The following is a 144179-nucleotide window of genomic DNA, read 5'->3' as shown; positions in this document are numbered from 1 at the left end:
TAGTGTATTTTCTATCATATCATCTATAATTCGTTATTTGAGAGAGGAGAATATGAGCAGTAAGTTTATGTTGCAAACTTTCTTCACATGGTAATGATTAAAATACAGTGGATTGATAAACCTTCTGATTTCCAAGATGAAATTCTTTGCTTGTACAGCCTCAAGGTTTAACTAGTGGGAAATGGTAATTAAAATGGATTAATCGATCAATAGCTGGAAGAACAACACAATGCCAGAGTAATATAAATATGTAATTATAGTTTAATTTACCAACTGTTTCCTTAAAGCCACAGACTCAAGAGTGTGATGGACCCATGGGAGAGGACACAAAAAATTCTGACGCTGGAGGTTCTACCTTTCTAGCCAGAGCCTCTGGAAAGGGGGAGTAGAAATGTTAAGTGATTTCAGAAGTTGCTGATGATTGAAGGCCATTGCATGGAAACTAGGATCCAGATCACCCCAGAAATCAGAAGATGTGAACAATGGAGAAATATTAAGAGCCAGTGTTCTGTAGACAATGGGGGTAGATATTTCTCGTTGATGTTTTTAAGTGTTGGTGAATGAGTAGGTTCTCTGTATCCAGAGCATTCATACCCATTTTTCATTGACAAGCTCAAGGCTACCTGCTATGTGAAGCCATCTCAGATCTGCCTATTTCTGGGGACTTTGAACTTTTTAAACTTAAAACTTATGTTGTCTACATCATGTATATGGCTGCTATGTATGTATCTTATCTTCTTAAATGGAGACCTTCTATATCTTTGTATTTTCCATAATGCTAAAATGTGTTTTAATGATTATTTATTCAGGGTTCTGTGCAAGAATGAATGACAGATAGATAGACAGATGTAAAACCCCAGATCTTAGCAGCTTCATATGATAGAAATTCGGTTCTTACACAAGTGAAGTTTCAAACATGTATTCCCATCTGGTAGGTGGTCTTCCTTTAGTAACCCAAGGACTTGAGCTTCATGCATCTCATGGATCTGTTCTCTTCTGGGTCCTTGGAGTTCTCTATATTGAGCCAGCAAATAGGAAAAGGTTATGAAGGATCGTCAATAGAAAATCTGAAAAGACCAGGCCTGGAAGCGGCATATGTCAATTCCACTCAGTTTATTGGCTGGAACTCCGTCACGTGGTAACATCTAACTTCAACCGTCTGTGCATTGAGAGGGGGAAATGGGTTTTGGTGAATACATAGTTATCCAATATGTGTAGTTACTTTTGGGAAATTGTGTGTCTATCTGTCTGTTTATCTATCTATCATCTATCTATCTATCTATATATCTAAGAGTGGGTTTTATTATTCCCATTTTGCAGATAAGAAAATTGAAACTTGGAAGATGAAGTCACCTGCTGGGGTAAGTGCTGGTGCTTGAATTTGACTCATGGCTGTCAGTTCTAAAGCCACCCCACTCTACTTGCTTGCTAACTTGGATTCTTATGCCATCCCATTGTTTGCTCTTTCCCCTGTTGCCTGTGTTTTTCAGGCTTTCCAGAGGCCTAACTGGCCTTCTGTAATAATCCCAAGCTGCTCCCCTTGATGTCAGCTGACCAGGCAAATTATTGACAGATCAATCTTCTTAAGAGATATCTCTGACCTTATCAATTCGCAGCCTGAAAATCTTCAGTAAACACTCAGCAACTATTTGCTAACTGACTCCCTAATGAATAAAAAGTAAAGGCCTTGACCTGGGTTTAAGGCCCCCATAGAGAATTATCCAGAAGGAATCTGGACAATTCTGAGCATATTCACTGGGTCCCAGAATGTCCTAATGCTCTATGGTAAGCCCTGGAGAAGACTGGGCTCAGAAATAGCAACCAATTGATTCTGCGTTGTCAGAAGAATAACTTCTTTTCTGATCTTATTCCAGAAGTGATTAGGTATTTCACTCCCTGAAAACCTTTAGGTTTAATCACACAGGCCTCAGTCTTTGGCAGGAAGAGAACAAATAGCCTTTGGATGTGTCACCCAGCTCTTGAATTCACTAATCCACGCACACTGGCTGTGGGTGAGGAAAATGTCACAGAGGATTCCCAAGCTTGTGTAGGGGCTCTGTTTAATCCAGTGATTTAGCTGGAAAAATGGGTTTATGTATGATGGTGGCAGCAGATTTTCTTTAAGGAAAGGCTTTAAGGCAGCAATCTAGCTGGAAAGTAGGATATTTGAGTGATTAAGGGCACCTTATATAAGGTTGAAAATGATCTTAATTGTTTGAATCAAAGATTGAAATAGTCAATGTGAATTATGCAAAGCCAAATTTTATCCAACCCCCGCCTCCATCTTTTTTGCTTTACCGCCCAGGATGTACTTTTTGCAGTACTGAGGTTCTCCACCTTTTTTTCTTCTTCACCTAGTTCTTCCATCTCAGCTTCCTTTGGAAGCATTGCAAGGCTATGCCTGCCAATGCCAGATGCATTAGAAATATCTACTAGCAACTACCTCCTGGGCCCTGTCCCAGCAGAAGATCTACAGATGGTGTGGAGATTTCTTTGGTGGCAGCTGACTGTGTGGGGCCCATCCTCTCTTTCCTGTCCTCTAGTGATGATCTCTAAAGAGCAGACCCTGCAGAGATCATGGCAGCAGGGTTTAGTGTAAAGACTTTACATGTTGCAGTGTGGCTGGGTCTTCTGACCCAAGGCAGCCAAGCCTCAGGCTTGAGCATGCTGGGCTTCAGACTCGGGGCAAAGCCAGAGAAGAATTTGAGATTCTAGGCTGGATGTGTCAGTGGCTGTCAAAACCGATAGGGACTTTTGAGATTATCTATCCAGAAATTGTACATCTTGGCCCAAGGCTGTTGCATCTTCTCCTCCTGCCCTGGGAAGACATTTTTTCCCACTGTAATGCCTGGTGAAGCCTTCTGTATATTTCTAGTCTCAGGGAGGATCCAAGGCTAGTACTCTATTGGCAGAGTTCTTTTGCCAAGCCAGCTATCTCAATGGTTGTTGACCAGCCTATAGATGGATCGATCCCTGGTCCAATCAGCTGAGATCAGAGAGCCATGTTCAAATTGGGTATAAAGTATGCTGATCAGATATAAGAGAATTTTGTTTTTTCCTTCCTTCAGAGAGGCTCGTAAGTGTGTGAGGCCCTTAGAGTGTTATGTCCAGGACATTCAGACAGGCCCTTCTTCTTCTACAAAGTAAAAATGCCATTATACAATATTTTTCAAATTTGAATTGCAATGATAGCAAGCTATTTTATAATATCACATTTCCAGCTGATAGTTACGCAACCCTTTGTTATGTCGGTGCTATTATAAGCTTTTCATGCATTGACAGATTTATTCTATGCAACAGTTGTATGAGGTTGCATATGTATGGTTATCCTCAATGTGCAGCTGAGGAGAGGCTCAGGATCTTGCCCAAGATTGACTACGACCCTAGGCTGTATGGCTCCAGGTTTGCATTAATTCAAGTGTTTTTAATTCAATTCAATTTGTAAAGTGAAGAGCAAAGCAAAAAGTTTCACTAGTCTTATTAGCAGAAGCTAATAATTAAATTAACACAGCCTGGCAGCTAAGAAATATTTGTTAAATGAGTAAAATAAGAAAAATGAGCAAAACATATAGACGTCTTGGAATGACAATACCTAAGTATTGAGACAGTTATTCATCTTGTTAATAATCTTATTATTGACGATAGAGATCTAAGTTAGTAGCACTTCTGAAACTTTTTGGTCTCAGGATTCTTTTATGCTCTTAAAGATTGTTGAGGGCTTTGGTTTATGTGGGCTATGTCCACTGGTATTTAGCTGTATTAGAAACTAAAGCTGATAATTTTAAAAATATTTATTGACTTATTTGAACATAACAACACTTAACCCATAAATGCTAACACAAATAATGTATTTTTGATAAAAAATAACTATATAGTCCAAAACAAAAAAAATTCATGAATGCCACTTTTTTAGATTGTTATAAATATCTTTAAAATTTAGCTTAATAGTAATATTTATGTCATATACACATATTCTGATAGAGGTATACAATATATAATAATCACATTAGGTTAAATGAGGTATTTATCATCTGTAGAATTTATTTTTTGCATTACAATCAATTCAGTTCTACAGTTTTAGTTATTTTTAAATGTACAATTTATTGTTATTGACTACAGAATCATTTTTGTAATACTAAAAGTTATATACAACTATAAATAAAATTTACACATATCTGAGTCCTGAAAAAAAAATTTAGCTTAATAGGAGACAGATGGATTCTAATATCTGCTTTTGCATTCAATCTTTTGTGATATGTTGTTTTGATTGAAGTATACAAAGAACATCTGACTTCACACAGATTTATAGTTAGAAAAACTATAAATTTAGATGTTTTTTAGATGATTGTAGATATTCCTTTTTGATAACTACGCCAAACCCAGTGTATAGTAGTTTCTTACAGATCACTAGCAATGTGGACTCGGAAACCATACTGATAAACTTTTGTACTCTGTAATGCTAAAATCCACTGGGTCTTGCTGCACTCTAATGGATTTTTTGCTCATGCAGAATTTATAATACCATGCATTGATCTTTCAGAAAATATTGGTTCGCTAAGTTATTAGAGCTTCCAAAGGTTGACACATTTCATTACAGATATTTTTTAAAAATCACATTCCTTAAAACCAGAATTAGAAAATTCAATGAGTGTTGAGAAACCGTTAAGATCATGATGGTGAAAGCAGACTTTGGAAATTCCAGTTTTCTAGCGGAAGTTCAACTCTCATGTTGGCAACAGACATTGCCAGTTGTTTCTTGTAGTGAAAAGCTCACTTTGTTCGTGTTAGAGAAAATGTCTGCCAAGGATCCAAGTCTGAATAATGATAGCACGTCTGTAGATTGTTTATTCAAGATAAAGTGCTGTTTCATAAAAAAGGGGCTAGTTCACTCCTTACTTGACGTGACCTTAGTGCTCTTCTTCAAGATAATTACCATACTTTGGTATGTAGCAGAAATGCTTCATGCATGGTTTTCATTTTGTCACAGGCAATATTAATATCAAAAATGATATACTTGAGAGGATTTATTTTGATTAATATTTTTTGCTGCTTCATCAAGAAAATTCTTCTGTGAAAGCAGGTTGTTTGAAAACTACAAGTATTTTGCATTGACAATTATGATGACTATTTTGGTTTGGCGCCATTACCGTGATTCCTGCTGAGGCCCCAGCAGTTTACCCACCATGGCTTTTGTACAATTAGTGCAAATGTCAACCTAGTGAAAAAAGCAAATAATGTCTTAGTATTATAATGAAAACGGTTTTTACCTCACTGACTCTCTGAAACAATTTTAGACGCAAAGAGACTGGGAGACCACATTTTGAGAACTGCTGGTCCAAGTTAATTACAAAAAACCCCTAGCATCATCATTTCCTAAGCACCTCTGTGGCTATCAACTTTGTGTCAATGGTCATGTTATTATTTTTTGTTGAATTCTTGTCTTTCCCACTATATTGCAAGTGCTGTAGGCAGGGAACTGTCCCTGGCTTATCCACAGCCGAATTCTCATCACCCAGCCTTGTGCCTGGCATTTAACTAAATAATTGTTAAATGATGACATAAAGTGCAGTGATTGCTGTCTGAGTCTTTGTCACACCAGGAGAAAGTATCATTGCCTTAGCCCATGAAGATGATGCAATTGTTTCAGTAACGATGGGAAGGGCCACATGGATGGTTAGGAGCCAGGGCATGAATGTGAGACAGACCGCCTGTGTGTCCGTGGATAAGTTACTCAACCTTTTGACATTTACACCATTTAGATGACATCTTTCATCTGAGTCCTTGGGGCTTCTGCTGGTGAGGCTCTTAGGGACTCTCCATGTTTGGGGATCTGGCAGCTTACCTTTTAACGATGTGAGCACAGTTGCCTTCAAGATTTCGGGTGCTTCGAGTCTCAAAGTGCTTCACGCCCTGCAGTGAGTCTCTCTGATACTAACCTTGCTTTTAAATCACATCCTATAGAACTATCCATCCATCATTTCTGTCTTACTAGCCTGTGTCTTCTCATGTGTTGGGAAATCAGTTCAAAGCAGAAGAACATTCTAGATCTGAGCTTGTAGGAGAAATTCAGGCCAACTCCTTATCACCTTCCACCTGCAATATTGGGACTCGGGGCTGGAAGTGTCATTCTGGCTGCATTCCCATGTTAATTGGCTCTGTCTTTACATACCCAATTTATGTAGTGATTTCCTGGTTACTATTTCCCCATTTCATTAACGTTTTGCAACTGGAGGCCTTTATCTGTCAGTGAGCTAATGAGTCAATAGGTCGGTTCAAATAATGGTATTGATATTTTGGGGTCCCTCAGCATTGTGTTCAGCTTCAAGATTTTTTTTATGGGAGAATATAGTGCAATGAATTTTGTTCTTCTTTTGAAAGAAAAAACAAAACAGAGTAATCCAGTAAGCTGAATTTGAGTAACTTGGGAGCTGCATAGTCAGGCCTACGATTTGCTCCAAATATTGTAGATGGTGGATAGTTTCACGGTTTAATGCCCCAGCCTGTGTGCTCCATCACTTTACCTGTGACCTCAGACCATTCACATTACTTTAGCTTCTGGTTTGAAACCAACTCTCTGTTCTCTTATAGTTGGATTAAAAAGCTATGAAAATGGATCCTCCCCAGAGGATTTAAAAGTTGGTTAAAATGGACAGGAAATCCACGTATGGCTCTGTGCACAGCTCAAAGGTAACCACAGCAAAGTGTGGTTTACCCTTGGAGAGGCAGAAGGACGTGGACTTAAGAAGCACTTAGATTCTTCCCTGGTTTTGGTTCTTCCCTTAACTCTCTATCTGATCTTGGGCAATGGTTCCATTTCTTTGGTCATTCATTTCCACCTCACTTCTTATAAGATTGTGGTGAAGGTCAGAGGAGAGGCATTCAAAAGATGTTTTGAAAAATTACAAGTTGTATATCAAAGTACTAATAACTTATACGGAATTATCCCAAATCGCCCACTCTCTCTCTACCTATGAATTAATGACATCTCTTGCTACTAACACTAGGTAGAGAGACAGACTGATAGTTGGAAGTCGTGAAAGCATTTTCAAAACTACAAGGCCACATGTGAATGCAAGGCCCTATTAGGGATCAGGATTTCTAACAGTGAAGCTGTCCCTGGGGCTAGTGGTGCCTTTATTTTGAGAAAAGGCTGCTGGTTAGATTGTTATGCTGACGGCAATCTATTGGAGGAGTAAGTGGAGGGGGGCCTTGAACAGTGACTCTGAGCTGGTTCGCATGGCTGCAGCTCGGCTGAGACATCTTCTTAGCCTTTTCCCTTCTTCAGTTTCCTCCCTTTGTGTTTCGTGCCCTCTTCCTCTTTCCCCTTTGTGTTTTTATTTATTCATACCACAGAAGTAATACTTGATCATTGCTGAAGTATTTAGAAAGTGTATAAAATATTAAAGAAGCAGAGAAAAATACAGGATTCCATTGTCTTGAGTCAAATTCTGTTAAGACTTTGACCTATTTCCTTTCTTGTGCAGTTGTTATTATTTTTTAACTCTGCATTTTAACTATGCATTTTGCTACTAACACTAGATAGAGAGACAGACTGGTAGATGGATCTCAACTATTCATTGAGAGCCCATTGCTTACGAAGTTTTGATATCCTGCTAAACCTTCATTTTTGATTACAGCATAGTAGAACCTTGACGATTACTGGGGATGGATTTCAAGACCTTCTTGAATTTCTGTATTTGCTAACACTTGCATAGAAAATAATTTTCCCAATTCAACTTCCCTTCTTTGAAACGTCTTCCTTTCCTTCCCTCAGCAGTTGACTCTGTTCAGGATCTTTTCCCATTACTTTCCACAAATTAGGACAGTGATAACATTTGCATTGCATCATGGCTCCGTGACTGGGGTCCATCAAGAACTATGGAATTGGATCTCATCACCCTGTTTACCACTGCTTGAAACTCAAATTCACATGACCTGAAATAACGCATGAATCATGTGTTGGACTTTCAGGATTACATCTGAATATAGAATAAACCTCAAATATTCAACTTGACAGCCAAGGGTGTCCTGAGCATCACACCAGTGAGTAAGAGGGGAAGTTCAAGATTCTGCCTCGTCTGTACTCTATCCTTTCCCAGGTGGAGTTTGGAGAATTGGAACCTCAGAGCATCACCTCACTTAGCCTCATTGCCATTGAGGGAGGGGTGACTCACATCAAAAGTCTTTATTTTCTAGCTGGTAAAAGGGAGTCAGGTGGGGTTAACTGCAATGTAAACCATAAGCTGCCCACCAGAATCGCAGTAGAGGACCCTATCAAATGGCTGCTGGAAAATGCAAATGTTGACCTCTCTCTCCCCTCTGCACTTGAGCTTATCTTGAGTGGAATCAGAATTCTCTCCTCCATATCACACAAGCCCATGACTTGACACCAGGGCCTCCTTTTTTGTACACTGAAACCATTATCCTACCGGGCAATCCCATTTCTCTACATTTGTGATTTCAAGGGAGTCCTCCATGGAGTAGGACTCATTGTCCCAGGACTTTTGGAACTCATATTAAATAACTTCAAGGTGGCTCTTTAGAGGCAGCTTACACATTGCAAGTGAGAGAATGACAAGACAGTGGTTTTGGGAAAAAAGAATAAAGTCAAATCAGTGAATCAGTGGAGTTGATTTGGGCTCGAGTTTCAGCTGACCCAGTGACGCAAACAGCACTGCAGCCCTCCAGAGCTCTTCCTTTGAGTGCATGTGTATTAGTTTCATTAAAGAGAGAGAGGTTTTCACACTTTGGTAAAAGAGGCCTGATTTCATGTAACCCTTCTGCAGCCAAGTGTCATCACTCCTTTGCTCAAACATCTTCAGTGGCTCCCTATTATTACCAGAATAAAATAAAATCTCCAGATACCAATATTTGGATCTCCCAATGGTCTCCCTCAACTTATACTTCCAGTTTCATTTCCTTTGTCCCCATCCCTTTTACTGGATTAATCAGTCTCTTTGTTGTATTTTATTATAAACACCTCTGGACTTCTGCTTAAATGTTTCCACTCTGCTAATAATGACCCCTTCCTCTTTCCCTCCTTCTTTTCAGGGTCATTTCCCACTCCATTCCTGATTTGTGAGTGTTTTGGGGAGAGCATTCCTTAAATCAGAGGTTAGGGACTGGTGGCAGGCCATGGGCTGACTCAATCCATTTTAAGGTTTTATGAGTTTGAACCAACATTTAAAAATTGGCAGATTTTGGCCAGATGCAGTGGCTCACTCCTGTAATCCCAGCACTTTGGGAGGACAAGGCGGGTGGATCATGAAGTCAAGAGATTGAGACTATCCTGGCCAAATTGGTGAAACCCTGTCTCTACTAAAAATACAAAAAATTATCTGGGTGTGGTGTCACGCACCTGTAGTCCCAGCTACTTGGGAGGCTGAGACAGGAGAATTACTTGAACCCAGGGGGCGAACTTGCAGTGAGCTGAAATCGTGTCACTGCACTCCAGCCTGGCGACAAAGAGAGATTCCATCTCAAAAAAAAATTTGGCAGATTTCATATAACCACTTAACTTTTAAGTTGACCTGAAAAGTGGCAAAGTCTGGCAATGATGTGTCCACATTTCTGCTCAGCTGTTGTAGCAGTGGTTGCAGATCCGCTCCTGCCCTTGTAGGTAGATGATGCAGTCTCTACTTGTCACAGCTCCATCCCGCCCTGAGAGTTTGCATGTGTACTGCCACCTGCTTCTGCTTTTTCACATCTGTATTTCCTGTCTGGACTCTGTAAATACTTGTGTTTGCAACGCCTGCTTTAAATAAAGTAGTAATACTTTACAAATAATAAATTGATAATGAAAATACACATGCACACGAAGTCTTCTAAAGTACCACTAAAACAAAGCAAAACGCTGCCTATGATAAACACTGGGGAGGGATCTTAATGAATGCTTCCACGTACAACTTGTAAACCTCTTTTGGAAACCTCTCCTCTAACCTTCACCACAATCTTACAAGTGAGGTGGAAATGAATGACCAAAGAAGTAGAACCACTGCCCAAAATCAGACAGAGCATTAAGAACAGATCTATCCTCAGGGATTGTTAAACATGACCTTGCAGAGTGGATGGGGGCGACTGGGTTGTGATCTTTGAGTAAATAATCCCACCTGCTTGGGTCCCATCAGCGCATACTACGGGCAGACAGAGAGGGATGAAATGTGGGATTTGAGAGACAGGAGTCAAGAGTGATGCCCAGGTTTTCATTCTGAAATTAGGAAAGTGAAGCTGTCATTTACAGATGGAGGGAAAACCATGAGGAACATTGGCTGGGAGGAAATTCTTAGCTTGGTTGTGAACCTGGTGGATGGTATTCCTGTTAGACAGCTTTTAGGAATTGAATTTTGTTGTCCCAAGAGATATGTCAAAGTGCTGACCCCCAGTCCCTCAGACTGTGATCTTATTTGGAGATAGAGTCTCTGAAGATGTAATTAGTTTAAAAGAAGCCATACTAGAGCACGGAGGACCCTTAATCCAAAATGACGAGGATCCTTATAGGAAGAGGAGACACAGACACACAGGGAGAAGCTGGCCGTGTGATGGCAGAGGCAGAGGTTGGAGTGACACATCTGCAGGCTAAGGATCTCCAAGGACTTTAGGCCACTACCAGATGCTTGAAGAGGCAAAGAAGGATCCTCCCCTGCATGCTTCAGAGGAAGGGTGGCATTGCTGATACTGCAATTTTGCACTTCTAGCCTTTAGGATTGTGAGAAAATAAATTTCTGTTGTTTTGAGCAACTCAGTTTGTGGTACTTTGTTATAGCAGCCCTAGGAAGTGAACACAACCCCCAAGCATAGATGTAGAGCGTGTGGCAGGATGTGTGCATCTGAATGCAGTTGCATTATTTTATTCTTCCTGATAGGCCTGTCTTTTACACATGATTGTGCCAGGCAGGAGCCCTGAAGGAATACGATGACTCACTCAAAATAGCTTGAAGAGGGTTTAATAAAGGGACTGTTCGCCCAGGTGGGGGCAAGATGCAGGAAGGGCAGGACCCTGGGGCCAGCAACTGTGGGGATGGAAGAGATGAGGGACGAGGACCTGTGAAGGAACCTGGGGAGAAAGAGGGCTGTGAGGATAGTTTCACCTAATAGGAGTGGCACACGCCCAGCTAACAGCGCCACCTAGGTGGCGTGGAGGGGTCAGGTGGCAGGCAAGATTAAGCACCCTGGCCTATTTCTTCCCTGCAATCTCATGGTGATCTCTCCATTGAGTAACCAATGGGAAGCCGGAGGATAAGGGAGCTCTTTGAAGTGGTTCACAGAGGTCATATACAGGTCACACTTCTGGGGCAGAGAACAGGATATAAATGAGATCTGAGAGGATAAACAGCAGACTTCCAGCTCACCCATTTTATGCATGTCACCTTTAACACATGTTAAGCCCATTGAACACACTGACTCCAAGGAAGGTGAAGAAATATGCCCATAATCATGAGGCTGAAGAGTCAGCCTCGGTGACTCCCATGCTGGACTCTTAACCGTGACATAATGTGGCTTCCCCTAATGGCTCACACGTTTCTGGAACATTCTGGAACATGAAGCATGCTTTTCTGACTAAGGAATTCAGACACTGAGCTGTAAGGGCAAGTGAAAGAGATTTGTGTGAGTCCATCAAAAACCTGCCTACCAATAAATATGTCAAAGGTGCTAGCCTGGGTGTGGATGGGTTCCGTCAGTGGGACCATCATCACAGTTAAGTCACTCAGAGAGGACAAGATTTATCCAGGCTGGAAAGAGATAGAACCTAGAGGATCCTAGGTGCCTCACAACATGGAATGAGGCTGCAAGTCAATGAGGGAGGCATTGAGAATTAGAAGAATGTGACTTATACCATGTCTTGGGAAACAAGACGATTGCAGTCCTGTTGGCCAAACACCAAATGTGATTAGATAGGAAGAAACTGGGAAAGGTGACTTTTGTTCTTCCAGCCCTCTTAGCAAGAGTAGAGACGGCATCTAGGCTTTCTCTCTGACTAACCCTGACTGACTAACCACCTAGTGGCTGTCTAGGAAGTTGTGTTGAGAAGAATTTCAGATCAGTGGAGTTAGTATTTGGATAAAATGCTGTGATTGATTAGTGATGTCTGCGATGAGCATTGAATTGGGAGCAGCATGACTCACATTTGTATCCTTGGGCGGGTGTATTCTTTGGTCCACAAACCATCTCACAACCTCTACGGAGATCATAACATGTTACTATAGAAATGTGATGACAGCTAGTGTGCATTTTTCTATAATTCTTTCTTTTTTGCTTCCCCTTAATACTTTATAGGTTTTTGTTCATTTGTTTGTTTGCTTTAAGTGAAAATGCTACTTGGTTTAGGTGTGCCGAAAGGAATAAGGAGAAGTTTATTTTGACCACTCTGAGCCTGGGTGTAGAAAGGGGAAGCTGACCCTGGGGCTGGGGGGCAGGGCTGACACAGCTTTGGGAACCCAAGGCTGTGTTCAAGGTTGCCTGCATGGCTGAGGCCTTCCTTCCTCACTCTCTCCCTCCAGCCAGCAGGCTTCTGGTTGTCATTTAAGGAGATCATTGCTGTTTTATGTCTTTTACCCCATCAGTGTCGGCCAATTAGCTGGTCCTCACATTGAGGCTCCCATTTCTTCACCTCCCTCTGCTTTTCCCATCCCCATATTCATGAGAGTTTGAACCCAAAGCCTCCAGTTTTTGACGTCTGGAAGGCAGAGCTGGCTGAGAGGATGAACGATGGGTCTACTCTCAGGCTGGAGGTTCATGAGGTTGTGACTTGGCTGCATGTAACCAGCAAAAGGGGTGACACTCTTCAAGAGACCTCAGGACACATCTTTTTGGTCATTCTCCTGGGTGGCCTTTATGGTAGTTTTGTTTACAAGAAGCCTTCCCAGGAGATGTAGAGGGGGAAGAGAAAGGGCTGGGGCTTGCTGTTGGTTCCCACCACTGTAGGGGTGAAGGGGAGAATTCCCCTTGGCTCTCTGAAGTTTCCCTGAAAAATCAGCTCATGAAAAGTGGATTAATTGGAAGGCATACAAATTTATTATATATATATATAATATATTATACATATATTTTTTATATATAATATATTATATAATATACATTATATAATATATAATAACAGCTATACATATATATATATATATATTCAGAATGAAGACCCAACGATACAGGGTAAATTGTCTATTTTTATGCTTAGGTTCAACAAAGTTCGGACAGATGTGTATAAATATGATTGGATAGAAAGGGTATGATCTAATGATAATCAGCTGGGTAGGGATCCCCAGCAAGACCTGTCTGTCTAGATTCTTCTCAGTCTCTCATTCCTTCTGGGTACGGGGCAGGATTTTCTCTGGAATAAAGGGAGTCTTATGACCTGCAGTCAAACAAGGTAGGTCAGATCATTTTTTTTGTGTGTTTTTTTTTTAAGACAGAGTCTCGCTGTATCACCAGTCTGGAGGGCAGTGACCGCGATCCTGGCTCACTGTGACTTCCATTTTCTGGTTTCAAGCAATTCTCCCGCCTCAGCCTCCCAAGTAGCTGGGACTACAGGCGGAGTCTCGCTGTATCACCAGTCTGGAGGGCAGTGACCGCGATCCTGGCTCACTGCCATTATATATATAATGTATATTATATAATATATTATATATAAAATCCTGACTTCCATTTTCTGGTTTCAAGCAATTCTCCTGCCTCAGCCTCCCAAGTAGCTGGGACTACAGGCATGCACCACCATGCCTGGCTAATTTTTTTTACTTTTAGTAGAGACGGATTTTCACCATGTTGGCCAGGATGGTCTCGATCTCTTGACCATGTGATCCGCCCGCATTGGCCTCCCAAAGTGCTGGGATTACAGGTGTGAGCCACTGCGCCCAACCGGTCAGATCATTTCTGATGATGAGTTTTTACACAGAAAAGCAGAGGGAAATTTAGAATAACATATTTAGGTTTTATGGTTGGGGAAAGGGGGTTCCAGTTTCTATGATCCACCTTGGGGAAGAGGGATTCTTCTAGCTGCTATGACTAGCCACGAGAGAGAACAGGATGGAGAGACAGGAGGCAGAGAAGGTTAAAGGAAAGTTTTTGCTTTGAGGCTGCTTCTAAGGCTTTCATGTTTGCTTCAACAGTGTTGTCATGGGAGAAGGGAAAAATGGTTTCTCCCAGAATCACGTGGGAGAGCTTTCCCTCCCCACCTAGGGAGGTTCAGATGAAAAGGGTGGGAAAAGAGACCCTGGATGATTCTGGTGGACACCCTCTGGCTCCTACCCAACATACCGAATGGTGTGATTGGAGGGGCTCCTCCAGCCACCTGGCCTCTTTATTTCTCCCTCTCTGTGTTGGAGTCTAAAATGTCTACCACAGACCCATTGTAATAACCACAATCCTTACCCTTTAAAAAGGTATCAGGCTCCATAGGGCAGATATTTTATTTAAACGCCCAGGATTTGAGGTGGACGTGATGCTGATCTGGACCTGGAGAGTCTGAGGTTTGACCCTGGCACTGCCTTCAAGTAATTTGAGTCTTTCCTTGGGTTTCAGTTCCCTCATCTGTGCAATGCTAGGTAGCTACTTGGTGATCTTGACTTCACCTTCCTTTTCTCTGTGTATATTTAATTCTTCCCACCAGGGGAAATACCCATGTGCCTTCCTCTTCTCTCGCTATCCTCCAGCTTCCAGTACTTTCCAAAGCTAAATGTCAACAGGAGTGTCATAGACAGCTTCTTGAAAAGAGAAAATGTTACGGAAAGTCCACATGCCACTCAAGTGGGCTGTGCATGTGAGAGTTTGAAGGCAGAGGGCAGGAGTTTGATATAGAAATTGGGGGCCCGGTGGGGAGCAAGGCTGCAAAGGCCTTGAGCCTGAAAAAGCTTATATTACCCCATCTTCTATTTAGAATACAAAACAAACACTAAACGGTAAAATAGATATCAGGAAACCCAACATAGCACTGAATTTTCAATGCCCTTTTGGAAATACCAAATAACACTTAAAAAAGGAAAACTCTTTCTCTCTCTTGGGGATTGGGATGGTGGTGAGGGAGGACTGTGCTTTGCTGGGCCCATTGTCACAGGTCTGGCCACCTCAACAATTGGCAAGGGAGTTTGTTTCTTGAGTGTAGGAGCCTCCTTCCTTTCCTGGTCACCACATCTGTGTCTCCTCTCCTCTCCTCCCCTCCCGTCCCCTCCCCTCCTCTCTCTCCCATTTTTAAGAAGAGAAACTAAAGTTTAAGAGTTAAGGCTGGTAAGTAGTATAACTAGGATTGTAAGCTCAGACTAGTCTGGCTATAAAGCCTCCACTTTTACTACTGTTGTATCACTCTTAGTGATGAAATGGATAAAATGGAACATGTAGCTGGAAGGGAACTTTTTGATTTGTCTGCTAACAGTTTTTGTTGTGGTTGTTGTTGCTGTTGTATTTTTAACTAAGGAAGAAACCGAAATTCAGATTTCATGTGATGAAAAGAATGCCTGGGTTCGTGTCCTGGCTATATCCCCCACTAGCTCTATGAGTGGGCAAATTTCCTCATTTCTCCCTGTCTCTATTTCTTCATCTGTAAAATGGAGGTAATAACAGTACCCACTTTGTGGTATCCTTGTGAAACAATGAAATAAAATAATCCTGATAAAGTGCTTAACACAATAAGTATTAGCTATTGTTACTGTCATTGTTTATACTGGTGAAAAATTAGATATAAATTTCCAAAAGTTCTGGTTAAATAAATTAGGTATACATACACATGCATGAATATTGAAATGTGCAAATAACTGCATAATTGAAATATCTCTGTATAATTTACTTTATATGTCTTATATATCATAATAATATATAAAATGCATTGTAATGAATACAATAAACTATTCGAAACCATAATTTTGGGTCAGTCCTGGTGACTCATGTTTGTAATCCAAGCACTTTGGGAGGCCAAGGCAGGTGGATCACCTGGGGTCGGGAGTTCAAGACCAGCCTGACCAAAGTGGTGATACCCAGTTTCTACTAAAAATACAAATATTAGTCAGGTGTGGAGGCGGGTGCCTGTAATCCCTGCTACTTGCTTGAACCCTGGAGGCAGAGGTTGCAGTGACTCAAGGTCGCACCACTACACTGCAGCCTGGGCGACAGAGTGAGACTCCTGACAAAAAAAGAAAACCAACAAACTATAATTTTACAGAATGGGTACATGGAAAACTGCTCATAATTGAATGTCTAGTGAAAAAAATAGGTAACAAAACATTGTGTATGGTATAATCCCAACTTTAAATTACACACACACACACACACACACACACACACCCCTATCTGTCTATCTAAGCTACAAAGCTACAACAAAATGTTAACACTTATTTGGTTATTTTCTCTGGGCAAAGAGATTGTGGGTGATTTCTACTGTTAGTTTATGCTTTTCTGCACGTCTCCAATTTTATCTAATAAAATGAATTGCTTTGAACATGCAGGCAGTATCCAGAAATGATTAGAATTTCATCATTCTTGGTGTTTAGTTGATCTGTGACCTTTCTATCCACTGGAGTGCTTATAGCTTTTGCTTTTCTTTTACACACCATAAGAACAATTGGCCTATTCCCTATTTGCCTGTAACATCACAAGGGTGCCTGCCTCAGTCCATGTGATGTCCACGAAGGCCTTTTGTCCCGGGCGCACAGTGAAATGCTCCCCCAGGACCATGCAACCCCGCAGCCTGTGCCAGGGAGCATTTAGTTTTCAGCTGTCCCTGGCTTGCTTGCTTTTGAGCTAATTCTTTTCAAGGTGAACTTCAATTTTCTGCCCCAGTTTTATATTTTAATTTAGTTATTTGTTTTTGATAAGCTCTGATAGTTTTGTTTGGAGAGGCAGGCCTGGAGCTGGCACAGATGTACAACCACATGTGATATTAGGGACCATCTTGGCCTGTGTTTCCTAAAATTTTCTACCTCATAAGAGTATATGAATGGGTTATTCCTCCTTCCCACCCTGGTCTTAAAAATCCATAAAAGCAGTTTTATCATTTTATATATGTGTGTTTAAAAATAAAAGCAAAATATAAAGTTTTATATTGCCATTAAAAAAAACAGCATAAAAATAAAAAAATCGCGATACAACCAGGGGCTCTCTCAGTAAGATAACCTGGCTTTCTCCTGCCTTGGGCCTCCCTAGCTCCTGCTGCATTCCTGCAAGGATACCTATTCTTTAGTTTGAGAAGCACAGATTTGTAACTGCTGAATTCTATCTGTGGGGCCTGGAAGGCCAGGCCAGGCTGCTTCCTTCAGTTTTTCCTTGTGATTGCTACAGGGGTAAAGGATGACCTTTCCTGTGCTTCAGAGAGAAGCATCTGCAAAGAAGTTTCCCTTGATAATATTGGTGAACTCAGTAGCGAATCTTTGATGTATTGTTTTGCTAACAGGGTTTCAGTCTTTTTTCTTTTCCTCTTCTTCTTTTTTTTTTTTGAGACAGAGTCTTGCTCTGTTGCTCAGGCTAGAGTGCAATGGCATGATCTCAACTTATGGCAAACTCCACCTCCTGGGTTCAAGCGATTCTCCTGCCTCAGCCTCCTGAGTAGCTGGGACTATAGGTGCACACTACCAAGCCTGGCTAATTTTCTTTGTATATTCAGTAGAGACAGGGTTTCACCATGTTGGTCAGGCTGGTCTCAAACTCCTGACTTTAGTGATCTGTCCTCCTTGGCCTCTCAAAATGCTGGGATTACAGGTGTGAGCCACTGTGTCCAGCCTCTGTCTCTTTGCTTTCTATCTTACTAAAGCCTCACCACCAAGGTAGCTAGGAACCGTGCTGGAGTCAGGAGGTGAGGGAAACCTATATAGGTCCTGTCAGCAAAGATCCACTTTGATCTTTTCATCTTGAAGACCAGAAATGTGAGGTCCAGAGAGAGTAATTAGGAGAAGAACACTGAAATCCATTATATGGGCAAGGCGCGGTGCACACTGGCCCTTTCCACCCTATGTCACGTTTAACCTCTACAACAACCCTGTGAGATAACGGGTGTCATGTCCATTTTTCAGATGATGAAACAGAGGCTCAGAGAAGTCATCTAACTTCCCAAAGTCACACAGCCAATGAGCAGAGCTGAGATTTGCTATGTAATTGCCCTGACTAAAGCCAGGGATCTCTCCACCCATGTTGACATTCTTGAGCTCTAAGTGCTCATGATGCGCTGGGAGGAATGTCCCGGGAGTCAGTAACACACAACCATCAAAGTGTTCATGTCTGCAGACAACTCACTTTTAAATTAAATTAGGAGGAACCACTATTTCTCACTTGTTCACATGCTTTCTTGGGTGGAAATAAAAGGGGAGGCGTGGGTGAGTGAGGAATATAGGGGAACAGAGGGTTGGAGGGTGTGGTATTAGAAAGAATCTTTCAGGACATGTTGTCAATATGGCATTTATGAATTATGGTTATATTTTACTTTTCCATACATTAAAAAAAATAATAAATCTGTTCTATGAGAAAGTCATCTGTCACTGGGTTGTGGTGGAGTATACATTGAGAAGGGTCACAGACCACCCGCCTTCAGGGACCTGCCTGAGGCCGCTCTGACTAATCAGTAGTAACTCTGGAATCAGAGTCCAGGTGTCCTAGCTTCTGGCCTGAGACTTGTGTAATGTCGCTGCTTTACAAATTTGGCCTTTAAGTGTTGACTTAAGGGGGACTCTAATTGGGAAGAAGGACTTGACCCTCTAGCAGTACCTCAAAAGCTTTAACTAAAACCAGTGAAATCAGTGGATTCAACTTTAAAAGTCTGCGCCTTGCACACTTCTTTTCCTTCCTTCATCAATCCATAGAGCAAATGGTTCTGAGGAAATGCTCTTTTGGCATTTGTTGAATGTACAAGTGCGTGTCTACTATGTCCTTAGAGAGTGAGTCTTAATATGCTTTGAGAATCACATGCAAGCTGTGGAATTTTGTGGCAGACAAGTGTACAAATGAAATTCCTCAAAAACATTTACGTGTATATTGAAGGGGTTATTGGACTGGCTGAAGTCTGTTTGTTTATTGAGGTCACAAGCGCTAGAGGAAGGGCTTTTGGCCTAAGCGTTAGACCTTGAATCAGATATTGTTTCTGTTCTCAAGTTGCTCACAACCTAGTTTCTTGCTGCTCACCCCTTAAATTTCATAGCCTATTCCACGCAAGGTTGGAGAAACATGATAAAGAAGCACAGTGTGCTGTGTTACAATTCCCAAGGCATTGAGCATAAATCCATCTATTCTCAGGCTTTTATGAGAAAGGCTTTATACCAGGTGCCATGAGCACACAAAAACATACCCCACAGAAGCTCTGCCCTCAAGGTATCCCTTGTCCATTAGGAAGTGTGAAGAGTGATGCAAAATACCGCTATTTCAAGGCCTAGTGAGCAAGGCAGCCCATAAGGATCTTAGGCGTTTGAAGCAGGGAGGGCACCTGGTGGGCTCAGGCGGTGCTCAGGTGACAGGAGGTGGAGGCCAACTTTGTGCTGTTGGTTCCTGTGTCAGAGACTCAGATGGGGTAAGCAGGATCCTGTGCAGGGTAAGTACTCAGATAATATGGTGGTAAAATCTCACCCCTAGGACTCAACAATCGACATTACTAGAGAGAACTGCAGAGTGGTGGGGGAAACCATGGAGCGGGAGGAACCTGGGTAGGACCCCCAGCTCTACTAGCCACCGCCTGGGTATCCTCAGGCTGGTTCTTTAATCTCTTTGAGCTCAGTTTCCTTTCAGAGCTGTTGGAAAAATTAGACATCAGATGTAATACACTGTGCATGTGGATGCTTAACAGGTTAAGGTTTGCTCGTTATTACCCCTTAAGGGAAAAATAAGGTGAGACCAGGCTAATGTTAGCTCCTCCTACTTGGCACACATCAACCCAGCATTTTTGGAGAGTACTCATTCCTTCAAACTCATTTCACTCTACAGCTTTGGGAAGGAGGAAGGAGCTGCGCATTGGAAAACCTGATTTCAAGTGCCCAACTTGTCACCTACCAGCTTGTGATAACCCTCAGTGACACGTGTTCCTCAACTTCCTCATCTGCAGAATGGCATATGATAGCTATTTCATAGGACTGTCGTGAAGATTAAATGAGAGAATATATGTTGCAACAAAATAAAGCCACTGTGAATGATCCACAAAGTGCCTGTTGACGCCATGATGATGTGACCCATCTCTGGTAGAATTGTATGGACCCAGGCAGGGCAGCCTGCTCTGTCATTTCTGAAGATGGAGATGGCAAATGCGATCAGACAGAGGCTGGGGCTAATGGTTCTTGCATTCTCTTTTTTCCTAGGCTCATCAGAATAGAACCCTGAAAAGGACATGAAAGGAAGAGAATGACTGTTTACCGAGAGCCTGCTATATGCCAGCACTGAGACAGCTGCTTTGTATCCATTAGCTCACTTCATACTCAGGGAGCCCCAACAGGTCTGTATGCCTATTCTAGTTTAGGTATGGAATAAGCTCAGGAGATCCTCTCATGAACCTCATCATAAGAATTGCCCAGGGATGTGACAGAAGATAGTTTTATACAGAGGAAAGAAATGAAGAGGAAAGATAGGGCTCACATGGAGGAATTGAGGAAATGCAACCCTGGATGTTTCTAGCATCTCTTTGCAGAGAGTTAGCATTTCATGGAACACTAACATTTCAGAGAAAGAAAAGGAGGTATATGGAGATATATATGGAGAAAAAAGGAGGTATATCTAGATTGAATTCCCTTTTTTTTTTAAATAAGGAAATTGAGGCTCAGATAGAAAGAGACTCACCTATACTCACAGATATGAAGCGAAGAAGGCTAGATTAGAAGTTAGCTCCCTGAGTTCTTAGTCCAGCCTTGTTCTATTGAACCATTATTTCATGCTTCTGCGTGTGCCTGTTGGCCTGACTAGGGAAAGAACATTTGAAGAGGGAAATCGCTTTTGGGTTTATTGCTCAAATGAGAGGCCAGGGGTCATTGAAAACATTAGACTTTCAGCATCACGGGAATGATTGTCGGTAACACGTGATGAGTTCTTTTGATGTCCAGGGCTTCCCTTTCTGGGTCTAAGGGAAGCAAGGTCACAAGGCTCAAAAAGCTTATGTTCACGTGAGCAAAGAATGCTTTGCTGCAACTGAACTTTGCCACTTGAACGTTATAAGTTTTGAAAGAAGCTGCCTGGCCTCAGAATTCAAGTTCAACTGGGAACTGGAGCTATGTCCTCAGAATCAAACAAGAGGAGTAGAGTGCCATGGCTCTGGCATGGGACATGAATGATTCAGTACATGTTTATCAAGTGCCCGCCCTTCCTCTGTGCAGGGCTCTGTTGAAGACCTTCCTAACCAAGGGAGGTGGACCACAACAAATAAGTGGAATATACAGTGGTGGGAAGGATTGTGGGGAAATGCAAAGCAAGGGAGGGAGACAGGAAGTTCTAGGGTGGAGAGTGGGGTTCAGGGTAGGCCTTGCCGAGAAGGGGAGACATATATATGTATACAAATAAAATTCTGGTAAGAACAGCTAACATGCGATCTATCCAATCAACAAAAATGTAACTGTAGGCACAATGTTGTGCAGCAGACCTCCTGAGCTTCCTCATTTTGTATAACTGAAACGTTCTGCCTGTTGAATAGTAACTCCCCATTGCCCCCTCCCCCAGCCCCTGGCTTCTACCATTCTACTCTCTGTTTCTATGAGTTTGACATGTTCAGATACATTATATAAGTGAAACCAGGTAGTGTTTGTCCTGTGTCTGGTTTATTTCACGTAGCATAATGTCCTCCAGTTCATTCATGTTGTGGCGATATGGCAGGATTTCCTCCTTTTTTATGGCTCAGTAATATTCCATTATGTGTGTATACCACACTTGCTTTATTCATTCATCCATTGTTAGACATTTAGGTTGTTTCCTCATTTTGGCTGTGGTGAATCATGCTACAATAAACATAGGAGTGGAGATTTATTTTTGACATACTGATTTAATCTTCTTTGATATATACCCAGTAGTAGGATTGCTAGATCATATACTAGTTCTATTTTTAATTTTTTGAGGAACCTCCATACTGTTTTCCATAGCAGCTACCCCGTTTTACATTCCCACCAACAGTGTGCAAAGGTCCCAACTTCTCCATATCCTCACCTCAGCTTATCTTTCTTTTTTAAATAAAAGCCAGATAGGTGTGAGGGGATGTCTCGTTGTCATTTTACCTTACATTTCCCTGATGCTTAGCAACGTTGAACATCTTTTTGTATACCTGTTGGCCATTTGTGTGTTGTCTTTGGAGAAATGTCTATTCAAGCTCTTGGGCCATCTTTAAGTTGAGTTATTGGATGTTTTGCCACTGTGTTTTAGGAGGTAAAGGAGACATTTGAGCAAAGATTTGAAGGAGGATTAGAGAGTAAGTCGCACCAATGACTGGGGAGGAGTTCTTTCTGGCGGCAAGAACAAGAAGCACAAAGTATGGAGCCTGAAAGGGGAAATGGGAGAGTAGCAGGGAGGCCAGAATGGCTGGACTGTGACTGGGGGAAAAGTCATAAGACACGAAGTCAGCATGGCACCAGAGACCAGAGCTGAGGCGGAGATGTAGTCTGATAATGGAGTATATTTTAAATGTGATATCACAACGAATCAACCAATACAGCTTTAGTTAACAAATACGCAATGTGTGCTTTCTACATTCAAGGCAAATACAGCACAACCCTGATGCATTCACTGTGAAGGTGGTCTGTTAAGAAAAGTAAAAAAAGTGACTGCCATGCACGGCATGCCATAAGCACCACAGAGAGGAGCAAATCACGAGGGATGTTCCCCTTGTTCCCAGTCAGGGGTAATTAAAGGCTTTGCTGATTTGGCCTTTGACGTGGTTTTCAACAATGAATAGAATTTCTAAAGTCTCTTTATTGTTCTGGTAATAAATATTAATACGATGTATGTTCATCATAAAGATATTGTAAAATGTAAAAACATATAAATATAAAATAACCAATAATAATCTCATGCCCAGAAATAATCACCATTAATATTTTGATGTATTTTCTTTTTCTTTCCCCTATGCAATTTCCCCTATACAAAGTTATATAATCAATCAGTTTATACAATCACACACAGTATAAAACTTAGAATAAATTGTTCACAGATTTATAGTATCATTTTTCATTGAACACATTATGAGCATTTTCTAAGACTACATAATCTTTGAAATGTAAATTTTATTTATTGCTTGATATTCAATTATGTTGCACCAGGAGTGATTCAATAAATTTCCATTGTTGGAAATTTATTGTTTTCTTAGCTATTATATAGATAGTTCCACCTTACCATTCAAAATGCTCTCCTCACTAAACATTTTTATACATAAATCTTAGTGCATATTTCTAATTATTTTCTTACAATACATGATTGAACTGGAATTACTGGATTAAAGGAGATGTAGATGAAGTTCTCAAACATATTATACCTATTAATCAACTTCCCTTCAAAAGGTCGTAACAATTTATAGAGAAATCTAAGAGAAGACCTGTTTTACTGTGCCCAAATAAAAAATGGTCATTGTTACCAAAAAAGAAATTTCCAATTTGAAATGTTTAAAAAAAATCTCATTTTTATTTCTGATTCAGTTAGTTTTGTTATAGAACAGATCATTCCCAAAATAGTGGCTTATGAAGAAAACCATCCATTTAGCTAATGATCTATGAGTCTGAAGTTTGGGTTGGATTCAGTTGGGGTCACTCATGCAGCTACTATCAGGTAAGGACTCGACTTTTGCAGGATTTATTGCTTATTGGTAACAAAGGCAGGAAAGTTTGTGACTGGATAACGTACCTCTCATCATCCATCAAGGGCTTCCTTATGTGGCTGGCAAGGATTTCTGAGATACAAATTCTTTTCAAGTCTCTGCTTGCATAGGACCTGCCAACATGCCATTGGCTAAGCCATGTCACATGGTATCAGCATGGGAGCAGGCTCCTTGCTGTTCCCATGTCAAGGAGGTTGGAACAGAACAAGGGAGAGAACTTGTGGCAGTCTACCAAGGTTATTAAAAACAAAATAGACCAAGACCAAATATTTGTTTAGCAATTAATTGTGTGCCAAACACTTTCCATGCATTGTCTCATTGAATTCTTACAACTGTCCTGTGAGTAAAGCTTAAGGATTTTATCACGTGAAAGCAGAACAACTATGAGATATATGTTAAGAGATTTATTGCAAGGAATTGGCTGTATGCAATTGTGGGTGCTGGTGGGGCAAATCTGAAATCTGTAGGGCAGGCTGGAAATTTTAGGCACAGGCTGCAGATGTAGTTCAGAGATGGAATTTCTTCCTTACCAGGGAAGCCTCAGTTCTGCTTGTAAGGCCTTTTGACTGATTAAATTATGGCTAGGCAGATTATCTGGGATAATTTATTTTACTTAAAGTCAACTGATTATGAGCTATAGTCACATCTTTAAAATACCTTATAGCAACATCTGGATTAGGATGTGATACAACTGGAGACTGTAGTCTAGACAAGTTCACACGTCAGAAGGCATCACAAGGACCCAAGAGAGGTTCAATAATTTACCCCAAATCACTTGGCTGTGAAAGTGGCAGAGCTGGAACTGACATGCAACTCTGATTATGAAGACCTCAGTATTATTAACCACTACACACCTTTTGATATTGTAATATTTTTATACATATATTGGGTGTTTCAGTATTTTTTCCTTTGTAAGTTTTTCTTCTCCACTATAGAGTGGGGTAAAATTTTAACAAGTGGGGATGTATGGGGCCCCTGGGAAGAGGCAGAACTCATTTGTAAATGTAGAGGTAGAAACTGAGGGGTGTATGCAAGGGTGTTTTAGTTTCCTGTTGTGCTGTAACAAGTTACCACAAACTCAGTGGTCTAAAATAACATGAGTTTATCATTTTATAATTCTGAAGGTCAGAAGTCCAAAATCAGTCTCAGTGGGGTAAAATCAAGGTGCCAACAGGACTGTGTTCTTTCCGGAGGCTCTTGATTTGTCTATTCCTTGTCTTTTTCAGATTCTCGAGGCCACCTGACTTCCTTGGCTCATAGCCCTGCTTCATTCTGACCTCTGTTTCCATTGACATATGTCCTTCCTGAACTCTCCTATTTCCTTCTTAAAAGGACCCCTTTGATTACCTTTAGCCATTGTAGAAAATTCATGGTAATCTCCCTATCTCAAGATGCAAAACTTGATCATACTTGCAAAGTTTCGTTTGCCATATAAAGTAACATTTTTACATGTTCTGGGGATTAGGACATGGACATCTTTGGGGACTATCATTCTTGCTACCACAAGAAGTTATGGTGTGAGGGATTCAAACTATCTCTATAAACTTTATAAAATCACGGACAAAGGGTGGGGGAGAAATGTAAATAAACCAAGCTTGCAACAAACTCAGCATTAATCATTAGGTCAACTTGCTTTCTGACCTGCTTTCTCATAGCTGTTTGGAGTCTATTGCTGCCTCTGGAGCATGTACAGCCTTGTTACAAGATTATAGTTCCCCTCAACTGTTCTATAGACAACAACTTTAACATTATGAGATGTTAAGTGTTCCCTTTGAGATCTACCTTTCAAGGGCTGCATACCAGTGAAACTACTGACATCATGTGGTCTGAAGGACCCTACAGGAGCTGACTCACCAAAGAATAGTTTCCTGATGATTTCATTCCTCTTACCCCAATCAATCAATGACCCCAACTCTCCAGCCCCTTCCACTCCACAATCTCCTTAAAAACACAAGTCGAGAACTATTTGGGGAGACGAATTTGAGGATTGCTTTCCATCTTCTCGCTTGGTGCTCTGTAATCAGTAAACTCTTTCTCTGTTGCAAACCCTGCTGTCTCTGCGTCATTGGTATTTTACTACACAGTGGGCACATAAACATATTGGTTCTATAACAGTATCTGTTTTATTAGGCCTATTGGTACTTGTTGGGAGATGGTGCCACATAAATCAAAAGAGATGGTGTATTAGTTTGTTCTCATGCTGCTAATAAAGACATACCCAAGACTAGGTAATTTATAAAAGGAAGAGGCTTAATTGGCTCACAGTTCAGCATGGCTGAGTAGGCCTCAGGAAACTTACAGTCATGGTGAAGCGGAAGCAAACATGTCCTTCTTCACATGGTGGCAGCAAGGAGAAGTGCTGAGTAAAAGGGAGGAAAGCCCCTTATTAAACCATCAGAGCTTGTGAGAACTCAGTATCATGAGAACAGCATGAGGTTAACCACCCCCATGATTAAATTACCTCACAGCAGGTCCCTCCCATGACAAGTGGGGATTATGGAAACTACATTCAAGATGAGATTTGGGTGGGGCACAGTCAAACCATACCAGGTGTGTTGGGACAGATATAGAAAGTCTTGAGTATCTTCTGCAGTAAAAAGAGGACTGAACTTGGTTTCAGAAGACTAGGGCTCAACTCCCTGCTCCACCTCTGGTTGGAGCTACTTGGGAGGCTGAGGCAGGAGAGTCACTTGAACCTGGGAGGTGGAGGTTGCAGTGAGCCGAAATCTCACCACTACACTCCAGCTGGGGTGATAGAGCTAGATTCTGCCTCAAAAAACAAAACAAAACAAAAGAGAGAGAGAGAGAAAATGATTGCATTTGGGAACTGAAGATGTCAAAGTTAACCTGAGGTTTCAATAGTCATGTTAATAATAATTGCAATAATAATATAGAAAGAGAAGACAAACCTTGAAAAATGCATATATGTGCCCTGTGATGTGTTAGCACTTCTACCCGTCAAGTCCATTTCTCCTCACAGCAATGCTATGTGGAGCTCTTTTTTTCACTTTTTATAGATGAGGACACGTAATGCAGCTGGTAAGTGGCTGAGCCGGGAGCCACTTCCATTCTGTCTGAGTCACACTCTGGATTCTCTCCATCACCAGTCCACATTGCCACATTGTCAGACTGGGGGATCCTGGGCAATATCATGGAAGAAGGGGCCCAAGCTAGTAATCAGTCAGGTCAACCCTGTGGGTCCTACTTCTAAGAAGACTTCTCACCCCTTCTGGGTAAGATCTCACTGCAGGCAAAACACACACCCAAATGGGGTCAACTCTAGACCCTAAAGGGTGTTATTGTTACTGTCTGGGAAATCTAAGATCTGATGATAAGGGGCAATACTTCCTTAACTTCAGTCACTTGCATGCCACCTTCAGGTTTTGCTAAATCCTCTCACAACCGTTCTTTAGGGCCTGCTTCAACCTGGTCAAGAGATTTTTAATGTCACGGGTGATAAGTTTAAGGAGGACAGTTTAGTAGGCCTGATGATTGGAAGAGATCATTTAAAATATGTGTTGGTAAGAATAGAACATTTACATGTCATTAACATGTCCTTAAATTGGGACGCTGCAATAATCACCAGCCACTGGATTTCCTACCAGAGGGAAGGGTTTAAATGATTAAAATTTTGAATTGTTTTATTGTTAAGAGTGTGAATCTGAAATATACACAAGGTGTAGCCCAGAAACCAGCCTCAAGCCCTAAAGGATGAATGCCAATTAATTCACTTGGGTTTGAAAGATGCTACTTTGCCCTCATCTGTAGAATGATGATAATAATGACTAATCGTCATCGAGGTTATTATTTTTGGCAAGAAAATGTATCATCTCATAGTTCTGGAAGCGAGAAGTCTGAGATCTAAGTGTCAGCCGAGCCGTGCCCCCTCTGAAACCTACAGGAGAATCTGACAGTGCCTCTTCTTAGTTTCTGGTGGTTTGCCTGGAGTCCTTGGCATTTCTTGGCTTATGGGTGCATCACTACCCTCTTGTCTTTGTCATCACATGGTGTTCTCACTGTTTCTCTGCCTTCACATGGCCACCTTCCTACAAGGACACCAGTCATATTAGGTTAATGGCCCACTCTATTCTGGTATGACTTCACCTTAATTATTTCTGCAGTGTCCCAGTTTCCTAATAAGCTCACATGTTGATATCCTGAAGGTTAGGGCTTCAATACATCTTTTTTTCTCTCTCTCTTTTTTTTTTTTTTGGCAAGAAAGATACAATTCAATTCACAACATCTGCCTCACTTGACTATATTTTATTTCAGGGCTTTTTACAGTAAACTTTATTCCCACCCCTACTTTATTTTTGTTCAATGAGATCTTCTCAATCACTTCTCACAATAATTCCATAATGTAAGACATTATTATTTTTTTGCATGTGAAAGAGAAACTTGTTTAAGGTCATGCAGCTTATAGGATTCGGAGGCAGGATTTGAAGTCAAGCAATTGACCACCTCTCAATCCCCCATGTCCACTCATGGAGTTGTGAAGAAGAAAGGAGATAAGAATACATTTGAGGGTAGGCCGGGTGTGGTGGCTCATTCCTGTAACCCTGGCATTTTGGGTGGCCGAGGTGGGTGGATCACAGGTCAGGAGTTTGAGACCAGCCTGGCCAACATAGTGAAACTCCGTCTCTACTAAAAATAGAAGAAGAGAAATATTAGCCAGGCATGATGGCAGGCACCTGTAATCCCAGCTACTTGGGAGGCTGAGGCAAGGAGAGTCACTTGAACCTGGGAGGCAGAGTTTGCAGTGAGCCAAGATGGTTCCACTGTATTCCAGCCTGGGTGACAGTTCAAGACTCATCTCATAAAAAAAGAATACATCTGAGGGTAGTGACCTCAGACTAATCACTTTTATTAAAGTGAATTCATTATACCAACGCTGAGCACCTGCTGTATACTATGCATGCTGCTGGTGCTAGAGAGACAGGTGAGTAAAGGCATGAGGAGAACTTACAGTTTGTGGAAGACAGGCAGATATCAATAGCCACACAAATGGGATATGTAAGTACAATTTAATATTAGCTCTCTAAAGACAACTGACCCAATTTTAAGAGCATTTAATTGGGAACTGGCCAAGACCGAAGGAGAGAGCTAAGTAAAAATAATGGGGGAATGGCTTTGAGGGGCACTATTTGTGTCTCACAAGCAATTGAATAAATAAGTAATTGAGTATGCTTTCAATATCATGGGATGTGTCCCATTAGTGAGTTGTGAAATAAAATTAATGGTTGCAAGTGGCATTTAAAAACAGAATAGAGCTAAACCTCAGAGCGTATTGCCCATGAGAAGGGAGGTTTTGTGAAACTTTTAGTTGTATGCTTGCCTGTGTGTGATCTGAGCCGGGACATAAAATGTATTTTATAATGTGTCATCAAAATAGAGAAAGATGAGCTTTGTGATTAGGTGGGTCTCCAAGTTTCAATCCCTACCTTGCCATATTCTTCCAGAGCAACTTCGGGCAGCTTGTATAATTTCTCCAAGCTTTCTCCTCTGTTAAAACAGAAGAGTATCTGTCTTATGTTTTTAGGACTGATTGCAAGCAGAGAAGGAGGCCATGCACAGGCAATTTCTGAAACATGCTGTCTTCCTTCCCCAGTGGTTTGGTCATGTTCATGGGATACTTCTCTGGTTAGGTCAGCCTTACTCCCACCCACCTTCCTGACATGTGTCTCTTTTCTAGGCAGCAAGCACCCAGGATCCCACACCCCATGAAGCAGACTTTTTTTTGCCCCACATCACAATCTCTTGGCCCCCGCCTACCTGCAGGTCAGCAGTGGTGGACACGTCTTTGCCCACTGCCAGTATCCCATCTCAAGTGCCAGATTCGACCTCAGAGCTTTCTCTGAAATCGAGGGAACCCACTCAACCCACCTGTAGGTGTTGCCCAGAGCTGGGGGGAAGTTAATGCCCTTGCAGAGGGATAAATGCCTGTCCAGATCCTTCAGAAGGACACTTCCAGTGAGGTGCAGTGGCTCACACCTGTAATGCCAGCATTTGGGAGGCCAAGGCAGGAGGATTGCTTGAGCCCGGGAGTTTGAGATCAGACTGGGCAACATGGTGAGACCTCGTCTCTACAGAAAATGTCAAAATTAGATAGATATAGTGGTGAGTGTCTGTGGTCCCAGCTACTTGGGAGACTGAGGTAGGAGGATCAATTGAGCCTGGGAGGTCAAGGCTGTAGGGAGCCCTATTCACATCACTACCCTCCAACCTGGATAATGGTATGGGACACTGTCTCAAATAAAATAGAATAAAAAAAGAAAGAAAGGCCACTTTGAGTTACATTCTACATGGTGCCTCAGATAGTCCCCAGAAGGTTTGGGCTCCATTCTCCAAGGTGGAAATCAACTTGATAATGTCCTTTTAACTGTTGCTCCCCACCATGGTCTCGTTCTCTGGGGTCTCTCACTCCTGCTTCCTGCATCTTTCCCCAATACATTACCTGCTTCCAAGGGCCTGATTTAGGCTCTGTCTCTGGAGAACCAATAGAAACCATGCCAGCCAGCACTCGAGGAGACTTAGGAAGACTTTTCTCAACAGCTCCAGGTTCAGGAACTTTCATCCAATCTGCTGATTCTCACTTCTCTAGACTAATGGAAACTGAAAGAAGTGGGGACAATAAAAGCCCCAGAAAATCCACACTTTTTTTTTCTTGGCAGTCTTCTCGATTTGAGCTTGAGCTTCTGAGCTCAGCCTGGGTCAGTTAATGCCTCATTTACTTATGCATTCTGGATGATTCCTGGCAGCAGTATTAATTATGTTTTTAAAAATATACTGATTGGGCATGGTGGCTCATGCTTGTAATCCCAGCACTTTGGGAGGCGAAGGCAGGAGGACTGCTTGAGGCCAGGAGTTTGAGACCAGCCTGGACAAGATAGTGAGGTGCCATCTCTACACAAAAAAAAGTAAAAAAAAAAAAAAAAAAATCTAAATATATGAAAATAATCCTGGTGGTCACATAATGAGTTACTATTGTAGCTACTAATTTTTAAATGTCTATGTCTATTAATTTAGTTAATTAAAAAAATTTTTAATGTAATGGTCTTTTTTAACAGCTCTTTTGAGATACAATTCATATATCATAAAATTCACCACTTAAAGTATATAAGTGGTTTTTAGTAAATTTACAGAGTTGTGCAACCATCAGCCTAACTAATTTTAGAGCATTTCATCATCCTCAAAATAAACCCTGAACCCATTAGAAGTCACTCTTCATTTGACCACAACTTACGCCATCCTCTGGCAACTACCAATCCATTTTCTGTCTTCATCAATTTGCCTATTCACGGAAATGGAATCATACAATATGCAGTCTTTCATTTCTTGCTTCTTTCACTTAGCATAATGTTTTCAAGGTTCAGTCATGGTGCAGCAAGTATCAGTACTTCATGTGTTTTTATTGCTAAATATTTCATTGCATGAATGTACCATGTATCCATTACTTCTAGATTGTTTTTCTGGTTCACTGTAGTGTCCCTAACTCCTACAACAGCATCTGAGAAAAATGCTGTTGAATAAATGCATATGTGAGTGAATGAGTGATCAGTGCTAACTATCATAACAGGAATGAATCTTTGTCCACAAACTAGGCTGTAGAACAGGTGCAGGAAGGAGACGGAGAAAGATGGCCAAATAGAAGTTTAGAAGCAATTGTCCACCCCCACGGGAACACCAAATTGAATAACTATCCACAAAAAAAAAAAAAAGAAAAATGCAAAAAACCTTCATAAGAACCAAAAATCAGGTGTCTTTTCACAGTACCTCGTTTTAATATCATATTAAGGAAAGAGGCACTATAGAGGGTAGGAAAGACAGCTTTGAAATGCCTACACCACCTCTCCCCAGTCTTCCAGCAGCCGCCATGTGATGCAGAGAGAGAATCTGTGTGCTTGGAGGGAGAATGCAGTGATTGTGAAACTCTGCATTTAAACTCAGTGCTGCCTTGCCATAGCAGAAAAAAACAGACAGAACCCAATCAACACCTATGGAGAGAGCATCTGGACTAGTCGTAGCCACAAGCACATCATCCATTACAGTGGTCAGAGGCTGAGTTTAGGCAAGCCCTGTCATCATAGGCTAAAGTGCTTTAGGGTTCTAAATACACTTGAAAGGCAGTCTAGGCCACACAGACCATAATTCTTGGGCAAGCCCTAGTGCTGTGCTTGGCTTGGAGCCAGTGGATTTGGGACACATGGGACCTAGTGAAACATAAACCAGGGAGGCCAAGGGAGTGCTTGGGTCACCCCTCTCCCAACCCCAGGCAGCACAGCTTGCAGCTCTGGGAGGCACTTATTCCTTCTGTTTGAGAAGAGAGGGGAGAATAAAGAGGACTGTGTCTTGCAACTTGGACACCAGCTTAGCCACAGTAGAATAGGCATCAGGCAGAGTCCAAGCCCCAGCTCCTGGACAATATTTCTAAATGTACCTGGGCCAAAATGGAGCCCACTGCCTTGAAGGGAAAGGCCCAGTCCTGACAGAATTCATCACTTGCTGACTAAAGAGCTCCTGGGCCCTTGAATAATTAGCAGTAGCAGCCAGGGAGCATTTGCCATGGTCCTTGAGTGAGACTCGGAGTTGTGCTGGCTTCTGGTGTGACTCAGCACATCCCTAGCTGTGGTGGCTGCAGGGAAAGACCCCTTCTGCTTGAGGAAAGGAGAGGGAAGGTTAAAGGGGACTTTGTCTTGCAACTTGGTTACCAGTGTGGCTGTAGAGAAGTAGAGCACCAAGTGGGATCCTGGGATCCCCGATTCCCGGCTTTGGCTCTTAGATGGAATTTCTTGACCTTCCTTGGGGCAGAGAGGAGCCCACTGCCCTGAAGGGAGAGGCTCGGGCCTGGCAGCCTTCACTACAAGCTGATAGAGGGCCCTTAAGCCTTGAGTGAACCACAGTAGTAGCCAGGAAGTCCTCACCGTGGGCCTGGGGTGGTGCAGGCCATGGTGGAGTGACGCTTCTGCTGTGGAAGTGGAAGGGAAGAGTGGGAAACACTGTCACGTGGCTTGGTTGTCAGCTCAGCTGTAGTAGAATAGACAGCCAGGTAGATTCCTAAGATTCTTGACTCTATACCCTAGCTCCCAGATGGCAACCCTGGACCCATCCAGGGCCAGGGAGATCCCATTACTGTGAAGGGAAGGACATAGGTTTGGCTGGATTTGCTACCTGAGCTCTAGGGCCTTGAGTGATCATAGGCAGTTGTCAGGCAATGGTGACTGCGGGTCTTGGGTGAAACTCAGTCCTTGGCTTGGCTTGGCTTCGGGTCTGGCACAGCAGAGTCCCAGTGGTGGTGGCCAGAGGTTCTTCTGTCACTCCTCCTCCAGCTCCAGGCAACTCACAGAGAGAGAGAGAGACAGAGAGAGAGAGAGAGAAAGAGAGAAAGAGAGAGACTCTGTTTGTTGGGGGAAAGTAGGGAAGGAAATAAGAGTCTCTCCTGTTAATCTAGGAAATTCTTCCAGATCTTACCCAAGACCACCAAATTGGTATCTCTATGATTCTGCAAGAGTCACAGCACTACTGCGCTTGGAGTACCCCCTAATGCAGATATGGCTGCAGTGACCAAAGACTTAAATCACAACACCCAAATTCCTTTGAATACCTGGAAAGCCTTCCCAAGAAGGACGGGTACAAACAATCCCAGACTGTGAAGACCATAATAAATACTTCCATATTCAACACCCACACACCAATGAACATCAACAAGCATCAAGACCATCCAGGAAAATGTGACCTTATCACACGAACTATTAATAAATAAGGTACCAGTGACCAATTCTGGAGGGGCAGAAATATGTGGCCTTTTAGGCAGAGTTCAAAATGGTTGTTTTGAGGAAACTCAATAAAATCCAATATAATGCAGAGAAGGAGTTTAGAATCCCATCAGATAAATGTAACAAGTAAGTTGAAATAGTTAAAGAATAAAGCAGAAATGTGGAGTCGAAAATGCAATTTACATACTGAAGAATGCATCAGTCTCTTAACAGAAGAATTGGTTAGGCAGAAGAAAGAATGAGTGAGCTTGAAGATAGGCTATTTGAAAATACACAGTCAGAAGAGACCCCCCCAAAAAAAGAGAAAAAAGGAAGCATGCCAATGAGATCTAGAAAATAGCCTCAAAAGGGCAAATCTAAGAGTTACTGATCTTAAGGAGAAGGCAGGGAGACAGAGGGGATAGGAAGTTTATTCAAAGGAATAATAATGATGGCAGCAGTGGCCAGTCTGGAGAAGCTGTTATTAAGACACCACCTGCAGCGGAGCAGGTGCAGCGAGGTTGTAAGTTCTGTGGTGCTGGTGGGAGCTGGGAACAGGTGAGAGCCCTGCCTCCTGGTGAAAAGCAGGAGCCTGTGCTCCTGAGCAGAGCTGCTGCTGCACAGCCAGGGCTCCATACCTGAGCATCCCTACACTCTTGGGTGTCCAGGAAGCCCTTGCCTCCCAGGCTTGGAAGTGTCTGCTCCTACTCCCTGGCCTCTCCCCACTCCTGGTTCCCACTCTAGTGCACAGCAAAGTTATGGCTGATCCCGGGCACTTTCGTGACTCAGCCGGGCTCCTGGGCAGAAAGGGGCAGGTCCCTGATGAAACCTCACCTTCAAGCCAGGGACCACCTGAAGCCTGGGGTCTGGGCTGCCAGCTCCAGGCGGAGTCCCTGGCCCAGAGTGAGAACTCTCCTACTCTTAGCACCATTGCTTACGTATGCTAAGGAGGGCAGTGGCATAGCTTAAGGTACTTGATTTATTCAGAACCTGAGCGGCAAGTAGTCTAACAAATGGGGAATGTTTGGTTCTCACTCTCTACTCGCCTTCAACTTGCTATGTGACCTTGAATAACACCCTCGGCCACTCTGAACCTTTGGATTATCCTCTGCCAAGGTGAGGTACCAGCAAATTAAAATGTCAAGTGGCTTTCAAAGGTTGAGTCACTGCTCTTTGCCGTGAAAAATGAGATGCCCCGGACTTAAAGGGCTTTGCATAGTTTGCCTGAGACCTAAAGGAGAAATAAGAAATGGTTGCATGCCTGGCATGTCAAGCTCCCAGCAGAGTGCAAACATCATCTCATGAAGCTTCAGGCACTGCTGGCTTCCTGAAGGTGTTAGATCTGAAAGCAGCAACCAGTCAGGCTTATCAGTTCTCATTTTTCCCTTGTCAGTGAGGGGAATCTGTGGACTCACTTGAGGGGCTGGACTTCATTCTTGACTCTCTTCTCTACCCTGGGAGTTAATCACTAATTTTGAGTCATTTCATCTCCTAAATAGCTTCAGGCCACCTACTTATCTCCATTCACCCTGACGTCCTCAAGTCTGGGCTCTGGGTTCCAACACCAGCCTCCTAATTCATGTGCTCCCTGGTTGGCAAGGAAGCTAGAGTGATGTTGGGAATTAAACCAGGATCACTTCTCTCTCCTGCTGAAGCCCTTCAAAGCTTCTCTGCCACCGTAACATAAAGTTCAAACTCTTTGAATTGCTTCTACTGCCCTCCATCTATTTCTCCAGCCCCTTCTGCCCCTGCCCTTGTAAACCCAGCCACATTGAACTACTTGCTCCAGACTTTCCTACCTCCAGCCCTTCCACAAGCTATTATGTGAGGAACCACTGTCTTTGCCATTTCAGTTCAATAACTTTCACTTGATCTTTAAGCCTCTCAATTTGGGAGGCACTTTCTCCCCCCAGTTCCCTTGACTCACTGTGTCTGGCTTAGGCTGCAATTCTTTCTCCTTCGATAACTCTGATTAACTGGGGGCAGGGAGCATCTGCCTGGAATGCTAGTTTGAGAAGGTTTTCAGGGCCAAGGTTAGTGGGAAAGACAGCTGTGAATGGTTAAATGTATTTGCAATGGAAGGAAGAGTGGGTGTGGGCAGCCTCACCTTCACCATCCTTGATGCAATACTGCCTATCTTCTAGGTCAAGCCCACTCTTTTTCCCATGCAACCCTCTGACTGCTTCTGCTGTCACTGATTTCACTTTCTCCAAATGTGTTTGTGTAAATTAGAGTCACATGACTTGGCCCTGAATCGTTCCATAACTGCATTAGGCAGTATTTTTGTCTCCTGGTCTAGACTAGAAGCTCTGAGAAAGCAGAAACCTTTTACTATAATCCTTAATGTTCTTCTCTGGCACAACTGGAGAACAGGTGCTGGTGCGTGAATCTATAGCTGTTTGCAAACTTTGGCTTTTGATCCCCACTACCCCGCAGATGGCCACTTGTTCTTGAATCAACACTCCTCCCTGCAGCCTCAAAGCCCTTGTGCTTCTGTGCTGCCTCTCTGGACACACCTCTTGTCACTTGCCCCATCTGGAACTCTGCTATTGCCTGCCTGTGCTCTCCCTGAACGTCTCATGGCTCCCTCCTTCACATCATTCAGGTCTCAATTCCAATGTCACCTTTTCAGAGACTTTTTCCTGACCATCTGGCTACTCCTTTGTGACTCTCTAGACCCTTACCCTGCTTTATATGCTTTAAATCAGTCTCACTTTCTGAAATTATTTATTGATGTGCTTCCTCTTTTCTAATTCTTTGTCTTTCCCTGCCACCCAGCCTCCCCAAATAAGCTTTCGGAAGGCCATGTTTACTCTGCCTTGCTCTCATTGTATTCTCAGGCCAGGTGCTATTGCTGAGTGGTTGGATGGATGGATGAATGAATGAATAAATGAGTGAATGCTTAATGAATGGTCTGTCTGCTTTTGATATTGATCCAGTAGGAGAACTCTACCCAGACGTTCATTTTCCAGAGCTTTGAGAATGATGGCCTCTGGCTCTGCAAATTCAGGAGAATTGTGGATGGCCTCTTGCTTTTTGAGAGAAAGCTGTATTTACTGGAAAGAAAAAAACATAAGAGAAAGGAAATGATTGCTGAATTTCTGTGTGAAATGGCCTGTCTGAAAGGCAACGGAGGCATCTTTTTGCTCCCCAGCTTCTCAGCCTCCGGGAAGAGACAAGACCATGAAAGGGCCCCTTCTGGTGGCCATATTTGTTGAAACAATGGGCCATGTATCACAGCTGACTCACCAGAAAGGAACAAACACCCTCTTTCTATCCGGCTCTGAGCCTTGGACTTGAGAATCCCCTGAAGAATGTTAAGGGGGTTTAATGTTTCTCAGCAGAAACTGCTTTTAGAGAAAGGAAACCAGGAGGAGGGAAGCATTTTACTGTTTTCCTTTTGGTCTTAACAAACAAGTCCTGTTCAATAGAACTTTCTTTTCTTCCTTTCTTTCTTTCTTTCTTTCTTTCTTTCTTTCTTTCTTTCTTTCTTTCTTTCTTTCTTCTTTCTCTTTGTTTCTTTCTTCGTTCCTTTTTCTTTTCTTTCTTTTTCTTTTTCTCTTTTTCTTTCTTTCTCCTTTCTCTTTCTTTCTCCTTCCCTCCCTTCCTCCTTCCATCCCTCCCTCCTTTCCTTCCCCTTCTTTCCTTCCCCTCCCTCCCTCTCTTTCTTCATTTTCTCTTTTTCTTTATTCTCTTTTTTTTTGGTGTGATTTTTATTCCCCAAATTCTGTTTTGCAGTTTATGCTCAGAAGACTTCCATTTCCTCCAGGTCCAAGTGGAAAGCTGCATAGGCCACAATTGTTATTTGTTTTTAATATTTTTTACTGAGATCAATTTGGAAAATACCAAAAAGCAGAGAATGAAAATGAAAGCAATCTATTAATATATTCCCAACATTCAGAGCCAACTCTTTAGGCTTTTGTTTCTCTTTGAAAATTGGGAACACATCATATACAGGGCTTTTCCATTTGACAATATACCATAATGAGTCGTGAACATGCAGGTGAAATTTTTTTTTGCTTTGCTTTTATAAAACAATGCACTTTTGTTATGGCAAATTTAAAAACAAAGAAAACAGAACAACAAAACTAGATAGCACAGAGAAATAAATTTTAAAACCTACACTTCTACCACTGAGAGATAATCACTGCAAAGTTTGTACTCAACTATTCCTTAAAAATATATTCTTAAAAACATAATTATATCTAAAAACCTAATTTAAAAAAAGACAGAGCCAAACTGTACATTCAGAGGGGCAAAAAAATAGCTTTCTATAATGTAAAATCAAGTAAATTTCATATACTACATGATTATTATGTGATAAATATATGACAAATTCTACTGGTCCAGCGAAACCTATTTAAATCACCTTTTCCCTTGCCTTCCTTTACTATGGAGCATGCAAAGTAAAAAATATCCCGTTCCTTTGCTGTTGTGGGTGGCTGTGTGAGATGCTCTGGCCAATGACATGAAAGTAGATTTCTGAGAAAGGCTTCTCTTTGAAAATAAAAAGGAAGTCACTTACAAAAGAGAAGATTTTGTCCTTTGTATTTCCTTCCTTTTTCCTCATTGCAATGTGGACATGATGCCTGGAATGCTGCAGCCATTTTGAAAACATGAGGACAAAATCTACAAGTGGAGGACAATATAGAAAGAAAACAGTGAAAATTATTGATGATTTTTATGGCGATTTCCCCAGGTATGAACAGTCTTTCTCTGGAATTCTTGAAGTGAGAAAAATGTCTCATACTTGGTTGAGCCATTATTTGTGTGTTTTCTGTTACTTGCAGCTGAATACTCTCCAAACTGTGTTGTGATGCATGACATTTAACCAAATCTAGCGTTATTCATGTCTGTCCTGTACCTCTCCATGCTCCGTGCCAAATTGTCAACTCTCAGATTAGAACTTGGGAGAGTCCGGTTCACAATAATATGCCTAATCCAGCAAGTTGCATATTTCAGATACTTATTTCAGTGGGAGTTCACAACATCTGGCTGAGTTTCCACCTCCTTATTTTTTATTTTATTTTATTTATTTTTGAGACAGAGTCTCACTCTGTTGCCCAGGCTGGAGTACAGTGGCACAATCTTGGCTCACTACAACCTCTGCCTCCTGGGTTCAAGCAATTCTCGTGCTTCAGTCTTCTAAGTAGCTGGGATCACAAATGCTCACTACCACAATCAGCTAATTTTTTGTATTTGTTGGTAGAGATGGGGTTTCAACAAGTTGGCCAGGCTGGTCTCGAACTCCTGGCATCAACTGATTTGTCTGCCTTGGCCTCCCAAAATGCTGAGATTATAGGCGTGAACCAGGGCACCCGGCCTTATTTTATTTTTCTTTTGAGACAGGATGTTACTGTTTCACAGAGGCTGGAGTGCAGTTGTGCCATCATGTGTCACTGCAACCCCAAATGCCTGGGCTTAAGTGGTCTTTCTACTTTAACCTTCTGAATAACTGGGACTACAAGTGCATTCCACCATGCCTAGCTATTTTTTTTTTTCTTTAGGAATGAGGTCTTGCTATGTCGCCCAGGCTGGTTTCAAACTCCTGGCCTCAAGCAATCCTCCTGCCTTGGCCTCCCAAAGTGCTAGGGTTATAGATATGAGCCACTGTGCTCAGCTCACTCCTTTATTTTTACGTAGGTTGCAAAATTTTTCTGTCCTCAAACCGCTATGAGTGACCAACTCACCATCTCCAAGTGAAGGATTGAGCTTTATACATCTGTAATCAACCTTTGGAATCACAGCCCATTCCTTGTGAATGGTGGATGCTCAATAAATATTAGTAATTGAATTGTTTAATTTTAACTCTCTGATGTCTTGGTTACAGAATATGTCAGGCTTTTTGAGATTATTGATTTAGCCATCTTTATAGAATCCACAAACACAAAATGTTTGTTTATCAAAATGCTAAGCAGAGCTATTAAAATGTTAACATATTCTTTTGTTTAAAGAATATTTTTAGCTTCCTGTCATCCAATAGCAATCAGTTAATTATTGTCACTAGCAACATATCTTAGTCTGGTGGTGAGATAACACATTTGAAAGAAAGGTTGTGTTTAGAAAGACCTTGAAATGATTAGTGAGGAAACTATGATTCTGTTAATGTTGTCTTGTTGTGATTGCAAGTGGGATGTGGTCAATTAGCTGAGCTATGCTTTGTGCAGCCCAGACCCTTATAATTGAGGAGCTGGCATTCTTGCCTGTCTGGGTAGGCAATGGCTCAGCAGGGAGCCTCACGGCCAGACAGACAAGAGGGAAGAGGGCAATGTGGTTGCCCAGTGAGCCTTCAGAACAAATTGATCCAGACTGTTTGTGATTCCAAAAGCCACCCAGTACTTGCAGTGTGGTTCTCCTTGTGGACAATTGGGCAATGGGAGGGGGTGGGGACAGGGAACCTTAACCTCTGCCTAGCCACTCACAGCAAGATAAAAGGCAACTGCTCAATGTGTGTCTTTAGCTTATGCCCTCTTTTGCCTGGCTCAGTCTGTCTTCTACAGGGATGGGAACCAGCATGATAAGGGAGAAGTTACTCAAGAGACCAGTCTTTTTGGCTTTGGCCCTGGGGGAGGCCTCTTGGGTCCTAGTGGGCTTTGGACTTCACAACCAAACAGGCGAGTCACTTGAGCAACTGGAGAACCAAGACAGCTTATGGCTGGGCTCCAGATGGGGAGGTCCCAGGAGAGGGTGGAGCAAAAGAGAAGGCTCTAAGGTTAGTTGGAAAGAATAGAACAGTGAAAACCACTGACCTCTTTCATGCTCCTTTATCCTCCAAACTATTAGTCTAAATCAAAGGTCAGGTGTAATGGACCCTCTTTTGTGGAAAGATCACATTAACTGCCATAAGTCATTTTCTAAACGGAGGTATCAGGACAGGGTCCACAGGAAGTAAAGGAGGAAGATGCTGTGTTAGAAAGAATCATAGATGTCTGTGTGTAATGAGCCTTAGAGGTTACTTATGCCAACAATTGCCATTTACTGATATGGAAATGGCTAAGAGAGGGAGAGTGGCATGCCTAAGGGGTCAGGGCACAACTGGGCTTCTTTACACCAGGCCTGGTGATCCTTCCCCATATCTCTTCTGAGCCTCCTTTTGTATTTCTAGTGGAAAATGGCTCCCACTCCTCTGCAGCCTCTGTGTTCTGATTGCTGTGCTCTGCAAGTCCTCCTTCTCCCCCTTCCACCCTCTCTCCACTGATGGCCTTCCTTTCGGAGGCAAAACCCACCTGGCTTCAGAAAAGCACATATCACATGCTGAGAACATAGTAGATGCTCAGGCAATGTCAGCCTTCTCCCTCCTTTAGCATCTCTTTGATCCCTGGAGGATCAGGAAGCAATTGGAAACCCTAACTAGATGCTTTTTATGTGCTAAACTACATTGCAAGCTATTTCAGAAAGGGCTTTGCTTTGTCTCTCCTGTAAACTCAGGGCCTACCTTGGGATCCGGCACATAGTGGGTGCTCAATACAAGCTTGTTGACAAAATAAATGAGCACCATGGGAAAAATGGTGAGATCCTCAGAACAGTCAGGGGAAGCTCCCAGGAAAGGTGGGACTGAGCCCGGCTCTAGAAATAAGGCTACCTGTGATTCCTTTGTTTATTCATTACATCGATTTAATAAATACTTACTGTGCCAGGCATGCTTCTGGAATGATGGGAACACTGCAGCGAGCAAAACAAAACATCCTTGCTATTAAGAAGCTGACACCCTAGTGGAGGGGGATAGTTGATAGACAATGAGATCTCTACTGTTTTATGATGATTCATGTAATGGAGGAAAACGGAGGAAGGCAGCAGGGACAGAGATGCTGGGTGTTGGTGGGAAGCTGAGGGAAAGCTGACATTTTATACGAAGAGGTCAGAAAGAGCTTTACTTACAGAAAGGGGACTGTGAACTACTCTGAAACAGATCACTGTGCCAGGGGATCCCACTCAGGCTCCGACAAACCCATTACTCCCCAGAACATTCTTTTCCTTTTGCTTTCCCACGTAAACCTCCTGGTAGTGGAATCAGGCTGGCTGGCTGGCATAGGCAGGAGGGTGGCATTGTGGGATGGAAAGGTGGTGGTGATCACAGGCAGACTGGCTGCTCAGTACCTGGAAGCTGTGAGCCTCAGTCCCTGGCTTTCCAGGACTTGATTCAGTGGTCCCCACCCTCAGGACTCTTCCCTCCAGGAACCAGTAGCTCCCAGGCAAGACCATTAGAAGGGCTTATCCAGTGCTGGGCTCTCCTTTGGGATTTTGGAGTTGTGGGCAAATTTGTGCTTGTGGACAAATTTATAGTGGGGGAATCTAGATAGTGTCACATTGTGAAAAGGCAGCACATCCTGCCTGCATTCCAGATCGGAAAGTGAAATCCAGGCTGGGGTGGCATCCACCCCATTCTGGCAGAGATCCCTGGACCACTTTCTTGCTGGGGAGTGAGGCTGGCATGTGGGATCATCAGGCTGGCCCTGACCAGGCAACGTCATCCTAAGGCTTGTGCTTCCAACTAGAATGTAAAATGCTCTGCTTAAGGAGAAGATTGTATGAACTCTGTGGAAATGACCATGCTGTTAGCTGGTCTGGGGTGATTGTTGTTTGGATATAAACAAAGAGGTGATCCTGGAGGCTGGAGAACTTTCGGTGACTATGGCCCGTGTGCCTTTCCTGCCGAGAGCTGCATGGCTATCATCTGATTCCAAAAGGGGTGGTTGACTCCAAAATGGCAAAGATTCACCTATTTAATATTCATAAGAGTCCTCGGATACTTAGGGGCAGAAAAGGATGTTTTTAGTCCTTACTACTTGCGTATTTTACAGAAGGCTTTGATCTTTCTGATCAACAAGTTTGAATAGAGAGAGGAAATGTCAAGGTTGGTTGCCTTCCCGAAATACAAAGACGAATAGCTTCAAGGAGAAGAGAGGCCTGGGGAGCACTGTGTGCTCCATTTATGATGGGCTTTGCTTTCAATACAGACACTTGCTTGGAGGGAGTCTAAGACAGCTTACAACCCTCTCCCAGTACCCGTGTCTCGCAGAGGAGGAAATGTAAACCTTGCCTCCTGGACTGTAACCTAAGGCCAGATGGCTCAGCTCATTTTCTGCCAGTGGCGAAACCAGGCAGACATTTATCTGTGCATACTAAAAGAATGAATCCCTACTTTCCAGGACATGAGAAAATGGCACTTTGGGCCTGGTTGTTCTTGCTGCAAAAATAATCATGGTCATTGCATATTAAATAATTTAACTTATTATTATTTAAATTTTATTTTAAATGGCTGGGGTTTTTTCCCCCCTTTGGTTCCAGATTAGAATGTCTTACACTGAAGGAAAACTTTATACTTTTAAAACTACTTTTATGTTTGTTATTACTGAATCATTGGTCTCAGTTTTCTCAGTTGGGGGGTGTGGGATGTGAACAAGATCAAGGGGAAGTGACAGACATCACTACACATGCCAGCTTAGCTTGATCGGTCACCCTGTGTTAAGAAGGATTCTGAGGCCACTTCTGAGCTCTGCAGGAAGGTGTTTCCTGATGGATTGGTCAGGTCTATGATGAATGCCAGAGGAAGGAACTAGTTACCCAAAATTCTGTGAGGCCTGTTATCTTTTCCAACAATAACAGTCCATGACTCTAGGACAAGGGTCAGTAGATTACAGCCCTGGGACCAAATCCATTCCACCACAAGTTTTTATTTGAATAGAATTTTGCTGTAGTCTTTGTTTACATGCTATTCTTGGCAGCTTTTGTGCACAATGGTGGAGTTGATTAATTGTAATAGAGAGTGTATGACCCACAAAGCCTAAAATATTTGCTATTTGTTTTTTTTCAGAAAAGTTTGCCAACCCTGTCTTAGGGCAGTTTAGAGTACTTCTAAAAAACATGAAAAACATATATATATATCTCCAACATCTCCATGAAGGAGGAAGGAAGATCCTAGTAGACTTACTTTAAGAATAAAGAAAGTAAGGCACCATAAGAAGTGATTGCTTAAGGTCACAAGGCCAGGTATCACTGTACAGGTCCCCCAAGGCCCACAGTTCATTCCACTGCAACATGTGACTTCAAATTAGAATGTCCTAGTTTGGTGTAGAAGAGTTGATTTAATTCATTTTAGGATAAGAGTTATACTTCACATATTTAGCCGTAAACTAGGAGATTAATAGAACGTTTTTCATGTGCAAGACAGGAAGCTTGGAAATCCCTGCTTGTTATTGGACCTTGGGCATTTCATGTATTCAAGTGTGAGTTCTCCTAGTGGAAGATGATGAAACAGGAGTAGATATGTCAAAGATTTATTGGGGGAGGTGCTTGTGAAGGATGAAAGGAAACACAGCAGAATTAGGCAGACCTTGGACAAGGGTGCAGGTCTGAACCCTGTGAACGGAGAGAGTGAAGGAAGGATTGGGTCAGAGGAGTTTCAGACCACAGGGCAGCTCTGAGAAAGGCTGTCAGACTGATGGGAAAAGGCTACATAGGGAGAAGAGGAGAGGACTGATTCCTATGTCCCCGTTGTGTTCAGCTGCTGACCAGGAGTGGCCTGGGTTATGTGTGGCCCTGGCAGGAATGGCATGGTGGAGTCAACAGGTCAGCACTGAGAGGCTGCCAGTCAACCAGGAACCTGCCGCAGGTTCTCCTGAAGGGGAATCTAAACAGTGCTCCTCTGTGGCTAGCATGGTATGCATTATTGACCCCAGCCATGGGTGAATGCTGTGGCTGGGCCTGGCTCTGTGCTAGGACTGGAGGCTACAGAGAGCTCAGAGAACACTGTTCCCATCCACAAGGAGCTCATGATCTGGCTGGGAAGCCCAAACAAGCGCACCTGAACAAGCAAATATGCATAAGGCAACAATAAAAGGGGGTGTGTAGTGGAGGAGCCTGAAATTGTCAGGAACAATGTGTGCTGTGGTTCAAAGGGGGACCCTGAGAGGAAAGCCTGGGACGTTCCCATTTGGCATGATGACAGGCATGTGGGAAGGGTGCTCTGAGTCATTTCAGCCTTCCCCACACCCACAGGTCACCTTCATCCCTTTGGCATTCACCGAGTACCTGCCAAGTACAAGGCTCTATGTTAGGTACACCAAGTAGGTGGGTCCTTGGCCATAAACAAATTTATGATGTTGAGGGGTGTTATAGGCACTTAGGATGTTGAGGGATGTTATAGGGGTGTTGAGTCATTTAAAAAAACAAATCTATAGAAATACGTTTGGGTTTGTGTGAGTCTCTTAATGACTAGGATCCACTTCCAGCCCACCACTGCTGGTTTTGTTCTAGTTCCTTTGGACAGGCTCATACCCTTCACGACAAGCTCTCTTCACCGGTCCCTGCCACTGGTTCCTCTACACTCAAGACTTCTTTCACAAAGTGCTACCTCCTGTGCTGACATTGTTTCAGGAAGGCAGAAAACTGCCAGGTTTGGCTCACTTCAGTGCCCCCAGTCATTGGCACCAAAGTAGATGCAAAATAAGTAACTGTTGAATGGGTGCTTATTTACATCACAAGAGGGTTTCCTTCAAGTTCCTTTAAATATTTAGCTTTAATATATCAAGACCCTTTGAGGATTTGTCTTCTGCTCCTCAGGGCCTGTAAGAGCCTCAGAAGAAGGAGAGGGAGTTCTTATATGTTTAGTCTTTGCAGCAACTCAGCTGGTAAGTGACTGACAGTTCAAAGTCACAGGGACAGGGCTAGCAAGGGCCCTTATTGACCCCCAGCACCCCCCTTGCCGGCCTTCTTAGTCCCCAGAACCTACACTCTTTTCAAGACCTCTTCATAAGCCGAACAGAGCAATAATATCTTTGGAAGGGGCGGGTGGCAGCAGCTGGAAACAGGATGAAGAAATAGAAAAGACCAAAGTCATGACTGATTAGAGACAGGTAGGAGATGCACATAAAGCATCTTCAACACCTGAGAGCAAGTTGCTAGGGTTTCCACGACACTTTCAGGGGCACAGTCAGTGAGTTGCACATCTGGTGTCAAATAGGCTCACCCCGTGGGGATCCCAGCCCTGCTCAGCCCCACTCAAGCCTCCCTTCCCCTCAGCAGTGAGAATGCTCCTGTAAGTTGGAACCAGGCAGGACAGGAACCTGGGGCTCCATGTGAACAGTCCAGCTGCAGACACATCTGCTAGGAATGAGGCTACTGAGCTCGGAGTTTCACTCCCAGTTAGAAAATCCCCACCAGGCAATGCGAAGAAGACACCATTCATTGCATCATTAAATTATAACAAGCCCTGAAATGCACTCCAGAAGCCTGGGTCTCTTTGTCCTTGCAGTCGGAAGGAAGCCTGTGATTGGCTGGCCAAGCTCAGCCTAGCAGACCTTATCTCTGACTGGTTATTATTTGATTAAAGAGCCTTCCTCCTCCTGTGGTGTTTCAAAACTGCACTGGGAGAATTCGCTGCTGCTGGGGGCCTCTTTCTGAGGTAACTGTGGAGCACCCAAAGTCCGTCAGCCTTTGGCCATACAAACAGGCACCCAGAGGAACCGGACTTTGCTTTTTATTCACCCACAGCCTGGGACCATCTTCTCCAGAGTCTCCATCAGCTTTGCTAATCAACTGATTGGAAACAATTCCTCAAACACCACTAAGTCAAGGATACAGGTATTTAAAAACCTGGGGGACAGGGTGTAATTCCTTAGGATGTCATGACAAGAGACACAGGGTTAGGACGAGGAAGCAGGGAAAGCAAAGTGGAATGCAGGAGAGACAGACACAGTAGGAAGAAGAAAGACAAAGAAATAACTCAGAATCATGGAATTCTATGCAAAGGCAAAACTGAGGCTGTTGAGCATAATTGTTTGCAGCTGCAAAGAGGGTTGTGCCGTAGCATTCACATCTGGGTGCATTTGCTCCTCGTGAAATCCTTCCCAAGTTTTTGCTACTCTTTTGGCCTCCGTGTAATTCTCCACCCTGACTCAGAACCCCCAAAGTCCTGAGAAGATTTTGGACACTTTATGAAAAATCTAATTGCTTTAGCTTGAGACGTCATCAAATCTGATTTGCAAATGGCACATGGCCTTCAAAGGGTCTGCTTAGAAGCCCAATCATGGTACCAATCCTCGTGATGTTGGCTACAGAGAAAGAGGGGAGGCTGAACCCCTCTTTTATGAAAGTTTCTTTCCCACTGTAAGGTCTGTGTTTAATGGGTGATATTCATTCTTATCCTCACCGTATTCCCTACTCAGGGGTGCTTTCTGAGCTTTGGTCAGGCAGATAGCTTTATGTCAAAGGACTTTCTTACTGTAGGGGAAAACTGGGCTCCATGTGGGGCCAGCAGGATTTAACCATCTGGAATGAAGATGAAAGACAGCAGAAAAGATAGACTTCATTTGCTCTGTTAGATTTGGCTGGAGGTGGCAGCAGAGGGGAAGATATGATGCAAAACCAAGGGAAACAATACTTTTATTTTAGTACTGTGTGGAAAAGAATGCTTTTATAGTACGTCGGTATTCTTAACACTGATTTTTCCCTATATGCATTGCAGGTTAAGAAATAACCACGCCTACAGCATTTTCTCTCTCCACTCTTTGTGGCTGACTTTATTCCCAAGTACTTTTGTCCGTGTTGTCTTAATTCTCAGTGTTGGTATCCGATCGTCCCTGCTTTGTTAGCTGCAGTGGAATGAGTCCGTGGATCCCCCTCAGGACGGTGAAGATGCTTCCTGTGCTGACTGACGACTGTGGTCCTTAGGGAGCCTTCTCTGCAGGGGCCCCATGGGATTTCCTGAGATTATTCAGAGCATGAGGGCAGGGAAGTTTGTCATAATAACTCGTGCTCCTCTTCATAAATTTGTGGAAACTGCCAAGAGGTGGAGGGCCAGCCCGGTGCAGGGGTTACACTTCTCGCATGTGATTCTTCTCTGCTCTGTTGAAACGTTTTCTCCCTTTGCCATTACCTGCATGGTCTGGATCCTCTGTGCCTCTTGGGGCTCTTTTCTCCTCCTTCTCTACCACTGTCTCACCACAGGAACACTCTTCCAGTTTTCTGGACCCACCTCGGTCAAACCTCATCATATGTTATTCTGTCTGCTTAAAGCGTTCTTCACCTTACCCTGTCCCCTGGTCTGACCAAGTCAGATCAGTCACATCCATTTCTGAGTAAGTGCACTTCCTGTGCTATGAGGTTAGGGTCCCCTGAACTTCCCCTTATTGGACTACTCACCATATTGTCATATGATTGCTTGTTTCCTGATCCATTGTCCCCGCCAGACTGACAGCTATGAAGGGAGGGTTCATGCCTTTATTGCTCTCGGCCAGGACCCCAGCACCTAGGAATCCATGACACCCAGTAGACTCTTTCTTGTGATAATGGCTAACATTGATGGAGTGTATTCTACGTACCCAGCACTCTTCTAAGGACTTTGTACTTATTAACTCAGTCCCCACAATGAGCCACTGAGGTCACTGAGGTGAGTATCAATCCCATTTAACGGATGAGCAAACTATAAGTTAAGGAAACTGCCCAAGTTAGCGTAGTAAATGGCAGACTTCAGAGCCCATGCTTTTTTTTTGTTTGTTTGTTTTTTACATCTTTGTTATGATGGCCACTCTAGGACTGAATGAGCCAGTAAGAAATTGACGAATGATAGCAGGCTGATGGTAAACACATAGCAACTGCTTTCCCTGCTTGGTCGGACCCCATTCATTCAGCTGGGCCTACTGAGCACCGACCATGTGCTAAGCTGTGAGCCAGGCTTTGAGAATTCGGTGATTAGCAAGCACAGACCCTGAGCTGAGATGCTTTCAGTTCTGGGATCAGCTTTCCTCATCTCCCTCTCACCTGCCATGGTAGCCAGGGTTAAGCGCTCACAGTCACTCACCTAAACACGAAGAGAAGCCCCAAATCTGGAGTTTGTTCTAGCCTTGAAGGACATGCTTAACGAAGCTAGCATTGTCCGGAAGCTGAGTGTATCTCAGGCACCATGCTGAGTGCTTTGCCCTGGCTGTCTCATATTTCCTCCTTATGAGGTAGGGGGGTTAGCACCACCCTGTGTTTCAGATGAAACAAACCAAGGCTAAGAAAGCATAAGGAACATGCCCACGCTGGTGAGTACTAGAGCTGAGACTCAATGGCAGGCTGGTCTCGCCTCCAAGCCTTTGCCCTTTCCTTTTACAGGGGGCTTTCTCTAGACCCTCAGCTTTGGGCTTACTGCATTCTGGTGCCTGGTTTCTGTTAATGAAAGTAACAGCAGAAAACACAATTACTTTTGCACCAACCTAATAATATTCCTATCAGACAGATATTCTGTCTGTATGCCTCCCCAGTTACTCAGTCGGGGTTTGCTCCCTGCTTAGTGGTCCTCGGCCCCCTCTTCCTTGCCTGCAACCCTGACTTAGCATCTTTTCGGACAACCAATGCTTGTGGGCTGCACATTTGTGCCTGACTTGGCAAAATGGGGCACCCGCCTGGGGACACCTGCTTTGAGCCGACCTCAGTCTCCAAGTGACCCCTCTTCTTCTCTTTTCTCAGGGAATGGCCTTGGGGCATCTGGTTCTAGAACATCACATTTGAAAAAGTCTAAACCTAGGTCCACAGCTTAAGAAACCCTCATAAATCTGTTAACCTTTTGTTAGAAAAGCAGACAGCCTAAGGAAAAAGGTCATTAGAATCCACAACTGGATCTTGCTTTTTTCACTTGTTATTTAAATTGTCCAAGGTCTAGTTTCCCCCTTTGTAAAATGAGTGTCATACTTTCTCATGAGGTTACTTTGAGAGTACAGATTCTGTGTTCAGTATCAGTCGTGTGCTTACTGTGTATGAGGTATGGTGGGTAGACTGGCGGATGAGGCCGAGAAATCTGCCCGTTCTTGTGGAACTTAGAGTTGACCGACATTAAAAGAAATCACACAGACAAATGGGTCAGTCCCATATATGATGAGAAAAAGAACAAAGAACCTAGTTTAAATAGGGCAGAAGCTAGCCAAGAAAAGATTCTTTGATGAACCAACAGGATTCGAACCCTTCCTGCACTCGACCGGAATGCAGGAAGTGCTCAATACCTGCCACCCTGGCCATGGACCTGCACCTCTCTGGGGCTCTGAGTCTTGAGCATAAAACGAGAGAGTTGGACTGAATGATTCCTCAGCATAAAATGAGACTGAGTTGCCCACCTCTGGCATTTTATGATTTGATGGCAGGTTAGACCCAGATGAAATGAGGGCCTCTGACTCTCTGTCCTGGGCTCTCCTTTCCCAGGTGCTTCTGCTGGTGGAGAGAAGCTAGGCCCAAACTCGAGGACGGTGGGAGAAAGAAGTGGCCAGTTCTATCTCCTAGAATCCCCTTTCTCTCAGCACCTCCCTCCTACTTTCCCCAGTTGGAACCCAGAATTCACCCCACTGGAGTCAATCCTATCAGAAGAATCCCCTAAGCCCCTTTCCAAGAACTATGTCCATCCTTCCTGTAGACCTTGTTCCCTGTGTCCTTCGTCTCCAAGCACTTGTGTGTCCCCGGGCAATCAACCCATTTGAGTTGGGATTCTTTGGATGGTGAAATTCTGAGAACAGGAAGGCTGTGAGGGCAGCAGGGAGCTGAGGATTTGACAACAGGCCCAGGTCTGTTCCTTGGCTGCCCATGAGTTCTCCCAACGCTTTCCAGTCAACCTCCCCCAGGAGCACCATGTTCCCTTTGCACAGTACACCATATCTATTATGAGCTCTTATTAGTGACATCTCTTGCAAATGGCTGGTTAGCATTTTTTCCAGACAGAGCAGAAACTCTTGAGGTGGTGGGGAGGCGAGGTTTTCAGAGGGTGATGAAAGGAAATGCTTAGCCTCAGGCTCCTGAAAGAATGGGGTTATCGGCATCTTTAATTCTCTCCCACCTTTCCTGAGTTGTGGGGAGGCTGTCCCCTCAACCTCTCCAGAAGCCTATCCATTCTTTCCCCCTCTCCTCTTCCCTACCTGGGGTCTCATTCTTGCCTTCAGCTATCTGTTAGCCTATCCCCTCCTATTGCTGGCTGGTCACGGGCTTAGTGGGACCTCCAGGGCCATTGGTGTTTTAGCTGATGATGCCTGAAGAGGGCAATAATGGTGGGAAAACTGCGGTAGGCCTGAGACTTCAGGGCACACAACTCTTCTCCATATGAATTCAAGATTTGAAAACTCCCTGTTTGACAGTAGAGTCATAGAGAGTTGAATGTTAAGAAAGGGACAGAGGTGCTATGCAACAGAACACAAGATCAATAACTGTTTCCCAAGAGAGGTTGATTAGCAAGTTGTACCCCAAGGCAATGACCCCCAATAGCTCCGAAGAGGAAAATGACAGTATATGTGCAACGAAAAGTTCACTTCCATCCTTCAGTTCCCAGAACCTCAGCCTTGCTATTCCCACCACGTGGTACCGGGTCCTCCAAGTGCCACAGCATGTGGGATGTGTCAGGCTGAGCCAGTGCTAACTAAAACACTGCATCACAGCTCCTGGGCTCTCCAGGCACAGGCAGGCAGAAGCCCGTTTTCTACCCCTTGCCTGGGTGCAGTTGTTTAGTGAGCTTTGCATGTAAACTCCACTCATGCCCTGTGGGGCTGGCGGGAAGTATCGCTGTGTTAGGGGCTTCAACAGCCTGCCAGAAATCAGACTGGCCATAAAAACACCCAAAATGAGTCTTGAAAGAAAGCAACATTCATTTCCCTGGAAATTCTGCAAGAAAGGGGTGGTTGCCGTAGAAATGAACCCCCCGCCCCCGAAGGCTTCTAGTAACGGTATTCTTTTTTTTTTTTTGAGTCAATTCCAAAAAGTGACTATGAGGAATGGGGGCTGGGAAAATTAAAACCTGGGGATTGAGTGCTCCGCTAGGATTTGGCTATGGGAAAAGCAGGAGGACCATGAAGCAGCAGCAGGCAAGAGGCTGGTTGCACCCCACCATCAGCTCTGCTCCCCCTCGGACATCTGCAGGTACTGTGGGAGAGGAGCTGAACTTTTGCTCAGTGATCCCCCAGGCTGGGGCAGCAGCAGTTTTGGCTCCCATCAGGCTCCCCTTGGGGTGCATTTTAATTATCTTGTGGGTTGATGCTCAGGGTGAGCCTGCTGGCTAAGGCAGGGGTGGCCCTTCCACTACCCAGACAGAACAACACGCACTATTAGATACTAGAAAATGTGCTCTCTAATCCTCCGATGGCATGGATCCGTGAAGCAGCACTGTGTGTCCCTGGGGCTTCGCCATCACTCCTTCAGTGCCTGACTACACTATCATGCCTGCCCCATGTCTAATTAGCTCCATGAATCAGGGCAACAAGGCATAGTCACTGCTGTCAAGGAACTCACAGCCCAATGGAAGAGACTGGTGATTAAACAGGCAATTTACTGCAGAATTGCAGAGTGGAAAATGTGAGCAGACCATAGAGCGGTGCAGCGTATTCACAGTGCAGTGTGTTTCTTTGCAACTCTCCCCCTCCCCAGTCCCTGTCCATGCCCTGAACACCATCTCCATTCCAGCTGGGTCTCAACTGCTTCTTCTCCAGCCACCGCCCGTGGTTGTTCAGCGCTCATGACACCCACATGCCAGACCTCAGGTAGCTGTTGCGTTATGATTTTTTTCCAGTCTAGGGTGAGTATATTCAATTTGAGGAACTTCCTTTTGTTTTGAGAGTCTGTCCTTCCTGCTTGCTGGAATTTTAAAGCATTCTTTCTTTTATCAAATGATGGGGTTTGTTGATTGGCAATTTATGTTTAATTTAATGTTAACATCATGACTGGGCAGAATAAAAAAGTTAGTATCCCTTGGTTTACCGCACTGATAGCTCAGAGTCCAGGAAGCATTGTTCACAAAGCTGGTTGTCACCAAGGCTAACATTCAAGCCCAGACCCATGCAGGAACCCTTGGGATATCCTTCTTAGTTTCTGATTTCCCAGCCTGTAGCAGAGTGGCAGAGTTGATCTATTCAAATTCCATTCACTTCCCCGAGACACTTAGCTGGCTATTGCAGCCAAATCCTTAAATAGAAACTACTGTTTTCTTGGTGTCCCAGGCTCCTGTATGTTTAATGCCTCAAGTATCCACTCTCTGGGCCAAAGTCATGAAAATCTAAAGGGGAAATTATCCGTCTCAGAAAGCAGTTGCAATGGAAATAAAAGCAATTAGTACTTAGTGTTATCAGGATGTTTAATTTTTCATTGATATTTCAAGATAAAAGTTGATCTTCAGAGTGGTGTTAACTCAGGTCACCAGCTTCCACTTAGAAGCAGCTTAGAAACTGCTGCAAAAGATGCCAGTACCTTGGCTTATCATAGCCAATCTTAGGAGTTCTCCATCCACCTGCTTCTGTTAGGGGATCTTGGGGTCATTGGCTCTGCTGTGGTTAAATGAAGTCCCCAGATGTATGTGGTTATTGAGATACTTGAGATATGGTCCAGGGCACTGGAAGTCCCTCACGAGCTTGATGGATACAACAAAATGTCCACCAGGGAAGCTGCATCTCAAGAATGTAAGTGAAAAAATCCAAGTTCTTGGACTTAAAATAAGCAAGTCATGCTAAGCTTAGGTATTTAGTGGCAAGGAACATTTTATTCTACCTATGTTTGCAATCTTGGCTTTTCTCTGTGACAGCAACTGCAAAAGGGACTCTCATGCTTGGGTTGAGTGCTTCTTGAGGCAAGGATATACCTTTTATGATATTGGTGGACACCTTCTCCCTCTGCCGTCTCTCCCTTGAGACCCAACATCTCCTTGCACATAGGAGGTCAGACATCGTTGTTGGTGACAATGATAATGCAAACCATATACATTTTAGAGAGAATGTTTCTGGCAGTTTCTACCATGACCTAATGTGACTACTTAATTATTAATATTTTAACTTGCCCATTTTGTTATTAAAATATAAGTTTCTTTGACTTGATCATTGTGTTTGGTTTACATCCCTAAGAAAAGGAAGTTGAGGGTGCATGAAGCTAGTGGCAGGGCCTCTGGAGGGACACTGTGTTCCTCTGGAATCTGTGCTGGCTGCTTATGTGGGGTAAGAACATTGTAGAAGATTTTAGGCGATGTTTCTCATCGAGGCTCTGCCAGCTGTGTGGACCTGTGCAAGTCTCTTTCTCTCTCTGGGTGTGGGTGTCCTTATCTGTAGAATGCATTAGGTTGGATCAGAATGGCTCAACCTTGGCACTATAGGTGCTATGCATCAGATAACTCTTTTTGTTGTGGGGACGGTCCCATGCATTGCAGGACATTTAGCAGTGTCCTGCTCTCTAACCACTAGATGACAGTGATACCCCTCCCTTCATTTGTGACAACTAAATATATCTCCGTACACATATCCCCTGGGGAACAAAAGCACCTCAGGTTGAGAATTATTGGATCAGATGATTTCTACTTGAGTTTGAGGAACCACATTAAGAGTTGTTAATATATCCTGTTTTATTGAGTTTCTACTCTGTGCTAGGTACCATATTATATATTCTATTGAGAAAGGGGCATCTACTTCAAGAAAATCTGGAGTTGGATAATCTGAACATTTTGCACAGGCTTGGAGGTAGAGTGGAAAAGATAGAATCCCTGTTTTGATTTTTTTTTTTTTTTTTGAGATGGAGTTTCGGCCTTGTTACCCAGGCTGGAGTGCAATGGCACAATCTCGGCTCACCGCAACCTCCGCTTCCTGGGTTCAGGCAATTCTCCTGCCTCAGCCACCTGAGTACCTGGGATTATAGGCACACGCCACCATGCCCAGCTAATTTTTTGTATTTTTAGTACAGACCACCATGTTGACCAGGATGGTCTTGATCTCTTGACCAAGAGATCCATCCACCTCGGCCTCCCAAAGTGCTGGGATTACAGGCGTGAGCCACCGCGCCTGGCAGAATCCCTGTTTTGATTCTTACTAGCCATATAAGCTCCATTTCCTCATCTGTAAAACATCAGATTTTCACACTGTTGTCAGGAACTAATGCTCAGTGTAGAGGAAAGCAACAGATCACAGTAGACATGCAAAAATTAAACTTCTCTCCCCGACCAATGAGGGAGTCAGATCTCTGAAAATCATTAGCTTTGCCTGTGTTGCTCTATCTTTACAACCTATTCTTTTTCCCCTATGAACTCCTACCTCCCTCCCTACTCAAGCAAATGCTGATATATCATCTTAACATCCCGTCAATGATAGACTGGATAAAGAAAATGTGGAATACTATGCAGCAATAAAAAAGGATGAGCTCATGTCCTTTGCAGGGACATAGATAAAGCTGGAAACCGTCATTCTCAGCAAACTGACCTAAGAACAGAAAACCAAACCCCACATGTTCTCACTCATAAGTGGGTGTTGAACAATGAGAACACATGGACATATGGAGGGTAACATCACACACTGGCACCTGTTGGGAGGTGGGGGGGCTAGGGGAGGGATAGCAGGGGGTGGGAGGATTGGGGAGGGCAAGAATTAGGAGAAATACCTAATGTAGATGATGGCGGATGGAGGCAGCAAACCACCATGGCACGTGCATACCTACGTAACAAACCTGCACTATCTGCACACGTACCCAAGAACTTAAAGTATAATTTAAAAAATCCCCAACTCTCTATTTTGAGAAGAGCCCCCAGATCTCTTGTGTCACCAGATTGTTGACTGGGGCCATCCTTGAAAGGGTTGTCTCTTCCTACCAAAAAAAAAGAACAAAGAAAAAATTCTCTAATAACCAGAGATTTGCAGACAGCATTGTTCCATCTGTGTGTTTGATCAGGACAATGACAATAGGAATTGAGGACAAGGGACCTTCTGCCATGTGCACTAGCAGTCTGCTCCTCCTGGAGGCACTGACTGGGCACGGGTTCTCAGTGTCTCAAGATCATGCTTTGGATATTGACAGCAGCTGCAGTGCCATTCCCTCCACAGAAAACATCTTGGTGTTTGGTAGCCTGGCATAGTGAGAGGCCTCATGGCACAGTGAGAAGGAGTTCAGGGCGAGGGAGTTTGAAGCTGCATCCTCCTCTCAGTGAGACGCTGACTAGGGGCTCCAAGGAACATGAAGACAGTGTAGTTCTTTAAAAACCGTACTCTGCCTCACATCCCAGCTTTGCCACCCACTCCCTGTGTGACCTTGGGAAACTTAGTTCTTTTTCCTGAACGTCAGCATCAGAGCTGAGAAGTCTGTAATCATGAGTCTTTCTCGAGTTGGATAGTTATGAGAATTAAATAACAGAGTGTATGGAGAGTGTGTGGCACAGTCCTGGTAAACACTAAGTGCTCACTAGAAATCCATTATTGTTAATAATATGTACTTTCTTAAATGGTAACTCTAAACACTCATGAATATAACATGTTAAACAGACAACAAAAAGCAGAAGCTTGGGTGGATGAAAAAGCATGAGGTTGACTCATTCTGTTACTGACAAGAAAATAGCCTTAGGAAGGGACAGACTGGGAAAGCCTTAGTAACTAGCACCTCAGTGCTGGCTGCTGGCAGAGCTAGGTCAGATCACCTCTCTCCAGAGTCCCCTTCAGATGCTGGTTCTTCCATGCTGAGGCTGCTTTCCTGCTCAAACATTTATGGCCCATGTTAAGAAAAGTACACAAAAATTAAGGAAAATGACATTTTAGAACCACATGCTGTTTGCAGAGGAAATCTTTTTGAAGGCTTGTTTTTAAAGGGATTCTTTCTTCAGGATAAGAGAGAAATGAGGCCGGGCACGGTGGCTCATGCCTGTAATCCCAGCACTTTGGGAGGCCGAGGTGGGTGGATCACAAGATCAGGAGTTTGAGACAAGCCTGAAGAACATGGTAAAACCATGTCTCTACTAAAAATACAAAAATTAGCCAGGCACAGTGGTGCGCACCTGTAATCCCAGCTACTTGGGAGGCTGAGGCAGGAGAATTGCTAGAACCTGGGAGATGGAGGTTGCAGTGAGCTGAGATTGCTGCACTCCAGTGTAGATGAGAATGAGATTCTGTCTCAGAAAAAAAAAAAAGAAAGAAATGAATATTTTGTCTGATATGTTCCTAAATACCTAGGGCTACCCTAGAGAAGGGGGTTTCTAAATTTCCTTCTTAGCTAGATTAAACAGGAAGAGGAGACTGAGTATTTTACTGTTTCTCTCTCCCTCCCCACCACCTCCTCCCAGGCGCGCGCGCTTGCGTGCGCGCACACACACACACACACACACACACACACACACACAGAGTGCTGACAGGAGGCCTGTCCTCTACACTCCTTCCTGCACTAACCCATTGCCGTCAAGCACTATTGAAACTACCTCCTTTGTCCCTTGGTCTCCCACCTTCTCAAAGTTCAGCCCCTAACTCCCAGCCCAGACCCAAGGAATGGTGAGTTGATAGTTTGCTTCAATGCTGATATTCAGTCTTAAGAACCACTCTGAATTACTAAACAACTGAGCACAAATATGTTAACTTTTCCAAATGAGATTTTAGAGTTCTCTGTGCTGGCTCAGACCCATGATTCATATCTTGCCTTTTACCCCTGGCCAGTGAGTCATAAGTTTGCTTGAGAAGGAGGTCCAGGCTCCGTGGTTGAGAGAAGAATACTTTTAACAGAGTGACTTGGTACTACTTTGGACATGCCTGAGATGAAAATTTGCGTAGGTTTTTTATGGTGTCAGTGTGTAAAATTAGACATAACTACAATGTGAATAGAACCTTGCTTAAAATGTCATACATTAGTTGAATCAAACACTATTATAGTTTTAAGTGATGGTTATAATTCAGTCAAAGGGTTAAATCAGGGGAGTCATCATTCCTATTAGAACTCTATCTCCTATTTTACCTTTTTTAACTTAACATGTATCTACCTGCTTTCTTGCTTAATCAAAGAGGGCTCACCATGAACATAGAACACAGTTGGATGTTCTTTTTTTACTTGCCCTCTCATTTTTTAACTCTTTTCTAGAATAACATATATAGAATAATGACTTAATAGAGAGATTGGCAAACTATGGCCCCTGGGTCAAATACTGGTGACTATCCGTTTGACGAATAAAGTTTTATTGGCACACAGTCACGTTGATTTTCTTAGGTACTGTCTAAAGCTGCTTTTATGCTACAAAAGGATTGAGTAGTTATGACCAGGACCATGTAGCCCACAAAGCCTAAAATATTTACTATCTGACCATTGATTTTTTTTAAAAAGTGCTGATTCTTGACTTAGAGAATGAGTGTTGGAGTCAGATACATATGGGTTAAAATCAGGTTGGTTCCCTGCTACCTGTGACACTGGGAAAGTTGCATAACCTCTCTCTGAAACCTAATTTGTACCAGGCGGATGATAAATACCTATCCTAGAGGGCTGCTGTGCGAGATCATTGAAAAACCTACAGTCTTGTGCCTGGCACAGAGTAAATGCTCAATTAATCGTAGCTATGCTGATGATCTTCCACTCTTTTATCCAACAAATGTATACCTGATGCTTTCTCTATGATAGGCTTGGGAGCTGCAGCCGTGACTAAAACATAGAAAGTTCCTGCTCTTATGGAGCTCGCATTCTAATGAGGAAGTCAGAGAATGGTCAAGAAAACAAATCAACAGCTTATTTTCAGAGAGAGAAATAAGTGCTATAAATAAAATAAATGGATGATATGGAAGAAACTGACAAGGCAAGGGACAGAAAGTTGCTAACCAAGTTAAGATCTAAAAATAATAATGAGTCAGCGATGCAAATGTCTGCAGAAGGAATGTTCTTGGGATTGTCCAGGAACAGAGAGTGACCTTGGGGACGAGGGTTGAATAAGGTAGGGGAGAGTGATAGAGGACCAGGGAGGAGAGGTAGGCAGGGGCAAAAGCATGTCAGAGCTTGCAGTTCCGGCAAAGATAATTGGCTCAGAGGTAGGAGTGCAAGCTAAGACCATGAAGGGGCAGAAATGTAAGTGGGTCCTTGACCTTATTCTATGATCTTTGTTCTAAGTATCATTATCTGTCTTCTTCTGTCTCAGACACTGGCCACTGTTGAATAGAGAAATGAGCAGGGTCCTTGTGACTCCTGGTCAAAGTAGCAGCTGTTGGCTGTGGCAAGCCCATCACACCCTACTTGGATTCTCCTCACAGTGCCCCTGACTCACCAGATAGATCTTCTGGCCAATGTCCCTACCTTTTTAAAATCATTCCTTTTCAGAAGCTTTAAATGCTTCTCCAGGTAGAGCACTTAAGGTGAAATCAGTTAATGTAATCTCAAAACTCTAATAAATGTCCAGCAACATAAGACCACCAGATAAGCATTTTGTCTCTAGGGTCACTCAGAATTCACAGCTCAGTTCTCATAATTAGCATTTCTTTTATGTCTGAATCATTGAACAGGTGTGGAGAGCCCCATGACAACATTTTACCTGTCTAAGGTTTAAAAGAGGCCTTAGATATAATCAGCTCTCTAACTGCCTCCAGAGTTGCTAATAATAGCTACACAGTACTCCACAGGACACCACTACTGCATGCCCATGGCTCACTTAGAGGTAAAAGTATCCCTTCAGTTTACTTACCTTTATTCATTTTGAATGACTCCTTCTTATCCTCTGTTGTTCTCCTCTTCATTATTCTTCATCTTCATCATCAGCAAAACTTTTTATTGGAAATACTCAGCTCACTAACAGTAATTAATATTTTCCTTACATGCTGCTAAAAGTCTTAAGGTGCATGAGACAAAAAGAAAAAAATATATATTTTCTTTACAGAGCTGGACAGGGTTGTTCATCCCTATAATCCCAGCACATTGGGAGGCCAAGGCAGGAGTATCCCTTGAGCCCAGGAGTTCAAGACCAGCCTGGGCAACATAGCGAGACCCTGTGTTTACAAAAAATAAAAGCAAAAATTAGCTGGGCCTTGTGGCATGCACCTGTGGTCCCAGCTACTAGAGAGGCTGAGGTAGGAAGATAGCTTGAGATGGAGACATTAAGGCTTCAGTGAGCCGAGATTGTGCCACTGCACTCCAGTCTAGGCAACAGTGAGACCCTGACTCAAAAACAATCAATCAATAGTATAGGTATTGAAGGAAAACTCTATTCTCTCTCTCTATATATATATTTCCTTTGCAATGTGTAAATATGTGTTCCTGTTTCAACTTGCTTTAGACGTAATTAAAAGAACAAGATCCAAGTGTGGCTGTGACTGTCTTCCAAGCCATTCTTTCATACACTGATTCTTTTTTGATTTAGTTAACAGAAATTGCATATATTTATAGTGTACAATGTGATGTTTTGATATATATTCTGATACTGTTTGGCTGTGTCCCCACCCAAATCTCACCTTGAATTGTAATAATCCCCATGTATCAAGGGCAGGGCAAAGTGGAGATAATTGAATCATGGGGGCAGTTCCCCCTTACTGTTTTTGGTAGTCAGTAAATCTCATGCTGATGACTTTATAAATGGGAGTTCCCCTGCCACAAGCTCTCTTGCCTGCTACCATGTAAGATGTGACTTTGCTCCTCATTTACTGTGAGTCAATTAAGCCTCTTTTCTTTATAAATTACCTTTATTAGCAGTGTGAGAAAAGACTAATACATATACATTGTGGAATGATTAAATTGAGCTAATTAATATATCATCCAACTCTCATACTTAACTTTTTGTGGTGGGAATATTTAAAATCTACTCTCTTAACTATTTTCAAGTATACATTATTATTAGCTATAATCACTATCCTGTACAACAGATCTCCAGGAACGTACTCTTCCTGATGAATGGACACTTTGCACCCTTTGACCAACATCTCCCAGCTTTCCACCTTCTCCAGCTACTGATAACCACCATTCCATTCTCTGCTTCTTCAAGTTCAACATTTCTATATCCCACATATAAGTGAGATTATGCATATTCATCTGTCTGTGCCTGGCTAATTTCACTTAGCATAATAATGTCCTCTAGGTTTATCCATGTTGTTGCAAATGACAGGATTTTCTTGTTTTCAAGGCTTGAGAGTAATTCGTTGTGCGTATACACCACACTTTCTTTATCCACTCCTCCATCAGTGGACACATAGGTTGCTTTAATATCTTGGCTATTGTGAATAATGGTGAAACGAACATGGGAGTACAAATATCTCTTTACTGTGCAATTTCAATTCGTTTGAATATATACCCAGAAGCAGGCTTACTGAATCAGATGGTAGTTCTATTCTAAAATTTTTGAGGAACCCCATACTGTTTTCCATATTAGCTATACTACAAACACTGATTCTTAATCTGGGATCCATGAATGACCTTGGAGGGGGATTATGAAATTGCTGAAAAGGAATGTCAACTTTTATATATCCATTTTTTTTCTGGAAAAGAGCCTGGAGTTTCATCAGATTATCGAAGAGTTCCCAGATGCCAAAAAGTGAGGAACTACTGATTTAAAGACTTTACTGACTCAATCAATAGTATAGTTGTTGAAGGAAAACTTTGCAAGTTTATACCTGGGAAAGAAAAACGTGCTGAAGTTGAATCTGGAAAAGCCTGTGATTCTGAAATACACGTTTTACCAGCTGTGATCTGTGAAAGCAAGCGGGACTGATATTGGGATCCAATGGAACTTTCAGACTTTTAGGGGATTGGACATTTTCCTAAGAACTGCAAACATTACATAGCACCCATTCTGTGACAGGCACTGTCTCAGTGCCTTACGTATTTGAACTCTTAATCTTTATAATGCTATAAAGTAGGTACTATTATTAGCTTTGTTTCATGAATGAGGAAAATGAGGCACAGACAGATAAAAACCATAAACTGAGTTTACTTTAAACATTCCAAGACCCTTCACAATGGTGAAAAGTGTAGTTTGATGGGCTGTAATTAATGGTTCAGAATAATTATCATTTTGACATGTGTAAATGGCAGTCATGTTGTAATCTTGAAGTACATACCTAATTAATAATAGAATTCCTACACATGCCACCTCTGGTTTTGTGAATAAGAATGCCTTACCAGGTCACATACAGAGGAGAGCCAGTTAACTGCTTTGCTTAATTAGAATTTGGCTAAGAGTCACTTTGGCTTATAAAATAGGTTTACCAACCAAGTAGGCAATTTTATTTTTATAACTATTAGCACAATCAAAACAATTCAGATTGTTTACCTAAGGCATGCCACAACTTTTTTTTTTTTTTTTTTTTTTTTTTGAGATGGAGTCTTGCTCTATCACTCAGGCTGGAGTGCAGTGGCTTGGTCTTGGCTCCCTGCAACCTCGGCTTTCTGGGTTCAAGCAATTCTTCTGCCTCAGCCTCCTGAGTAGCTGGGACTACAAGCGACTGCCACCAAACCAGGCTAATTTTTTGTGTTTTTAGTAGAGATGGGGTTTTGCCCTGTTGGCCAAACTAGCCTGGAACTCCTGACATCATGATTCACCCACCTCAGCCTCTCAAAATGCTGGAATTTTATAGTGGCATGTGCCACCATGCCTGGCCTGGCATGCTACAACTTTGTGGAGCTTAAAGTCAATGAAACTTTATCTCTGGGAGGTTAAAATTTAATTCATTCCAGGATTTGATCAATTGATGGGGTTTTAGATATAATTCACCCTCTACGTAGGTTATTTATTCAACAGTTAATGAGCAGGTGAACTAGAAATTTAAACAAACTATTCTCTAAGAGCATCACTTACAAATAAGCTAGAGAAAATCCAACATTATTGATGTTAAGATTTATTTAACCCATTGATTACCTGTAGCGGTTACTAGGAATTCTACAATTTATGTATGCGTGCTTAATTTGCATGTGTGTCCAGGGCTTTATGGAGGTGAAATAGGAACACTGGCCCAGAAGTGAGAGCCTCTGGAAAGATAACTATGATGTGACTGATAAAGGGGGAAGATGTTTTGTCATCTCATAAGCAGAATCGGATGTGCAAAAGGCATGAGGAGAGGTATAACTCACCCTAACTGAGGAAAGTGTTGGGCTCTGTGATCCATCCAGCCAGTAGTAAAACAAAATGGGGCCAGAAGAGGACATTGCACCTTGTGATCCTGGATTAGAAAAGCCTGTTCTCCACGATCTCACCTGCATGTTGGAGATCAGCTTTGTAATAAACATCAAATATTGTATGGAGTAGTATGATGATGACTGCTAGTTAGAAAAGATGTGGTTAAAACCGTGGCCAATCCTGCTGTGCTGAGGTTCTGCTTTATATAAGGTGATTTAGATCATTGTTAGATCGTTGGAAACTATACGTTGATAACACTTTTTTACCTTGGAGACCTTTTCTTTTGGGAAATCTGTAAGTTAAAAGCTAAAGACTTCATATGTTTAGAAGATCCAAGAGAATACGTTTTCCAAAAGAAAATATTTGGACTTTTATATGTCAAGTTTCTTTAGAAGTATTCTAAAAATTCTAAATTTCTTTAGAAGTATTCTAAAAATTAGCCTTAGTTGAACTTATATTGATCTTTTTACCAATTAGACTTAATGAGTGAGGTTCTACTTTACTTTGAACTTATTAGAAAATGAATAATCTAAATGCAAAGTAGTTCAGCGTCTCCTCTTCATAAAAATTCTTTCCTTTTAACAAAGACTGAGTCTAAGGGAGGAACGATAAAAATAAATCTCTAGCCATGCCTAGGCATTTTCAAGTTCTTTCTTTCAAGAGTATTGGACATGTGTGTGTTTACCTCCCAGCCTCTGCTTGGCCTTGTCCTAGATTGGGTGTTTTTCTGTTTGGTGTAGACCAACCCGACAATGGAGATCAGGGTCCCTATATTTCTTTGTAGTCATGCATTTCCTCTACTTTGACCCAGGGAGTGAGGTGAGGGAGAGAAGATGGGGAATCTGCTGCCTACCTTAGATGCATGCCTATTCTAAGAGCTACAAAGTCACAAGCCTCCAAATGCTGTGGTTCACACATCCCTCCTTGAATGTTTCTATTCCTGGAGCTATCCTTGTTCAGGACTCCTGGTAGTTATAATAGCCATGTACTCTCTATAAGTAGCTAATCATGCCTTGTACTCAGACATTCAATAAATAGACATTGAGCATCTGCTTTACTCAAGGTACTGTTAGGTACTAGGAATGCAGGGGAAAAGTCAAGAATGCCATTTAAGAGAGAGAGGGGCAGATATTAAATGATTAATTCAACAATTAAATATTTAGTTATAATTGTGGTAATTCCTGTGGGAAAGAAGTTTAAGAAAGGAGCCTGACTGGCAGGGTTTGGTGGCTCACACCTGTAATCCCAGCACTTTGGGAGTCCGAGGTTGGGAGATCACAAGGTCAGGAGTTCAAGACCAGCCTGATCAACAAGGTGAAACTCCATCTCTACTAAAAATACAAAAATTATCTGGGTGTGGTGGCAGGCCCCTGTAATCCTAGCTACTTGAGAGGCAGGAGAATCACTTAACCCCAGGAGGCAGAGGTTGTAGTGAGCCAAGATCACACCACTGCACTCCAGCCTTGGCCAGAGAGAGAGACTCCATCTCAGAAAAAAAAAAAAAAAAAGGAAGGAAAGAATGAAAAGAAAGAAAAAAGAAAGAAAGAAAGAAAGAGACCTGACTTAGTCTAAAGGGTCCACAAAGCTTTTCATGAGGTGGTGAGGCTTGAGCTGTGTTACGACGTGTGAGTTGGAGAGAAGGAGATGTGGTGGGGGCCACTGCAGCCAGAACAAATGCAAGGGAAGGGCAGATCCTGGCTCTCTTGGGGAAGTGAAAGAAAGCCAGGGTGGCTAGACTCAGAGAGAGAAAGAGTACGTGGAAGGAGATGGGGGTGGTGAAATTAGCAAGGGCAGACTGAGCCAGGTATTCAATGCATGTTACAGACTTTAGTTTTTCCTCTAAAATCTGTAAGGAATAACTGGAAGGATTTTAGTCAGTTGCAATGGTGATAAGAGACATGGGGGTATTATTTGGTATGGTCAGTGCTGCAGTTTCAAATGCTCTGTCTGGCTGATATGTATGGGATGTCTGGCTGATATGTATGGGATGTCTGGACATGTAGCCGGTGCACAAGTAGATATGGGGCATCCAGGCAGTGAGTCACTACGATCCCCAGTGAAGATGGTGATGTTTTGGACTAGGATAGTGCAGCTGGAAAGGGAGATAAGTGGGTGATGGGTTTAAAGCTATTTAGAAAGTAAAACTGTAAGAGTTAGTGTTCTATTGGATGTAGGAAAAAGTCAAGAACTTCTAGGTTCTTGGCCTCCTAGGGAGATGGTATGAAGTAAGAATGAAAGAAGGACTTGGGCCGGTAAAACATGCCAAGAGAAAACATCTAGGTGGGAAGAAAGAAATGCAGGAGAGCACGGGGTTGTGAAAGCCGAGTGACTGACTTGCTCTTTGTACCCAGAGCTGGGATTTGCTCAGCAAGCCATCCCTCCCCAATAGTCTGCCGTCAGGTTATACAACAGTAGGAAGCTTGGAATGAGTCTGGGCTTGTCCATGTTAGAATCCAGTTCGCATTAGGATCTCTCTTCCAGAAGACAAGACACTTTTTTTTACATCATTCCAGCCAGCATCTCAGCTCCACAAACCATCTTGGACAGTATCTTTCAAGAAGCAATGGGGATTTTTAGGGAAATAGTCTTAAGCAATACTTAGGAACAAAAGATTTTCCTGAAAGACATAGTGTCTTCAGAGATGCAATTCTGAGCACAGCAAAGACAAGCTTTTATGATGTTATATAGTGTAGCCTGTCTTGTTAGAAGCTCCTAAGTGTCTTCATTCTACATTAGGATCTTTGGTTTATCTCAGCCCAACCAGAAGTGTCATTAATGTGGTTTGATTGTCATTGCAGCTGTTCACAAATGTTTAGTTATCTCGTTAGGGACATACAGTAGGATTGCACTTCTTTATCTAACAAAGTGGATTAAGAACCAGTGCACAACTTACTACACTCTCTTTTCCAGCCTTGGCAAACATGAAGGCATGTGTCAACATGGAACCTTCCTCAGCCTGGGTCCTTCTGTGACCATTATGAGCAGAGTCCCAGAATAATCTGCTGTTGACCTGTAGCATATGCAAGAAATAAACTCTGTTATTTCAAGACTGAGACTTTTGTTACTGTATTATAACCTAGCCCATTCTGACTGATAAAGAGTCACTTTTCCTAGAACAAAGTAACCTTAAGGGTTCATCTTAAAAGCGTCAAAAATTTTAAGTCAAATTTTGTGAGGATCCAAGCTCAGAGGAATAGCATTTCCTCTTTTGTCCTCCACAGTATCTGCAAGAAGTACCTTTTTCAAGCACAAGGTCTTGGCAGCCTGGCCTTGAGACGAGGACAACTGAAGAACTAGGGCCAATTCCAAAGCAAATCCTGCTTTCAGACCTGGGATCTGCTAGTCCAGCCCTAACTACCATGTTCTTGCTCAGGTTAGCTGAATAATATATCGGTTGTATGTCTGGGCTTTAGTGTCAGGTAGAACCTGAATTCAAAGTGTGTTTCTGCCACTTTACAGATTCTGACCTTGCCTGGTGCCTCAGTTTCCCCATCTGAAAACAGGAGTGATAATAGTTTCTAACCCATGGGGCTGTTGAGAGGACAGGTCCTTCATCTGCCTGTTTGCCCTCAGATCTATTCCCCATCCTTCCCTGCTCTACCCTAGATCTCAGGACAATGCTCCCTTGCAAACTTATTCCTCAGGCTTCCTTGAAGCTTGGGTCAGCCCAATTGGCAGAGAAAAGTCAAAGGTCATGGTATCTCCCTCTTTCCCAGGTGGCACCTCCAGCAGTGGTGGCTCCTCTTGGCGGGAACCCCTCCTTTGTCCCAGTTGTAGCCTATGAGGTGATAGCTCTTGGCTCTGTCAACACGTCTCTTTGCCACTCCAGCCTGAGGGAGAGTAATGATCTTGTGTTGCTGCTGATCTCTAGGCCTCACTCTTCTTCTTTTGCCCTCTCAGCTCTCTCAAGACCTTTCGAAGTGGTTCACGGTATGAAAGTCTCACTACTGAGCTGTCTGGCATGCGTTCTTTTCTCCTGATGGTGCCACGACTGACACAGGTGATTGTTTGAGAAAATGCCTCTAAAGTACTTAGAATAGTGCTTGGCACGTAGAAAGTGCTCAATAAAGGGTAGCTAACAAAATGTACTTACTTTCTTCCTACCTAGATTCTCTGCTGCCAATTTAACCCAGGCAGGCAGGCCCCTGAGTACAATATAGTTCCTGAATCGTTGCCTACTTCCCCTCTTCCGGGTTGACCAAGTCCATAGGCCTTGGCTTCCATTTTGATTCATCCTTCTCTACTCTTACAAGGTAAAGGGTATTCACATACCTCCACGACATTTATGGCACATGTCACAATTTTATTTGGAATTTCCTAAACTTTTTACTATGGCTTAAAAAGACCTGGTCTCCCTGTTTTCCCGCTTCCCCCCTCTGCCACTTTCTCACTTATCCACCCCAGCCACACTGGCCTTCGTTCCCTTCTCACTCCCTGCCAAGCTCTGCCCTCCCTCCAGGCTTTGGCGTGTGCTCCTTCCTCTTCTTGGAAAGGTGTGCTCTGGGCTCTGTTTTGGCTGAGCCCTGTTCACACCCTGGCCTCAGTGTAGCTGCTCTCTCCTTTTAGAAGTCTTCCCTGACCACCTTATCCAATATCGACCACCTCTGTTTTTCCCTGGGACAGATGCTGTTTGGATTCTTCAGAGCACTTTAAAAAATTTCTTTGTAATTTTAAAAGTGGGTTTGTCTTTCTTCCTATTGTCTCCATCTCTACCTACTGTAGGCCATGAGACCATGAATTCCACAAGGGTAGGATCTGTGTGTGACTTCTTCATCTGTGTGTCTTCAGCACTTAGCAAGATGCCTGCTGCAAAAAAAGGCTCTCAGTCAGTGTGTTATGAATGAATGAATGAATACTGTACTAACCTGTCTTTAAACAGCTTATGTCAAAGTTCTGTTAAAGGCCAATAGTGATAATTTGGGGAATTTGGGGTAGTCCACCTTCCTACCTCTTACCCTGTTGCTTGTGTTTTGTGGAAGCCAAGCAGAGGCCCTGGGTCGGCTCAGGCTGGTCCCCTTCCTGATTGTGCCTTACTTAGACTCTGCCTGGTACTTGAAGTTCCATTCCCTTCATGACTTACTAAGCCACTGGGACCTTCACTGAGGTTTCTAAGGTGCTAGACTCTCATTCTTCATAGCTCCTCTTTTCACCCTTTTTTGAAGTCCTGCCACCTCCAAGTCTCTGCATCTGAAGGATCTCAGATCTGAGCCACCATCGGACCCCTGAGCCCTGTCCCTTCTCAATGCCTAGGCCATCCTGGCCTCTACTCTGTCCTTGAATGGTCTTTCCTCCCACAACCCAGCTCAAGTCCATGAGAAAACAAAGGCCCATTTAGGGTTTGTCTTCTTGGATACCAACTCCAGTCAAGCAGCTTCTCATCTTTTGGCATTTCATCACAAAAAGGCAGTTAATTGCAATTATTCTAGGGCTTAGGATTTAAACCACAGAACCTGGCTACACTCCTGGGAGAAGGGAAAAATAGCTTTCATTCCTTAAGAATGAGCAAACAGTAGTTAAAAATTAACTACTGTTTCAGTTTTTCAGAATCAGCAGAATCCAAGCTGATTCTGCTAGTTATCCCATGCAGAGTCCCAGTTTCCCTCTAGTATTGGTGCCCTGCCCAGTGACACAGCACTACCTAGTTCCCACTGTGTTTTCTTCCTGGCGAGTTGAACTTTGTCACATACTCTATCTGGTGGGAGATGGCAAGAGAGATCTCCTGGAAGCCTGGCTGTCTACTGCCTGGCTCCGTTGTATTTGATGACCATCTTGAGGGACTGCTGCTCTAACCTGCCTCATCACAAAGACCCTTTCCATTCTAAGCTGTCTGAGTTGGACCTGGGCTTGGTATATTCTTTGAACACTATGTCTTGTTATAGCTAACTTTAATGTCTGGGAAAATGTGCTTGTCTTCCCTTCTGTTTGGCTCTGCCCTCCTCACTCTCCCTCCTAGAATGAGGTCCCAGCATGCCTTATGCTCAAGCCCAGGAAGTTTACATTATTATAAGCCATGATGTTTGGCCACAGGTCAGTCTTCTTTAAGACTTGGAAGCAAGTGTGTATGTAAGAAGAAATATCGTATAGCTTGGGAGCAATCGCTTGGGAGTAATTGCTTGGGACTAAGGAAATAGTTGTCTGTGTCTGTAGGATGGGCTCACTTTTTTTTGGGGCAGCATTTTGGAAGATTCTGCCTTCTCCTAAGAAGGAAGAATATTCATTATTTGCTTCTCTGAATTATTCAGTTCTGAATTATGATTTCATAAACCAGTATGTATGTGATGGATAATGCAATTAGCAGTCCACGTGGGGTGTGCACTTACAGACTTTTCCAGCTGGCACCACAACTATTCCAGTCATCCTTTGACATCTCTTATTTGAAGCTTAGTCTGTTGATTAATTTCCTGATGAAGCAGATTTCGGTCAAAATTAAGTCCTTATTATGCCATAAATGTGGTAAAAGTAAGTCAGAGGGGTTTCCCTCTCTTCTGGCCTAAAACCTTTTCTTAAAGGCAGAATCTAAGGTCACCTTCACTACCACCCCTCAGCATGTGATACACTGGTAAGGACTATTTATAGACATTCTCTCTCTCTTTTATTATTATTTTTGAAAATTTGAGTCATTCTAGCAATGAGATCCAGGCTCAAATATAATTAGAAATACATTTATTTATTTATTTGTAGCTATTTAACCAAATATATTTTGTTTCATCTAATGAGAACTTGAATTTCTAAAAGCAGGAACTAGAGTGTATCCTCCCCACAGGGTATTGATAGGCAGTAAAAAAAGTGTTTGACTAATTGTTTAAATAAACTGGGCTTGGGATGTGTTGCAGTAGGGCTCTGAGCTGCCCATTTCATTACAATAAACATGTGTGGTGACGATCAGAAATGCATTTACCCAAGAGTGATAGAAGACAACATTGTAATGGCTTCCATGGGTGGAGATTTGGCAGAATCCAGAGGCGTATGATTGGTGGTATTGGGTTTGGACATTGACTTACATAGCAAATGGGAGGAAAGGGGAAAAGAAAGCAGTACCAGCTGTGTCCTCTTACCAGGAAAGAAAAACTTCTTCAGGAACCCTCAATTTGCCTTGCTTTCTGTTCACATTGCCCAGAACTGGGTCATGTGACCGTTTTGGCTGCAAGAATTGTTGCAGTATTAGGGAACAAGATTATCATAATTGGCTTAGATACCTTGATTCATTCTTTTCTCAGAACTATACAAGAGATCACCCTGAACATAACCAGAGGGTGGAAACATGTCTTAAGCAGGCAGGTCTCAGTGACTGCCCCAAATTAGCTGGAACTAGGAAGTAAATTCTGGAAACCACAGCTCAATGAACTTGATGCTGATTTTTGAAACAATGATTAAACAGGCATAGTGTAAACATTCTTGACTATTTTGACTATAAGCTCAAAGGGAGGAGGTATGGTGCTGTCTTGTTCAAAGCTGTGTCTACAGTAGCTTGCTTGGCATAAAGTAGATGTTCTATAAATATTTATTGAATAAATAAATAAACAAACAAAAGCAGCCCCAAGAAAAGTAGGTCATAATGAGAACAGCATGGATCCAGTAAGAATAATTCATGCCAAGCTACTTACTTTAAAAGTTTTTGATAGAACAATCATTATATTTTATGTAAGGGAATTTAATAGATACTTTATTAATGGATTTAGGCAAGTCAGTAGACAATGTCCTTACATTTTTCTTGTAGAGAAATGCTCCTACACATCGGTAGACCTGCAGCTACTTGATCAAATGCATCCAGGGAGGTTTTGGTCAATTAATCTGGATCAGTCTGAAGGGGAGCCTTTGAACAGGGACTATTAGGAAGGCAGCATGAATTATTGTCAAGAACATGAAGTTTAGTATGAGAAAGGCCTAGGTTCAAATCCCTTCTGTGTTGCTTTCTGTCTGGTTAATTTTGGCAATTTATTTAATTACTCTGAGTCCATTTTTACTATCTGTAAATTAAGGATCTAAATATCTTACAGGATCATCATGAGAAGGAGCCATGTTAAAACGTAGCGGGTATACTGGTCAACGTGTAGAACGCCAGAAGAAAAGGTTTTAAAATACCTTGAAAATATGGAAAATGGCAAAACAAAACAAAATGTAGTGTACACAGAGGTACATGTACACTACTTTCACAAATGCAGGGTGTGTGCCATTTTCATAATTGGCTTAGATATTATGATTCATTATTTTTTCAGAGTTGGCCAGGAGATTGTCCTGAACAAAATCATAGAGAGGGAAATAGAGAATAGTTTTTCTGCTGGTACAGTGAGTGGGATCAACTTTTCTAGACTCTTATCAGACTCTCATTATGAAAATAGGAAATCTAACGTCTGGTAACAGCACCCTGAGAACAAAAGACAACTAGCTTGGGCAATGAAAACCTGCATTGGTATGTATATAGAATTTGTAGTGATGCCACTCTTCTTGCTCCTAATAGCAATCATGTGTGTGCTCCTTCTCTTTTTTCCTTGTGAATCTGGCTAAAAGTTCATGAATTCTACTGATTTTCTCAAAGAATTAACTTTCAGTTTTAATTGTTTTTTATTTTCCTATTTTAAAATTTTTCTGTTTCCATTGATATCTGACCTTTATTGTTTTCTGTTTTTGTTTTGCTTATTTTGGGTTTAATTTACTCTTTTTTCTTAAGGTTGAATCTGAGATCGATGATTTGGAATCTTTCTTTTTTTCCAGTGTAGGTATTTTAGGACTATAAGTTTCTAAGTGCTGTTTTAGCTGCAATCCTTAAAGTATGATATGTTGTGTTTTCATTATCATTCAGTTCAAAGTACTTTCTAATTTTTATTTTTTTAACATCATGATTTTTTAAAAGTATGTGAGTTTCCAAATAGTTGAGGATTTTTCAGATACCTTTAAGTTAGTGTTTTCTGATTTCCACTATGCTCAGAGTATGTTTTATGTAATTTGGATCCTCATATGTGCATTGAGACTTGTTTTATGGTCCAGAATATGATCTATCTTGGTGGATGTTCTGTGTGCATTTGAATGTTTATTCTCCTGTTACTGGGTAGAGTGTTCTATAAATGTCAATTAGGCCAAGTTGGTTGATAGTATTGTACAAGCCTTTTATATCTTTATTAATTTTTTACCCACTGTTCTGATAGTTATTGGTAGAGGGATATTGAAATTGCTGACTACAACTGTAGATTTTTAAAACTTGCAATTTAATTACTTTTCATTTATGTATTTTGAAGTACTATATTAGAGGAATAAATATGTAGAATTGGTTTGTCCTCATTATGAATTAACCTTTTTATCATTATAAAATGATCCTCTATAAATTACCTGATACTAATACAACCATTTATATTTCATTTGATTAGCTTTGGCATGGTGTACTGTTTTCTAACCTTTACTCTTATTTGTCTTTATATTTAAAAGTGAGTTTTTAAATGGGTGGCATATAGTTGGATCTTCATTTTCTTTCCAATCTGACAATATCTGCCTTTTAATTAGGGTGATTACTTATGTGAGTTTAAATCTACCATCTTGCCATGTATTTTCTCTTTATTCTATCTATTCTTTTCTTCACACTCATTTCCTGCCTTCTTTTGAATTCATTAAACATTTTAAAAATTCAACTTAATCTTCTTTGTTGATGTGTTAATGGTAACTCTTTGGTTTGCTTTCATGTACTTGCTTTGGAAGTTAAAGTATACATCTTTAACTTATTACAGTTTACCTTAAAGTATATTATACAGCTTAGTGCATTAAATAAGAATGTTACAACAGAATACTTCTTCCTTCCTGGACTTGGTGCTGTTGTCATCATATATTTTACTTCTATCTATGTTATAAACCCCACAAGGTATTGTTGTTGTTTGTGCATTAAGCAATTATCTTTTAAAAGGGCTTTAATGGCTGGGCACAGTGGCTCACTCTTGTGATACCAGCACTTTGGGAGGCCAAGGTAGGTGGATCACTTGAGGTCAGGAGTTCGAGACTGGCCTGGACAATGTGGTAAAACTCCAGCTCTACTAAAAACACACACAAAAAGTTTGCTGGGCGTGGTGGCGGGTGACTGTAACCCCAGCTATTCAAGAGGATGAGGCATGAGAATTGCTTGAACCTGTGAGGTGGAGTTGGCAGTGAGCTGAGATAATGCCACTGCACTCCAGCCTGGGTGACAGAGTGAGGCTCCGTCTCAAAAATAAAATAAGGGCTTTAAAAATAAGAAATATTATTTACCTACATATTTGTGGTTTCTTAAGCTCTTAATTCCTTTGCATAGATTCAGAATTCCATCTGATAGCATTTTTTTTTTTGCCTGAAAGACTTTCTTTAACATTGCTTATAGAACAAGCCTGCTGGTGGTTAATTCTTTCAGCAATTCTTTGTCAAAATATGTTTTAATTTTGTCTTGTTTTGATATATATATATATATATATATACATATATAATATATATAAAATGTACATATTATATATTAATATAAAAGAATTCTCGATTGACAGGTTTTTCATTCAGTACTTAGAATGCTGCTCCACCAGCTTCTGGTTTGCATTTTTCTGGTGAGAAACATTCTGTCATTCTTATCTTTGTTCCTCTGTACAGTAATGTCTTTTTTCTCTCTCTCTAATAGCTTTTAACATTTTCTCTTTATCAATGGTTTTACACATTTTGAACATGATGTTTCTTGGTATAGTTTTCCTCATGTTTCTACTGAGTTTGTTGAGCTTTTTAGGTTTATGAGTTTATAGTTTTGGTCGAATTTGGAAAGTTTTCATCAATTATTTCTTCAAATACTTTTTTCTGTCCTCCCTAATCTATTCTCACCTCATATTTCTCATTTTCTTCAGGGACTCCAATTGCATGTATACTAGGCACACTGATACTCTGTTTATTTTTATTTTTAGTCTTTTTCTTCTCTCAGTGTTTCATTTTGGATAGTTTTTATCACAATGCTTTCAGGTTTTTACTGTTTCTTTTTCAGTAATGTCTATCCTATCAATTGTGTGTGTGTGTGTGTGTGTGTGTGTGTGTTAAAAATCTCAGTGATTTTATTATCTCCTATGTGTTTGGTTTGTGCCTTTTTTAAAGAAAAAAGATTTTTCACATCTCTACTTCCCATGCTCACTCTATTTTTTCTATTTTTGAACACATCGAATACAATCATAATTACTTTCTTAATGTCCTTGTTCTCTTATTGTATCATCTCTGCCATTTCTGAGATGCTTTCAATTGGTTGATTTTTTTTCTTATTACTTTCCTGTTTCTTTTTGAATGCTTGATAATTCTGATTGGATTCCAGACATTGCAAATTTTACCTTGTTAGGTGTGGGTTATTTTTAATTTCCTATAAATATTTTTGTGTTTTACTCTGAGACACTTTGTTTTTAAAAACAGTTTAATCCTTTGGGTGCTGACTTTTAAGATTTCTTAGAATCAGAGTAGCATTTACATTAGGGCTAATTTTGCCCCATTACTCAAACAAAACCATTTGAGTTGTGAATTATGGGGTTTTCCAGTCTGGGTGCCAGGATCGGGTACTATTTCTGGTTCTGTGTGATCACTGGGTATCTTTCTACTTTGCCTTTTGGGAGCAGGATTAATTTCCTACCCTGTGTAAGATTTAGTTATTGCTCTCTCTTTTCTTCATACATGATTATTTCCTGGCCTTAGGTAAGCTTGCTCACACACATTCTCTAATCAGCAGAAGTGGGCTCTGTTGTAGATTTCCACCGCTCCTTTTTTCTCTGTATAGCTTTCTCCTCTCTGACATGGGACTCCCAATTCTAGCTGTTTTGGCCTCCCTGCTCTCCCAGTTTTGTCTCCTCAACGCAGGGAGTCTGCCTAGCTCTTCCTGGATTCCCCTCTTTGTACTGCAGCCTGGGCTGCTCCCTCTAGTCAGTAAATCAAGACATTCATAGGGCTCACCTCATTTGTTTTCTCTCCTCGGGGACCACTGTCCAGCACAATGTTTAAAAGTCATTGTCCTATATATACATCTGTTTGTTTTTGTTTTTAGTTGTTTTAGGCAGGAGAGCAAATTCAGTCCTGTTGCTCCATCGTAGCTGGCTAGACTGGATTGCTATAAATTACTGTGGCTCTCTTCACAGAACAGATTGTCAAGGATGTCACTTGTTTCCAAAACAATTCTTATTAAGTAACATGAAACATCTGAAAATTGCAATGTACGTCTCCTCCATAGTAACACTTTGCAACAGGCATTGCAAAATGAATTTTGTGTAAGGTGATCCATTTTTCCCTTTGGCTTACATTTTAAAATTCCTGTGGCATTTTCTCTAGTGCAATTGTTCTTAGTAGAACAATTTCTCTTTAGTAGTGACTTCAAACCATAAGACTTTTCCCTGTTTTCTCCCTTCTTTTTTTTCCTTGTCAGGGGCCAATAAACTGTACACAAAATTTCATAATGTTATGGGATTAAAATTCATCTTCCTGACTAGTCAGCATAAAGTGCTTGAGTATTTAGGTGTGTGCTTATGCTAAGATTATGTGTGTGGGTTGAGTAAAGACAAGGTCTTTGACCTCAAGAAGCTCAAAATCTGTTTTTAAAAAAATGAGTATCTACTCCCATTGTTTCGGATTGTTTCAAAAGAGGAGAACATTTGCATTTTGGGGCGGATTTATATATAGAAGAACAAGAAAGTTCAAGAGAAGACTTTTTTTTTTATTGTTCCTTAGCCACAACAAGTATTTATTGAGTGCTTAGTATAAAAACAAGAGACTTTGGTATCAACTAAGAGACTGAGGCAAGTCACTGACATAATGTGTTTGTAATCTTTTAGAAGACAGAAATTGAGAAAGATCCAAGGTGTGGTATCATAGTACATGTTTGAGATATCATGGGTGTGGTTATTGAGGGCTGGAGAGATTAGGGAAGGCTTGAAGAACTAGTTCAGGAAGGAACTGTAGAATTTCAGGGAGAACAGTATGAGCAGAATTAGGAGGATGAGTGCCCATGGCTTGTCTAAGTACAATCAGAGAGGAAGTGTAAGGCTTCTGTTGGAGAAGAGGGAATAGCAGAGGCCTATTTGTGGAGGTCTTATTATATTCCAGGCCTATGGGTTTTTTTTTCAGGTGGATATGCAGGAAGATTTGTATTGAATAGGGAATTAGGATTAGTGAGTGTAGGAAGGACAAGGAGTGGTGGCAGAGGCTTGAGGGAACGGCATATGCCTTAATCATCTTTGTATTCCCAGATCCTCGGTCATACTGAATGTTTGTTGCTTAAGTAGATGTAAAAGTTTATTATTTTTTGAGACAGGTCTCATTGTCACCCAGGCTGGAGTGCAGTGGCATGATCTTGGCTCATGGCCACCCCTGCCTACTGGGCTTCAGCAATCCTCCCACCTCAGCCTCCTGAGCAGCTGGGACTACAGGCATGTGCCACCATCCCCGGCTAAAAAAGGTTATCTTTTTCCTTCTAAATTGCTAATCTCTTGATAATCACTGGCCTTGTCAAAGGCATGACAAATATTGTGAAAGAACCTTTTCATGCTCAGTGTTAATTTGTTTCAAGGGCTAAGGGTAGGCCAATTTGAATTCAGATTCCTAAAAGCTATTTTTAAAAAATTGTATTTTAAATTAATTAATAGTTGCATATATTTCTGGGGTACAAAGCAATGTTGTAATTAGCTTCAGTTATTCCACAGTATAAATACAACGTGGAATAACTGAATCAAGCTAATTAACGCATCTACCTATTTCTCAGTTTTCATGGTGAGAATTTTGAAATGTACTCAGCGATTCTGAATTGTGTAATACATTATTATTTACTATATTTAACATGATGTGCAACATATAGTCCGAAGGGAAAAAAACCCTTATTTCTCCTGTCTAACGGAGCCTTTTTATCCTATAAGCCTTATACTTGCTTCATTTCATATCTCATTCTCCTCCTTAAAGGAAAAGGCACTCAGCCACTTTTGCAATCCCTGCCTCTCTCATTCGTAATAAATCCTGCAGTCTTACAGGTCTCATAAAAAGTCGGACCACACAGATAACCGGATAGTCCACGCGCACACTTCCAATAGAGCGTTGAAGAGGGACAAGCTCCCAGATAAGCTGAATTCACACAAAGCAGAATGACATCAGCACACACACTCACACACGAAAGGCCTAGGCAGTGTAACCGTCTGTCCAGGCGCTCACACACTATCTTTAGCCACACACAGGCACGCACACTCGAGTGCACACATTCTACTCTCAGATCCACGCACGCTCACCCTCTCAAGGCCAAAGGCCTGGCCCCGCCCCCGGCGCTGGCTCGCCGGCGGCCGAGCATCAATCCCGCGCGCCTGTTGCGTCATCAGGGCGCGCCATTATAGCAGACTCTGGCCGAGGCTTGCAGTGCCGGCAGCTGCAGCAACCGAAGCCGGAGCTGCTGGGGGTGCGAGCTGCGAGGGCGGGTATAGGCTGCGACAGGCTGCTCGGGCCTGGAACGCCGGGACAGGTGCGTGGAGCTGGTGCGACTCCTGCAAGTTGCTGAGGCAGTCCTGTCCCTTTTTCCCCGTCCTGCGAGCTCCGGGCTTCTCCCTGAGAAATGGGTCGGGCTCGTGCAAGGGTGGGGGTAGGATTCAGTTCTCCTGGGGTGACCAGGCAGGGGCATGGGTTCCCCTGGGGAGGAAGGAGTCCTTATGGACTCAGTCCCCTAAGCATCTGCACGCGCGGAGGCGCCGCCAGCCAGCCCGCCTGGGTCCCTGGGGGACATTGAGGCAGCAGGGGTGCTCTGAGAGCAGCCAGTGTGCTGAAAATAATTAATGATAGCGTCACCATTGATTGGACTGAGCGCTCACTGTGTGTTCCACCCTGTGGTAGATCCTTTGTTCGTATTTATTCAGTCCTCTCGGCAACCCAAGAGGTAAGAGCTATCATTATGCCCATTTTCCAGATGGGAAAAGCAAGGCATAGAAGTTAACCAGCTTATGTTAGTAAAAAAAATCACAGATGGTAAGCAGTGGAAGATTTAAGCCTCAGAGCTCGTCTTCCAGCCTCTGCCTTTTTCAGATCCTCCAGTCTGCTTCCCTCAGCGCCTTCTGGCTGGTGCCTCTGGGATATTGCTTCTTTTTTATTCCTTGACCTTGAGCGAACTGTAGGGAGGAAGTGCAAAACGTGGACTTACTGTTGGCACAAGTTGGTCTCTTTTTCCTCTCCTCTTCCCCTCTTCATTTTCGCAGGCAGCAGTGGCTCCCCTATTGTATAGATATTCTGCACCCGAAACTGATAGCTGAGTCCTGAAGTATTATGTTATGATACAGAAGAACTTTCATCCCAGGTGCGTTGCTTTATTCTCTCCCTGGCCTATTATGTTACCTTGTACTTAGGTTAAATTGTTGAGGACGTAGGTAGTTATGCCGAGAATAGCAGTGATTGTAGCAAACCCATGTGGGGATTGTAAAGAAATCCGAATATGCCTTCCAAAGGAACACTGTTAGCCTCGACACGACCCTTCAGGATTTTAATGGGATGATTTTAGGCCAAGTGAGAAACAGGCAAAAGCTAAAATAATTTGAGACTAGAGATTATGTTAGAGAGTTTTTATATTTTGGGTTAATATCTATTCTAGGAGTTTACTTTCAGTGAACCTTTTTCCTTAGGGTAGAAGAAAGCTTATCAAAAAGGATGAAAACTTAGACGTCGTCATATTTTTCAAAATAGTGTACTTTTCTTTCAGAGCTTTGTAGCTTTGTATTACCTTTGTATTAAAAGTGAAAATATTTCTTTTAGAACATCACAAGAAAATTAAGATCTTAATTTAAGTGGGGGAACTTCAGGCATGCCCTAATTGCCTTAATTAAATAAACATGCCTTCCTTCTGCCAGGAACTATTCAAATATTAACGAAAATGAAATAAAAATAAGCTTTTATTTACACTTACAAATGACTAGTAATAGCTATTTTGTTTGGAAAGTCTAAGGATACAATGTTGTATTCTTACATATTCAGGAAGTCTTAGGATACAAATGTTGATTTTTTGTTTTTCTAGTCAGGGCAGCCTAACTGTGTTCCTATAAACACATCAAAGTCAGTTTTTACATTGTGACTCAACGTGGTACAAGTCTATCAGTTCATTTGATATCCCATTATGGAGCAAGGTAAAGTAGAAATCAGAATTTTGAGTTCTGGTATTTACTCTCTCAATTCCTTATTAACTTAAATGGTACTTTTTTTTTTTTTTTAATAGCACATGATTCTGGAATTACACTTTGTGACATGGATGAATCTGCACTGACCCTTGGTACAATAGATGTTTCTTATCTGCCAAATTCATCAGAATACAATGTTGGTCGATGCAAGCACATAAGTGAGGAATGGGTAAGTTTAGGATAAGAGTTAAGAGCATTCAGCCTAAAAATGTTCATTTTAATAATGTTTGTGAAGGTGCAAATCCTGGCAGCAACATAATAACGAGAGAGTGATAGCTACAGAACCTGGTATCTTTATGAAGCCTAATAAAAAATGTTATGGCATTATATTGGAGAGAAAAAATAGATAGAAAATTTACATACACTGATTATGTTAGAAAATGAAACAATCCTTTTGCATAGGAAAAAAAATGCTGTAGTAGTTTTTGGTCAAGTTAGTTTTTTTTTTTTTTTTTTTCTTAGTATGTACTTTCCATGAGTTTACTTAAAAAGTATGGGTTTTATAATAGAAGTAAACTTTAAAAAATTAAAAATAGGAAATTATAGTATGAATTCAATCTAAAAGGCATATATTTTCTTGGACTGTTTTTTCTATTTCAATATAACATGACCTATATTGTGAAACTGTAAAATCTTGCTCACTATGTAAGGTCTTTATAGTTCTGTAGTGGGAGTGTGTGGTTTAAAAGGGAGTAAGGTTAATTGTAGCATAGAGATCCAGGAGTCTGAATATATTTGTCTTGCTGTCAGAAGTCTGTTTAACTTTCTACAATTTAGTTTTTAAATTTTTGAATGCTGCCTTCAGTGTGTAGCTATTACTATTCTTGGGTGCTCAACTTTTGCTTATGTGGTAAGTTTTTATCCAAGTGTTGATCATGGAGGGAGTACTTAAATGAAAATCACCGTGTCCTAAGGAAGAATATGCCATAAGTCTTTCTTCTGTCCAAAATACCTTAGTTTTTGAGATCAAGTAGACGAGTATTCTCTTGTCATTTAGACACTGTTTTTTTTTTCTTAATATTTGTCAGGGTGAGTGTGGTTTTAGACCTACTGTTTTCAGATCTGCAACTTTAAAATGGAAGGAAAGCCTAATGAGTCGGAAAAGGCCGTTTGTTGGAAGATGTTGTTACTCCTGCACTCCCCAGAGCTGGGTAAGAATCTTACTGCTTGTTGGCCTCAATGCGCAGCATGAAATATGGAGATTTCCAGCTTTGTAGTGGGTGGTCTTATTGTACTAAATTCACTTTCCGAAGAGAGACTCGTGCTTATGAACCAAATATTTTAAGTAAAGATGTTGGCACAGTTTTTCTTTCCATTCATTTATGTAGTAAATATAGGTTCTATAATTGATACTAGATAACATTCTAGTTCTTTTGAGGTTTTAATAGGATAAAGGGCAGAGTCAATCTTACTTTCAGTTAAGTCTTCCAAGGAGTTAGTGGGAACCTTCATGAACTTTTAGGTGTTGAACTTTAGCACTTAACATTAAAATCCTAGCAAGATAAGAAAGAGATAATAGGACAGAAGAAGAAGTTAAATTTGTGGCTTTGCTCTGAGCCTTGGCTAATGGAAGGTGTCCTCTGACTTTGTGATAGTGAAGGATCATCACCTAAAATCTTAGGATGAAGATTTTAGAGAGTGTATATGGGTTTATCGTTTGTATTTTGGTGAAAAAACATGAGCCATGCAATATCTTCTGCGTTACAGTGTAGTCTTTGAGAAGAGTCGAGTGGGTGAGAGGTAGATTTTTGATGGTAGTTGAAGAGAAGGACAAGTTAGCACAGGAACATAGACTTTCATGTGGTTATATCAAAGGCAGTAGAATTGCCTTTTAAAAGTCATTTCTGGATATTACGTTCTCTCTGGGATCCAGTTATTAGGATGTAGAAATTCTGCCATTTAAGTGCCTGCCATTTATAGAGGTGGCTTTAACCTGTGTGACTAGGTAATTGTGCTGTGTGAATTTTCTACTCAAGATTGGCTTGCAGAAAGTAGAATTCTGAGTCTGGTGTAAAGGGATTTACTGACGTGGGAGAGAATTGTGTGGAACCCAAGCAGTTTGTGTTAAATGTTCAGGTCTGCTCCAGAATGTCTTGTTATAAATATTGCTTCTCTTAAACGACAAGTGCATCGTTGCAAGAATTTGGCAGAATTGAAGGATCCCAGAAATTTCTAGTCTAGGAGTAAAGCTGATTCAGATTAATAGGCCACTTGAAATCAAGATTTAAACAGAATGTTATGTGACTTTTCTTTTTAGACCTGACTCTAGTTTAATTCTACTTTTGAATGTTTACTAAAAATAATAACTACAATGTGTTCTTAAGTCAGAGAGTATAAGAAATTATTGGGTAATGGTGATGGTTTAGAGTAGGGGTAGATAGTACAACAGACAATTGATTTTTGCCTAACTATCGTACCTGGTGGAGCTGAACTTGATCTTGAATTACTTCCGTGACATGATCATTTAAAATCATTTGTTTAAAAATATTTTTATTGGTAACTTTATGATATTTGCTATCTTTTCTCTGAAATCCTATTTTCCTTTTCTCTAAAGAAATTCCACTTAAGTATTTTTATATTTTTTGTTGAGGGAACATTGTGCTTTTTCAGCATTTCAGTGTGGAACAGTTACCTTTTTGCCCATATTGATAAAGGTGGCTTATAACCTGTGTGACTAGGTAATTGTGCTGTGTGAATTTTCAGCAAAGCTATCTCTGGATTATCTTTCAAGATCACGTGTACAGAGGGCGACCAGTAGACATGTGATTTCTCATTAAGTGGACAGTTATTCGGGGTTAATAGAAAGACCATACTCTTTGGAGCAAGACATAAGATTGAATTCTAAACCTCTGCCAGCCTTAGTTTCTCACCTATAAAATGATGTTAATAAATAACTCTTATGTGTCAGGATTTTTGGGAGATGTAGTAACCAACAATAACTGTATGGTGCTTAGCATAATCTTTGTATTTTGGAAAAACTGAAATCTTGACATTCCTGTAGCTTCAGTTCTTTCAAGGTGGAGATGGGGAGTCAAGAAGGAAGGGATATTATTTCCTTTGGTTTTAAGGTTTTAAAGATTAATTTTGAGTTTATGACTTTCTTCGAAGGCTAAAAAGTATTTTTCAATCAAACATTTTTCTTCACTTAGATTTTCGAGGCAGTGTCTGTTTTTATGCTTGATATTAAAGTCATCAAGAACTGGTAATGAGAGCTCTTCACCATCAATCGAGTTGTGTATTTATGTCTACATTTACTTTGTTTTATATAGGACAAATTTTTCAACCCCAGTATCCCGTCTTTGGGTTTGCGGAATGTTATTTATATCAACGAAACTCACACAAGGTAAAAAGAAATTTCTTATGTTTTTAATACATCTCAAACGAAAAACAATATAGTTAACACACTTTAAGCTGAAGTGCTTTGAGTTATTGAGAGTTAATAGAATATGAGTTAACAGAAATATGAGTTTCCGACACAAGAGGCTTTATCTGAAAATTGGAAGCAGTATAGCCACAGAGAGAACGATCACTGTTACCACTTCTGCAGTTACAGGTATTTTCATGAGAGTGTAGATGCCCCTTAGAGTGTTCTTTACTTGTTCTTATATTGATTTTGGATATGAAGTATGCCAAAATGTGGGAAATACTTTCTGAGGAGACCGGTAGGTTTGAATCTCTTATGGTTTATTATAACTATTTAATACTTTAGAAAAAGTATAAATTATTGAAGCCTGCCCAATCTGTAGAGTGTTAGAAGACATTTTTCTATTGAGCAAATGCCCTTTGATTTATTATTTACCCAAGACTTTACATAGAATTCTTACAATTTCCAATCACATGGGATGGGCTTGTAAGTACCAGTGTGAGAGAAAAGGGTCTTTGTTTGATCTGACTCCAGGCAAGGGGACGAACAAGGGGGTTGAAAGTTTGTGTGAATGTCTGTGACGCAAGAGAATCAGTAGCCAAATGCTAGCAGTCCTTGTCATTCTATGAGAATTAGTGCAAGAAATCAACTACTTGAAGCCTTTATGAAATTAATTCTCATAATTTGATGATTAGATCACACATGAGAATGATAATACTTGCATTTGTAGTAAACTTTTGAAAAATAGAACTTAAGTCTAAGACATGAGCATATCTTTCCCATTCCCAGGTTGCTGGTCTCTCTCTCTCTTAAATTTAAATTTAAAGGAGAGGGGAGAGACTTTGGTGTTGAATTTGTTTTTGATAAGATGATAAGATTCTAAGAAAAGGGATCTAATAGAGTCTTCTCTTCCTTATGTAAGTAGATATTTTATATGTAAAGCCAGGTGGTTTGTTTCTTGCCCTCAATTAGAGACAGTTAAGGAAAACTGCATTTGCTATGATGACTAGCCAGTATGAAACTATTCCATGAAATAGGCTGCATGTTCAGCTATTTAATTCTAATGTGTATTATGTGAAGCAAAGCCTAAAACATTTTTACACACTCACGTGTGGTCACACACTCTGTCACTCTCACACAATTCTTACAGTCAGTTGCAAAGGGATTTCATAGAGAGCTTGGACTTTGTACATTCCAGTAGTATTTCTGAAACTGTTGGCTGAAGGAAGAGTTTAGGATTAACATTTAACACACTGGGCCAAATTTTTGGAAGATTTACACAAATAAAAGGAGAAAGAAAGAGAATGGCAGGAAGGAGAGATGACAAAATAGGTGATTCATTAACAATTCTCAAATTACTTTTTCTCAACTGAGGGCATTCTGTGTCTTTTCAGAGTTCCTGAATTGATAATGATAATGTGGCATTATGTAGTCATTACAAATGGTTTTAAATTATTATATAATGAAAGCTCGTAGCATTCATATTCTGAAACTCATCTCTCTGTCCTCCCATCTAAATACCACATAGTCATGTGTTACTGACAGGAATATATTCTGTACCTCAGGTATATTTAAAATGTAGAAGGGGTAAAAAAGTGAGAAATTCTGGCTTCGTTAGCCCAGAGCACAAATATTTAGATGGTGCTTGACTTCTTTCAACTCATCAGCCTTGTCAGTTCAATTAGAAAGTCATTGATTATCTTAGGGGAAAAAAAAAAGCTATTACCAAAAAATAAAATTAGCCTTTAATCATAGGAAAAGACTTCCAAGTTTATCTTTTTTGGGGAGGGGAAGGGAGATGGAGTTTTGCTCTTGTTGCCCAAGCTGGAGTGCAATGGCTTGATCTCAGCCCACTGGGCTCACTGCAACTTCTGCCTCCCAGGTTCAAGATTTTGGACTCTACTTCACTAGTCCAAAATCAACACCAGTGGGAGAAAACCCAATTATTTTAAACTCTTAGATTATTATATATTCTCTTTTCTTGCTAAAACCTTCAAATATGTTTATTCTCCTGTTTTAGCCTCCCAAATGGTTGGGATTATAGGCGAGTGCCACCACACCCGGCTAATTTTTTGTATTTTTAGTAGAAACAGTTTCACCATGTTAGCCAGGCTGGTCTCAAACTTCTGACCTCAGGCGATCCACCTGCCTCGGCTTCCCAAAGTGCTGGGATTACAGCTGGGAGCCACTGCGCCCTGCCTCCAAATTTATCTTTTTATAGCCCATAGCTATAACTATAAACTGTATGGTTTATCAGAATAGATATAGCTTATATATAGCATTACACATTTTTGCCTTTTAAATCATGCTAATAAAGCCAAATGTTTTTATTTATTTTGTTTTTATATAGGGTTATTCAGCACAGTAACACTATTCAAACATGACACACAAATTCCAAGTTTCAGCTTTAGCTGTGAGTACCTGAATAAAATTGGCTGCACAGCATTCTGAGTGACTAAGGAGAATTTGTTATAGGAGAACCCTAAGTCTCAGAAATAGATGACATTAGGCCTTGTTTTTAATGGGCTCAAAATTAGTTTATAATTTAAGCGGCTTGTTTTAGGTGTACCTGTAATACTTCTCTGGTAAATCATTTTCATGTTACAGACACCGGGGATGGCTTGCAAGATGCCTTTCTTATGTTCTTTTTATTCAAGAGCGAGATGTGCATAAGGGCATGTTTGCCACCAACGTGACTGAAAATGTGCTGAACAGCAGTAGGTAAGGGTGGGGCACAGCTGTAAAGTTGGGCAGAGGCAGGGATGGGTGGTAGGAGTGGGAGGGGGAAGTGATTCTCCTTAGTAAACTTTAGTTTCTTTGGGACTATGTCTCAAGAAGTGTTTGTATTTCCAAACATTAAATGTTAAGCTCTAAAGGAAACTAAGGAGAACAGATGCTTTGGTGACAGTGCCATGTGGGAATAGCAGTCTTGTTTTGTGGATTAATAATTAAATGGGTTTCTAAAGCATGAAAGGCAAATAGGAGTTCAGAGATGCGTGTATTTCCAGAGTTCTCTGTTTTCTGTAATATAAATGTTGGAGACACTGCATTTCCTATTTTATAGCCAAAAGAGAAATCAGTTTGATATTGTTGCCAGTTACTGAGTACCTAGGTAGAAATTCTTGTACTAGAAAGTCATTGCTAGAAATCTTAAGAGAATGAGATACTGCCTTTGCTGTCACAGGAGCTTGGTTACAAATGGTAGAGACTGACTGGAACTCAGGAGGAAGGGGAAATAAACATTCTACAGTATGGGAGTTTGGGTGAAGGTGTTCCAAACTCCCATACTCTAGAATGTTTATTCTAGAATACTGGCCTCATTGATGTGGCCAGTTTTAGAGGTCTACCTGGATTTGGGGAGCAGGAGACCAGGGTGAATTAAAAGGCTGGTTTGACTTCTCAAGAGTTGTTTGTACACTCTGTGTTATGTTTGTTAAGGCCTGAATGGGGATGGCACGTAGTACATACTCAAGAAACACTTCTTGAATGAATGAGTAAGTAGTTGATAATGGAGATGCATCAGTCATGGAAACATTCCTGGCCAGAATGCAATTAATGCTTTTTAAGAAATAGACTCGGGGTACATTCATGTCCTTTGGTACTGGTCTTTTTGTATTAGTGAAATGTGGGGTTATGTGGAATTTAGCTCTACTTCACTAATCCAAAATCAACACCAGTGGGAGAAAACCCAATTATTTTAAACTCTTAGATTATTATATATTCTCTTTTCTTGCTAAAACCTTCAAGTATGTTTATTTCATCCAGATGTTTTGACTAGTAACTGGGATGTTAGAAGTGGTTGAAGGAGGTTGAACCTCATGCTTTTTCCCCTAAGTCAACTGGAAGATTTATAAAATGGTATTAAATGTTTCCTTTTATCTCACTGCTTATTACTATGTGCTGTGCTCTTTTGATCTTGAGTTGTGTCTTTTAAACTTACTGGTTTGAGTTGAAAAAATATTTATAAATATTTATGTTCCTTTTTGAACCCTCCCAGAATTTTACGTATTGTTTTACTAATGGAGTCACAATAGAGTTAATAGTAAATTAGGTCTTCAAAAGAAAAATCACACATTAATTTGGTAGTAGAGTTTTGGATACATCTGACTTGTATGCCTAAAAGGATAACCTTTCTTTTACTCTCTTCTGCTAGAATGCGGTTTTGTGTCTTTCACACTTTAATGGGGACATTCAAACTCACACGGTTGTCACCCAGTACATTTGAATTAAATTCTTCAGTCTGCTTTCCAGATTCCTCAGACATTCGTTGATTTAGGAATATCAATGAATATCCCTATCTCTCCTATCTCTGTTAATTGATAGGAGCCAGTGTCTTTAATATTTAATAGCCAGAAAGAGCACTTCTAGCTTGAGCTTATTCTTTCATATTATCACATTTCAAAGAGAACTTATATTTTGTTTGGGGATTTATAACTGCAGTTTAGAAAATACTGAACATAGAATGTAGTAGAGAACCAGTTATATTGTCTCTCCATTTTCATACCAGAGTACAAGAGGCAATTGCAGAAGTGGCTGCTGAATTAAACCCTGATGGTTCTGCCCAGCAACAATCAAAAGCCCTTAACAAAGTGAAAAAGAAAGCTAGAAGGATTCTTCAAGAAATGGTTGCCACTGTCTCACCAACAATGATCAGGTATTAAAAAGCAAGGCAAAAAGCTTTCAATCACAGCCATGGCAATTTGAGCAAATAAGACTGAATTATTGAACTTTCCTGGCACAGTTCTCTTTGTCCAAAAGATGTTTTAATGAATTCTGATATTAAATTAAACTCTTGTTTATATTCTTATTCAGCTTTCATGCAAAGCAGTGCTGTGTTGGGCTTGAAGGCGCCTTCATCTCTGTTAACTGATAGCAGCCAGTGTATTACAGCAGGCTGCTAGATGACATCTGCTCATCTAGACTAGTTGTGAACCAACTTTCACGTAACTGAGTCATACAAGGAGTGGTTTGCATGCATCAGAGGCATCATTCTGCTCACTAAATATTCGTTTGCCTTGGCCATTTGCTTCTGCAATATAAAGTGTTATTAGAGTGATATATGATTGTAGTCCATAATGAATGGATACTTCTGTAAGTGGTATATATGTAAAGTTAGGTCTAATCCAGCAATTCAGGTACACTTGCACGCATGTAAACACACACACAAAGTCATTTACAAGTACTTTTAGGTTGTAGGTCCAGAAATCTAAGTAGACAGAAGTCAACTGTATATGCTTGTTTGAAAAAATATATGTGTGTACATTGATGTTTTTTGTTTGTACTTTGTTTCAGACTGACTGGGTGGGTGCTGTTAAAACTGTTCAACAGCTTCTTTTGGAACATTCAGATTCACAAAGGTCAACTGGAGATGGTTAAAGCTGCAACTGAGGCAAGAATTCCCGTGAATCTATTGCCCCGTTTTCCCGTCATTTGTAGAGGGCTTTTAGAGTTCTTGTGGAAATGTTCTCTTGTGTGCTGTTGTATATTTCAGCCTATTTGGAAGATTTTCCTTATTTGTGGTAACTTCAGTAGCTGTGTCTTTGGGGAGGAGAATTGGGAGTACTTACCAGCAATATGCAGGATTCCTTTTTTAAGTTACCTTGCAACAACCCTGAAAATCTGGTAGAACAATCTCTATTTCGTAGATGAAGCAATCGAGATACAGATAGTTAAACAGGTTGTTTCAAGTGGCAGATAGTAAGTGACTTGCCCTGGATTTCAAACCAATCCAAGCCTCACTCCATAACCTGTGCTCCTTTTCTATCAGTAGAGCTGTTTCTCAGGAAATGTGTAGGGCAGCTGGAACTCTTGGTTGCTCTTCTTCCCCCAACTGATTTCTGTTGTTAAAGTTGCGCTTATTTTTAGCTCAAAAAGTATTACATTGAAGGAAGTTCATATTGTTGGAAAATGTTTTTAAAGAGTGAGTCACTAATTAGCCAGTGTTTGAGTGACTCTAGCCAAATATGCAGTTGCAAAGTGTGATTGAATTTTACATTTGAATTTTAAATTTGGCATTTTTCCCTTTGCTAGACGAATTTGCCGCTTATATTTCTACCAGTTCATAGATCCCATATTGACTATCTGCTGCTCACTTTCATTCTCTTCTGCCATAACATCAAAGCACCATACATTGCTTCAGGCAATAATCTCAACATCCCAATCTTCAGGTAAGATGAGCTTGAGATTGAAGGAACGAAAAAGATTATGTTTTGAATTTTGGGGTTTTTAAAATTGTACCTTTGGATATATCTTACTGTAAGGATGACATTAGCACTTTTTCTTTTATTATAAAAGTGATACATATTTATTGTGTAAAATTTGGAGATGCACAAATTGCATTAAGACTATCACCATTATTTATATATTTTATGTGGGATACTTGGTGAACTGTGACTCCCTAAACTTTATGACCATTATTTATCAAATAGATAAAAGGCAATTAGAAAGGCAAGATAGCAAAGTCCAGGCCCAGCAGTAAGGAGTTGTGTGGCGGGGGAGGGGGCAATGATGTGGGAGAGGGGTTACTGGTATAAAGATAACCATACCTGGTACTTTGACCTCATAATTTAGTAGAGCCAGAACCACTTAAAAAGTGCAGTATAATGTGAAAGGTGTCTTTTAGAGGTTTTTTTTTAGAGGTTTTCCTCAATGCATTCCATTTGGAGGAAGTAGTCTGTGCAAATGCAGAGAGATACAGGAGCGTGATATGGTTGGGAAGTGATGGACAATTAGGTAAGGGGGTAATATGGGATGCATTAGGAAGGATCAGAGACTGAAGGTGGTAGCTGCATAGGTAGTGAGCCAGATCAAAACAATTTCTAAGCCAAGAGATTAGAGTCTGTTGTGTACTTGAGAAATGGCGTGTTCAGATTTGTATTTTGCAAGGTCATCCTGGATTAGAAAGAATGAAATTAATTCTGATTCCATTTAGATAGTTCAGGCAGAAGATAATGCAGGCCTAAATTAAAAGTATAGTAGTGCCTTTGGACAGGAGGGCACAGATTTTAAAGTATTTAGTAGCTTAGATTTATAAGACCCAGTGCTAGTCCATATTGGGGCGGGCTCAATAGAGAGAGAGGGGAAGTAACAAGATTCCCAGGTGTTTACCACCTAGGAAACTGGGTAGATGGTAGGTCTGATCACCAACAAGGAATTGGTGAGGAACTGGTTAAGCTGGTTTGGGAAGTTAAAGTTTCAAACCTGAAAGCACAAAGCAACTCTAAGGTCAGCTCTGTGGGTAGAGAGTGGGTAAGAGGAGCATGAATTTAGAAAGAGACTAGAAGTAAAGTGGACTGGCTTTAGGAAAGGAAAGGTTGTGCAGTAGAGCTTCACAAGATGGCATTCGTCACCTTTGTGTGCTGTGTCCTCAGTATCACAGTCTAAGGAGCTCCTTCTTAATCCCTTGGTTCAGAGTTCTCTAGGCTTTCAGAGTTCTGTAGCTAACCAGACTCCTGTGACCAACTAAAGAGAAGCCATGCATTCTCTTGTGATATTTATCCAACAGTACTTTTAGACAAGAGAGAACAAAATATGTAGTCCTTGCCTTCACATAGCGGAATGGATAATACAGTAGAGTGTGATATGACCCTACAGGGTAGATGTGCTTTTCCAAGAATTAGAATATCTGTGTTTACTCTCCACGGTACCTCTTCCCAGGACCAAGGAACCTGGGAAACTGAATTAGAAAGTCGTTTCGAAGTTTCTGGTGGGCATAGACTTAGAGGGAAGGGGACTGTTCTGTTGGGGCTCTAGAGAGTCTCTGCTTCTCTTGTAATTAGACGATTTCCTGTACCCATTTCCTCCACATTTGGTTCTCAACTAGGATTTCTTGGAACTATTTAATAAACACTGTTAGTTTTTCATAATCCAGCTTTCCCTTTCATGGACTCTAAGCCAGCCATTGCGTAGCTCATCCGCCCTTCAGACACAGCAGGCTGTAGATAACCCAGCCTGGTTTTGTGCAGCTTTCTTTTGTTTCATGACAGCTTCCCCATTCACAAACCACTTCCCAGGTGTTATTTTTGTAAATGGCTCATCTCATTCATTATGAATTTTTTCTGCAGAGTTTTACTGTCAAAGAATGATTACTAAGCTTTGGCAGCAACTTACTGTGGACTCCTTGTGTTTACTGTAGAGCAGTGGTCCCCAACCTTTTTGGCACCAGGGACCAGTTTCATGGAAGACAATTTCCACAGACCACGGGGATGGGGAGGATGGTTTTGGAGGATGGTCCCCAACCTTTTTGGCACCTGGGACCAGTTTCATGGAAGACAAGTTCCACAGACCACTGGGATGGGGAGGATGGTTTTGGAGGATGGTCCCCAACCTTTTTGGCACCAGGGACCAGTTTCATGGAAGACAATTTCCACAGACCACGGGGATGGGGAGGATGGTTTTGGAATGATTCAAGCATTTTACATTTATTGTGCACTTTATTTCTATTATTATTACATTTAATATATAAAGAAATAATTACACAACTCATCGTAATGTAGAATCACTAGACGGTCCCAACTGGGAGTGATGGAAGACAGTGACAGATCATCAGGCATTAAGAGTCTCATAAGGAATGCACAACCTAGATCCCTCAGGCGCAGTTTACAGCAGGATTTGTACTCCTATGAGAATTTAATACTGCTGATCTGACAGGAGGCAGAGCTCAGGGGGTAATGCTACCAATGGGGAGTAGCTGTAAATATAGATGAAGCTTTGCTCCCTCCCCTGCTACTCATCTTCTGTGTGGCCCGTTCCTAACAGTCCAGGGACCGGTATTGGTCTGTGGTCCTGAGGTTGGGGACTCCTGCTATGCCCCAAAAATATATATTAACATTTATATTAGTATCACTTTACTTGGAAAGAATAGGAGGCTGTGAGTTTGGAAAGATTGACTTAGACAATTTCAACTTCTTATCAAAATTAGTGTTGTACAAAGAGACATGGGAATGGAAAAAGAATTGTTTTATGCCTGTGTATGTGCAAATGAAGCATATTTTTGTTTCATGTTTTGGAAAGATGGTTATGCGTGGTTTCAGTTGGATAAAATTATTTTCAGTTGGATAAAATTATTATAAGGACCCCCTGTAAGCAGTAATTATTTGAGAAAATTTCCCCCAAGGAGCTTTTATGATAAACATCATATTCATTTTGTAGTAAACATGCCATGAGCAAATTGCAGGATATCTAAGGGTCAGTGTCTTCAGACCCTGGGCAGGATTTTAAAATTTAGAAGTGTTACATAATCCTCTTAAAATTTATACTGTCACCTTTATGGTAATATGTCATGCAAACTCCTTTTGGCTTGGAGCACATGTCATAGAGGTTCATTATGCACAGTGATATCCCAAAGACTGATGAACAGTGTAAATGAAACACGTCAATATGTGGAAAATGAAAAAAGGCCTGTGTTTTTACTGTCAGCAGCTCATACAGCACTTATGGCTTGTATCCAATTGGCAAATGTTTTGAATTAACTTGGAATATGAGTATTCTTTTTACATTTTTCTTCATAAATAATTCATGCATTCTGAATTTGTAGTACCTTGATCCATAAGCTTGGGGGCTTCTTCATACGACGAAGGCTCGATGAAACACCAGATGGGCGGAAAGATGTTCTCTATAGAGCTTTGCTCCATGGGGTATGTATGATTGCTAATTATCCTTAGAGCCATTGTGTTGGTTATCACAGTAAAAGCAAAAACGACGCTATTGAGTTGGGATTTTTAAGAAACGACTATTTGGGTAATTTGAGTGATTATTGCTTAAGCTTGGTGATTTATTTTGTTGTTGTTGTTATTACCAAAATAGAGCATTGGAGGAGCTGCTCTAATAGTGTGAATAAGATACTTTGTCAGTAGTGAAGTTATAGTTTTTTCTGTTTTGCTTTTTAAGATTTAATTTTCCTGAGCTCATTCTAAGTTGAGTGGTTTTGAATTCATGTTTTACTTTCTTCTCATATCCTAGCATATCGTTGAATTACTTCGACAGCAGCAATTCTTGGAGATATTCCTGGAAGGCACACGTTCTAGGAGTGGAAAAACCTCCTGTGCTCGGGCAGGACTTTTGTCAGTTGTGGTAGATACTCTGTCTACCAATGTCATCCCAGACCTCTTGATAATACCTGTTGGAATCTCCTATGATCGTATTATTGAAGGTCACTACAATGGCGAACAACTGGTAAGGGTACCTACACAAAAGTTGTCTTTGTTTATCAAGTTTTGCTTTTAGATTTAACTTTTAGAATTTAGATTTGCTTTTAGAATTAACTAAGAATTTTTTTTGGTACTCCCTATGTTTAAAGCACTGTATGAAATGTGACTGGGTGGGCACGGCGAGTAGCTTTCATGCCCTGTGAAAACACTACTTGATTGGTAGTGCTTATATGGTGTCTTCCTGATGAGCTTGGCAGAAATGACATGGTTAGATTTATCAGTGCTCACCTTGGTCTTTGGATTGGAAAGTGGGAGACTTGTCACCACGTTGCCATCTCTGCTGTGAGGTTATCTGTGGTTTGTTCTTCCCAGGTCTTACTGATAATGTGCAAATTTTAAAATGGGCTTGAAGAACTGGTGGGGGTCATGCTGGTGAAAACAACTACAAATTAATTTGAGAAGTAGCAATAACTTTTTTAATACACCTTTTTATTGATGTATAATAGTTAACAAAAGAGTATACATATCATAAGCATATAGCTTGAATTATCACAAAGTGAATACATCTATGCAAGCAACACCCAGATCAAGGAATGATATTACCAGGACTTTGAAACCCTCCTGGTGCTTCTCCTATCTTTATCCCGTCAAGGATAATCATTAATTTAATTTCTTACACAGTGGGTTAGTTTTGCCTATTTTTGCACTTACATAAATCGGATAATACATGATCTGTACGCATCTGGTTTCCTTTGCTTAAGCAGGTGTTTGTGTGATTCCTCTGCCTTGTTGCATGTAGTTTGTTCCTTCTCATAGCTGTGTGGTATTCCGGTGTATGAGTATACCACAATTTATTTTACTATTAACAAAATATTTGTCTGTAATCATTCTTGTGTATTTTTTCTTGATGACCACATACATTCATTTTGTTGGGTATGTGCCTAGGAGAAGAACTGATGGGTCATTAAAAAAATGTGTATTTTCAGCTGTAGTAGGTACTGCCAACCACTTTATCAGAATGGCTTTACCAACTTACCTCTCCAGTCAACAGTTCAGAGTTCCAGTGGTAGTTAGTTTTGTTCTTATTTATTGTGGAAATTTGGGGTGAGGTACTTATTTCAAGCTTATGGCTCCAAACATGTCAGAAATTCAAGAGGCTTTAGAAGTTAGGTGTTAGGCTTTCAGAGGAAGTGATAGGATTTGCAGGGCACTCTTCTTCTGTTCTGTGAATCTGTCCTTGATGTGTACCCTGCTCATTCTGTGTCTCACAAGTTCATTTATGAGTCTGTGTCCGTTATATGTCCTGTCATTGTGCCTTATGTGTAATAGATACTAGGTGCTTACTGAGTGTATACTCAGTTCAAAGGCTACTGTGAGGCTGGATTTGCAATTACTTGGCTAATATTAGATATTTAGACTCTGGGGATCATCAGACCTAAGATAAATGGCCTCTTTGAAGTTTGATTTTTATTTAAGAACCACAGAACAGTTTTCCAGGCTATGTCAATTTTTCCTTTGTTAGTTTGCAATTGTATTTTTGTGAATTGTGTGACCATTATACTAAATGAAATAGTATTAGATGTTTCATTTTTCATTGACTGAATTATATCTCCCAATGACATGATTACATCTGTTAGCATCTTTGAATACCAAACATTTTCTGACAGGCCGCAGTTAATGACTCCTTCCTTTCCTTCTTCATTCATTGTTCTTTTTTGAGATGAACTTACAGTTTCCATAAAACAAATTATTCTGTGGATAATAGAATGTTTGTGTATGTGTTGGCTTTCTCACTGTGTTATTCTCACTGTTGGAATTTAGGGCAAACCTAAGAAGAATGAGAGCCTGTGGAGTGTAGCAAGAGGTGTTATTAGAATGTTACGAAAAAACTATGGTTGTGTCCGAGTGGACTTTGCACAGCCATTTTCCTTAAAGGTGAGTGTCTATTGAAATGAAACCATGTTGAAGCATTGACTTGAGTCAGGGGCTCCAGTGCTGATTCTAACAGCACCTCCCTGCGTAATGTGGGGCTGCAGTTTGCTCTCCTGTAAAATGAGGACTATGACAAAGGTGGTGTTTCCTACGTTTTCCCACAAAATTTGCCTATTGACAAAGGAGAGTGAGTTTCTGTTTTGGGAAGATATCAGGCTCAACATTTATTGCTATTATGTAATTCATGACAGTCTAAGAGGAACAAAAAATAGGTAGAAGGAGTAAATTCTAGTATTCGATAGTATAGTAGGGAAATTATACTTAACAGTAACTTTTTGTATATTTCAAAATAAGTAAAAGAGAAGAACTGTAATATTCCCAACATATACAAAAAAGTTAAGTGTTTGAGATGATGGTTATGCCAAATACCCTGGTTTTATCATTATACATTGTATATAGGTAACAAAATATCACATGTACCCCAAAATATCTACAACTGTTATATATCAATTAAAAAACCCCAAAAGTCAAAAAAGCATTTTGAGATGGATGAATGAATAAATGAATAATTGTAAAAAAAATAAAAACTCATGTGAATCTTCCATGTGCCTTTATAATATGTATTTATATCTTATTTTTTAAAATTGCATTTAGGGGAAATTTTTCCAAACAGTTCCCTTAAAATCTGGGTAAATTTTTTTTTTTTTTGATACCGAGTTTTGTGCTCTCGTTACCCAGGATGGAGTGCATTGGCACAATCTCAGCTCACTGCAGCCTCCCCCCACCGGGTTCAAGTGATTCTCCTGCCTCAGCCTACCAAGTAGCTGGGATTACAGGTGCCTGCTACCACACCTGGCTAATTTTTATATTTTTAATAGAGTTGGGGTTTCACCATGTCTGCCAGGCTGCTCCCGAACTCCCGACCTCAGGTGATTTGCCTGCCTTGGCCTCTCAAAGTGGCAGGATTACAGGCGTGAGCCACCATGCCTAGCCAAAGCTTGGTAAATTTGGCACTTAGGATGATGCTCTCTGTGTCCTATTGTGTAGAATCCAGTACCCACACATCCAAGGGATAGTGCCATCCTCATTGAAAGTCTGCGACTGGCCGGTCCCTGAGGTCCTTGCTGTTTTAAATTCTTAAGATATTCAAATTGTAAGGAGAAGGAGAAGAATGGGTGCAGAAGTAGGGAGCCCAGGGATAAGGAGCAGAAGGACCTGCCTCCTTTTATTCTACTTTCTGGCTTCACTTGAAGAGATTCCAGCTGCTGTGGTAGATGTTTGCTGGCTTTAAATGCTCGATCTTTTAGAACCTCATCATTTCTTGCCACTTTTCTTTTCCTTTGTTTTTTAAACGCTCACATAGCTCCTCTGTCTTGTTATAATTTGCTTTTAGATTGAGGTTCTTTTGAAAATAATGTGACCCTTGGGTTGCCAGAATATTTTTAAGTATGATTATGTCTGTTATCACTATTAATGATATTGGGAATGTCAATTTTATGAAGATGTGTGAGAAAAGGTAAGAATTTTCTTTTAATTTTCAAATCATTTTGTTTGAGCATCCTGTTCTTTGTGTCTTCAGTTCTTAAGTTCAGTTTCATGCTTAGCAACATTCTTGAGTCATTCTGGACTTCCAAAGATAGTTTGGGATATAGAGAGTATTTTCCATGTTCTCTAGCATGGCTTATTTTAAAAACAACTCTCTTTTAACCTTTGGAAGATGAAATTGTATTTTATATGTTGGTGGGAAAGTGAGAGTAAATGATCATGTTGTATTTTTTTTCTTCAGGAATATTTAGAAAGCCAAAGTCAGAAACCTGCATCTGCTCCACTTTCTCTGGAGCAAGCATTGTTACCAGCTATACTTCCTTCAAGGTAAAATTTGTAGAATTTTTTACACAAGTTAAGCTACTAAACATCTGTTATTTCTTGTATTGCATGGATTAACCGTATTAAGAATGTGCACATTCTTATTTTCACTTCTTTACTCAAGTAACTTTTCCCCTGGTCCGATAAGGGATGTTGAGATGACATGTTTTCATATTAGTTTGGAGGGTTTCTTAAATTATTTGCTTATAAAATCCTTTTTATTTTGTGAATCATATAGGAATTCCTATTTGGTTTATACTTTTTGAATGCTTGAACTGATTTTTTTCGGTAGTAGGTTACGCATATTGTATGTAAGTGAAATGTATAAAAGAATTCTGCTGTTTCAATTTTTCAGAATTCAAATTGAATTTTAACTTAGGGAAATTGAATATGAAGCCCTTCCTTTACTATGTGGAAGTGTTGAATTTTCAAAAATGTTTTAAAATAGGGCATCTTGCTTTATGTATTTTCCTGTCAGCGGTTTTGGAAATGATGTATCAATAGACTATTTCATCAATAACATGTTTTGGCCAGGCCGTAATACAGTATGTTATGGAGGAAAACAACCGATAGAAATCATCTATGTGTGGTTTGAATTTAAAATATGTTGCAATTTAAAGTATCTAATTTATTTAAAGATCAGTTCCACAGTTTGCCTTGTAAAAGAGTGCAGTTGTGGGTTGATTTTCAAAACACTTTTCAGACCCAGTGATGCTGCTGATGAAGGTAGAGACACGTCCATTAATGAGTCCAGAAATGCAACAGATGAGTCCCTACGAAGGAAGTTGATTGCAAATCTGGCTGAGCATATTCTATTCAGTAAGTAGAATACCAAACCTTTTAATTCTATAATTAAGATTCATCATGGTGCAGTGCAAACTATACAGGTTTTGGGATCTGCTGAGGAGGTTAGTTTCTACTTCAGGTTCTATTAATTCACAGGTGGCAATAGGTGAGTTATTAGAAAGAAGGTGATACCATGGGGATTGAGATAATATGAGTTAAACATCTTATACAGTGTCTGGTAATTAGTAGGTATGCATGTGGTAGTTTTTGTGTGCCTTTTTTTTTTTGGAGATGGAGTTTCGTTCTTGTTACCCAGGCTGGAGTGCAATGGCGCGATATCTCGGCTCACCACAACCTCTGTCTCCTGGGTTCAGGCAGTTCTCCTGCCTCAGCCTCCTGAGTAGCTGGGATTACAGGCACGTGCCACCATGCCCACCTAATTTTTTTTTGTATTTTTATTAGAAACGGGGTTTCACCATATTGACCAGGATGGTCTCGATCTCCTGACCTCGTGATCCACCCACCTCGGCCTCCCAAAGTGCTGGGATTACAGGCATGAGCCACTGTGCCCAGCCCCAGTTTTTGTGCTTTTTAAAGATGGTATTATTAAAATGATTTGTTGCGTCCGTTGCTCATCAGTATATTTTATTTGAACTAATTTGTGGTACAACATCTAGATTTATAGTTCCATGTCCATTTCTCCTTTGACCTCGTAAGTTTTTATAATGCAGCAAATATGAGTAGCTTTGTATAAAGCTTTCCCTTAGCCATGGAGAATACAAAATGAATAATTAATGGTTCTGTACTCAACGAGCTTATGCTGTTTTAGTGGGATGGTTGTACACAAATAATTGAAGTGAACCCAGAGAGGAGTGTGAGTTCACTCCAGGACCAGTCTTCTTTGAGTTCCAAGTTGTATAGTTGTGTCCTGTCGTGGAGGGTGTTTTAAAATCCCAAGGCAGCACCCTGCTTACCCAGTTGTGATTTCTTTCTTGCTATTCTCTGGGCCGGGACCCAGGATCCTGTTCTGGGGGCTCCTATTCCTGCTTGTCTTTGGGCCAGAGGATTCTCAAGCACATTTGATTATGTCTCTCTCCTGCTTAAAATCTGGATACAAAAAATAATACCTTATTGTTGAAAAGTTGGAATGTAAAGATGAAATAGATAGCAAAAACCCACTACCGAAATAACTGGTGGCGTTGCTATGTAGTCTCTCAAAATATTATTTTTACTGTTTTGTATTGTGCTGCTTTCTATTTATAACACATGTATTAATATTTTAAAATTCTTTATAAATATTTTTAATAGCTATACATATAGTACTGAGTATTTTTTTAAATACTGGAGACATCTTCAATTATGAGTGGTGAATGAAGTATTCATAAATTTATTGTTATCTTAGAAAACTCACAAGTGTTATTGTGATTTCAGATTATTATACCATGGGTGTTCTCAGATTTGATTTATATAATTATAATTTTATGCAAATTCACAGTGTTGCAGTGTTGGGTTGTGCACTCTAGTTCTTCTCACGTGTTTCTGTGCCCTTTCTTACCTCTGGGTCAGGTTGAAAGAGGAAACGCAGACATACTGAGTACCCATTACTGTGGCTCCTGTGCTGGGCCAATTAACCTTTTATTCTCACACAGTCTAATGAGCTAGGGTAGTATTTTCATTTTACCAATGAGAAATGTGAGGCCAGAGATTTAAGTAATTTGCCCCAAGTCATGAAGTTAGTGAGTAAGTTAGGATTTGAGCTCAGATTTTCCTGACTTCAAATCAGCTGTTACCCTTCTACTACACTTTCCTTTTAACATGGGGAATACCAGAAGAAGAGTGGAGTTGTAGTTATAATAGATAGCAAGTGGGTGCAAGTCAAGGAATATGGAAATGGGAAATCCTGTAGAACTCAAACAGGCTTGTACTTTGGGTCTTATATTTCAATAAGAGTGTCTCTTCTTCATTCAGTAATTAAGTTCCATTGGCCTGGATTGAAGGTGGACCAGTCTTGGCCTGTTATATGATGAATAGTGATCTCTAATGAGGTTCCATTGTACCAGAACACTGTGATATTGTAACTTCCTGTTGGTAAATCACACTTACTGGAAATGTGATAGAAGACTTTTATAGTTTTAAATACTCTTGTTTAAAATTTAGATATTTCAAATAAGTTCAGTTATATTTGAAAAAAAGTGCAACTAAATAAAGCTTTGTGTTTGCCTTCCAGCTGCTAGCAAGTCCTGTGCCATTATGTCCACACACATTGTGGCTTGCCTGCTCCTCTACAGACACAGGCAGGTATGTCTGCAATGTCACCTGCAGTTAAGTAGGAAGCAGGAGAATGTTTTATCAGCTGCTCGAATACATGTAATACATATTCAGGAGGCAGATTTGGCACACTCCTGGCTGGTACTATGAGGTAAACAGTAAAATAAGCTGAGGACCCTGTCCAAAGGAGTTTATCAACTTGGTGGAGGAAGAATCTACGTTAAAAAACAAAGCAAAACAAAACCAGACTGCTTAATATATGTAGTACTAAGACATTGCTTGATTAATAATGTAAATAAGTTCTCTTTCATTAACATGTAGTGTGTATACTGATAGCAGATGCTTTTCAAATGAATTGATTGGCATTTTAGAACCCACCCTTTACCCTCTCAAAATACATTTGTCTAAGCTTTATGATGGAAGAAACCACACCAGTCTTGTCCCGTCGTGTTCTCACTACCAAACACAGTGCCAATATATATAGGCACCCAATAAATATTTGTCAGATAAATATTTAAAATGAAGGGAATCTTGCTAAAAAATAAGTACTTCTTACTTGCAGATGGCTTTTTTTTCCCTTTGTGATCTTATGTGTGCATATCGTGTGTCATGGCTAGAGTGTTCACTAGCATGTGACATTCCTGGAGGACCAGCTTGTTAAGCAGTTTTCTGGCTCACTCTGCATTGGTATTCTGGCCCTCCTTCCTCTATGTGCCAGCAGTGAGCTGCAGGAAAGCCAAGGCAAGGAGAAAGTCTGGGAGTGTTGGCCTCTCAGTAGGGTTCCACTGTCATGATACCGTTTTTGTCTCTTTAGGGAATCGATCTCTCCACATTGGTGGAAGACTTCTTTGTGATGAAAGAGGAAGTCCTGGCTCGTGATTTTGACCTGGGGTTCTCAGGAAATTCAGAAGATGTAGTAATGCATGCCATACAGCTGCTGGGAAATTGCGTCACAATCACCCACACTAGCAGGAACGATGAGTTTTTTATAACCCCCAGCACAACTGTCCCATCAGTCTTTGAACTCAACTTCTACAGCAATGGGGTACTTCATGTCTTTATCATGGAGGCCATCATAGGTACGTCAGGCCTTGAAATATTTTCAGTAATTTTCATGGACAGTAAAAGAGCCTAAAACACATAGTGATATCTGCTTTAATTTGGGTGATAGCCCCTTGCTTGAGGGAATGTGGCTGTATTTTTAGTTTCCAAATGAAAATGTAATCTCCTGTTACATCACTGTTCATAACTACAATGAGTAGTTACCGAATTACCACTTGTATAGTATTATTCTTATTAGGAAAGGTAGAGTGTCTTGCTATCCAGGAGCTGAAAATCTAACTGAGATGAGACATACAGGGCAGCAAAGTGAGTGGAGGACCTCATTTGTGATAGGAGAAGAGAGGAAGGAGAGAACAGGGGGCTCATGTCATTGGAGAAGGTTTTTGATGGAGTTAGGATCATATGGAATCAAGAATTGAATCGTGGGATTTACTTAAATTTCTCCAGCAAATACAGGCCATTATTTTTGATATATTAACAGTCTCTTAAGGTTATTCAAACCAGTTGAAGTTTTTCTTGGACACTTAGAGCTGGCAACTTCATTGTTGCTTTGCTTTTCTTAGCTTGCAGCCTTTATGCTGTTCTGAACAAGAGGGGATTGGGGGGGCCTGCCGGCACCCCACCTAACCTGATCAGCCAGGAGCAGCTGGTGCGGAAGGCGGCCAGCCTGTGCTACCTTCTCTCCAATGAAGGCACAATCTCACTGGTGAGTGAAGACTCTTCAGTGTTGCCTGGTCTCTTTTCTTGAGCGTTTTCATGAAAACATAAACCCCCTGTGTTTTTCTGTTAGAGGATGTTTGGCCCATTGTTGACACTTTAAATTCCACTCCTGGATTTCAGTGACCACGCAACCAGTATGTCATTTCCTATCTTGGTTTGCTCTTTGACTCATTGTTCCACTGAATCCATTCTGCAGCTTTGAGCCATGATAGGACAGATTGGTCAGTGTTCTCAGCAGTTGCAGCCAAAGCTAGTGAGCACGTGTTGTGTATGAGGCACTGGGTCAGTGGTTTGTACATAATTAACCTACCCACCTGTAGATGATGGAACCGCAGATGTTAAGAGTCAGAAGCAGCCTTAAAAATCATCTGTTCAACCCCTCTCAATTTACAAGTGAGGAAATCAGAGCCCAGCAGTACTAATGAGCATGTATATTGTATACCCAAACACTTTGAGGCATGTATCATGAGACATACATGTTAAGCAGTAGAGTTCTTTTTTTCCAAACTCATCAACATGTAGAATTCATATTTTATTTGAATTCCGATGTTTTCCTTTGTATGACTGTGTCTTGAGATGTTGATGAGATGAGTACATGTGTTGGGAGTACTGCCTCTCCACACCGTCCTTTGTGTGAGGTGTAGTAGTGTTCCTGTTGGGGAATCTGTTTTGCATGAACCTTGGGTGTGGGTTGGGAGGGATGAGGGCAGATAAGACTCCTAAGATTGACCTTTCCCCTTCCTTGGTTTTTGTTTACCTATTCCAATTTGTATTTCCGCATTCACCACTTTTGTGTACAGTATTTATTATAAGGTAACTTCTGCAGAGAAATTGTCTTATAAAGTAAAAGAAATGGATGGTGGGGGACTGATAAGCAACCTTCAGAGGGCTTGCCACAGTGTGGGTGTGGGGAGAGCACTGAGCTCAGGTGTACCCTTTGCAAGTGGTGCAGCATTGGGTGCTCTTCCAGTAAGTGACAGAGGTTTCTTCTCAGGCTTTGTCCATGACCGTGTGTGTATCAAGAGGGTGGGCATTGGGAATCACAGGACTTTACCCAGTGGGGTGAGGGAGGTAAAAGAATGGAAGGATTTGGCAGCTACCTTGTACCATTTTTTCTGCCTTTAAAAAAAAAAAGGTTAAAATGGTGGCATTTACATTTAAGTGACTTTTCTTTTCAGCCTTGCCAGACATTTTACCAAGTTTGCCATGAAACAGTAGGAAAGTTTATCCAGTATGGCATTCTTACAGTGGCGGAGGTAAGAGGAAGAGCTTTTCTTTATTTGACTTTATGAAGTTACTTCTTCTTCATTTCCTTATCTTTTCTGCCACTTATTTAAACCAGTAATTGGCCAGGCTCAGTGATGTGTGCCTGTAATCCCACCAGTGTGGGAGGCCAAAGTGGGTGGATCACCTGAGGTCAGGAGTTCGAAACCAGCCTGGCCAACATGGCAAAGCCCTGCCTTTCCTAAAAATACAAAAATTAGCTGGTCATGGTGGTACATGCCTATAAATTCCAGCTACTTGGGAGGCTGGGGCATGAGAATTACTTGAACCCGAGAGGCAGAGGTTGCAGTGAGCTGAGATCATACCACTGGACTCCAGCCTGGGCAACAGAGTGAGATTCAGTCTCATAAATATATAAATAAACCAATAATTACATTTGGTATATAGTTATGTTCACATGTAAAGATGCAAAAAATAAGAATAGGGAGAGGAAGTGTCCTTTGGGATTATTTAATATTTTGGTTTCTATTTGTAAGTTGTGTTGTCTAAAACATATCCTGAATTGATTGTGTGACATCCAGAGGTTTGTATGCTAAGTCGAGACATTACACCTGTCAGTGTGCTTGTAGCTTGCACATCTGCAGTTTTAATTTTTGAGATTCTGTTTTAATTTTGGTAGATTTGGTGTAGAGGGGATGGCCTGGAAAAGTAGATACCAATTAAGAATATGTGGGGGCGCTTTTATTTGATCTTTCTGGTAGCTCTCCCCTCCTACCCACTCTTTTCTTTTGTCCCCTGAGTTTGAGTTTGGAAGGGAAGTGGATTGACATTATGAATGGCTAAACAGAGAAGAGCCAGGAAGGGCCAGAGAAGAGGACTGCCTTCTCCTGGCTCCACTGGGCAGTTTGTGTGCCAGTGCATATTTATTCACTATCCGTCATCTCCTTGGCCTAGCAAGATGACCAGGAAGATATCAGTCCTAGTCTTGCTGAGCAGCAGTGGGACAAGAAGCTTCCTGAACCTTTGTCTTGGAGAAGTGACGAAGAAGATGAAGACAGTGACTTTGGGGAGGAACAGCGAGATTGCTACCTGAAGGTACTTTGGTGAAGAATTCTGGTGGATATGACAGGGATGTGTTGGAGTTTATGTTGTAGTGAAATCAGCTGGAGCCCTGGTAATGTCTTCGTATCTAAAGAACCCCAACTAGCTCTTGTACCTTCTATGTGGTAAAGACAGACTGTTTGAGTTGAATTAGTACCTTATTCAGTTTAAGTAGAAAAGGAAAGGAGAGTCTGAAAAGTCAGGAGGATGAATGTCATAGGTAAGACTTTCATCACCCTTTTATGAAAAACACACAGGTGCATACCTGTTTCCCTACACCTGCACCCCCTCATGAGGCAGCAGTTGAGCTGCCATCGGCCTGGTTGCTCTTTTTGAGTCAGTCTTGCTATCCCTCCAAAAATTTCATACATTAAGCTCTTTGCTGTCAGTTAAAACAAATCCCATTATAGGAGGAGAAAATTTAGATTTAAAATATTGTCTCTTTTTAGAAAAATCAATTTTGTTTAATTTATAATTTTAGAACTTAGTAATAATGACCCATCTTTTCTGAAGACCCTATGTGGGTTATTCTTTTTTGACAGTTAGTATTGTCTTCTTTTTCACTTGGATGGTATTAGTTTCCAAATTGGGCAGTGATCTTGCTTTCACATTCTCGAGGGGCTTCACTGAACCAACGTGTTTTGCGTAGGTCCAGTGAGAGCCTCCCAGTCATAAATCACTTGTCATGGTGGCCATCATTCCCCACAGTACTGCACTGTGGGCAAAGAAAGGCCATTTAGGGGAGGCAGGGAATAGGTGCTGAAGAAAGACTGAGATGGTCTTGGTGGTCTCCCATTGGCCTTTTTGCAGACTTGAGTGACTGTTGAGCCCAGGTTTCAAACTGTGGAAGGCCTAGTCTTAAGACCAGCTATTTTCAGTGACAATAACATATCATAATTATGGCATTCAGTTATGAAAATTTCTTCCAGGTGGCTGTTCAATGAACACAAGCCTCAAATACTATTAGAAAGAAGTGAGTAATTGCAATAAAGAATGTTTGAAAGGCAGCAGTTTTTTCCAGCAGAGATTCTCTGCATGAGGGGCAGTGGGCCGCGTTCAGGTCGTGCTGGTGTGCGTGGTCTTCTCACGTTACCGGCTGTCCAGAGAAAGTCCTCTGTCCACTCGTTTTGTGTCTCTTGTCACTTCTTTATGACTTCATCTCCTGCTTTTGCTCTCTCAGGTGAGCCAATCCAAGGAGCACCAGCAATTTATCACCTTCCTACAGAGGCTCCTTGGGCCTTTGCTGGAGGCCTACAGCTCTGCTGCCATCTTGGTTCACAACTTCAGCGGTCCTGTTCCGGAGCCTGAATATCTGCAAAAGTTGCACAAATACCTAATAACCAGAACAGAAAGAAATGTTGCAGTATATGGTATGTTAAGTCACTATTTGGTCTTTTAAAATCTTTGCTTTATTGATTACAGAAATTCACTAATTGTAGAAAATTGGAAAAATGCAAACTTATCCTGACCTCTGACTCCATAGAGTATTACCGTTCTCTTCTTTGGTATGTTACGTGAGTTGAATGATACAGTCATACACTCTTACATCTGGCTTTTTTCATGTAACATTATATTTGAGATTCATATAGTTGTTCCATGGTTCCTGTTGTGTAGTGTTCCATTGTATAAATGTTTACCACATTTTATCATTCCACCGTTGATGGATATTTGGGTCATTTTCAGTTCACAGCTGCTTTGAACAGTGTTGCTGTCAGCTTGTTTGAATATGTCTTTTGGCGAACATCTGTGCCCCTATATACAGCATATCTGTGGGAAGAGAATTGCCTGGTTGTAGGCTCTGGGCATATTCAGCTTTAGTAGATACCGCCAAACAGTTTCCAAGTGGTTATACCAACTTGTACTCCCACCAACAGTGTGTGTTTCACTTGCTGCACATCTTGGCCAGCACTCTATCTTGTTTGTTTTAGGAGGTATGATTGGGGTGGGAGGAGTATTTTATACAGTTGTAGTTTGAAGCTGAACCTCCTTTGAATCAATCTTTAGATTTGAATCAATCTTTAGAGCCAGAAGGAATCTAATCACCTCATTTTATAGATGAGGAAAATACCCAAGGTCACACAGCTAGTTAATGGCTAATCTTGGGATCAGAATTCTTGTTTCCTAACCTCTAGGCCTATGCTTTCTCTGGTTCCACTGATGTAACAATTATCTGCATACCACCATATAGCTTAAAGAATACTTATACACTGCCTCATTTGATTCTTACAAAAGTCCTGCAAGATGGATGTTTTAGGTATTTCTACTTACTCTGTTCCTCCCTATTTCTCTCTCTACACCCCCATTTCTCTCCCTCTCCCTTTGTTTTTTACCTCAATAGAGGACAAAGTAGGTTTAAAGAAGCAGCAAGTCATCTGAGACCTCACAGATTGCCAGTGGTAGAAGTGGGGCCCCACCCCTGTCTGCTGACTTGCCCTCATTCTCTTTCTTACTGTTTGTATTGGGATTGTCATGATTTGCTGGGCCTAACCATTTGATGGGGTTTTATTCTCTCTCTCCAGCTGAGAGTGCCACATACTGTCTGGTGAAGAATGCTGTGAAAATATTTAAGGATATTGGGGTAGGTGTCCACCATTTATGGTATAAAAGCTGTCTTCTGTTCTCTTTAGGTCTAGTCTGTCTGAGCTACCTTTTGTTGTAGGGTGGACCCTGAGAAAAGCAGTTTCTGCTGGTTTAATGATAAAGGCACTTTTGAGAATGGGGCATGTAGGATGGGTAGGGCTGTGTTGAAGGTGAAGCCTATCAGTGCAGATTTATTTGAATGTTCTGGAATTTTACTAATTTCACATCTGTTCCCAAACTGCTATATATAACTGGTATCAATATGTTTCAAGATGCTAGAGGCTGAGTATCTGTTATCTGAAATGTTGGGACCAGAAGTGTTTTGGATTTCAGATTTTTAAAAATTTTTCTTTTGGAATACATGCCTTATACGTACAGGTTTAGCATCTCTAATCCAAAACCCCAAATGCTCTAATGAACATGTCTTTTGAGCCCCATATTGGTGTTCAAAATGTTTCAGATGTTGGCGTACTTCAGATTTTTGATTTTTGGATTAGGAATGCTCAACCTGTACCACAATCCTGGCTCTTAATTATTCAATATGATTTTTAGTTACTTTCTTGTATTTTTACAAGTATTCCTAGAAGTATCCTCAGGTGTCCTTTACCTTCATGATTCATGGGGAATGTGAGTCCACAGAGATGCTAGTGGCCTTTTTGAGGGACTGTTTATAACTTTATCCTAAGGCATTTTATAGTATAGTTATGTTGGTTGAAATTTTAGAATATAGTTAGGTTGGTTGACCTCTATTCAAATAAAAAAAAAAACCTTGCTTGCATTGATGACTCCCACCTCATACTCACACACACGCATGCATACATACTTAAAGCCACGATATGGTTTTGTGTGCCTTTACTGCCTTCTGAGGTCTAGGATACCACAGGTCAGGTTAGTAATAGAAATGGGTGTGGTTTTTTTTTTTTTTTACCTTTAATTTAATCTAAACTTTTTCTTTAGGTTTTCAAGGAGACCAAACAAAAGAGAGTGTCTGTTTTAGAACTGAGCAGCACTTTTCTACCTCAGTGCAACCGGCAAAAACTTCTAGAATATATTTTGAGTTTTGTGGTGCTGTAGGTAACATGCGGCACCGCTGGCAAGTGAAGGTCATAAGATGAGTCCCTGGTAGGTACCAGCTTCTGGCTTGAGAGTTGAAGGTGCCGTCACAAGGTCAGGCCTGCCCTGTCCCGAAGTGATCTCCTGGAAGACAAGTGCCTTCTCCCTCCATGGTTCTGTGATCTTCCCAGCTCTGCGTCGACACAGAAGCCTAGAGATAACCCCTGGGGGGACCTCAGCCTCTATTCACAACTCATAATCAGTAGATTACAAGATGAAATCTCAATAAATTATTTTGGAGTTTATTGAAGACTTACATTTTAAGTCCAGCTTTTAAGGACTAATTACTGTGATGGACACAGACATGTAGCTGTGTTCTAGAACTGAATCTTGTATGGTATACTTAATGCTGTCGGGTAATTTGTTGGTACATTTTCTGGCTAATGGTGAATGCTCTCTTTAAAAATAATTTAGTCATCCATTCACACTTTCTCAGTTTTATCTTTGTCAATAGTAGCTACATTTTTAACGGGAGCACCTTTTATCCTAAAGTGCTTTATAAATGAATGGACTGATACATATCACACCCAGGTATCACTGTGCTGTCCTTTGCAGTCAGATTTAGAAAATGTTTTTAAGAGCTGTGTGAAAACAGACAATATTAGTTTAGGTCAGGAACTGCGATATTGTAATCAAATAGCTGACATGAGGAAGTTAATTTAGCTGGCAGAATTCTAGGTAAACTTGGCCAGAAAACTGGTGTTGAAAGCTTTTGCTCCTATAAAAAAGTGCCATTGAGTTTTAAATGACCAGCAAGTATTTAGAACCCTTCTGTTTTATGTCTGTATCCCATCCCAGCCTTCAGGTAACACCTGCCTCTCACAGGTACAGCTGTTTCTTGAAAGTCCACCAACCAAATAGCAACTTTCCTGACTTGATTAGCTTGAGCTGACAGTCTCTGTTAGAATACAGCGCTCTGGCTACAGACCACTGATGGGGGCTTCTGTACTGCACACAGATTGTGCACTGCACCCCAGTCCAGGTGACTGGTACCCACCCGAGTTGTGCAGGGCACAGCCTGTCCAGTTTATGAATGTGGTGCCCCGACTGACTGGTAATGGTTAGAGGCATTTTTGGATTGTTAGCTTTTAGGAAAAACCATGGCTTTTAGCAAATTTTTATGTGTTATATGCCTAAACCCTGTGCCACATAGTGGTAAATAATTATGAAAAATGATCTGTTCATAATAGGTAGGTGCCTTTTGTGAGCAGGGAGCATAATTATTAGTTTATTATGGTAATTATGGTGATTTCTTAAAGATCATGTAATGTTAAAACATTTTCTAACAGTTTACTGTTGCTTATCGCTAAGATATTATGGAATTAAGAATTTTTCTAGATGAGTATTACACAGATTCTTTGAATTTAGTCTAAAAAGAATTAAGTTTGAGAATTAAGTTTGTTCCACTGTAAGCTTGGATTTTAAACACTAATAGTATCTCATAAATAACGTGTGTTTTGGGAGAGGGACGGATGCCGATTGATATTTCACATTGTATGAAATATGTTTGAAACTCATAGCAATGATGCTATGCTGTTGTGACTCTCTCAAGTTCTGCATTTAGAATGTATTTTTTCTTTATAGGAATTCATGTACCATTAAGTCATTGTCAGTTGTAGTAGCTTTGATGTTAAATAAGATATCACATTTTAGCATTCCATTTTACTGAGTAGGGTAGAAGAACACGTCTTTTTCTTGGCTACTTTGGAGGATCCCCAGGGAGTCTCGTGTATCCCCTTGGATGTTCCCCTTATAAGGGGAAATCAAACATTTCACTGATCTCTTTTTTCCATCCTTTAAATTGTAGATTAAGGATTACTCAAGCTCACCATTAGTCAAGGTTGGGACTCAGTTCCCAGTGGGCACTCTGCCCTGCCTGTCACTGCTGCAAAGAGCTGCTGCTTTGCCAGCCTGAGCAGAGAAAATATGGCTTCTCTTGCGTTATTTTCCCTTTTGGTTGGTTTTGTTTTCTAGAAGTTCGATCAGATGCTTTGGGAAATGCAATGTATGATTTGCTAGCTCTCACCACTTAACTCACTGTGAGGATAAATATGCATGCTTTTTGTAATTAACTGGTGCTTTGAAAATCTTTTTTAAGGGAGAAAAATCTCAACCAAAGTTAGGCTCATCCAGACAAGCTGACCTTTGAGTTAATTTCAGCACAACTCATTCTTCAGTGCCTCATGACTGAAAAAAAAAAAAAATAAATAAATAAAGCTTCCAGATGCACCGTTTTGCTAAAAGATACATTCTCATTGTTTTCCAACAGCAATGGCTTCCACATAAGGTTAAACAAACTAGGTGCTTGTAAATAATTTAGTACAGTTTACTTTATTGCATTTCTATAACATGAAATGCATGCCCTTCAGGGGAAGACTGTGAGTCAAGTTAAAAACACACACACACACACACAATATTAAGCAATATGAAACTACTCTTTTTAAAAATAAGAATGTCCTAAGTGATTCAGAAGAGAGGAAGGAATTTTTGCACTCTTAGAATTGCATGAAAAACAAAGGCAAAAGCCAGTGTGAATTATGTAGAACTGCTGACTGAGAAGGCATCGAGCCTTCCTTCTGAGATCTGTTAATTCTCACAAAGTCATGAGGGTAAGTGGAGAAAATATTTCTGGGATTACAATGAATGTAAGCTCAGATTGTGGAATTTCCAGTAACCTGGATGGGGAAAAGCATCTCCCATAGTGCTCCATGTAATGTGAGTGCTCTGTGAGATGTTCATCAGTGTTTTATAGAAATGGTGTTGCTGGGAGACTTAAGTTTGCACATGGAAACTTACAGTGCACTTTAGCGCAGTAAGGGCTTGGCATCTGGCAGTGAAAACTGTTCAACCCAGCATTGCCCAAACTGTTTTGACACCAGGACATTTTTCTCCTTTGGGATACCTGTGAACCCCTCATTAATGTCCTGTGGAGAACATTTTGGGAAACACTATGTTAGGTAGGTCTTTAAGGAGACAGACGGTAATGAACGGATGGCACTGGGGCAGAATTTGCATGCATTTTGTAACATCCAGTGTTGCATTGAATAGGTATGTATTTCCTCCCCTAGAGAAAACAAGCACAGAAAATTATAATGTAGGTGATCGGAGCTCTTTCCTTTGATAGAACAGCCCCAATGACCCTGGCCTTTTCACTGAAAGTATCAGAATACATGGATGAATTGGGGTAAATAAGGTTTTAATTCAGATCTAGAAGAACGTATCGTACAATGGAATGCAGATTTGTATGGACAGGTGGTTGTAGTGTTTAGACATGACAGGACCATTGAGGTTTGTAAGACTTACTATGGCTGTAAACCCGTTTTTTAAAACTTCTTAGAAACCTGAGACTTGCCATCTGGCATTTTAGTTTAATACAAACTAATGATTGCATTTGAAAGAGATTCTTGACCTTATTTTTAAACATCCAAAGCTCTGAAATGTTTTGATGGAAGGTATTAAACTATTTGCCTGTTGTACAAAGAAATGCTAAGATTGTTGTAAAAAGAATTACTGTGAGGTACTGTGAAATACTGCGTGATTTTGTGAGCGAAACATACTTGGAAATGCTGATTGATTTTTATGCTTGTTAATGTTTTTGCAAGAAACACAGAAAATGTAGATTTGTTTTAATAAACCAAAAAATTAACATATTCTTGATGTGTTGGATTTGTATTTAAAACAGTTTCTTACATAATTCATACAATTATTCTTTTCTGACTTTACGTGGAAACTTACTAAAATACTTAATGATGGCTTCCATAAATGTATGACCCTACGGTACATGCTTTTATTATTGACCCACAGCTTTCCAAATGTAACCAAGCATTTGGAGATACAGGTCTACTTAGCTATTGCTCTCCTTTTATTTAGTAAATATCCGTATTCTAGAGAGATTCTTTGGGTTTTTATAAAGATTTCTTTAAGCTTGGCCCTTGTTATATATTTACATATTTAAGTTTATAAATAGTGTTTTCTCCACCAGTTTATCACAGTTGATCAAACTATTAGTTTACTTTTTTGACTAGAAAATTCTTTCTTTTATCAGAGCACAGATAGATTTTGTGGATTCTTTGAACGTTCTCACTTACAGCCTGATCTCCAGAGTGTTCTGGGAAAGGCAGTAAAGGTGTACCTGCTGATGATGTCCATGTCATTTGGATGATTGATGCCCAAGACTATCCCATCCGTTCTCCAGACAACCCCTCTCCCTGAACTTTGAACCCTTCTGATTTCTTCTGTGATGTTGCTGTGACTGTGCCCTTATCCCGGCACATTCATTCTTTGCATTAGCAACTATCTTGCTGCTGCGAGAGGTACCTTCCTTTTATTGTAGCTAAATTCTAACTGATAGTCACTAGGTAAGTGGATGTTAATTTTGAAGTCTCATCTCTTGATGTTTAGTCTACTCTCTAATTTTAGTCCTATTATTGTCCTTTTTAAGCTCTTGCTGTCTTCTACACACTTAGCTAGTAAAATTCCAACATGCTTCCTTGAAAGTACAGGGGCACTTGTGGTGTTGACACCCCCACCTGGCTTCCCTTGCCCCTTCAGTTTCCATGGCCCTGTGGTCTCCCATCTCCCTTCATGACTCCGTTCTTCTCCAACTCTTCCTTCCCTCCCATCCTTTACCAGATAGTCCTGGTGGTGTTGATGGATCCTCTGATGTAAAAAAAAAAAAAAAAAATCAATATAATCTGAATTTGTGTATTATGTGAAAGCATCTAAGTTTTACATGATAGTCCAACAACATATACGGATCAAGTAAGGCCATTTCCATCTTGGCAACTGCGAGTTCATATCATTTGGCCTAGGAAAAAGAAGCATGAAAGGACCAGTTTCAAGGTGCCCCTTCCAGGAGGAGCTACTAGCCAATCCCCAGGGGAGAGAAAGCTAACCTTGGTCACCCGACTTAGGCAGGGCTAGAGCTTGAGGCAAATATCTGATGAAGACTGGTGGTGGTTAACTATGTATTGAGCTCAACTGGGTCAGCCTTCGACTTCTGACTCACTCCTGTGCCCATGTCAAAGATAGTGTGTATTAAAACAAGCTAGCTTTGGGGGCTGACAGGTGATTAGAATAAATGAGTGGAAAAACTCAATTTCCAGCCTTCTGGGAAAACATCTTGCCTCTTTTGTCTTGCAGGTTGGTGGAAGATCAGTAAGGAAAGAACATACATGGACATGCCCTCAACTACCTGCTCAAAGTTCCCAACCTACATAGCCAAGATCCATCACATGGTACTTCCTAGAAGTGAGGTGACTCCGTAAGGCAAGAGCAGAGGGAGTGGGCCTGAGTGTGCATTTCACCTTGTCTGTTCCTTCCTTATTGGCGGGCGAATCCTACGCCCATACCCTCCTTTTTTTTTGTAATTATCAACAATCCCCTCTGACTCTTAGAAGAGTCTAGGTGTGCAGGATAGACTGTCTGGTTGCTGTATTCATGGGCTATGCAGCTGCTAGTGACAAAGAATTTTGCTGGAATTGAGAAAGAAGCTATCTTAAGAATATATATTCAGGCTTTTATCACCTGAGAATTTTAACAGTCTTTGAGTTTATGTGTAAGGAAATGTTTATGCACTATAAAACATTTAGCTTCCGCTTCTTGAACCAATCTTAGCACTTGTTAGAGAGAGCTCAAAAATAGTCCAATTGTCCCCAAGTAACCTCTCTCAGAGAATCTCACAAAGCCCCATCTCTTACTTTTGGAGGGTTTGAGGCCAAATCTACCTGCTTTATTATTTCTCCATTGTTGAAATGGTGGGCAAACATCCTGCTTCTATTTCATGATTCTAGGTGTGCGTGGTGGGGAAGAGAGCACTGATTCCCTACTCCTAGTGAGGAAAAAGTAGTACAGCATGGGGCCCACTGAGGATTTCAAGGAGCCATGGAATATGGTGGCTCTGTCTACACCAGTGGTTGTCAAGTGTTACCAGACAAGTAGGATCAGCATCACCTGGGCAATTGGTTGGAAATGCAACTACTTTGAGCCCCAACCCAGAGACCAGCAATATGTCTTTTGACAAATCCTCAGGTGATTCTGATACACATGAAGCTTGAGCAGCCTTGCTCTAGACACACATTACCTTGGCAAAATTCGGCATTTTGCCCTTCTACACAATATACTCCAGAAGCAAAAACAAGGGAGAGCTCATGGGTGATAAAACGCCCTTCCAGAATGGCTTTTCCTCCAGGACGTATTGAAGCAATCAAGTAAATGGGACAAAGCTGGGCTTTCAAGTAACAGTACTTAGATCCTCTATGCACCTGGAGATGTTTCTACAAGGAGAAATGGCAGCCTCCAGCCTTATCATTGCCTGGCCTCTCTGTAGATGCTGGCATAGCTCCTGTGCAGTTGGGTGACTTACACCACAAAGTTAGGCATTGAGGTGCTTCTCAGCCCTCAATCTGTAAAAAGGAGGCTTGCCCAAGTTTAAGTCTGTGTGTGAGTTTTATACAGTCCTTTCGGTAAACCTAGGGCTGGGAGCTGGCTTTCTTGTGCACAGGCAGACTTTGAGCTGGTCACATCGCTTCTGTGGGCATGGTTGTTCTCCAGATGGCATAGGCGCAAATGCCCAATGGATTTTTGAAGATGAAATTAGGTTTGATGAATGTAGGCTTGCAAGTGTGAAATGACTGTGTGTATTTTGTATGCTTTCATATGATGGCCAGTTAGGTGGCCCCAACCCAGAGACCAGCAATATGTCTTTTGACAAATCCTCAGGTGATTCTGATACACATGAAGTTTGAGCACCCTTGCTCTAGAAACACATTACCTTGGCAAAATTCGGCCAAAATTCGGCAAAAAAGGTTCCTGGCTGAGTCCTTTGCTGTCTCTAACAGTTGGTTAGTGCCAGGAGGGGCAGTCTCTCCCAAGCCAGACAGTCTTTTTAAGATGTCAGAGAATCAAAGGACAGAATGTTTAGCTCTGAGGAAGCTTATGGGTCCTTCAGAAGGAAATTAGGGGTCACCTAGTATTCTGCCTTCAAGTTTTTTTTTTTTTTTGAGATGGAGTTTCGCTCTTGTTACCCAGGCTGGAGTGCAATGGTGCAATCTCGGCTCACTGCAACCTCTGCCTCCTGGGTTCAGGCAATTCTCCTACCTCAGCCTCCTGAGTAGCTGGGATTACAGGCACCCACCACCATGCCCAGCTGATTTTTGTATTTTTAGTAGAGACGGGGTTTCACCATGTTGACCAGGATGGTCTCGATCTCTTGACCTTGTGATCCACCCACCTCGGCCTCCCAAAGTGCTGGGATTACAGGCGTGAGCCACTGCGCCTTCAAGTTTTACAGAAGAGAATATTACAAGTGCTCGCACAGTAAGTTGATAGAATCTAGACCAGAAGCAACATTGTTTGCCTCAGTCCAGTCAACACCAGCCAAATGGAACATGGACAAGTCAGTAAAATGACTAAGTTCTCCTGCAGCAAAGTTGAATCATCCATGTGTTTGATGTGAAGCTTGGCGAATGACATAATGATACGGACTGGAAGGAAGTGAATTGGCTCCAGCAAAACAGTGTGGCAGACATACCTGGGACTGACTTGTGTTTCTATCATTAGTCACTGTGGTACCAAAACCCAGGACTCACTCTTGGTCTCTCTTCTTCTTGGCTTAAATTTCCACAACACACTGTGCTAAGCACTTTGTATGTATCATCTCTAATCCTCTGGGGTGGGTACTATTAGTCCCATCCTACCAGTGATGAAACTGAGGCTCAGGGGTGAAGTAGTTTGCTGAAGACTGGTAAGACAGAGTTCACATTTACTCTGGATCATTGTAACATGCTTCTTTCTGGGGTTTGCAAACCCCAAGGAACCTTCAACTTGGAGCAATTGATAGAAGCACAGGGAAAACGGTGCTTAGGAAAACATCCTTAGGATGGGGGAGGAGAAAGTATGCAAAGGGCTTTGCAGAAGCTCTCTTAGACTGTCTTGCGCAGAGTTGAGCGGGAGGAGAGTCTTTGAGGTTGAAAATAACCAGAATGTGTTACTGCTTATTGCAAATCTGTTATGGCACAGAGCCATACTCAGCAATTTAGCTTAGGGTGGTATTTTTAGAATTGTATGCTCCAGACACCATGCTGATCATGGTCCTAAACAACCCTAATAGTAACCTGAATGTGAGCCATTTCTCAAGGTCATGGTGTTAGGAAGCTGTGTAGCTGCTTTTCCAACTCGAGCTTCAACATTGTGCTTTACAAATGCTTAGTGGAGTCACTTAGCACCCCTGGTGCGTCCATGTCTGGAAGAGAGAACAACGAATTTGAAACAATCTGGAGAGGGCATTTGGGAAGTGTTTTGCGCACAAAGCGAGCTTTAGTCAGGTTCACTTTGAAGTCTCCCACTGTGTTAAGCGGGATGGAAAACTCACTTGTGTCTTGTAGCTGAGGGAACAGGCAGCAGTTCCACCCTGCTCTCCCTCCCTGTGCAGGCTCTGGTCCCTTCCTCTCCATCTGCAGTCAGAGACACCTCTCTTCTCCAAGACACCGAATGGATGACTTCCAAACCTGCAATCCTGGGACGTTAATGATATCAACAAGGCCAAAGCTACATCATACTTTAAGCCTCTAAACTACAAGCTATTTTTTCATTTGTTTGTTTTTTTGTCGAAAGTACCTATCTCCAAATCAGGAATTTTCATAGAATCTGTTTTGTAGGAGCCTTCCAGCCTCCTTAACATTCCCCCAGAGAAATTCCCTCTCACTGCAAACACAAAGCAGGAATTAAATTTGGAGAGTACGTCTAAAATGTGCAATGGAGCACAATCATTGTTTCTGGTCAGGATGAAACTGAATTTTATTAGTAACGACCTTGCGTTTAGTTCTTTCTCTCTGTGACAATTCATTGCACTTTTATTTTTTTTTGAGAGAGAGTGTCACTCTGTCGTCCAGGCTAAAGTGCAGTGGTACAATCTCGGCTCACTGCAACCTCCACCTCCCGGGTTCAAACAGTTCTCCTGCCTCAGCCTCCCAAGTAGTTGGGACTACAGGTGCACACCACCACGCCCAGGTAATTTTTGTATTTTTAGTAGAGACAGGATTTCACCATATTGGTCAGGCTGGTCTTGAACTCCTGACCTCAGGCGATCCACCCACCTCGGCCTCCCAAAGGGCTGGGATGTGCCCGGCCTCATTGCACTTCTTTAGTCTAATCTTTTGAACCAGGCGGTGCAGCTGACGTGGTATGCCTATGTTTGCTGTTTTAATTCAGCTTTATTCACGATAAAATCTTCTGAGGGCACAGGAAATAATTTTATATAAAGGTGAAATGGGGTGGAAAGAGTAACTGTCAGAAAGACGTGGGTCTCAAGGCTCTGTGAGTGGCTAGGACTTGGTAGATACCGAGTGTGGAGTTACTGTGGCCAAGCCAGGCACAGGCAGGGGACACCCCACACCAGGCGAACTCCCAGAAAGCTCCAAGGAAATCAACTTTAAAAATTACAAAATGATTTTACAGGGTTAAATGCTTTGCTGTTTTAGGTAGCCCCTGGCCTGGCAAGGTCTTTGGTAATCTAAAGGTCATCAAGTCTGCAAAGTAGAGTTAGTAACTGGTTATATGCCTTTGGGCACACACTTGATCTCCCTCTCCCTTGTGTGAATTAGGGCTAGTAATAATACGTGACCACATGTCTGGCGGGAGTGTTAGGAAAACCAGCTGAGCCAGAGGTGCTTTGCAGTGTGGCTTAGGTCTAAGGATGGGCTTGGGTCATGGAATTGGACTTCCTTGAGGCAGAGTTTTGCAATAGATTCTGTAGGTCCCCCTTCTATCCCCTCAGCCATCCTGGACGACAGCCATGGATGTTCCTGCACCCCCCCTCTTCCTGGTTCTCTCTGTGGAGGGAGTTCTTGGTCTCTGCCTCTGGTGCTTGGGAGCCAACACCCCAGAGGTGAGAGCTGGGGGATAAACAGCCCACCCTCTCGGCCCCTCAGGGGCATGCTTTGGAGGATCCCTGTGGGTGGGATGATGCTCCAGTTCCCCACAGCAGTGACTCACTCAGGAGCGCCCGTTTCTTGGCTTCTCCCCTCTGTGTCTCCCTTTCACAGTCCCTAACTGGGCCTTCCTGGTGTCAGCTCGCACATAAATGACTTGCAGCCAACTCTTGTCTCTGAAGCAGCTTTTAGGGAGACCCAAACTAAGGCTGTTTATTAGACAAGATTCTGAGCCAGCTGGGCATGGTGGCTCATGCCTTTAATCCCAGCACTTTGGGAGGCTGAGGCAGGCGGATCACTTAAGATGAGGAGTTCAAGACCAGCCTGGCCAACATGGAGAAACCTGATTTCCACTAAAAACATGAAAATTAGCCAGGCACGGTGGCATATGCCTGTAATTTAAGCTACTCGTGAGGTTGAGACAAAAGAATTGCTTGAGCACAGGAGGCGGAGGCTGCAATGAGCCTAGATTGTGCCACTGCCCTCCAGCCTGGGTGACAGAGACTTCATCTCAAAAACAAAAAAATGCTGAGCTATGAAGCCATGTCAACAGCTAGTGTGAAGTTGCCCTCACCAATGAGGTGTCACTCTAGAATGCAGAACAGTTAGAGTGAGAGAGAGAAGCTGGCATTTCTAATTCCCGGTTTGAGGTCCCTGCCAGAAGTTGGTGATGAGGAATGATCTGGAAATACTGCCCCCAACTTCTGTGGTTAGAGAGATTAGGATTCCAGGTGGGAAGTGTGCAGGGAGTTATCACCATCATGAACGCACATTCACAGAGCCTAGAAGGTACACATTGGCAGAGCCCAGGGAGGTACACATTCACAGAGCCCAGGAGGTACGCATTGGCAGAGCCCAGGAGGTACGCATTGGCAGAGCCCAGGAGGTACGCATTGGCAGAGCCCAGGGAGGTACGCATTGGCAGAGCCCAGGAGGTACGCATTGGCAGAGCCCAGGAGGTACGCATTGGCAGTGCCCAGGAGGTACACATTGGCAGTGCCCAGGAGGTACGCATTGGCAGAGCCCAGGAGGTACGCATTGGCAGAGCCCAGGAGGTACGCATTGGCAGAGCCCAGGAGGTACACATTGGCAGTGCCCAGGAGGTACACATTGGCAGTGCCCAGGAGGTATGCATTGGCAGAGCCCAGGAGGTACACATTCAGAGCCTAGAAGGTACGCATTCATGGAACCTAGAAGGTACGCATTCACAGAACCTAGAAGGTACTCATTCACAGAAGATACAAAGGGCCAACCATGGCCTCATCTGGGGCAGCCCTCTGCCTCTCGGGGGACACAGGACTTTATCCAAGGAAAGTTATCTAACGATATTGTAGCTGGAGATTTGGATGGTGATTGAGGGAGGTCTCATATCAAAGGGAGTTTTTAATTGAGCCTTCAAAGAAGGGAAAGAACGAGAGAGTGGGGACAGGAATCCCTTTAACAGTTCACCATACGGTTTTTGTTTTTGGGTTTTTTTTGAGGCAGAGTCTCACTCTCTTGCCCAGGCTAGAGAGCAGAGGTGCGATCTCATCTCACTGCAACCTCTGCCTCCTGGAAGCAATTCTCCTGCCTTAGCCTGCAGAGTCACTGGGATTACAGATGAGTGCCACCACGCCTGACTCATCTTTGTATTTTTAATAGAGATGGGGTTTCTTCATGTTGGCCAGGCTGGTCTTGAACTCCTGATCTCAAGTGATCTGATTGCCTCAGCCTCCCAAAGTGCTGGGATTACATGCGTGAGCCACTGCGCCTGGCCCCAACAGTGAAATTTAACTAAACTCTTACATGTTAATATGTGAGGCCTGTGCGTGGCCACATGCACTGGTGACCTGTAAGCTCCAGACAGACCTGCCTACTTCGATAACTTTAAATTTTCAAAGAAATGAGGTCACTGTTTCAGATGGCAGAAAATTTTTCTGTAAAGTTCTAGCTTTTGTTAAAAAGCTAGTCTGTGCCCTGGCATGGAGTAGGGGGTTGCTAGTGAACAGAGCATTTGGATGGGGCTTGTGTCTTTTGTGTGCCACACTCTCCCTACCCAGTTGTGTCCTGGTTCTCAGGCCAAGGCTCAGGGCTTGTTAATTATTGGACATACACTGCTTTCTTTTGTTTTTCCAAAACAGAAAGCAATGTGTCTAAATGCCTATCTTTATTTAAAATGGAAAAAAAAGAAAAGCAGAGAGATGATTCGTTTCTTTCAGCGTAGAGGTAAAGTAATAAATATCGAGCAAGAACTAATTGCCAGTCATTGAGCTAACAGCTTTACAGGCACGACTAGCCACTTCCCATTTTACAGAAGAAGCAGCAAAATGAGTGAGTCTTGGGAAACTCCCCCAGCACTTAAGGGAAGCATGGTGATCGAGCGCTCAAACTTCAGCTCTTCCCACTGAATCTGGAGTTTCCTTGACCTTGATTTTCTTCCTGGATATCAAGATTTCATGATCTGGGTGTACTAACTACCCCCAGCCAATACATTTGGGTATAAGTTTCGAGATGAGGGGAGGGGAGAGAGAAGAAGGAAGATAATGCACTAGAAAGTGGGACTTTGCCCCAAAAAAGTAAAGCCAACTTCCCAGGACCCATGTGTCTGCCTTAGGAATTAAACCCACCCGTTCCAGGATAAAGAGGCTTTAACTGTTTGAGGCAGGGAAGCACACACCACTGTTGAGTGTCATGCGTGGGCCAATCTCAGGTCAGGGGCCTCAGATAATAGAAAGCCACACCTGGAAGGTCATGGACAAGTTCATTTTCACAGCCTTCTCCCAGTACCAGAGCTCTGAACTACCAGCAAACAAGAGTTTCCAGCAGGTAGAGTCTGGTGCCTGGTCTGGGGGAAGCTTCGTATTTAAATGCCTATGGCTTAACTGCCTTTGCATGTGACTGCTGTCTAGGGCTTTATAGCTTTATGATTCAGAATCTGGCTGAGGGTGTCAGGGTTCAAATTTCTGTTCTGTACTTACCAGCCATGTGAACCTTGTGCCTGCTTTTCGCTTAGTCAACTCCATCTGATAGGAGGTAAATGAAGTAATGAACATGCATGTTGAAGCCTGTAGCACCAGCGTGGCACATGATAACAGCCTTATAAACATTAGCTCTGCCAAGAGGTCTGCCCTTTTCCGATGAGTCTGTAAACCTTCTGCAGGAACCACTGCTTTTCTACTTTGGCCAGCATATGGAAACCACTGCGTGAACAGGGGCGCCCGTGTGCAGGACTAGTGCTTTGGGGTTCACCAGCCTCCTCAGCTTTCTTGTTGGTCATGAATTTTCCGATGCTAATTTGCTTGCATCAGGCCCCATCTGGACCAGGATGCAGGGTGTGGCCACACTGCGCATTCCAACTCTGTCCACTAGATGGCGGTCGGATTTCATCAAGGGGTCCCGAGCCCCGGACTGGAAAAAAGGTGTGGCCTCCACCCAGACCTCCGGGACCAGGTGGATGGCTTCTGGGGTGCTTGTCAGCAACTGAGGCTTATCACTGACTGCCAGAAATGAGACCTCAGGATGGATCCTTCAAGTGGAGAAAAGGAAAAGACATAAAGGCAGATGGGGTGCAAAGTGGGGTGAAAGTGGCAGCAATGGGCATGGCTCAGGGATCCCAGGGTCTCCATCTAGTCTTTGTTTCCTGTCTGCAGCCTGGAGGCACAGGGATGCGGATTGATGGGGACCCAGGGCAGTCCATCCCCCGCTAGGAGACAGGCCCTGTCCCCTCTTCCTGGGTTTCACATCTGCCCGTCCCCTGTGCTGGTCCAGGCTCTGGTCACTCTCTGTCATTGTCTCTGCTGATTTTATTGCCTTCTTTCCGGTCTCCCTGCCCACATCTGCCTTGCAGCCTATCTTCCCTGAGCTCTTCTGCTCCTCCATCCATCACTGTTAGAGCCCTCCAAGACCACCTGCTTCCCCCGGCCCTCCCTGCTCACTGCACTCAGTACTTTCTCAGGTCCACATCACTCATACCTTTGCTCCTGCATTTCCTTATTCCTCAACTCTGCATGTTCAAATCTTATCCTCCATCCCTACCCAGAAGTGATTACTTTCTCCTCTGAAGCCTCACTGCGTCGCTTCTAGGGTGCTGGGTCCTCTCATTTATTCTTTCATTCCAATGTTTGCTGAGCACCTACTATGTGCAGCAAGATGCCAGGGATACAATGGTGAATGAAGTCAACATCTCAACTCTCCCGGAGCTTCCATTCCAGCAGGTGAGATGGGCCTAAAAGTAAACAGTGTAAGGAAAACAATCCCAGTCTGCCACGAGGGCAGTGTGGAAAACCCATGGGTGCTGTGGCAGAGTGTGTTGTGGGGTGCCAGCTGGGGAGGCTTCTCTGAGCAAGGTGATGTTTCAGCCAAGCCTCAAGGCTGAGAAAGAGCCCTGTTGGCAAGGGGCTAGTGGGGTGGGGAGTGGGCGGCCCTGGCAGAGGGGATGGCATGAGTAGGACCCTAAGGCGGGAAGAGACTGGGCTGGTGAAGCTGTATTAGTCTGTTTTCATGCCTCTGATAAAAACATACCGGAGACTGGGTAACGTATAAAGAAAAAGAGAATTCATGTGGCTGGGGAGGCCTTACAATCATGGCGAAAAGCAAAAGGCACGACTTACATGGCAGCAGAGAGAACGAGAGCCAAGCGAAACTCCATATGAAACCATCAGATCTTGTGAGACTTATTCATGACCATGAGAACAGCATGGGGAAACCGCCCACATGATTCAGTTATTTTCCCCCTCTCGCTCCCACAAGAGGTGGGAATTATGGGAGCTACAATTCAAAATGAGATTTGGGTGGGGACACAACCAAACCATATCAAAGCTGAAGCCAGCATCTGAGCTGAGAGCGATGCCAGAGGTCCAGGTAGGGAAGATGCTGAAGGGAAATAATGAAGACTCAAGCTTTTTAAAAAGCAGTTCTTTTCCCCACTGATCTGTATACAGTGCCCCAAGTGGAGGGGAAGAAAGGAAACCATAGTCCAGAGAGATGCTGGTAGCTTGGTTGGGGATGCAGAGAAGTGGGTGGATTTGGGCATTCTGGAGACTGGTGAACAGGCCTTCTCCACCATACAGGGATGGGGTGCACTGTCACGGTAAACTCCAGTGGCTTGGGGTGGGGTAGAGGATGGCCACCTCCAGAACACAGTGAGGGAGGGGTTCTGAGGCCATGTGCAGTCTGGGAGGTACAGTGGGATGTGTTTGACAGCTCTAGTGCAGCACAGCACAGGAGGGGCTGTGTTAGATGGGCAGTTGGATCTGATGTTCGATGAATGGCCTCCCAACTCATCGAGGGCAGGAACCGTGCTTGGCTCACTGTTGTGCCTCTCAGAAGCATTTCCTGGGGTATGGGGACGTGGCCTCTCTAGCAGGCATAGGGATTTGATGCTGTTGGAGTGATGGGTGCCAATGGGACTGGAGGGGCTTCTCTTGCTGCATGCTGTCTGCTGTCTTGGGAGCACCTGGGGATGCTTGCAGTGGCTGCAGAGTGAGGGCAGGTCGGGGGGCGGGGTCATGTTTTTTCTCCTCCGCTCTCCATTGCTGTGGCTAGGGGGCTCCAGGCCCACTTGGTCCTCCTAGATGTTGCTTGGGCAGGGAGCTCAGGAGCTCAGGATCCCTCTCACTCCTCTTTAGAGTCCACTCGTTATGCCTTGACCTTTGAAAAGTGGAATGCTCCTGATTTCAAGTCATATAGTATAGAGGCCTACTTCCTCTCAGAAGGGGAAAGCAGTTACTCCCGTGCCGCCCAGAAACACCTCTCTAATGCCCAACTCGCCGTACTGGAACTTCCCTCCTCACAGAGACTGTGCCAGCTGCACCTAAAAAGACTACCATATTATCCCTTGTTATTCATTTACAGTGTAAATTTCACACGTTGGTAGACATGAGATTGGCAAAGCAAACTGGGGAAGAGTGGGAGGGAGAATGTGTGTCTTTGTGTCCAAGATCTGTGGGAAGAGGAGGGAAATGTTGGGGACTTTGGGGCTGAAAGCAAGTGTCCTGCATTGCACAATCTTGCCCTGGGCTGGCACCTGACTGGAGCTTCAGGTGGAGCAAGGTGAGTGCACCTGCCATTTTGTCCACTAGAGGGCATGAGCACCTTGCATTATAGCCTGGAGTTTTGGGCTCTAGTAGGGAAGACAGCTGAGAATGGAAGAAGTTTGGGGCACCGTGTACCACCATCTCAGATGCACCGTGTACCTGGAATCTCTTGCCTTGCACTCTCTGAGCTCCATGCTCCCCTCTGCTGTTCCAATTGGGCTGCGTTTCCATGAGTATCTCCCAACCTAACTCTGGCCCCATGTTTGCCAGCCTGAGCCCTGGGTTGTGGGACCTCCAGGCAGACCCGGGGACTTCGGGCAGCTGTGATGAGCAGCAGAGGAACCTCTGACCTGGTCTGCAGCTGGGTCTGCCTGCCCAGGAGCCTACAGTTCCTATGGCCTCCTGCCTGGAGGGAGAGTTTGCTGGGGGAAGAGAGCTTGTCTTTGCCTATTTCTTTTATTCCCTATTTCTTAGGCCCTCACTGGACCCTGTACTGAGTAGGTGCTCCTCAAATCCACTGCACCTGTGTGCGTGCTGCGCATTGGCCCTGCCAGCTGCTATGCAGAGTGGAAGTAAGCTCTGGGAACAGTGAGTGGATGAGAAGGCTCAGCTGGCGTGCAAAATGGGATCAGAGCAGGACTGCGAGGCTGGGACGCTGGCTGTGGAGGAAGGAGAGGAAGAGGAAAGAGAGGGCAGTGAACTGGTCTTGGAAGCTGGGGGAAGGATTCAGACAGGCACAGAAGAGCCACATTAAAGAAGGGTTTGGCCCGGTCGCCACCTGGGCTGCCAGTGTTCCAGAAACCAATCCAGGAAGCTGGCTCTGCTCCTGGCTCCCAAAGCCCTCTCCTCTAGGCTGTTCTGGGCCAGGGAACAGAGGGGAAATGTTTTCCTCATTCCATTCCGGCCTTTGGCTGTGGTATCGCCTGCCAAGCTCTCTGGAGGATCCGGGGGGACTGGCCATCAAATCCCCCCAACAGCCGTGCCTTTCTGGCCAGACACTGTTCAGCCGCAGCCTTGGGCTGGGCCTCTCCTCTGCATCCTGAACTGAGGACCCAGAGCTGCTGGGGCCTGTGCCCCTCAGGATCCATGGAGGTCTCCACAGCTGCCGGCGCAGGTGTCCTACCTTGCAGAGCTTGCAGTTGGTGTGATTGTCACCGCCAGCATCTCTGAATATTGCTCACCTGGGCATGGAACTGCCCAAAGTTCTTGTGTGGGGTTTCAGCCATACTGTTACGGGTTATAGACATGCTGGACCATTGGTAAAATCACTTTGGCAGGCTGTGTTTTTTTTCTCCCAGCTGGTAAAGCTGCAGTTCTGGCAGCCAGAGAACGTTGCTTACTTGCTGGTTTCCAGCAGCCAATTCGCTGTCTGAAAGGATCCCTCATTGGGTTCGTTGTGTTACAGGCTTGTCTGAAATGTTAACCTATTGTTCCTGAAGGTCATCAGTGGATGATTTTCACCACAATGAGAGCCTCAGTGATGAAAGCCATTGAGAGCCCAAGGAGTTTGTGTTGAGTCCGTGTGGACCATGAGGGAATTTAGCAGAAAGAGGAGCGGGGTGGGTTGGATGTGGCGGCACCTTTCAAGCTGAGGCCATGGGAGCTGCTTTGGGCTGGGCGTTTGGGCAGTTCCCTTCAGTACAGGCCTCACCCCCAAGCAATGCTGTGTTACAAAGGCAGGTTCACCCGAAACTGCGAGGCAATGGGCAATGGTTAGATTTTCATCCATTCCCTATCACACTATGACCATCAGGAAGTGTGACTTAAGAGGAGAGGCTCAGAGAGGTTGAGATTCTTGCTCAGGGCCACACAGCAAAGTAGAGATAGAGTAATGCCAAGAAAGCAGATTTCTGCATCGTATCTCCTGGAGTTCTTTTAGCAAAGTGGGAACCTGAGAAGCCAGGGATCTAGAGTTTATTCATTCGGTTGGTCAAATAGTACTTACTGAGTGCTTATGGCATGCTAGGTACCAAGGACAGCTCAGAGCATAATGGGGGATGCCCCTGCAGAGTGTCAGGGTGATCCCCGGGGGACGCCCCCTTCAGCCAAGTCAGGTATCAGGCAAGCTTCCTGGAGGAAACAAAAAATACCTGCGTTCTGTTGAAGGATAATCCATGCATCTGATGCTCCTTTGAGACTGTCCCAAGAGGAACAGAGAGTAAACACTAATAACCAAGTAACAGAAATAATGAACAGGGATGAAACTCTTGCTACACACGACTTCCTGCAAGGTAGCAGCCCCTAGCCCTGGGGACATCGAGGCTCAAGGAAGCCAGAAATGGTTGGGAGGGCCCCAGTCAGTCAGTCTGGGAGTCTGCTGGGTAGTTTTTCTTTTTTTAAAAAAATTCCTGTTTGTCATGGAAAATTCCAAACGTGTACAACAGTGGAGAGAACAACAAAGTCCCACGCTCCCAATATCCATCTTCCACAGTCGCCAGCTCAGGGCCAATTTCATTCTGTTCATGCCTTCTGCACTCCCCACCACTGGATTATTTCATAGTCAATCTCTGAAATCATCTCATTTCATCCGTAAGTGTTTCAGCAGGCAGCTCTAAAGGATAATTCCTTTTTTAAAAAAATATGATCATATTCCCATTATCACACCTAAAAACATCAACAGTAATTCCAGTCAGTGTTCAATGATCAATTGCCTCAATTTTTTTTTTTTTACCAGTTCATTTGTTCAACTCAAGATCCAAATAAGATCCACACATTGCATGCAGGTAAGTCTTTAAAGTTTCATTTGAGCCGTAGTGTCTCTCCCTTTCTCTTTGCTTGTGATGCAGTGGTTTACAACAACTGGACATCTCCTCTATGGTTTCCATACCTCATATTTGCTGTTGTATCCCTGGGGTCCTGTTTAGCCTGTTCCTCTGTCCCTGGTATTTCCTATAACCTAGAACTTGAAGTGGGAGGCTTGAGCAGATTCAGGTTTGAGGTTTTATTTGGTTTATTTTGTTTTTTTTTTTTTGGATATTTTTATTTCTCCACATTTGTTATGTATCAGGAGTGACTGAAATAAAAAATAAATATGAGTCCTATTGTCATCATCATGGAAATGGCTTTAAGAGAAGACTGGGAAGATGAAAGGTTTGACTTTTTTAGTGCCAGAGTTCTTGAAGCACTGATGACAAGGTGGTCTGCTGGGCTGCAGGTGTGTGTGTGTGTGTGTGTGTGTGTGTGTGTGTGTGTGTGCACGCACACATGTGGATGTGCCTTTGGGCTTTTCTCTTTTCCCTGGGCCACTTCTTAGAAACCACTGCTTTCCACTTTCTGGTGGTCACAAGCCCCTCCTAAGGTTACAAAACTGCTTCAAGACTGCTTGTCAAAGTGCAGGCAATGAGCAAAAAACAAGTGTTCTTTGTGGAAGCCTCAAAGGCTTCATCAGGGACAGAATTTCTTGTAAGTCTGCACTTCAATTTCCTCCCACTGCCTCCTTCTGTTGCCCATATTTTGACTTTGGGTTCTTTCCTGTCAGGATCCTTAAGAGGCCTGAGGATCCAGTGTCCTCCTCCTCTCCCTTCTGCTCAGCCTATTGATGAGTGACTTACCACGTATCAGCTCTGCTCCAGTGAAGTTAGAGTAAACTTGGGCTTCTCCCCGGAAGGCCCTGTGGTCTGCGGGGGAAGACTGCCATGGAAATGGCAAAAACAATAGTTCACCCACCTGCCAGCCAGAGGTCCCCGGGGATACCCTGAAAATAGAGGAAGGAGACCTTGGGGAGGACCTGGTAGGACAGGTCAGCTTCTTTCTCTCTGGCTGGGTGGAAGCCCCTGTCCAAGGCCGAGACTGAGTCTGGAGGTGTCGGCTGCAAAGCGGAGAAAGAGGCTGTGTGCTCCACTTCTCAGATACCTGCTCTGGCGCCGGAAATGCTTGCCCTGAGCCCCCCATCACTGTGCAGGTGCTTTGGGAGCACCTCATCTGTGCTGGGGGAAGAAGAGGCTTGTCTCATGCTCTCAAAGTATGTATGGTATCCAAGAAACTGGGTGGCGATCTTTACCCCTCTCCTCTATCCTTCACATCTGTCCAGGGCCCATCATGTCCCCTCAACCTCCAAAACAGATTCCAAATCTATCCCTTTTCTCTCTATCCTTCACATCTGTCCAGGGCCCATCATGTCCCCTCAACCTCCAAAACAGATTCCAAATCTATCCCTTTTCTCCACCTTCCCCAGCCCAGCCCGGTCCCCATCATTCCCCAAGTGTCCCTGCTCACTCCTGCTTCCTCTCTTCCTCACTAGAATCCATTCCTCACACTCCAGCCAGAACCCTGATTTTGAAACATTCGTCTCATTATACCCATCGCCTGCCTAAAACCTTACAGTAGAGTGAATAGGGATTCCCAGCCCCTGCAAATTCATGTCTTCCCAGAACATCAGGATGTGACCTTATTTGGAAATAAGAGTCCTTGCAGTTGTAAGTAAGTTGAGGTCATCCTGGAAGAGGGTGGCCTTAAATCCAATGACAGATGTTCTTAAAAGATGAGGCGAGGACACCCAAAGACAGGCAGAGATTGGAGTGATGTATTAGTACATTTGCACAACTGTAAAGGAACCCGTGAAACTGAGTGATTTATAGAGAAAAGAGGTTTGATTGACTCACGGTTCTGCAGGGGGTACAAGAACCTGAGGGCTGGCATCTGCTTCTGGTGAGGGGCCTCAGTCAGCTTTCAATCGTGGCAGAAGGTGAAGGGAGGGCAGGCAGGTCACTCGGTGAGAGAAGGAGGGAGAGGGAGAGGGAGGGAGGAAGGGAGGGAGGGGGAGAGAGGGGGGAGAGAGAGAGAGAGAGAGAGAGAGAGAGAGAGAGAGAGAGAGAGAGAGGAGAGAGAGAGAATTGGGGAGGTCCTAGACCCTTTTAAATAACCAAATCCTGGGTGAATTCACTGAGCAAGAACTCACTTCTCACCAAGGAGAGGTAACTGAACCATTCATGAGGGGTCCACCCTCAGGACCCAATTACTTCCCACCAAGCCCCACCTCCGCCATTAGGGATCACATTTCAGCATGTGATTTGGAGGGGACAGACCTCCACACCATATCATGCTGCTTTAATCCAGAGCAAGCCAGGGATTGCGGGCAGCTGCTAGAAGGAAGAGGCATGAGGGTTTTTTTCCCCTGGAGCTTTCAGAGGGGCACGGACCTGCCGACACCTAAATTTCACACGGTCACCTTCCAGGGCTGTGGGAAAATACATTTCTGTTGTTTTAAGAGCCCAGTTTGTGTCACTTTGTTATGGCAGCCCTAGGAATCTAATAAAACCCATAATAAATGGCATTCCACATTGAAACATTGTACCTAGAATGAAATCCAAAACCCTTCACATGGCTGCCAGGCCCGGCGTGTGCCGGCTCCTTCTCCCCTGCTGCCTGGGCCTGTGCTTTGACCGCACCTCGCGCTTCACCTGTCCTCCTGTTAATCACTCGACACTCCAGTCCCCCAGAGAGGTCTTCCCTGGCCTTTCCTTTTCCGACCCTGCTGTGATCAAAACCAGGTCCGCCTGGGCTTCTCTTTCACCTCCGTCCGGTTTTAACTTCCTCATGGCACTTACTCCACGTTGTCATTTGGAATAAATTGTGAGGCCCATTTCCTTATCAGATTGCAGTCTCTTTGTGGGCACAGGTATCTGTCTTGTCTGTCTGGTATCCCCAGCCCTTAATTCCACACCGGGTACATAGTAGGTGTTTAATATATGCCTGCTGACTAAATGTGCCCAACATACACATAAATGAAAATACCTCATGGGAAGAGGCTGTAGAAAGGGTCAAAGGTGGGGCTGGTGGAGAAGAGGGAGGAGATCAGAAATGGCTCAGTGCATGTCTCCAGGGGTCAGACATGCTGATGAAGGAGGGTCACTGGATCTCATTGCAAACTTGGGGGCATTGGACGCTTATCACTGTGTGCCAGACAACTCTGCCAGTGGACAGAAACGGCTCTGCTTGCCAGCGAGGAGGCCCTGAGTTTGAGCAGGAAAGGCTGTTCAGCTGTCTGTGCTGTGACTTGTGGCTGCCAGACAGAGGGCAGGTGGTCACGATTTACAAGGACCACAGACCCTTTGGGCCACAACTGTGGTGAATGACATCACCCAGCAAACGGAATTTACTGCACAGGCACAATGCCAGGTGTCAGGGTGAGAGAGAAAGGCCTGCAGAGTGTCTGCTCCAAATCCAAGTTTACAGACAAGTCCACCAAGGCCTTTGGGGGCATGTGACTCACCCAGAGCCCACCCTGGGCATCCCTGGATCCACGTCTCTTTATGCTGTTCCTGCCTCCTTTGAGCCATTTCTTTTAGAAAAACAGCAAAAACCAAGCAGAGAACCTCACCTTTTGCTCTCTGGCAGGCTTGTATATAAATAACTTCATCTGGCCCAGCTTTTACTTAAAGCTCACAGAGGTGACCCTTCTACTTTACAGAAAGTTTAAACTTTTAAAAGCTTTCTACTTCTTCACCAGCTTTGCCAGTGCCGGACAGTCACTGCTGTGTGTGAAGCCCCCACTTCTGTCCTTGCTGCTGTCCTGAATCTTTGATGTCTGGGAGCCTGAGACGAGAACTTGGGGGTGGGAAGGTATAGCAGTGTGGACCTCATTTACATGTCCGACTCCACACACATGGGGCATTACAAGGAGGCTTTGTGCTGGGTACACAGTGGTGCCCAATTAAGACTGACTGACACAATGACAGATGGTTTGAGCGACGGGGTCCAGGCCACTGTTTCTGTGACCTGCTCTGTCCTCTGAGGCATCGGAATCTCCCTCACTCAGCAATGATGCATCCCCAGCCCTGCCCACCTGCTCAGGTGAAGTCGAGCTGCAGTCTTGATTTCTATCACGTCTCAAAGGCCCTGCTTCTGGCCACCACCCCTGCTGCCACTGCTGTCCTTTTCTTCCAGGTAGTCTATATTTTACAAAGCAGCTTCAAGGAGGTGAGATTTTTAAGATGAAAGTCATTCAAATTCTGCCGACTCCCTACGTGAAACTGCCCATAGCTTTCTTTTGTACTTGGAAGAAAATTCCAACTTCTTACAGGGCCTACAAGCCATACCCACGGCCTGCCACCCCTTCCCTTGCCAGTCCTTGACCTCCGTTCTGCCACTAGATGCTCCACTCAGCTAAGCTCATCCCCACCAGGGGCTCTTTGTTCCCATGGCTGCACCTCCTCATGTTTCAAGTCTCAACTTACACATCACGTCCTTGGGGACCTCCTCTATGACCATCAATGTAACACAGGTCTCTGTCCCTATTTCACCCTGCACACACTTTAGCTCCGGGGTCTGCAAACTACAGGGCCAAGTCGGACCACAACCTGAGCTTGTAAATGAAGTTCATTGGGACACGGCCACACCCATTCCTTTACCTGTGGACTTGGCTGCTCTCATCACCTTGGCAGAGCTGAGTCGTTGTGACAGAGACCTCATGGCACACGAAGCCTGAGATCTTTACAGTCTGGCCCTTTGTAGAAAAAGAGTTTGCCAACCCCTGTTCTAGCTCAGCCTGTCATTGGCTTTCTTGAATGCCATCTTTCACATGTAATTATTTTATATATTTTCATTTTTTTCCCTTAGTTTTTGGCCTATATTTCCATAAAAATATGAATTTTCTGAGGGTAGGGCCTTAGAGGACATTCTTAAGCATAGCTCCAGTCTTCAGTTGTTGACAAAGATAAAATTTACAATATTGCCCAAAACTTTCCTGGGACTAATAGCGTAGCTCCCGGTCAGATTGGTTGGTATCGTTGGTTCCTCTCTGGTTGGCTTATTGTTTCCAAACACACATACACACAGCCCAGACAGATGAGTGTTGACCCTGTGTTTTTTTTACATTAGTGGTCCCAACCTTTTTGGCACCGGGGACCAGTTTCACGTAAGACAATTTTTCCATGGACGGGGGTAGGGTGGGGATGCTTTCAGGAAGAAACTGTTGACCTCTGATGATCTGGCATTAGATTCTCATAAGGAGTGTGCAGCCTACATCCCTCGTATGCACAGCTCACAAGAGGGTTTGTGCTCCTACGAGAATCTAATGCCCCACTGATCCGACAGGAGGCGGAGCTCAGGAGGTAACGCTCTCCCGCCCCTCACCTCCTTCCGTACGGCCCAGTTCCTAACAGGCTACGGACTGGTACTGGTCTGTAGCCCGGTTGTTGGCGACCTCTGATTTACATCACTTCTTGCTCATGCAGTCACACCTGGGCACGGGCTCCTCTTTGATTTCTCTCTCTCAACCATATTGGCTTCCTGGATAGCTTGTGGAGCATGAATGAATTGGCTACAAATGACAAAAACAAATGGATAAAACGTTTCCCTTGACAGAGTGGACAGAGTGGAGGGTAGACATCAGGATGGTTTCTGGAGGGAGGAAACCTGAGCTGAGCTGGGCATCTGTTCTAGTCTTGAGGGCATGAACTTGTGAGGAGCGGCCTCAATTTCTTTGGAAGGAGGCGGATTATCAGTTATAACTTACAGAGAGCAGATGCTCTCTGGGCTTAGTGTCTTCATCTGCAACGTGGTTTCCAAAGAGTTTAGAATTACTGCTTCCCAGTTTCCTGAGGCTCTCCTTAAAGTTGGATTTCCCGTGTGAGGTCAGATGATTCTCACAGCTGAACTCACCAGACAGATTTCTCTCTCATAGCTCCTATTCCTGAGGGTAAATTTCTGGCTCAAATTTCTCCACAAGCATTTGCTCTGTGTCTTTGGGTGGGATGCCTCATGTCTCTGAGACCCAGTCTCTTAACCTGTGGCAGGACCATATTTTAAAAACGTGATCTGATTGTTGAAATTATTGCTATTTCTTTTTCCCTTATAAAGCTCTTCCTTCCATTCATTGGGGAGACTCCTGTCTTCCTCCCTACCCCTCCCTGTGATAGCAGAAAAGAGATGAGAAAGGAACATTCTTGCTGGCTTTTGAGTTTCAGTAGCCCAGAACCTCAAGCAGACAGAAAGCACTCCTGTCTGCAAAAAATCATTTTGAAGGACATGAGATGCATGAGAGCAAGGCCCTCCTTCCATCCTTATCACTAGCCAGAAAAAGATTCTCAGGGTTGTGGGTGGGAGAGTGAGTTGGAGAGGGGCATGGAAGGCGTAGACATGGAGAGACCCCAGGAGGGGCTTGGCTTCCTGTCCTCCGGGCTGAGCCGTGAGCAGGTAGTTGCTATGTGTATCTGTGGGAGCTGAGGGCAGAGCAGGGTCTGTTTTCCAGGGAGGCAATAGGACCTCAGAGAAGAAATGGCTTCTTCATGGGTCCTGATAAAGCACGACCTGAACAGCCTCGTGTAGCCACCACCTACATGAACAAGGCACAACAGATGATTCCACAGGGGCCATGAGGCCAAAAAGAGCCTCACATGTAGGACTGGGGGTGGCTCGGTGGTGGCCCGCATGGGCACAGGCTATCACAGTCCAAATGGCCCTTTCTTCTCCCTGCTCCCACTGAACCTGGGCGTAAGCCTTCTGGGTTACTTCAGGGGAAAGGGCGGGTGGACCTGAATTGGCTGATGTAAACTCCACTACCCTGATCAGACAAGAAAGAGTATCGTCAGTCTTGGTTGATGTTTGTATGTGACAGAGGGCAGAACATATGTGAGGTTGGGTTTGAAAACAGGTCAAAGGGGGTATGGAGTTTTGAACTGATGAGAAAATTTGTTTAGAATAAAAATGCATGAGTGTAGAAGCAGTGAAAAGGAAGAAAAGAAAATAGAGATATTGTGAAATCAGTCCTCCAGCTGATAGGCACCAGATGAGAAAATGATGATTTACACATCAGGTCCTGTTTACAAGGCTGATGGCAGCCATAATATGCCACCTGCAGCTGACTTTTCAGAAAATCTGGCACCAGGTTATGGAGCTTGGAGTAATCCGTCTCGGGAACCACTGAACCATGAACTTGTTAAATGGTATCTGCTGGAGACCTGCTCAGCTCATGCCCAGCTGCAAGTGGTGGTGGAATCTCTGCTGCTCGAAGGCCAGATGGTGCAAATACTGATGGTGGATGCGGGGTCCCATCACAGGGGACACACACTGCAGTAGATGCCTGGACTCACAGCTCCCGGGTCAGCTGAACTCATGTTGCTGGCACTCCCTGAACAGTCGAGAGAGGCATCTGTTTGTTCTGTGTGTGTCGTTTCCTTCCTTCCATGTCCACCTTCCTTGGCTGGCACCTGCCCTTCTGCTCTGATAGAGCCCGGTGCTTCTGCTGACCTCCACCTGCCAGGATCAGGCTGTTCTCAATTAGGAATCAAGGCTGTTGCAGTGAGAAGAGGTAGAGAGAGTAGCATGGTGGAGGGGAGAGCTCTGTGCCCAGATGGACTTGGACCCCAATCTTGGCTCCACCCCTAACTGTGGGACTGCAGGCAAGTAACTTAAACCTCTTTTAGCCTTAGTTTCCTCCTCTGTCAAAAGAGAGTACCCACCTCACAGAAAGATTCTGAGGATTAACTAGGATAATGTAAAGAGCATACTTAGTGCAGTACCTGGTACCTAGTACCCAGTACCTACTCAATGAGGTCACTTCGAGACCACAACCATGGGGGTCTTGCATAATAACCATTGTAGTAACAGCCTGTGGAGCACTGGCATGTGACAGAGGGGACCAGGAGCCCAATGTTCAGCTATCCAGGGAGGTGGGGTTAGGACTTCCCTAGACCTTGGCAATCTTATCTTTTCAGCCTGTTTTTCCCATCCTGGAACGGGCTTTCTTTTCCTCCTTCCAGCTGCATGCGATGGTGCATGCTGACTCTACCCAGGCAGAATTGTATTAAAGGTTTCCACTTCCTGAAGCCCTGCCTGTTGGAGATAGCCTGTTTCCAATTACTATTCCTACCCATAATTAGATGTGAACAAATTGGAAAAATGGCTTTCATGGGAGCCATGGGCACTGCTGGATAGGCTTTGAAGTCTAACCTCGTTATTAATAATAAACATTTTGGCGATGGACTTTTGACCACGCACTTGTCCAGCATCTTTTCCTTGTGAACACTCTTTGCTTGAGAGGCTGTGTGTGGTCTAAATGTTGGAGGTCAGCTCCTTGATTGCGCTGGAAAAATCAGCTCCTCTCTCTCTGCCTGTTTCCTTATCTGTAAAATGAGAGGGCTAACCTCTGTGGCCTCTGAAGTTCCTTTTGCTGCTGTATTGAACTTGAATGCTTGCAGGAAAAAATTAAATTACTAAGGTCTAGAGTAAGCAGCTCAGAGAGACAATGGCCAATCAGTGCCCTTTAGTTTACAAAGTGACTTCTCTGGGAATGAACCTTGAGTGAGTGGGATGCTCTGTGATCCTTTCAGAGGGAACATGTTGAGAAATGATGCCCTGTGTTGACAAGAGTTTTCATGAGTAGTTTTCATTCCAAGGCTATCTTGGATTTGACCATCTCCTTCTAGATAGTCCTTGACCTTGGCTTCTCATCAGGGTTTCTGGGGAGCTTTTCAAAATTTTGATGCCCAGGCCACACCTTGGAACAATCACAACAATTTCTCGAAGTGGGGTGGGCCTCAATGCTTTGTGAAAATTGCCTGTGTGATTTCAGTGTGTGGATGGGGGGAGAATCACAGCACTAGAACTATACATTTCAAACTTTCGTGGGCCCATCAATGACTGGGGATCTTGTGAAAATGCAGACTCTGATTGGGGAGGGCTGCAGCGGGGTCTGAGACTCAGAATGTCTAGTGAGCTTCCAGTTGATGCTGCCACTGGTTTCCAGACCACACAGTGTGGCAATCGTGGCTCTGCTGTCAGAAACTACAAGTCCATGAGAGTGCAGGCTGCAGACATCCCTCTGGGAGACTTCTCTCCCTCTGGGAAACATGAGCAGAATGAGACCAGGAAGTACAGTGCCCAAGACAGGTGCCCCATCTGAGAATTTGGCTATTCTTCAAAGGGATAGTCTTTAAATACTTGTTCCACATTTCTTTAGTGGGGTTGGTGTTGGTACTGGCAAAGATTTTTAAAAATTGTGACTTGAACATTCTGTCTATCCCCAATATGCCCATTTCAGCAGCAGCCCTCCTGCCAGATGACATCTCCATCCCATGGTAGACTAGGAAGGGCCTTTGGCCTTAGCTGAGGCAATTGAATGCTTCCACCGAAGACTCTGATTTGAGAAACTAAGCACTTCAAAGGTGCAATGACAGAGTTGATGCAGGCAGCAGTAAGTGTCTCTAGGCACAGAGGTAGCGGTGACAACAGTGACCCATGTCCAGCAGTGGCATTTGCTCTTTGCCAGGCCCTGCCTATGAATTGACCTGGGCTGGAATTCTGGACATCCAATCCTAACTGGTTTCAGGTGTTTCACTGATTTTGCAAGCTCTTCAATAGCCTTCCAATAAATGTACTCTCTGTAAAGAGTATTGGTTTCTGTTATGTGGAATCAAGAATCCTGGTCAGGACATATCAGTCAGACAATTGAGTTGTTAATAGGTTCAATGAGGTAATCCATGTAGAAAGCTTACAGTTCCCCTCAACTTGTAGGAATCAACCAATCGATGTTAGCTAGGTTGATAATGGGAGAGAGGGAGAAGAAAGAAGGGGAAGAGGAAGAAGAGGGCATGGGGGAAGAGGAGGAGAAGTCAAGTAGGAAGCTGTGAAGGGCAATATTGAGGGGGCTTGCTTTCAATAGAGTGATCCCAAAGGCCCCTCGAAGGACAGGCCATCAAAGATGAGACTTGAAAACAGAAAATCAGTTTCATGTGAGGGGCACATTAGACAGAGGGAATGGTGTGTGCATGAGTCCTGAGGAGGTCATGAAACCGGCATGTCCCTGGAGTTGCTGGGAGGTTGGTGGGCTGGGGTTGTGGTGACGGAGGGGGCTGGGCAGGAGACGCAGCACGGGGTCGGCGGGAGCCAGATCTCCATGGGTTTTCAGACCAGGGTGAGGACTAAGCCTTTGAACTCTAAGAGCATTGGCAAAGCATTGCCAACCCTGGTCCTTCCTCCCAGTCGTGGGTTCTCTCTGGTTAATATCTGAGCCTGGCCTGCCCTAGCACGCCACAATTTGGGATGTTCTATTTGGGACAGGCAACCCCTCTGAAAAATTAGGGCATGGGTGAAGTTTATCTTAGCAGGAGGAACCTCCACCTCTTTGCATAAGTTTCCCTTTGTGGAGGATCAGATACTCACTGTGTTCATCTGCCCAGCTGTGGAGCCTTTCTTAGGAAAACATCTCTATTAACCCCTATAGATAGACGGTGCTATGGTAACTAATAACCTCCAAATCTCAGTGGATTCACCCAGCAGATGGAAGTCTAGCTGCTCTCCAGGGCCACTGCTCTCCGTGCAGTTACTCAGCAATTCCAGCTGCTTTGATCTCATGCCACCATTTCTTCATGAGGCTCCTGGGTCACTGTGGCAAAAGATGAGAGAAATGGAGGGTGGAGCTTCAGGCTTCAATGTTGGCACAGCTCATTCCCCAAGTCTGGTCGCATAGCCTTACTTAACTGCAAGAGGCTGCAGAATGGAATGTAGCGTATGGGATATCTGGCGAGTGGGATTGTTTCTACCACATCTAATACCGATTATTTGTAAAATCTAGCTCTGTAGCTTACCTTAGCTTGAGAGAAACTGGCATTAAAAGCAATACGTTATGCTTGTCATTCTATCTTGGTTAAATTTACTATAACTCTACAGGGTAAGTACTAATATTATCTTCATTTACTATGGAGAAATGGAGACTTAAAGAGCATATTAGTTGGGACTTGTGGTTGCAAATGCTAAGAATTCAGTCCTTAGTCTTTGATAGATTAGTAGGTGACCATAGTTTATAATAATCTATTATATATTTCAAAAGAGAAGAGAATAATTTGAACATTCTAGCATAAAGCAGAGACAAATATTTAAGTTGATGAATGTCCCAATTACACTGATTCGATCTTTACAAATTATATGACTGTATTAAATTATCACATGTACCCTAAAATATGCATATCTATTATGTATCAATTAAAAACTAAAATTTAAAAAATATGAAAAAAGAATTCAGGTCTTGGCTTAGGTAAATAAAGAGGAATTTATGTAAGTAGAAATTCTAGGGCTTCAGGCACAGCTGGATCTAGGTCTCAATGATGTCAGATGTCATTGAGACTCAGTTTATTCCCTTGGTTCTGTTTTTTGCTGTGTTGTTGAACTTTCTTGGTGCTGTAGTTCTTGGTGTTTGTACTTTCTCAGTTTGAAGCACTGTAAGATAGAGATCTTTTCTTCTTGAGGCTCTCAACTCAAATCCCAGGACTGAGTCCCTTTGGTCTAATATGAATCATGGGCCATGCTGATTCAGCTGCTGTGGTTGGGGGATGGAACGTGCCAATTGACCGCACGGACTGCATGCGCACCTCTGCATATTTAGCCGAAAGGAAAGTCATAGTTCTCTTACCTGGAGAACAGGAAATTTATGCTGCAAAGGCCAAGAAACCAAGAGAGCAGCATCTGCTTTAGTGAATTTAAATAATGTGCATAATTTGGTACAACTATTAATTTTGCACAGCAATAAAATTTGCACCAGATTCTGTTTGACTCTGAAGCCCGCAGTTCTCCCAGTTGCTGCTCCAGCACCCTGTGAACACTCCACCATAGCACTTCCTGGCACACAGTCTATCTGATGGCTTGGGGGTCCCTCCAGCAACAGGGAGGTGACTCCCCCTCTGCCATCAACAAGTCCCATTTTTGCAGAGCATTCAGGTGGAGTAAAATGTGCTTTCTTTCCCTTTGTGCTTTGTAAGGGGTGCAAATTACAGTCTAAAGCTTCCCTTCCTCAGGGATGACTACAGCCTAATCCTGGCTCTAGCCGTAGTTTTCAAGGAAGGTCGTCCCAGTTGAAGAAATCTGGGGCATCTGTGTGGAGGAGAGGAGGGCACAGAATGAGGGAATCCCTCTTGATTAAGGTTGACAGCCTGTTAGTAGCTCCTTACTGTGCCCTTGGGTGGGGAGCTCTGGGACTCCCTTGAAGTCCAGACCTGGGCCAGGAAGGCAGAGAGGGGTGAATAGAAATAAAGGATAGTCCTCACATACAACACCCAACCCAGATAACAGCTGATCCAACTCACTTCATGTGGTGTTGTCCATATATTTATGGGGCATGTATGGCATTCTCATGTATTCCATAAACATATGGACAAAGCCACATGAAAAAGGCTGCCTTCCTGTCTTCCGAGATTTAAAATCCTTGAGGGTAGAGACTGTGATTTCTTTTCCTAGCAAGCCTAATGGGTTGCTTTTAAGATGCCATTCTAAAACTTTTTTTTTAAATACTTTAAGTTCTGGGGTACATGCGCAGCTTGCTCAGGATTGTTACATGGGTATAAACATGCCGTGGTGGTTTGTTGCATCCATCCTCCCCATCATCTACATTAGTTGTTTCTCCTAATGTTATCCCTCCCCAATCCCCCCACCCCTTGTTATCCCTCCCCTAGCCTCCCACCCCACAACAGGCCCTGGTGTGTGATGATCCCCTCCCTGTGTTCATGTGTTCTCATTGTTCAGCACCCACTTATTAGTGAGAGCATGTGGTGCTTGGTTTTCTGTTCTTGTGTCAGTTTGCTGAGAATGATGGTTTCCAGCTTCATCCATGTCCCTGCAAGGACATGACCTCATCCTTTTTTATGGCTGCATAGTATTCCATGGTGTATATGTGCCACATTTTATCCAGTCTATCATTGATGGGCATTTGGGTTTGTTCCAAGTCTTTGCTATTGTAAGGAGTGCTGCAGTGAACATACGTGTGCATGTGTCTTTATGATAGAATGATTTATAATTTTTTGGGAATATACCCAGTAATGGGAAGGCTGGGTCAAATGGTATTTCTAGTATTAGATCCTTGAGGAATCACCACATTGTTTTCCACAATGGTTGAACTAATTTAAACTCCCACCAACAGTGTAAAAGTGTTCCTATTTCTCCACATCCTCTCCAGCATCTGTTGTCTCCAGATTTTTTAATGATTGCCATTCTAACTGGCATGAGGTGGTATCTCAATGTGAGTTTGATTTGCATTTTTCTAATGACCAGTGATGATGAGCTTTTTTTCATATGTTTGTTGGCTGCATTAATGTCTTCTTTTGAGAAGTGTCTGTTCATATCCTTCACTCATTTTTTGTTGGCGTTGTTTTTTTCTTGTAAATTTGTTTAAGTTCTTTGTAGATTCTGGATATTAGCCCTTTGTCAGATGAGTTGATTGCAAAAATTTTTTCCCTTTTCTGTTGGTTGCTGGTTCACTCTAATGATAGTTATGATAGTTTCTTTTGCTGTGTAGAAGCTCTTAAGTTTAATTAGATCCCATTTGTATATTTTGGCTTTTGTTGCCAATGCTTTTGGTGTTTTAGTCATGAGGTCCTTGCCTATGCCTATGTCCTGAATGGTATTGCCTAGGTTTTCTTCTAGGGTTTTTATGGTTTTAGGTCTTATGTTTAAATATGTAATCCATTTGGAGTTAATTTTTGTATAAGGTATAAGGAAGGGATTCAGTGTCAGCTTTCTGCATATGACTAGCCAGTTTTCCCAACACCATTTATTAAATAGGGAATCCTTTCCCCATTGCTTTTTTTTGGTCAGGTTTGTCAAAGATCAGATGATTAATTTTATATTTTGTGGATTTTACCTCAATTAAAAAATTTTAAGAATGCAAAATAACAAAAGATGCCATTCTAAAAGCACCTTGGGCAGATAGGCCTGGAGGGGAGAAAAGCAGGTGTCAGTCTTTCCTTGGATTGTGTGCGTGTGTTTGCATGTGTGTTTTTTGTGTGTGCATATACAGTGTCTGTGTAGGTCTCTGGATGTACAAATGTGTGTGTGTGTGTGTGTGTGTGTGTGCATAACATAAGTTCTTTTTGCCTGCATGGTAGTCTTGCTAAGTAAAAGACATATAAAAGATATCTGCTCTTTTATGTAACAATCCAAAGTTAATAACACTTTGGCTTTTTCTTCTCAAAACGAAGGATAGAAAACTACAGCCAATGATATTTTCCTGGTAGCTCATAACTCACAGCCCTGTCAGCTGTAGTCCCCTCAGGCCTGTGAACTTTGCAGGAGTCACAGCTGCTTTCTGATGGTGGGGGAAGGGGTCGCTGGCTTGTCATTCACTGGCTGGGAGCTTGCCATTCCCTCCCATACCCCAGTGATGGAAGAATGTGCTTTAGTCTCAACTGTCCAGCTCCCAGATCCCTCACCTTCCTGCCTCCTTAGATGCAGCTTTTCCCCCTCCAGGTCTCTTTTGATATACTTTTGATTAAGATAGGAAAAAAGAACAATGGAAACAATGGTAACTGATGCCAAAATGTTACCAAGCATGGATTTTTTTTTTCTTAATGATGTCAGTTTCCTCTACTGCAAACAGAAGGTATTGGACTGGGTGATCTCACAGATCCCTTCTGGGTTTTAAATCAATTGCAGTGCCTCTCTTCCACACCTGCAAATTCACTTATGAACATTTCTGGAACTTGGTGAAGAGACGTGTCAGCACCTAAAGCAGCGTCCGGTGTTAATCCTCTGTGATTTCACAAGCTGGTCAGGGCGACAGCAGGATGGTCTGGGCAGGTCCCATGAAGGCTGCTTCCCAAAGCACAGTTTAAGTTCTTGGGCTTCTAGGTGAGACCTAGAGGAATCCTATTAAACCCTGGTCCTCCTGAGAATCAACAGGAAGCCCCGGAGAGTCTAACTTAGTTGGTTGGGGGGTTCTGTTCCAAAATGTGTATCTCTAACCATGCCCTGAACTAATTCTGATGCAGGTAGTCCAAGAACCAAACTTCAAAAGATGTAACCATAGACCAGGCATACTCAGCACCAGTACCATTGACACTGGAGCTGGACAGTCAGTTGTTGAGCAGCTGTCCTGTGCATCCTAGGATGTCCAGCAGCAGCCCTGGCCTCCACCCACAAGATACAGAAGCAACTCCCCTTTCCCCTCAGTTGGTACAGTTAAAAATGGCTCCAGGCTGGGTGTGGTGGCTCACAACTGTAATCCCAGCACTTTGAGAGGCCGAGATGGGTGGATCACGAGGTCAAGAGATCGAGACCATCCTGGTCAACATGGTGAAACCCTGTCTCTACTAGAAATAAAAAAATTAGCTGGGAATGGTTGTGTGTGCCTGTAGTCCCAGTTACTCAGGAGGCTGAGGAAGGAGAATTGCTTGAACACAGGAGGCGGAGGTTATGGTGAGCCGAGATTGCATCATTGCACTCCAGCCCGGGTAACAAGAGCAAAACTCCGTCTCAAAAAAAAAAAAAATGTCTCCAGACACTGTCATTTGTTCCCTGGGGTGCAGATTGCCCTTGGTTAAGAACCTCTGCATAGACAGTACTTCCCCTTGGGACCTGCTATTGTACATTTTGATCAACACATGACAGAGTGCTAGAAGTGAGGAGTTCCTGTCACCGCTGAGGGCAAGATAACCTCCCACTGAAGCCAAGCTATGCTGGAAGGGCCCCCCCCCCTCCCCATATGGAGGGTATCTTTTGATCCTGGTGACTACCTGTGGGAGGGAGGTGGGTGTTCTTTGGAGAATCCCTTTGGTGGGTCCCATTATAGCACTACTAAACTTGCCTGCTGGTGGGGTAGCGAGGTTTGCCAGCTTTCTCCAACTCCAAGCTCCTTTGGACTAATGAGCTCCTTTGTCACAGCAGAAGGTAATTGTCCCAATCCTGAGTGTTTATTGAGCACCTGCTTTATACCCAGCACTGTGCTGAGTGCATTGCATACATTATCATTTTTGATCTTCCCAGGGACTATATAATATGGCTTCTATTATTATCCCTATTAAAGACACGAGAACAGTGAATGAAATAATATTTCCAAATGGCTGACCTGGAATGTAGACTTGGACAGTCTGATGCCAGAGACCACACTGTAAATCACCATGCTATATACATATGCATGTCTTTACCTATTTCCTGAAAAATATAACTTAGTCTTGCCCAAACACCAGGGAAATATAATTTTAGGTTGAAAATGCATTATAATAAGAATTGAGGGATGCTTTTTGCATTCAGTCTTCCTTATTGGGAACACATCAGCCTGGGCAGCTTTCTGCTCCCTGGGGAGCAGCATGGGAATGAAGTCCCACCCAGGGTGACAAGGCACCTCATCTTTTCCATGTTTCTGCCTGTTTGAAAAGTTTTGGAGTGTCAGGCAGTGGCGAGTCACAGCAGGGGAGGTGGCAAGGAGGTGACTTGCAAGAGGACAGTGAGTGAGTGGGGTGTAGGACATCTGCATACATCTGCCATCCCCAGTGGGAGGTTTTAGGCAAAGTTCTTTAGCTGTGAATTTTTACAAATATCACCAGAAAACCCCTGTGGGATAATGGGAACTTCGGCTTGGATTGGTGCTGCAGAGTCCCACTGTGCTTGGCTTTATTCCCTGAAGATTAGCAAGTAGGGGAAAAAAGGAAAGCATCATTTAGGATGGTTATTGCCTCTGCTAATGAGCATATTTAAATAGTAGTTAAAAACCCCTTAATTAGTATGTGGACTGGAAAAAGAAAAGAACAAGGAGGCGTGGAGCATCAGTGAGTGGGGGTGCCTTGTGAGGGAGCTGCCAAACTGATGGATGCATCAGGTTTATTTTCCTGTGGTTGAAGATGCAGGGAGTGTTGGAACAGGAAGACGAGCTGAGCAGGTCCTGCGTGGGGCTGTGGGCACGTTACAAAGAACCATGAGAGTGAGAGGAAGGAGGCCTCCGGGCAAGCCAGTGACAGAGGTAGTTGGCATGTTTAGTGAAACGTGGACATGGTTTGCCTTGTTAATACATAAGGAGAGTATGGTCAAAACACAGATGGCTGTGTTAATCAGTGGCCCTGGTGCCAAAGGGGGTGCAGGTGGATAGGATGGAGATTGTAGAGAATAAAAAAATTCCAAATCGTGTCAACTGGGACTTGTGTTTGCAAGTGATAGAACCCCAACTTAAACCGATTTAAGCAATACGCAACCAAAACCAAGTGTGAGTGTGTGCTTGTGTGTGAGTGGGGCTCCACTGTTAATGAAATGAAAAACCCCAGAGGCGACTGGTTTTAGGCATGGGTGTCTGCAGACACTCAAATGATGCCAAAGGCCTTTATATTTCTGACGTCACATTTAGCACTCTTGTGTCTGTGGGCACTCCAGAAGGCAGGCTTCCTTCCCACGATGGTCATCAGGTACTTTCTTCAAGTCCAGCAGAAAGTGGAAGCTTCTCTTTCTTAATAATCCAAGCTAAAGTCCCTGATCGGAGTCTCACTGGTCAGACATGAGTTTTGTACTTTCCACCAGTTTGGGGATTATGTCAGGGCCAACCAACCAACATGGCCTGAGAGAAAGGGCGGGGCTTTACTCAGAGGGGGAGGAGCCTCCTGGGCTCCTGGTGGTTTTAGATGGGCAGCCTGAACTTTCTCTCTCCATACTGAACAATGACCCACAGCCAAGAGCTTGCCAATTACATGGTAGTCACACAAGGTTTTCTAGCCCCACATTTCCTTTTTTTCTGGAACAAGCTTAGGGTGGCAATTTGATTTCAATAATAGTCACATCTGAGCTGGTGAGTTTTGATTTTTAAAAAGTAAACTCTAGAGTTGAGTTTACTGATTAAGTATCATATGATAAGTTATAAAGATGGGCAAAAGACCTCACTCTTTGCTCCTTTGTTAAACATGTAAGTTTCTTAAAGGGAGGCCAGGTTTTTGTGTCTCTTCTAAGAGTTCCATCATTCAATTCAGTGGCTCCTATGAATTCCTGAAACAGGAAACAAGTTACACAAACCTCAGGAACAGGAGCTCCTCCATCGCTTGTGCTGTGCTTCTTTTCCTGCAGATAAGGCAGGTGAGGGGCTGTGGCTCACAGACATTCCCTGCATTCCCTGCAGATAGGACAGGTGAGGAACTGTGGGCACATAAACATTTCATTTACCTAACAGTGGCCATGGCCATACCTGTGCTGACAACTGGTTTGCAATGCCAGAAATTCCAGATTGAATAAGCTCATTACAGCCTCCCTGATTTTCATTGTAGGACCTTAGACTAACTTTCTTCTGGTCTGATCCTTGGTCCAAACTCCTCCCAAACTCCAACCCAGATTTTCCCCTGAGGCAATTCAGCAAGACTACCTGTTTGCTCTGCCCTAGATTCCTACATATCTTATTGGGTCATGACTTTTTTTCTCATAAAGTCATTGACAGGAGGACTGACTGGGGCAGCTGGGAGTGGGACTTGCTCATGGAATCTTGGACAAACCCTCCCTGTTTAGTGGAGCTCTTATGGGACTCTCAATTCCCTTCTCTCTGGAGGCCCAAGAACATAAACACATTCCATCCACAGTTTATCTTGACTGCCTCTTCCAGGGTCTCCCCTGACACTGCTGTTGGCACTTTCAACTTCTGTTGATATTATAGGGACCTTATGGATCCCATGGCTTTTTTTTTTTTTGAGATGGAGTCTTGCTCTGTCACCCAGGTTGGAGTGCAGTGGCGCGATCTCGGCTCACTGTAACTTCCGCCTCCCAGGTTCAAGTGATTCTCCTGCCCCAACCTCCTGAGTAGCCAGGATTACCGATGCATGCCACTAAGGTTGGCTAATTTTTGTATTTTTTTTTTTTTTAGTAGAGATGGGGTTTAACCATCTTGAATTCCTGACTTCATGATCCGCCCGCCTTGGCCTCTCAACGTGCTGGGATTACAGGCATGAGCCACCATGCCTGGCTGGCTTATTTTTTTTTT

The 144179-nt window shown here is 42.6% G+C and overlaps 1 protein-coding gene across 8 annotated transcripts; it reads left to right on the top strand.

Annotated features, from left to right (window-relative positions):
• The first annotated feature begins 45836 nt into the window (after positions 1-45836).
• Positions 45837-110240, top strand: GPAM (glycerol-3-phosphate acyltransferase, mitochondrial). Of its 8 annotated transcripts, XM_078344068.1 has the most exons (24): positions 51251-51351; positions 51892-52003; positions 77458-77555; positions 78267-78375; positions 78465-78595; positions 79455-79577; positions 81696-81769; positions 84398-84511; positions 86298-86444; positions 87083-87179; positions 87821-87957; positions 91326-91425; positions 91751-91963; positions 93760-93873; positions 95657-95742; positions 96440-96555; positions 98750-98820; positions 99605-99869; positions 100416-100558; positions 101751-101828; positions 102751-102891; positions 104078-104267; positions 105417-105475; positions 106435-110240. In XM_078344068.1, the coding sequence occupies exons 4-24, from the start codon at positions 78366-78368 to the stop codon at positions 106549-106551; spliced, it is 2526 nt and encodes an 841-aa protein (XP_078200194.1). In that variant the 5' UTR covers positions 51251-51351; positions 51892-52003; positions 77458-77555; positions 78267-78365; the 3' UTR covers positions 106552-110240. The 8 variants fall into 8 exon arrangements, with proteins under 8 accessions (XP_009008526.1, XP_078200196.1, XP_078200195.1 ...); XM_009010278.5 differs by lacking the exons at positions 51251-51351; positions 51892-52003 and adding an exon at positions 45837-46062; XM_078344070.1 differs by lacking the exons at positions 51251-51351; positions 51892-52003; positions 78267-78375 and adding exons at positions 45837-46062; positions 70618-70688.
• Positions 110241-144179: the final 33939 nt, after the last annotated feature.

This window comes from Callithrix jacchus, chromosome 12, assembly GCF_049354715.1.
Source record: "Callithrix jacchus isolate 240 chromosome 12, calJac240_pri, whole genome shotgun sequence".
Lineage (NCBI taxonomy): Eukaryota > Metazoa > Chordata > Mammalia > Primates > Cebidae > Callithrix > Callithrix jacchus.
The sequence above is the reverse complement of the archived record's forward strand: the minus strand, read 5'-3'. Positions and strand labels throughout refer to the sequence as shown.

Coding starts and splice junctions, on each gene's coding strand:
- GPAM (XM_009010278.5), top strand. Junction 78,596..79,454: donor AGCACATAAGTGAGGAATGG/GTAAGTTTAGGA, acceptor AATATTTGTCAG/GGTGAGTGTGGTTTTAGACC. Junction 95,743..96,439: donor CCAGCTATACTTCCTTCAAG/GTAAAATTTGTA, acceptor AACACTTTTCAG/ACCCAGTGATGCTGCTGATG.